Source organism: Gracilinanus agilis, chromosome 5, assembly GCF_016433145.1.
Source record: "Gracilinanus agilis isolate LMUSP501 chromosome 5, AgileGrace, whole genome shotgun sequence".
In the NCBI taxonomy this organism is placed as follows: Eukaryota; Metazoa; Chordata; class Mammalia; order Didelphimorphia; family Didelphidae; genus Gracilinanus; species Gracilinanus agilis.
In genome coordinates this window covers 22,163,670-22,282,614 of record NC_058134.1, presented here as the reverse complement: position 1 = coordinate 22,282,614, position 118,945 = coordinate 22,163,670, and the positions used below count along the sequence as shown (strand labels likewise).

Genomic DNA, 118,945 nt, shown 5'->3' with positions numbered 1-118,945 from the left:
GTATTGCTGAGAATAGCTAAGTTATTCATAGTTGTTCATTGAATGGTATTCCTGTCACTGTGTACAATGTTCTCTTGGTTCTGCTTATTTATTTTCTGCTTGGTTCGGTTCATGTAAATCTTTCCAGGTTTTTCTGAGCTCTCCTACTCATCATTTCTTATAGCATAATAGTATTCCATTACATATATTATAACTTACTTAGTTATTTCCCAATTGGTGAGTATCCCCTTACTTTCCATTTCTTTTTCCCCACAAAAAGAGCTGCTTTAAATATTTTTGTACATATAAGTCCTCCCCCCACCCTTTTAATTTCTGAGAGACAAATCTAGTAATAGTATTGTGAGGTTAAAGGAAATGTACTGTTTTATAGCCCCTTTGGGCATGGGTCAAAACTGTTCTCAAGAATGATTGAATTAGATCACAGCTCTCCCAACAGGACATTTATGTCTCAATTTTCTCACATTCCCTCCAAGTTTTGTCATTTTCCTTTTCTGTCATAATAGCCAATCTAATAGGTGTGGAGTAGTTCCTTGGAGTTGTTTTAATTTGCATTTCTCTAACAACGATTTAGAGCATTTTTTGCACAACTAAAGAGAACTTTAATTACTTTGAGAACTGACCATTTATCAGTTGGAGAATGACTTGTATTCTCATATTTGATTCATTATGTATTTGAGAAATGAGGCCCTTATTAGAGAAACTTGCAAAAAATTTTGCACCATTATGATTGCTATATATAACTCTCCATCCTAGTTCCACCCTCCACCCCCATTTAGTTTCTGACCATCTCCTTCCCAAATTTGCCGTCTTTTCTATCAGCCCCACTTCTCTTATTCTCTTCCCCTCCTACTTTCCTATGGGGCAAGATAAATTTCTATGCCCAATTGATTGTGTATGTCCTTCCCTCATTGAACCAATTCCTAAGAGAGTAAGGTTCATGTGCTTCTTTTCCTATCTTCCTCATTTCCCCCTTTATTGATAAAGCTCTTCATGCCTATTTTATGAAATAATTTACCCTATTCTATTTTCCTTTCCCCCTCCTCCCAATAAATTCCTCTCTCATGCCTTAATTTAATTTTTTTATATCATTCCATCATATTTAACTCATATCTTCACTTTCTGCCTATGCCCTAATAAAGTTCTTTGGAGTTACAAGTAGGGATGTACACAGTTTAACCTTTTTGAAAGTCTTTTGATTTCTCTTTCCTGTTTACCTGTTATGCTTCTCTTGATTCTTGTATTTGAAAGTCAAATTTTCCATTTAGCTCTGGTCTTCATCAGAAATGTTTGAAAGTCCTCTATTTCATTGAATCCCTATTTTCCCTCCAAAGGATTATGCTGAGTTTTGCTTGGCAAATGATTCTTGGTTTAAGTCCTAGCTCCTTTGTCCTTTTCTAGAACAACATATTCTAGGTCCTCAGATACTTTAATATAGAAGCTGCTAAATCTTATATTATCATGAATGTGGCTCCACAATATGTGAATTGTTTCTTTTTGGCTACTTAACAATATTTCCTCCTTTTCCTTAGAGTTCTGAAATTTGGCTATCTTATTCCACAGTTATCCTTTTGGAATCTCTTTTAGGAGGTGACTGGAGGAGTCTTTCAATTTATATTTTGCTCTCTGGTTCTAGAATATCAGGCAATTTTCCATGATAATTTCTTAAAAGCTCTTTTTTTAAAAATCATGACTTTCAGGTAGTACAATAATTTTTATATTATCTCTCCTGGATTTATTTTCCAGGGATATTTAACATTTTCTCATATTTTTTAATTCTTTTGACTTTGTTTCTTGATGTCTCATGGAGTCATTAGCATTCACTTGTCCAATTCTAATTTTTAAGACATGACTTTCTTGAGTGAGTTTTTGTACTTCCTTTTCCATTTGGTCAATTCTACTTTGTAAAGAATTCTTTTCCTCACTGAAATTGTAAGCTTCTTTTTCCATAAGGCCAATTCTACCTTTTAAGAAGTTCTTCTCTTCAGTGCATTTTGTATAACTTTTTGTTAGGCCAATTCTGCTTTTTGAGAAATTGTTCTCTTCATTGGATTTTTGTGCCTCTTTTCCCAGTTGTCCTATTCTGTTTTAAAAAGTTTTAATTTATTCAGTGTTTTCTTTGTGCCTCCTTACCCAACTGTTAACTTTTTCTTATGATTTTGCTGCATCACTTGCATTTTTTCCATACTTTTCTTATTTGATTTTAAAAATTCTTTTTGTGTTCCTCCATTAATTATTTTTGGGCTTGAGAGCAATTCATATTTTTCTTGGAGGTTTTAGATGTAGAAATATTGACTTTGTTGTCTTCTGAGTTTGAGTCTTCCTTGTCACTAAAATAACTTTCTATATTGAGTCCCTCCCCCCTCATTTTCTAGCCTTTTTCTTTTCTAATTTAAAAAAAGGTTAAGGTTGGGCTTTTAAACTGTGGTGTTCACTGTTCTAAGCTTCAGGTTCTTTGTGCAATTGCCTTTAGAGTTGGCTTTAAGGATCTCTCTACTTTCAGTTCTTCCAAGGTGGTATGATGTAAGGAAAGATGTGTTTAATATTTTCCTGATCTGTTCTCTGATCTGTAAATTACAAGTACTCTTTTCTACCTTGGAACTATAACTAAGGTTCCCAGCTCCCCTGTGGCTGCAAGTGCTGTTGTGTTAGTATTCTTCCTCATCTGTAGTAGTTAAAATTAAAAGGCTGATAGTAGCTTAAGAACTTTATTAAATCAAAGTAATAGGTGTGTAAGGTTTAAATTAAGGAGTTTGACAAAGTGAGGATAGCAGTTTAACAGAAACTTTGTTTAATCTAAGAAAAAAGTACAGATAGAAAGATAGAAAAGAGGAGAGATTATTAATCTTATACCCTTGTAAATATACCTAAAATTCCTAGTACTACCTAAAATTTCCTAAACCTATCTCTGTCTTCTCAGGACAGGTTCTTCTGTCTGGCACATCAGGCCTACTCTATTCTACTCTAACTATAAATTATTCACTAGCTCCCTAACTCCCTAAAATAATAGAGAGCCACCACTCACTCACTCCTTCAATCATTTTTCTATAACAGCCTAACTGTCAGTAGCCAACTGCTGGCAGATCCTTGCCTCAGAAACAGTCTTCCTGCTCTCTAGAGATCCCAGAGACAAATGACCCCCAACTTTCAGGGGCTGCTTCCTTTCCTCATTCCTGGTCTCCCTGGTAATGGAATCTTTAGCTCTGGATCACTGACTCCTGTCAGTTCTGATCTACTTAGAAATCTTGCTCTCATGCCTCTTAAGGAAACAGAGGGAGATATTATGAAAATCCCTTTAACAGGAGTAGTAAAGAGAGGGAAAGGTAGGAGAGAAGTAGAGAGATACTTAACTTCCTAATCTATTGGCTGCCATGATGGGCTTGTGGCTAACTCTGACAATGGTTCCTTCAGCCTCCACACTATAGCCAGAAGACCTCAAAGACCACCTGATCTCCACTTACAAGCTCTTTTCTCCATCCACTAGTTCTCTCATGTCACATCTCAGGAAATTACCATCATTTCTTAATTTTCCTGGGCTGCCCAGGGTGGACAGTGCCTGTGGAATCAGTTTCCTGTCTTGTTAGTTCCTTGGTTCTTTAACTTCCTTTCTCTGAGGGCTTATCTATACCTGAATTTACTCAGTGGTCTTTGACTTCCAGGTCACTGAGATGATATTAAACAAAGCAACATAATGGAGAGAGAAATTCTCTTCTAACACACCCTGAAACCTCACCCCAGGACTGCTACCTATATCTGCACACAGGCAATGTAACAATAATCTTACACCTAGAGCCAGCAAAGGGATCTCTCTAATCTCCTTCTGAATAGTTGACCAACCTCCCCTAATTGTGAGCGGCTGAGAGCTCTGAAAGCCTTTGCTGGTACGTCAGCTGCACCCAGGACCTGTTACCAGTGTAGCCTGCCTTGACATGCTCTTTGTACTCCATCTCTATCCTGGTGCACTAGATTCCTTGCTCTGGTCTTCAAAGTTGTTTTGGACTGAAAAATTACTTCACCCCATCTTTTTGTGAGTTATACTGCTCCAGAATTCATTCTAAGGATTTTTGATTTTTGAAGGATAATCTATCTAAAATGGCCTATTATCTAACAGAATATTACACAGTGACTTTATATAGCACTGTTCCTAGCCATACTTATAGTAATAGAAGGCTTGGCATTTTGCCTTTTCCTTCTTAGGAAGAAAAAGAATATTAGTTTTGTTAAACTAAAATTAGTTCACCTTGAAGAAAAATAGAAAATAACTTCAGTGACCTTAAGAAGCTGGAGGAGAGTTTGGGGGATCTCAAGGCTTATATAGAATTGAGAATGATTTGAAAAATCCCCAGAGTAAGAAGAGAGATTTATCTCTCAGTACTCCCTCATCCTTAGAGTTGACTCACTCTCTGTACAGTCCTGCTCCATGCAATTTTGCTCATACTGAAACCACCTGAACTCCTCTTTGTCCTGTTCTAACTATCTCTAAATCTACCCAAACTCCCCGCACTTGACCCATTTCCCTGCCTACATCCATTACCTGTTCTATGGCAACTCAAATAAAAAGAAAAACAAGAGGTAGAAACCAAAAATAATTCAGTTACTGGTCAATTCCCCTTAAAAGAATTACCTTTAATAAGAGTGGAGATATAATTTTGCCAAGGCATCATACAGCATTCACCCCCAAAGATACTGAGGGATTCAAGCAAAATATTCAAGCAAAAAATTGAAGATGATCCAATTGTGGTTATTAAAAAGCTAGAGAGCATTTTTTGATCCTGGATGGATTGATATTGAAAATTTGCTCAAAGCTTTTTTTGACAGAGAGAAAAATAAAATCTTCTCCTTGTCAATCAGGCTCAGGAAAGAAGAGCAGTTCATTGGCCTCTGCAATATCCAAAATGGAACCTCAACAATGAGCAAGATTACACAAGACTATGCCAGGCTAGTGAGGGCTTGCTCTGAAAGGCTTGGTACATGGATGAAATTTGAAAATCTTAAACAAAACCCCAATGAAAATCCATCCCAATTTATTAATAGACTTATTGAGCTGGGAGGTAGATATATATATAGATCTGAATCTTGCCAGATAAAGAGATGTCAGACAAATGAGACAGTTTTTGAAACTGTTGTAAAGTGGTCAGAGATTGTTTTAAGACTGATTTTCTGAATTGGGCTAGTATGGACCTCGAAGAATTGAGGAGAGTAGCAGTTTATGTATTAAATGGCCATGAAAAGAAAGATGAGGAGAACAGTGACTTAATAGAAACATTAAGGAGAGAAATTAAAAGTTTAAAGGAAGAAATTCAAAGAGAAAAAGCAAACTGACTCTTTGCAAGAATACACAAATCAAACACCAATGTGTTACTTCTGTGGAAAAAGAGGCCATGTAATATTAAACTGTAGAAACTGGAACCAGGTACTCAATAACATACATTTTAGAAATAATGGGAACTCTAGGAATAACAACTTTAGAAATAATAACAACAATAGAAATGCACTTAGAAATACTAATCCAAATGAGGCATATAATAATTTAGAAAAATATATCCGAAATAGGAACTCTACCTCAAGGAGAGGAACCTCAGAGAAATGGCCAAATATCTTTATGAAGGTTGGAGAGAGGAGAAAGGACTCTGGAATCAGGAATAGAATCTTTGATTTCCTAGACATTGATATCTTAACACCAGTTGTCCCAGTCCATTCTCCCCTACATAGTAATGAACCTCATGTAACTTTGAAAATTGGGGACACTTATTATGATTGCATCTTAGACACTGGAACTTCCAGATCAGTGTTGATGAGTAAACCAGATTCTGAGTGCAGTTCTATTGGCTCTCTAAATGTAGTAGGTATATCCAGGGCACCTCTGAAGGTCCCAAAGCTTTCCTATTAAATGGTATCTGTGGGACCTCTATCAGTAGAGCACTCTTTCCTTCTAATGCCAAGTTCCCCAATAAATTTGAAAGGGAAAGACCTTTTATATAAACTTAGAGCTTCAATAACATGCTCTCAAGAGAATGCTATGATACTAGAATTGACTGAGGAATCTTTGAATTTGCTCCCTGTACTTCTTTTAGATAATCAGGAGGTAGACAAACCTTTCACCTTTGAAATACCAGCTGATATACCTGAATTTCTCAGGGCCACATCTTCTTCCAATGTAAGTCTACTTAAATCAGCTGTTCCTGTACAAATTAAAACAAAAGGTGGCCCACCTCCTTCTATTCTTCAGTATCCCCTATCAAAAGAGGCAATTGAGGGAATTACCCTCAATTACCTAGTGATAAATTCTTTAATTGAACAAAAAAATAATAATTCCATGTAAATCCAAATGTAATACTATCTTGCCTGTTAAAAAGCCCAAATTAGATGTAAATGGAAAACCTGTCTATCGATTTGTATGAGATTTAAGGACTGTGAACAATCATGTCATCAAAAGATATCCTGTGGTTCCAAGCCCATCCACAATTATCTCCTCTAGTCCTAGCACAGCCTCATATTTTATGGTAGTAGATTTGTGTTCAGCATTTTTCTCAATACCCATTCAAGAAGATTCCAGAAATATATTTGCCTTTGCTTGGAAAGGTTCCCAATGGACAATGTTGTTTGCCCCAATGGTATGTAGAAATTCCCACTTTATTTTTGCAGATTTTAATAGAAGATTTGGAAAAGACTAAGTTTAAAGAGAGCTGTTTGATACACTTTATAGATAATTTGCTCTTGGCTTCACCAAATGCCACAGCATACCAAGAAGATAGGAAACATATTCTTTTGGAAATATATGAGAGGCCACAAGATCTCAAAGGCAAAAGTTCAGTTGTGTCTCCCCAAATTGGAGTATTTAGGGTTTATTTAAATTGCTGGTGCCCACTTCATTTCTCCTAAGCACATCAAAGATATTAAAAAATTAAGTGCTCCCTCCATTAAGAAACAATTGAGAGCAATTCTAGGAGCAACAGGGTTTTTTGGACAGTGGATTCCTTGCTATGGGTAAATCACTAAACCCCTTTATAGCACTGACAAAAAATTCAATCACTTAACCACTTAGGTTAGAGGCAGAACACTTGTCAGCTCTTTCTAAACTGAAATAGGCTATCCTGTTTGTCCCTGCTCTAGGCAACTCAGAATATAAAAAGCCATTTACTTTATATGTACACGAATGGAGAGGTGTAGCTTCAGGTATTTTAACTCAAACTTTAGGACCTGTTCAACGTCCAGTTGCTTATTATTGAGCTCAACTAGACCCAGTAGCTTCAGGAGCACCACCATGTCTTAGGGGTGTAGCTGCAACAGCTTTGCTAGTAAGAAAATCTGCAGACTTAGTATTGGGATGGCCACTAACAATAATGTGTCCACATGAAATCAAAGCATTGTTGCTAAGGCATAGAACACAGGCATTTTCCAACCAAAGACTCATAAGATACGAAGTAACTTTGTTAGGCAATGAAAATATCATCTTAAAACTCTGCACAACACTTAACCCTTCCACCTTGCTTCCAGATTTATCAATTACAGGAGAACCATTACACAATTGTGAATCTTTAGTGGTCATGGCTGAAAAATCTCGAGATAATCTCCTGGACACTCCTTTAGACAACCCAGATCCAGTCTTATTCACTAATGGTTCTTCCTTCATGAGGGATGGCATACACTAACACTGGAACTGCTGTAGTCACAGAAGTTGCCACTCCTGTGGTCAGCTTCACTGTCCTCAAATATAAATGCTCAAGGTGCACAACTCATAGCTTTAAACCATGCCCATTTAATTGCAAAATATAAGAAAGCAACAATTTAGACAGATTCCAGATATGCATTTGGAATATGTCATGTAGTGGGTATGCTTTGGCTTCAAAGGAGATTTTTTATTTCAGCTGGGAAAAGTATTGCAAATACAGAAATCATTAATGAAGTTCTTTCTGCTCTCCAACTACTTGAAGCCCTGGCTGTTGTACATTGCTCTGCCCATACAGGTTGAAATGACTGTCTCTAGAGGGAACCACCAGGCAGATACTGCTGCAAAACTTGCTGCCTTAGAAGGGTCTGAACTAATTCTAACTTTGGCAACTAGTAACAAATCAGATTTATCCCTTTCTTATAATGAAAATGAAGTGCAAAAATGGAAACAAAAATTCAAAGCAAAACAAATTAATGGAGTATGGGTGTCATTTGAAGGAAAATCCCCATTCCCTAGAAATTTTTATCACCAAATATGTGTAAGGATGGGATTTGTGCAAAGGGGATGGGACAAAAGGAGCCAAAGGCAGTTGGTGACAGTTATTGACAGCAGTTGAGAGATCAGGGAGAATTCTGGGAAACTTCTCAGAGGAGAAAGGAGAGGAGAGGTCTTTGGGCAGAGGACTATGAGGAGAGAGGAGGTGGACATCCCAGCTTGGGTCCAGTCCTGAGAGCTTCCTGAGGATCTTTCATTTGGAAATTGGAACTCTGATTCCCTGATCAAAGCCATTTCATTGGATCTCACCCATCAAGACTTCAACCATCGAGTCAGCTAAGTTTGGACTCCATTTTGGGAGTGATCTCTAGTTTCCTTCTCCCATTACCCAACCTTGCTGAGAAACCCCCTTTCAGTCAAAACTTACAATTATAGAAAAAGGATTGAAACAGAAAACTAGAAATAGAAACAGAAGGAGAAGGGGCCGGGGAAGAAGCTTGGGAATGGGAACCCCAAAGGTTCCCTCCTGAGACCCCATAGAAATAGAGAAGAGGGCACTCCAAAATCCCTCTGCCCTTCACCCCTTTCCCCAATTCCTGAATTGTGAATAATAAAAGCCATTCATCAGTCAGATAGCATTCCAGAGTGCCTGAGAGATGAGGGAGAGGGGAACCACAGCTTGGTCTCACTGCCTCCATATTGAAGCCAGACCACCTGCTGTGAAATAAACTGACTGGGGGAAGGTTTGTGTGAACCCCGTCCTTATTCAAAACTGTATTGGGGTACCACATACCTCCTCTTATAGGGAAGCCTTGCCCCCGACTCCTGTGGGGTGGCATGACCATCCAGGTCACCCAGTTTTGTGATGAAATGCCCTTGAAGTCTCCCAGAGTATATTCAGCAACAGGGGAGAGCTGGAGGAGAGAGTCACCACATAGACTTTCTATCTCTCCCCTCTAGCAAACATTGGATAAAGGCTCTCTTTATTCTTACATGTGTCAATCTACTCATAAAAATGGTCATTTTGGAACCCAAGGCATTGTAGACTCTGTTAAAAGAGTATGGGTAGCCTCTGGTACAACTATCATAGCCTCCAAAGTGTGGGCAGTCTGCCCAACCTGTTAAGCATATAAGCAACATGCCTTTTGTGGAAAAGCTATTGGTGGACATCCTCTGGCTTACACATCTTTTGAACATATACAGATTGATTTTATTACAATGCCAAAGGCTGGACATTATAAATTTTGTCTAGTCATAGTAGACCAGCTGACCAGATGGCCAGAAGTGTTTCCTACCACTTGAACTACAGCAGCTTTTGTTGCCAAAGTGCTCTTAAAGGAAATTATACCTCATTTTGGCCTGCCAGCATGTATTGATTCAGACAGGGGAACTCATTTTACTGATTTGGTTTTATCTCCAATTTATTCATGTTTGGGGATAGCTCCTAAATTCCACATATCATCCCCAGAGCTCAGGCCAAGTTGAAAGAATGAATAGAGAACTTAGGACCATGATTGGAAAACTATGCACTGAGACTTATTTAAAATGGCTTGAGGGAGAAACACAGAAGAAAAACAACTGCCTGAACACATGGGCTGATTGGGATATTACTGGGGATGTAGATACTAAATGATAACTCTAGTCCAACTATCAATAATATGGAATTAGGTCTTAATCAATGATACATGTAAAACCCAGGGGAATTGTGTGTCGGCTAAGGGGGATTAGGGAAGTTTGGGGGAGAGGGAAAGAACATGAAACATGTAACTATGGGAAAATATTTAAAATAAATAAAAATAAATATTTGAAAAAGAGAAAAAATAAAATAAAGATGTATTTTCTTTAAAGAAAAGAAAAAAGAAAAAAAGAAAATGGCTTGAGGTTCTTCCTCTAGCCCTATTTTATCTTCAAAACAGGTCCAGGGGAAATCTACAAATCCCACCATTTGAGATACTTTTTGGATATCCACCTATATAAGCTAAGCCTTTTCCCCCTGCATATACATCATTGCTAGGGGGAGATACTTCTATTGCTTCCTATATACAGGATTTACAAATAAAATTAAGAGAACTTCAAGAATCCAGAGCTGTAGTACAAGTAGGACCTATAGACTTTTCCCTTCATGATCTTAACCCAGGAAACAAAGTATAAATAAAGAACTTCCAGAGCACAGGGGCAACTCAGCTGGCCTGGGAAGGTCCATTTCCAAGTACTTTTAACCACTCGAATAGGTATAAAAATTGGAGAAAAGTCCTCATGGATACATTGCTCCCATGTAAAATGAGTACCTTTCATTGAAACTGATTGACTGTATCCTGTCACATACATTGAAGACAAAACTACAGAGACACCTGGGACACTATTTTCACTGACACTAAACTCTGGAATTTTTATTTTTAGGATATTTGATTTTTCCTTGAACTTGAAGCATGATGCCAGTCTTAATATTATTTTTTGATTTTGCAATAGAATGAGTTTAGACATCCATTAGCCAATGGGTAAGTGTATAATTTATATTATATTATAGAATTTGTATTTTGTTTTAAAATGTGTACTGGTATGTATTGTTTAGAAATGGTTATTATTATTATACTTTATAGGGTTATAGAGAAAAGTTAAATAAGTAAATGATAAATGTTATAAAATGTTATGTGTTGGTCAACACTCGCCTCAGGAGGAAATTGATTGTTTGCTTTTTATGTATTATCTATTAGATTGTATACTTTTAAATGTAGTATCTGTTAGATTTAAATTGGTATCTCCAGATTCTTATTTTCCATAGAGTATAATCTTCATAAATTCTAGATTTAGGATTGTATTATTTGTAATTATAATTTGTAACTGTTTGTAACTGGGAATTGTATTATGTAAAATTCAAGATTTGAAATCTTTTGAGGGTAATTTTAGGATCTGTTAACTCCCTAAATCAAGAAAAGTAAACTATTTTAAGAAGATGCCATAAAGAAACCTACACTGCATCGGAAGATCTAAAGTGAACTGTGGGAAGTTTTGATCGAACTGAAGGGGGTTGAATGCATTTAATGAATGTAAATTTTTTATGGCAAAGGGGATTGCCCCCTAATTGGCTTTTTGTCAATGTGCCTACCTACCAATGGTTTTCCTTTCTTTCTCTTTTATTTCCCTTTTCCTTATTATTATTTTAGTTTTCTATTAGTTAGTGTAATATTACAGGCACCTTTAACTAGAAGATTTTTAGAAGTATAAGATATGTTTAACTGATCCATTGGGGAGACTAGCCTCCCAAAGGATCACAGGGGGGGTTGTAAAAAGGAATTCTATATTTCTTTTTTAATTTAATGGGGGACTTGTAGGTCCTCTTACCATAGAGATGTGTAGGGATTAACTAGTCCACAGTGAAAGTAGAAACCATAGCAACAGGAAAGAGGAATCATAGAGACAGGAAGTGAGGTAGGAAAAAGGTTATAAAAAGGGTCAGTGTGAGTTGGTCAGGTAGTCAGTTGCTGACAATTAGGACTGGGAGTTGTGGGGAAGTTGGCTGCTGGGTGTGAATTGGTCATTCGGGGTTGGTTGCTGGTTTTGTGGGTTGGTGATTAGTTGGTGGTTGGGATATATATGTATATTCTGCCTGGCGAGTTGAGCTGAAGGGTGATCAGCTGGACTTTCTCCAACAGCAGTTATAGGTAGATATAGGCAGTTTTAGGTAGTAATTATAGGTAGTTACAGGATAACTAGTATAGAAATTGGGAAATTTACTTTATCTCTTTCCTATATTTCTCTCCTTTACTATTCATTTGACTATATTCTTTTACTATATTTATTTTAATTAAACTAAATTGTTAATTGTTAAAAGCTGCTAGAAGTCTTCTTTTCTCTGGCTTAAAGGGATAATATTCCTTTACAACTCTACTATATTCTTATTTAAACTTAAGTTATTAAAAGCTGCTCTTTTATTTTGTCAAAACTCCTAATTTAACCCTTACATGCTGGAACGAATAATGAATTGGAGTAATTCCACGTGAACTGGAAAGACCTCCAAAAACTGATGCAGAGTAAAAGGAGCAGAACCAGGAGAACATTGTACATAAGAGACCAATACATTGTGGCACAATAGAATGTAATGGACTTTTCTACTAGCAGCAATGCAATGATCCAGGACAATCCTAAGGGGCTTATGAAAAAGCACACTCTCCACAGCCAGAGAAAGTACTGTGATCAGAACAGAAATACAGAAGAAAAACATGACTGATCACATGGTTCAATGGGTATATGATTGGGGTTGTTGACTAAAAAATTACTTTACTGAAAATATGAATAACATGGAAATAGGTTTTGAACAAATGATATATGGATAACCCAGTGGAATTGCTTGTCAGATTTGGGAGGGGGCAATCCAGGGGATGTGGGGATCATGAATCATGTAACCATGGAAAAATATTCTAAATTTAAAAAATTAAAAAAAAAAGAAGAGGAAAGGGCAAATAATACCTTATAGTTAGCCCTGATAATTGGGATGAAACCCATGAATGGAATATGGTTCTAAAAGGGTATGCCATATTCAGACTAAACAAGATAGGTAAATGGGAGTGGGAGGTGGAGGGCATTGTAGCCTAAGGTATAGTCATATGATGAAACTCAGGAAAGAGTGAGAGAAGTATGGGTAATAACATGTATTTGAAGGTCAATGAAGGAGGAAAGAGAAATATAATATTGTCATTGAACTATACTACAAACCATCTGGACTGAAAGAGGAAATAAGGAACATAGAAAATAGGATTATAACCCCTGCATAGAGACATGGTCTAGTAGTTGTTGTGGTAAGAGCAATATTTGCCAGGTTTTCTACCATATAGCCTAGGCAGGTTTTTCTCTAAAAGAATTATTGATCCATAGAATTAGGGCTTGAGCCATTCATTGGTGTAGTTTCCTAATCACTTAGGGCAGAACAGGAATAAAGTCAAAGGAAAAAAAAAAACCAAAGGGAGACACTCTTGAAGAGGAATCTTCCCTGGAAATGATGGTAGAAAGATGCAGAAGGTAGAAGGTATGCTTTTTTCTTTTAACCCTTATCTTACATCTTAGAATCAATTCTATGTATTGGTTCCAAGGTTGAAGACTAGTAAGGGCTAGGCCTTACTCCTGGGGGTTAAGTGACTTGCCCAGGATCACACAGCTAGGAAGTATCTGAGTTCACATTTGAATCCAGGACCTCCTGTCTCTAGGCTTGGCTCTCAAATCACTGAGTCGCCTACCTGCCCTGGAAGGTATTTTTTTTTTTTAATTTTAAACCCTTAACTTCTGTGTATTGACTTATAGGTGGAAGATTGGTAAGGGTAGGCAATGGGGGTCAAGTGACTTGCCCAGGGTCACACAGCTGGGAAGTGTCTGAGGCTGGATTTGAACCTAGGACCTCCTGTCTCTAGGCCTGGCTCTCCATCCACTGAGCTACCCAGCTGCCCCCTGGAAGGTATTTTTTATGACTAATTTAAGATAAGGTAGAAATGATGAGGGTAAGATAAAGAGGCGACAGATAACAGGAGAATGACTTAAGACAAGTGCTTAAATTCTAGAGATTTGTCTTAGAGAACATTTTGTGGGATGAATGTGGGAGAATCTTCAGTGGCAGCTCAAATATTATAGTTATGGGAAGATTCATAATGGAGTGAAGTCTGATATATGTAATAAATATATGAAAGACTGATCAGGTATTTGATTAAATATTCTATCCTGCTAATACCATTTGACTGATAAAGTCCAAGGTTCCCATTATTTAAAATAAACAAAGGCTAGGACTACTCACACTTCATTTTAAGGCTTTTCTTGGCCTTTGGTGGCAGATGTATGGCCTTTGAAGAATTTGTAAGGCAGAAATTATCACAATCAGCTGGGAAATAGAGCATGAGTAAGCTTCAGTATACTGCCAAGTGTGCAATAATTTAAGATGATGTAAAACACAAGTGTAATATATAATTTAATATGAAAGATAACATGTAGGAGATCAATGGTTGGAATAGGAATGGGTCTGCTCCTCTGATAAGGTAAAAAAGAAGGCCAGCAGGAATGCTAAACTGGTCCTTACATAATACTAATAGAGGCAGGCTTCCAGTATTCTGGGGGATTGATTATACAGAACTTATGGGAGAACATGGACAAGAAAAAATGGATAACTGGATTGTACATTGTGACTTCCACAGTGAGAGAGTACCTACATTTACCATATCATTCATGTTATGGTATTATATTTTAAATTGTACAGTATGCTTCAGTGCACTGTGTTTTAACTTTTTTGCTGTTTCTATTTTTGAGGGGATCATAGTTTTTCATACCTGCCATGACATGAAGTCATACATGGCATGCTTATCAAATCTGTGGTTAACTTGAATCTGAATTAAAGGCAATATGCATTTAAAACTGGATCTGAAAGATCTCAACAAACTTAAATGATGGGCCAAATCCAATAGTATGACATTTAGTAGAGATAAATCCAAAGTCCTGAATTTAAGCTCTAAAAAATTAGCCATATAAACACAGGACTGCAAAGCACTGGCTTAATAGCAGCAGTCAATATGAAAAGGATTTGGTGATTTTACTTGACCTGAAGCTAAGCAGGAGTCAAAGAGCGTGATGCTACCTATAATAAGGCTAATGCACTCTCGGATTAATGGACAAGAGAGGTAACAACAGTCCCATTGTATCCTCCAGTGTAAGACCCCATCTAGCATGTCTTGCACAATTAGACATACCATCAACACCTCCAAATATCATCAGAGGGAAATGGATGTTAAGGGCATCTGAAATCAAAGCATGAGGACAGGTAAGGTTGGAGGAACTAACATCTTGTTGGAGACATATTGGGCAATAGAGACAACACTGCTTTGGTCAAGGAAGGAAGAAACAGGACCATTAGATAGACTCTGAAGGGAAGTAGATTTTGGCTTAAAAGAAAGATTTGTGAACAGTTTGAACTATCATTGAAAGCATTAAAAGTTTGATGACCTCATGGATCCTAGGACTACAGATTTAGAACTAGAAGGAACTTCTGAGATCCTTCAGTCAAGCTCAGAGGCAGGAAGGGACCTAATTAGGGTTTCCTGGATGGCATCCAAGGTGATATCTGCATGTATGTTTCAAGGACCCCCAGTCCCATGCTCTATCTACTACACTGTATAGCTTTTATGTTGTAATGAGATTTCAACCATAAATAAAAGTAGAATAAAATTATCTTTTCACTGCCTCAAGCCTCTAGGATTCTTATATATGAGCATCACTGGAGAATGTGGAAGGTGGTGGAGAGAGGGTGAGGACCTATTCAACCTAATCACAAACTTGAGAGCCATTATGGAAAATTAAAAAAGGTAGATATTAGCTTATTTACCTTTGTAAAAATACTATGCAGAAAGAATTTGGTTTTTTGAGTATTAAAAATATTTAGAATCCATATAAATGGGAGACTTAGTTTTACTATAGCCCAATGAGGAACAAAAGAAGGAACTGCTGTAAAGAGATTGGTTCACAAGTCAATCAACAACAATCTATTTTTTTAAAGGATGTGGAGTTTCCATGCTCAGAGCTTCTTATACAAATGTGTAAGGGTTAAATGGTAGGATTTTGACAAAAGTGAGGAAAACAGTTGAATAAAACATTTAGTTTAATTTGAGCAGTACAGGTAGAAAATTGAAAAGGAGGAAAGGGAAAATTGAAAAGGAAAGGAAAAGGAGGAAATCTAAAATTGATTCACTAACTACCTGTCTTCCTAAATAACCTACACGATCTAAAATTGATTCACTACCTATCTTCCTAAATAATCAGACATTCACCACCCACGAACTCTTTTAATCCATTTCTACCACTTAACTGTTAGTAGTCAACTGCCAGTAGCAGAGACAGACCTCCTGCTCTCTTGGGATTCAGAGGCAAAAAGCCCTTAATTGCCAGTGTTCCTTCCTTATCTCTCCCCTCATCTCCCTGTAATAGAATCTTCAGCTCTGGCTCACTGACCCCCATCAGTTCTGCTCTACTTAGAAATCCTCCTCTCTTGCCCCTTAGGGAAACAGAGGGAGATATTAAGAAAATCCCTTTAACATATTCCTCAAGATCCTTTGGGAGACTAGTCTCCACAATGGATCTTTCAAACATAACTATCTAATATTCTATATTTCTAGTCAAAGTTGCCTATACTATTAATTCTTACTATACTAATATGAGAAACAGGGAGAAGTAAAGAAAGAGAAAGAAAGTCTCAAATTATAAACAATTACAAATAATTACAGTTACAAAATTATAAATAATTACTGTTACAAGAAATACAATCCTGACTACACTCTACAGAAATAAGAACTTAAAGATATTAATCCAAATTCAACTTACAATTATGTACAAAACATATACAAGAACATTATATAAATAAAATATATATAAACACAATATCCCCCTGAGGTGGGTGTTGACCAATAGTCATAACACTTTTTAAGTATCATTTTTCACTTTATCATTTACCTATCATTAAGTTATTTTAACTTTTTCTGTAATTCTATAAAAGTATATTAATAATAATTTTTAAACAGAAATTATATAATATAGTAGAAACTATACACATATCTATTATACTCATTCTATTTCAAAATCAAACCGTCAAGTACAAGAAAATCAAACCTTTTATTGAAAAAATATAAATTTAGGAGTTCAATGTCATTGATGCATGCAGTCAATCTTTTCCAATGGAAGGTGCTTTTTTCACATGAGAGCAATGGATCCATGATGTCTTTTCTCCAATTTTTACCACTGTTGGGGTTAACAGTACTTGGAAAAAAACCCAAAAAAACAGTACTTGGAATGGACCTTCCCAGGCTGGCTGAGTTGCTCCTGTGCACTGGAAGTTCCTTACATATATTGTATCTCTTTTTAAATCATGGAGAAAAAAGTCTAAGGTTCAGCTTGCATCACGGCTTCTGATTTCTGAAGTTCTCACATTTTGGTTTGCAGATCTCTTATATATGAGGCAATAGAATTATGTCCTCCTAGCAATGATGTATACACAGCATTAAATGGTTTTGCATGCATTGGTGGATGACCAAAAAGCATCTCAAATAGTGAGATGTGTAGATCTCCCCTGGGCCTGCTTTGAAGGTAGAATAGTACTAGAGGGAGCGTTTCAGGCCATTTTGAATGCGTAGTTTTCCCATCATGCTTTTTCAGTTCTCTGTTCATTCTTTTAACTTGCCCTGAGCTCTGAGGATGGTATGGTACATGAAACTTTGGAGTAATCTCTAAACATGAGTAAATTTGTGACTAAACAGAATCAGTAAAATGAGTTTCCCTGTCTGAATCAATCCGTGCTGGCAGGCTAAAATGAGGTATGATTTCTCTTAAAAGTATTTTGGCAACAGACATTGCTGTTTGTTGCTCTAGCTGTTGGAAATGCTTCTGGCCATCTGGTCAGCTGGTCTACTATGACTAAGCAAAATTTGTAATGTCCAGTCTTTGGTATTGTAATGAAATCTATTTGTGGATGTTCAAAAGGTATGTAGGCCAAAGGACACTCACCAAAAGCTTTTCCGCAAAACACATGCTGTTTATATGCTTGGCTGGTGGGATAGGTTGCACACACTTCAGAGGTGATGTTAGTTATGCCAGGGGCTATCCAGACTTTTTTCACACAGTCTACAATGTCTTGGGTTCCAAGATGACTGTTTTTATTGATGGATTGACAGGTTTGATAAAAACTTCTAGGGAGTATGGATTTTCCTTCATATGCCACCCATACTCCATTAATCTGTTTAGTCTTGAAGATTTGTTTCCATTTTTAAATTTCTTTTTCATTATAGGAAAGGGATAAATCTGAGTCATCGATAGCTGCCAAATTTAAGATTAATTCAGGGCCTTCTATAGCAGTGAGTTTTGTGGCAGCATCTGCCCCAATGGTTTCCTTTACAGACAGGGTCAGTTCCACCTGTATGGGCAGAGCAATGTATAATAGCCAGGGTTCCAGGTAGTTGGAGAGCAGAAAGAACCTCATTGATGATTTTAACATTCGCAATACTTTGTTAGCTGATGTTAAAAATTCCCTTTGAAGCCAAAGTATACCAACAGAGGACATATTCTGAAGTCATATCTTGAGTCAGTGTAGATTGTTGCTTTCTTGTCTCTTGCAATTACACAGGCATGTTTCAAAGCTATGAATTCTGTACCTTGAGCACTTATATTTGATGGTAGTGAAGCTGACCACAGATTCTGGCAAATTCTGTGACTATGGCCGCTCCAGTGTAATGTATACCATCTCTCATAAAGGAAGAACCATCCATAAACAAAACTAGATCTGAATTTTCCAAAGGAATGTCAAAAGAGATCATCTTGAGGTTTTTCTGCCATGGGCACTAATGATTCACAACTATGCAATGGTTCTCCTGTGATTTGTAAATCTGGAAGCAAGGTGGCAGGCAGGGTTGTGTGATGTGTAGTGTTTTAAAGTGATATTTTCATTGCCTAATAAAGTTATTTCATATCTTGTAAATCTTTGTTCAGAGAATGCCTGTGTTCTATACCTTAGCAATAATGCTTCATCTTCATGAGGACATATTATTATTAGTGGGTATCCCAATACTAAATCCACAGATTTTCTTACTAGCAAAGCTGTTGCAGCTATGCCTCTAAGACATTGTGGTGCTCCTGAAGTTATTGGGTCTAGTTGAGCTGAATAATATGCAATTGGATGTTGAAAGGGTCCTAAAGCCTGGGTTAAAACACCTGAAGTTACTCCTCTCTGTTCATATACATGTAAAGTGAATGGTTTATTGTAATCTGGGATGCCTACAACAGGGGCAGATAGGATAGTCTGATTTAATTTAGGAAGTGCTCCTAGGTGTTCTGTCTCCAACCTAAGTGGTTCAGTGACTGCATCTTTTGTCAATGCTATAAAGGGTTATTTCCCCATAGCAAGGAATCCACTGCCTGCAAAATCCTGTTGTTCCCAAAATTGCTCTCAACTGTCTCTTGGTGGATGGAACACTCACTTTTTGGATATCTTTAACACGCTTAGGGGAAATGAAGTGGGCACCATCAGCTAAAACAAATCCTAAATTCTCCACTTTTGGGAGACACCACTGAACCTTTGCTTCTGAGATCTTGTGTCCTCTCCCATATAATTCCAACAGGAGATGTTTCCTATCTTCTGGGCATGCTGTGAAATTCGGTAAGACCAAGAGCAAGTCATCCACAAAGTGTATTAAATGGCTCTCCTTAAACTCGATATTTGCCAAATCTTATGTCAAAATTTAGGAAAATAAAGTTGGACTTTCTATGTAACCTTGAGGCAGACAACACTATGTATATGAGAATCTTTCCAGGTGAATGCAAAAGTTTAGGGAATCTTCATGGATAGGTATTGAAAAAAAGGCAGAACACAAATCTACTACTGTGAAATATTTAGCAGTGCTAGGAATAGAGGAAATAATAGTTGATGAACCTGGAACAACAGGGTGTCTTTTGATGACATGACTATTAATAGCTCTTAAATCTTGAACAAATTGACAAACAGGGTTTCCATTTTCATCTAATTTTGGTTTTTTTAATAGGCAAGATAGGTGTATTGTATTCTGATTTGCATGGGATTATTATTTTTTGTTTAATTAAATAAGTTATCACTGGAGTAATTTCCTCAATTGCTAATTTTAATATTGCTAATATCTCTTTTGATAATGGACATTGAAGAATGGATTGAGGTGGGTCACCTCTTGTTCTAATTTGAAAAGGAACAGCTGATTTAAGCAGGCCTACATTGGATGAAGATGTAGCCCAGAGAGATTCAAATATATATCTGTTGGTATTTCAAAGGTGGGAGAGTTTTATCTATCTCCTAACTATCTAGAAAGAGTACAGGGAACAAATTTAGAGATTCTTCAGGTAGTTCTAATGTAATACCACCATCTTGAATACATATTATCGTGGCTCTTAATTTATACAAAAGATCTCTCCCCAAAATTCATTGGGGAGTTAGGCATTAGAAGGAACAAATGTTTCATGCATAAAGGTCCCACAGACAGCATTTGTGGTGATAGCTTTGGGACTTTCAGAGGTGCTCCTGACACCCCTGCAACATTGATAGAGCCAATAGAATTACAATTAGAATGAGGTGTAATCATCAGCACAGATCTTGATGCCCCAGTATCTAGAAGACAATTGTATAATGTATTTCCTACTTTTAATGTCACATGTGGTTCATTGCTATTTGGGGGAGAATGGACAGGAATGAGTGGTGTAATTCTATCAGTGTTTGGAAAATCAAATGTTTTAATCTTTGATTCCAGAGTCCTTTCTCCTCTCTCAAAGCTTCATAAAAGTCAGTGTGCACCTCTCTGAGATTCCTTTCATTGAGGAGGATTTACATTTTGGCTATTACGTGGATGAGTCCCATTTCTGATATAATGTAACATGTCATTTGCCCCATTTTGATTATTAGTTCTATCATTCCCATAATTTCCATAACCGTTATTTCTGTAATTGTTTCTGTTTGTTCTTATTATTTCTAAAATAGTTAATGTTCCTAGAATAGTTGTTCCTAAAGTTTCCACCATTATTTCTAAAATTATTGAATACTTGAGTCCATCTTCTGCAATAAGTAACATGTTAGTATTTGGTTTGTAGATTATCACAAAGGGGCCATAGCTACCCCATAATTTGCATTTCTTTTTTCAAGTTTTCCCTTTAATACTTTTATTTCTTTTCTTAATGTCTGCACTAAATTGCTATCATCTTCAACTTTCCTTTCATGCCCATTATATACATTTACTGCCACTCTCCTTAATTCATCAATGTTCATATTCAGCCAGTTAGGACAGCTGGTTTTGAAATAGTCCTCAACCACCCTGCAACAATTTTTCACAAACTATCTTCTCATTGTCTAACATCCCTTTCTCTGTTCAAATCTAGGTCTATATATCTTTTTCCCAGTTCTACAAGTCTGTCCATGAACTGTGAAGGATTTTCTCTGATCTCTTGTTTTAGTTTTTCAAATTTTGTCCAGGTACCCAGTATGTCAGAACATGCTCTCAAAGATTTAAGTACTGACTCCCTAGCTTAACATAATTTGATGTAGTCAGTTTTATTGTTAAAATCCCACTTGGGGTCTTTTACTGGCCAGTGAACTGCTCCTCTTCCCCAAGCTTCATTAGTAAGTGTTATAACCTTGTCTTTTCCCCTTTTTGTTAACAATTCATCTAGCAAATGCTCAGAATCAGTCCTGGTTGGATAAAATTGTTGGCATATGCCTTCTAGCCTATCTATGGGCTCCTCCTCAAAAGAAGGGGTGCTCCACTTAAATCCCTCAATATCCTGAGAGGTAAATGGTGTTTGATGTCTTATATTAACTATCTCTTCTTTGGGATTAAAGGTTGGTACTTCTCTTAAAGGGAATAGGCTTGTACTTTCTTTTTTTGGGGTTTTTGCTTGAGCTACCCTGGAGTTGGTGGAGGAAGTAGGAACAGTAGGAGAGACAGGTTAACGTAAGAGAGAGTTTCATTTAGTTGAGAAATAGTTTTGGCCATTTGAGAGATACAATCTTCAAGGTATGCAACTCTACTCTCCATTAAGCTATCTTTCAGCTTCTTTTTCTTAAAGAGAACTAGACAAAATATTTGATAAAGTTGGTATCCTTGAAGTAATCCTGACAGAATGAATAATCCCAGAAACAGTAATAACTGGAGACAATCTAAAATCGTGAGGTGTAACAGCTCAGTAAAGCTCCCTGGGAGAGGGAGTTGTTTGAGATAGATTGGAACCTCCTCCTTCACTATATGTACCATGATATCTAGCACCAGGTTTAATTGCCTAAAATTTCCTACACTTCTACCTTTTTGCCTATTCTTGAAAAGTAGGGATGGTAAGAAGTGAGGAGCACAAGATTAACAGATTAATCAAACTCCTCCCTGGCTCGCCAGGATTGTAAGGGCTATATGATTTCGACAAAAGTGAGGAAAGCAGTTGAATAAAGCAGTTTAATTTGAGAAGTACAGATAGAAAATAGAAAAGGAGGAAAGGGAGATTATTATTCTAATACCCTATGGCTATACCTAAATTCCTAATACTATCTAAAATTTCTAAAACCCTACTTTTGTCTTCTGAGGAGAGGTTCTTCTTATCTGGCAAATCCAGGACTATTTAACCTACACTATCTAAAACTGATTCACTAACTACCTATCTTCCTAAGTAATCAGACATTCACCACCCATGAACTCCTTCAATCCGTTTCTATCACTCAACTGTCAGTAGTCAACTGCCAGTAGCAGAGACAGAACTTCTGCACTCTCCGAGATCTAGAGGCAAAGACCCCTAACTGCCAAATGCCAGTAGCAGAGACAGATCCCCTGCTCTCTTGAGATTCAGAGGCAAAAAGTCCTCAACTGCCAGTGTTCCTTCCTTATCTCTCCCCTAATCTCTTTGGTAATGGAATCTTTAGCACTGGCTCACTGACTCCCATCAGTTCTGCTCTATTTAGAAATCCTCCTCTCTTGCCTCTTAAGTAGACAGAGGGAGAGATTAAGAAAATCCCTTTAACAAATGAAATTACAGGTCCAGACCTGTGACATATATATTGTACCATGTATATAAATCACTGAGTCTGGGTACAGTGAGAACTGTCTTTATTACCATTCATTTTCAACAATGATTACTGGAACTTAAAAAAAAAAAGTCTTTATAACCTAATAGTTACTGAAAAAGCCAAACCTTCCCAGCCCATTTCATATTCTCTTTCAACCATTTCAAGGCAGAACAATGTTCCAAACTATAAACCTGTTCCATGGTGATATTCACGGTCATGTGCTTAATGAAAAGCTTTGGGTCCGATATCCGAGCAGCCTTGACCAGTCTATCCACAGCTGTTCGGTAGTCATCTGTACTCTGTACTTTGTCATCTTCACACCTGTAAAAGGACCATTTCATCAAACACCAGAATGGAGAGCGGTCAACAGAAAGTCTGCTTTCTTCATGTGACAACATGACCAGAGTGATAAGACCACCCAACTTTCTTACCATGAAATATGTAGTTAGTGAACAAAGTCTTGGACTAGGAGTCCAAAGACTTTAGGCAACTTATTTCAACTGATTGCAGCTGTTTCCTCATCTGTAAAAGAGGTCCTTGATCCCCAGATAAAGAATGTATTTTTAAATTAAAGGGAGTGGATTTTGAAGTCATAGAGCCTGTGTTCAAAGTCTGGTCCTGTCACTTACTACATGCAAAGGTTGTTTAACTGTCCTGGGATTCACAGTTGTTTTCATTTGCAAAATTCCAAGCCCCAACCCTTTGATTCCATGTTACAGGATCACAGATCCAAACCTAGCCGGGCCTTAGAAGATTCTCATATAGGATTCCCATAAATCTGGGAACAGGAGAGCTAGGCTTTGTCACATCAAACCCAGGGCTCTATCTACTCTACCATGGGAGAGTACTGTCTTCCTTACTTGAGAGATTGGAGGTGATGATCATTCAAGATAAGAAATTTAAAAGTGCTTTGGAAACCATAATACAGAACACAAATGTGTTATCAGATAGTCACTGTTAAAAATCTAGGGCTGCTTCATATTTAATAAGTGCATATTGATGCTTGCTGCATTGCATGGCCTCTTTTAGGTGCATATAGAACCTAAATGTTATTTCACCACATTTCTTGGGTCTCTTTAATTCCTGACATTCACACTAATAAACTGTTCTAGTTCTGGTCATCATCATCTCTCACCTGGACTTCTCACAGAGTGCTCATTCATGTACTGAAGGTACATTTTGCATCATAATATCAGATAAAATCTCCAGGGAAGTGTCCCAAGAATTTGTGTTTGGTCCAGTGATGTTTCACATTTTCATTAATGACTTAGATAAAAGCACAGATGATTCGCTTTTAAATGTACAGATGTCACACTGGATGAAAGTTAGAATTCAAAAGATTTTTAAAGGCCAGATATCATGAAATTTAATAGAGAAAAAGGTAAATCTTATGTTTAGGTTTAAAAAAATCAATTGCATAAGTACATGGGGAAGACAGAGTTAGAAGGCAGTTTGTCTTTAAAAGATCTGAGGCCTTTAGTGGATTTCAGGTTTGATGAAGTAACAATGTGCTGTGGAGGCCCAAACACCTGATCAATCTTAGGCTGACAGTGCCTGGTAAGTGTCTCATAATTCTCACTGGCTGCTAACTGACTGGGCTACATGCATATAGAGAGGCATACAAGGGAGGTGAGAATCTCATTGTATTTGACTTTGGTCAGACTACAAATGCCACTGAGTCAGTTGGCAAGTATCCAGAAGCAACAAGCAGTATATCTGATGGTCCTGGAGTTATTGTCCTATGATGTCCAATTGATAGAACCAGAGATTTAAGAAGCCGAGAGGGGAGTAGGACTGCAGGGCAAGTATCAAAAGGTCTGCTTCACTTTTCAGTGATTTCTTTCACTGTAGCAGGTAGAACAAATGATGCGCAGAACTTGTAAAGAGAGAACTTTGTGTTGGAGGTATGGATCCCTCTGGCCCCCCAAACTTCCTACCTATGAGAGAGCTACTACAAAGTGGAGCTAATTCCCTAATGAGAGGTTTTCCAGCAGTTTGGATGACTCCTCCTTTGCTGGGTATACTGTTCCAGATGCTGAGGTTATTAGTGACTTTTGTTACAGCCTTTTAACTCATTTCCCTGCTTCTAACTTGTTTCTCCAACCTACTCCTTCCTTCACTATGTGTAGTTTTAAATGAACATTTACATTAAATTAGCTGTTTATTAAAAAAATAGCACCATTGGTTAGACAAGTGAAACAAAGTTTCTAGTTTGGTTTGACCTACTGAAAAAATGGACTGACATCAAACACTATGAAGTATAACTCTGCTACTTATTTGAACAGCAGTTGTTCAGCCTTTGTAGCAGGCTCCCTCCCACAAAGCTTTGACTATTACATGGAAATATTTGACTACTTTCTTCTTGACAGCTGTTGGCTTGTTGGCTATTCTTCCTCTGGCCTAGTGGCACTGCCTTGATGGATTTGAGGCCTGCCTTTACTAGGACAATAGTGAATCTCAATTAGAAGCAAGAAGATGAGAGAAGTTCCTTTTCTTTTGGAAGAAGCTGATCTTGTTTTTGGAGAGAAATCAGGTAGAACACCAGAAGCATGAAAGGAGGTCACAAGGGGGTGAGAAATAGATAGCTTTTGCTAGGAACCCTTTAAGATATTTGGATCAGAAGGGGTAGAGTCAAGAAGGCCACTAAGAAGTCCAGAACTCTGTGAAAACCCTTCTACACCAGTCAAAAACAAAGTGCTTTGAGGGGACAGAAAACCAAATCTAACAACAGGACAGAGCAGGGGGACCCTCCTGATCAATTCAACTTAAAAGGTACATAGAGAAGGCTGAATTCTTGGGTTTAAGGAAAAGAAAGCAGGACGGTCCCAAGACCCCTCCCCCACCTACTGTGCTGAATCTCTGGTGGTCACTGGAATCTCAGGGTGAGGGCTCCAGCCAGGAGGGAGTGCCTCGCTGCCACAGCTGTGCCAGGCTCAGGGCTCCAACTATAGCCGGCAGGGAGACAGCTGGAGGAGAGGTGCAGAGAGGGCAGCCTATTCACAGCCACTACTCTACATCTTGGGCTCCTCTGTTTCTCAAGGTTTTGGCCTCAGGGCACATCCTGCTCTGCAGATCAGCATCTCCCTGGCTTAATCTAGTCTATCAACAGAGCAGATAAGAAGCCTTCAGAGGGTTGGGAAGCTCAATCTCCAACACCCCTCTCCCACTGAATACACTGAGAGTTGAACTAAGAATCCTGCTGACTTGGATCCCAGGGTGAAGACTCCAACTGTGAAAGAATACCTTGATAACAGGTGAGGAAGCTCCCTTTAGCTTCCACTCCTTCAGCTTCTGCTACTACCTGAGGAAGATCTGACCTCAGGGCTCATTAATACACCAATTGGCCTAATCTAGTCAATCAGCAGAGCAGAGAAGAAGCTCCTGCAGGGCAGAATATCCCCAAAACACAGGTCCAGCAAATAATCAGAGGACCAAGATTACAGCCAATGACAGGGTGGAAAAGAAGGAAAAAATATGAGTAAACAACAGAAAAAGAAAAAAGAAATGACAATTGACACCTTCTATCAAGGTAATGAACAAAATGCAGATGGAACATTAGAGGACCAAGAACATCAAGCAAAAACACAGAAACTCCAGTTATTTGGACTCAGGTTTTGGAAGAACTCAAAACACAATTCAAAAAACAATTAAAAGAGGCCAAAGGGGGCAGGCTGGGTGGCTCAATGGATTGAGAGTCAGACCCCGAGACAGGAGGTCCTGGGTTCAAATCTGCCTTCAGACACTTCCTAGCTGTGTGACCCTGGGCAAGCCACTTAATCCCCATTGCCTAACCCTTACCACTCTTCTGCCTTAGAACCAATACCCAGTATTGATTCTAAGAGAGAAAGTAAGGGTTTAAAAAATAAAAAAAAGAGAGAGGCTGAAGATACCTGGGAAAAGAACTCAAAAAGCGAAATAAGTCATCTGGAAACAGAGGCACATGAACTAAAACAAGAAAATACTATCTTGAAAGCCAGAATTGACCAGCTTGAAAAGAAGGCAAAGAAAGTGAAAGATGACCTACCAAGAAAAACAGACCAAAAGGAGAAGGATGACCAAAAAGCCAGGGATGAAATTCAGTATTTAAAAATTATAATATAGCAACTAGAAGCAAATGACTTCACAAGGCAGCAAAAGTCTATAAAACAAAATTAGAAGAATGAAAAAACTGAGGAATATATGAAACACTTCACTGATAAAACTAAAGACCTGGAAAACAGATCAAGAAGAGACAATTTAAAAATTATTAGACTACAGGAAAATCATGACAAAAGAAAAAGCCTGGACATCATTCTACCGGAAATTATTTGAGAAAACTACTCCCACATTCTTGAACAAGAGGAAAAAGTAGAGATTGAAAGAATCCACTGCATTTAATGCTCAAGTAACAATGTCCAGGAATGTTATAGCCCAATCCAACCAAGGAAAAGATACTATAAGCTGTTAATAAGAAACCATTCAGATATCACGGAACCCCAGTTAGGATAACATGGGACTTGGCTGCATCCACACTGAAGGACTAGAAGGTATAGAAAATGATATTCTGGAAAGCAAGAGAACTGGGTCTACAACCAAGAATCAACTACTCAGCAAAATTGACTATATTCTTGCAGGGGAAAGTATGGTCATTTAATAAAATAGAAGACTTCTAAGTATTCATAAAGAAAAGACCTGACTTAAACAGAAAATTTGATACCCAAACAGAATTCAAGAGGATCACTAAAAGGTAATTAAGAAAGGAAAAAACATTTTTTAAGGGACCCAATAAGTTCAGATGATTTGTATTCCTATAAGAAATGATGATATTGGTAACTCTTAAAAATTGTTATGATCATCAGAGTGGCTAGAAGAAGTATTCTTAGAGGGAAGAGTGACAAACTGTATAGGATGAAATGTCAAAAAATTATAAAAATTAGGGGTAAAAAGAGTATTATTAAAGAGTATTTTTCTAAGAGAAATAGGAAGAAATAAAATGGCATAATTTTATATTTCATAAAGAAGTGCACATGGAGAGGGGGAGAAGACCAATACAATGGAAGGGTCAAAAAGGTTGGAGACCATCCCAAGAAAATTTTAATCATTACAGTGGGAAGGGTCAGAAAGGTTCAAATGGAAGGAAAGCCTCCAACTGTAAATTCAATCATCCTCATCCTCATCCACAACACCATCTTCATTCCGCCACAACATCAGTGTCATCATCAACATCTAACTATCCATCTTTCCCTAACCCAGGAAAGTTTTTTGCTGGGTGGCCTAACCTAATAGCATACTACAAGTATGCTATTCAGTACAAGAGTACTGAATGAGAGCCGAAAGACCTAAACTCTAGGCTTGAGTGGCAGTATGTGTTCTTGGGGGTGGTGGTGGTAAAAAGAAAGCTTTTTTTTCCCTGAACTCAGTTTCCTCATTTTTGTATGAGTGAAGTTTATCTGGACTCTACATTAAGTTAATCAATTAATTAAATTAAATTAAATAAAGAATAAACCAGGTGTAAATAAGAAAAAAGAGATGTATTTCAAATCTCATGTTCTTTTAAAAAGGCTTTTCCCAGCTCCCCACTCCTACTGCTTGTGCCAGCCATCTGCACATTAGACTGCATATATCCTTTAAGTATGTAATTGCATGTTAACTCTGTGCTTAGATTGTGAGCTCCTTGAAGTCAGGGATCTTGTTTTTGCTTTACTCTGTTCTGTGTTCCCAGAGTTTAGCACATTGCTTGGCACAGTGAGTCCTTAAAAGATTCTTAATGATGTCTGCCCCCCCCCCCAAAAGGAATATTTGGATCATCATATCTGAAAGAAGTGGCAATCAAAAAATGGGAAGTAACATGGTACAGAGACAGAACACAGGACGAGGAGTTAAATATGGTTCTAGGCTTAGAAATTGGGCAAAATCCTTAACTTGTTATGGGTTTCAGTTTCTTCAACTGTAAAATGATGGGACTAGATTAGTTTCTAGAATTCTGTTGAAAGTAGTGGCAGTGGCTGATTGAAAGGGGGAGGGTCTTCAAAAATCTGTGCCCAGTCAGCCTTAAGCCAACTTTCTGAGGCCAAAAGATTAATATAGAAGTCTAAGGGACATAAATGAAAAAAGCAAACATGATAAATGAGTAGAAGGGGGGATAGTGTTGAGTAGACTAAGATGGTGGCACTGCAGGAGATAGTACTAGGGCAGGACAGATTTACAGATCAAAGAAGATCAATTAGCATAAGCTGGGTTACACTTGTGGGAACCAGGATATAATAATACATAGCGTCAAAAGGCTGTGATAGCAAGCCATGGGAAGCCTTTTGTTTAGAATCCAGTATGAGGACAGCAAAATAGATGCTTATAACTAGAGAATATGCCATGAAAAGAAAAAGAGGAATTACTATGTCCCATAAAATGGAACAACTTTTCCTGAGTTTCCTAATGCTGCTTCTATATTTAGAGATCAATCATCTCCCTGATATCAGTGGTCTATGCAATGGTATAGATGACCTATGTTTCCATTCCCTTTCCTCCTGGGTTTCTCCATGTCATGTCCTGCAAGAAATCTTTAATAGGGCTTCTACTGAACAGGCTGAAGGGCCTTTCAATAACTCTCGACAGTATGAGGATACCAGTGGAGGAATAGGTTGTTTCTGCTTTCTCTCACTCTCACAATATGGCCACTTGTAGTCATCCATCATTCTGATAACAACTTCTGTGATGCTTCTCTTGTGCAATTCTTTCTTAGGAATATACTATAGATGTCAATTGTTCACTTTTCCATTGCTTTTTGGGTGGCTCTGAACTTGAACTTTAATTATCTAGAGACTGACATTTCATGACTCAAGGCCATAAAGCTCACCTAAAGAATACTGCTGTTGAGGAGATGGGCCTGTTTTATGGAAAACTTGGGATTGTTCCAAAGTTCTGTACCATTTACCAAGGGCAATCCATTCTACTTCTTTCTCCTGCTCACTGACTATGCCCAATACCTGGCCAAAATATATGGTCTGCCTTCACAACTCTATTGAATGTCTATTCAATTGAATGGTATAGTTGGATGAAGCATTCTTCATCCATTTGGTTTTTTTGGTGTGATAGATTCTCTTTTTCCATATGTTCAGTGCTAGATATATTTCATGACAACAGCAAACACTTTGGGAGAATATCTGTTTATGAGAAGTTTAGTTTCCCAAAGTTATAATATGTAGTATAAGAGAAAAAAGAATAATTCTGCTTCTTGTTGGAGTATTTTGTGACTTCTTTCTGCCTCATTTCCCTTCCCTATTAGGGCTGTCTTAATGGATGAGATATTAAGTGCAAAAATCAGCATTTCTAGAGAAACTAGCCAATTGTATAGAGAAGAAAGTTTAATCAAAGTAGGTAAATACAACTGAAATAAGAACATTTAAGGGCACAGTCTCCTTTGTTTTATTAAAATGGAATCATAAGTAAAAATTTTTGATTGTGAAATTTCTGATTATAATGTATTAGAGTCAGAATTGTGTGATGGCTACAGGGGAGAGGGAAAGAACATGTATCATGTAACCATGAGAAAATATTCTAAATAAAAGTTAAATTAAATTTTAAAAGATTTGCTAGAGTCTGTGAGCTACAAGCATGATATTTTGATCTCAGGTAGCTTTCTTGGGAGATTTTTTAAAGTTTAGAGACTTTGACTAAAGGATGTTATTTATTTGGTCTTCTTCTAGGGACTGTTAAATTTTTTTTTTTTTTTTTAACCCTTGTACTTCGGTGTATTGTCTCATAGGTGGAAGATTGGTAAGGGTGGGCAATGGGGGTCAAGTGACTTGCCCAGGGTCACACAGCTGGGAAGTGGCTGAGGCCGGGTTTGAACCTAGGACCTCCTGTCTCTAGGCCTGACTCTCACTCCACTGAGCTACCCAGCTGCCCCGGGACTGTTAAATTTTTATCTTCATATGTCCATAAACTCATAGCTATTACTAGGCACTTGGGCATGGAGGCTAAGCTACCAAAAAAAAAGGGCCTTCAGTAAGACGAGGCAGAGAATAGAAACAGAGATCTGAAGGGGCTGCCATAGAGAGGGGACGAATCTATGCAGAACTCTTTAACTAATTATTCTTGCCAAATAGGCACTAAAACCTATTGTTTCTATGCTGCAATACAATTGAAAAGGCCACCAATATCCTCCAAATTTGGCATCTTGGAAAAAGTTCTAATTATAACTGTACTGGATAAGTATTTATTGAAATACAGATCACTGTCTAGGCTAATGATTACTATTCCACAGTATGCATAATGTGAAAAGAGTCAGAAGAGTTTATAGCAGACTGTTTCTATAGCAGTTAAGTACAAAAGTATGAGGGCCTTCAGGTAAGACGTAAGGTGGCTAAAGAGGCTCAGTGGAGGGTGTTTTAGGTCAGTAGTAAAGAAGATCCAAGTCCAGATACAGCTGGGACACTTACTAGTTGTGTGACCTTGCAAGTCACTTAACATATATCTGCCTTATTCCACAGTAGAAGGAAATGGCAAACCACTCCAGTATATATGCCAACAAAACCTCATGGACAGTACTGGCAAGCTATGGTCAACATTTTCACCAAAAGTTGGACACAACTGAACAGCAGCAACAAGGGAAAGCAAACAGGTAAACAATAGGTAAATGGCTGTGTCGGGCTTTGGTAAAAAGCTTGAATACAGGGGTAGGAGCCAGAATGGTTGAATTGTCTTTTTACTTTGACACTAATCAGTCTAAGTATTTATGAAGTAGATAGAATATGTCCTCCATATATAAGATGATACGAAAAAATCTGTGGGAATGAAAACTGCCTCAGACTTCTTCAGACTCATGTATATATATGTGTGTATGTAAAAGATATGTGACTTTTTAACATTTCTTTAAGATCATAGTCTTAAAACCTTCCACATTTGTTCAGATAGAATACTAGCAAATAATATTTTTAGATTATTTAAGATTTTTGCATCTATGTTCATTAAGGAGATTGGTCTGTAGTTTTCTTTCTGTTTTTGGTCTACCTAGTGTTGGGATCAGTACCATATTTGTGTCATAAAAGGAATTTGATAGAATTCCTTCTTTGCTTATTATGTCAAATAGTTTGTATAGTATTGGAATTAGTTGTTCTTTGAATGTTTGATAGAATTCACTTGTGAATCCATCTGATCCTGGGGATTTTTTCTTAGGGAGTTCTTTGATGGTTCAATTTCTTTTTCTGATGTTGGATTATTTAAGTATTCTATTTCTTCTACTGTTAATCTAGGCAATTTATATTTTTGTAAATATTCATCCATATCACCTAGATTGCTATATTTGTTGCCATGTAATTGGGCAAAGTATTTTTTAATGATTGCCTTAATTTCTTCTTCATTAGAGGTGAAGTCTCTCTTTTTTCATTTTTGATACTGTTAATTTGGTTTTCTTCTTTCCTTTTTTTATTAGATTGACCAGTATTTTGTCAATTTTATTTGTTTTTTCAAAGTACCAGCTTCTGGTCTTATTTATTAATTTAATAGTTCTTTTACTTTTGATTTTATTAATTTCTCCTTTAATTTTTAGGATCTCTAATTTAGTTTTCATCTGGGGATTTTTAATTTGTTTGTTTTCTAGTTTTTTGCATGCCCAATTCATTGATCTTTGCTCTCCTTAATTTGTTAACATATGCACTCAAGGATAAAAATTTCCCCCTTTGTACTGCTTTGGCTGCATCCCACATATTTTGGTAGGATGTCTCATCATTGTCATTCTCTTCTATGAAATTATTAATTGCTTCTATGATTTGTTAACTGATTTTGGAGAATCATATTATTTAGTTTCCAATTAATTTTTTATTTACCTATCTATGTACCCTTACTAATTATTATTTTTATTGCATTATTATCTGAAAAGGTTGCATTTATTATTTCTGCTCTTTTGCATTTGTTTGCATGTTTCTATGCCCTAGTACATGGTCAATCTTTGTGAATGTACCATGTGCTGCTGAAAAGAAGATGTATTCCTTTTGTCCTTATTTTTCTCCACATATCTATTATCTCTAATTTTTCTAGGATTTCATTCACCTTTCTTAGCTCTTTATTTTTTGGTTTGACTTATCTAGATCTGACAGGGGAAGGTTCAAGTCTCCCACTAGTATAGTTTTACTATCTATATCCTCCTTGAGCTCTGTCAGTTTCTCCTTTATAAATTTGGAATTTGGATGCTATACCATTTGGTGCATACATGTTGAGTACTGATATTTCTTCATTGTCTACACTGCCTTTTATCAGGATGTAATTACCTTATCTATCTCTTTTAATCAGATTTATTTTTACTTTGGCTTTGTCAGATATGATTGTATCTCCTGCCTTCTTTTTCTCAGCTGAAGCCCAACAGATTTTTCTCCAGCCTTTTATTTTTACCCTATGTATGTCTACCTGCCTCATGTATGTTTCTTGTAGACAACATATAGTAGGATTTTGGTTTCTAATCCATTCTGCTATTTGCTTCCGTTTTATGGGCGAGTTCATTCCATTCACATTCAGAGTTATAATTATCAATTATGTATTTCCCCAACTTTTTAATTCCCCTTCCTTGTCCTGCCCTTTCTTCTTTCACCATTTCCTTTTACACCAGTGTTTTGTTTTTAATAAGTCCTCCTAATCCCCTCCCTTATTTTACTTCCCTTTCTCCCCTCTCCCTTCTTATTCCCCCCTTATTTTTCTTTAGGGTCTTTTTAAGCTACCCCCCACCCCCAGTACTGTTCCCTCCACACCAGTCTGTTTCTTATCCTTCTACTTCTCTATAGGGCATGAATCAATTCTCTGCCCCAATGGATCTGATTGTTCTTCCCCCTTTGGGTTAATTTCAATGCACTTAATAATTAAATATTTCCTGTCTCCAACCTCTTTACCCTTATAGTGTATTGGTCTTCTCCCCTGCTTCCCTCATGTGCTTCTTTATGGAATATAAATTTACTCCATTTTGTCTCTTTTCCCATTTCTCTTAATATGTATCCTCTTTTTTTACCTGTAGTTTTATATATATTTATACATACATACATACACATATCATGACAATTCATCCTATACATTTTATCACTGTTCCCTTTAAGTATACTAGTCTAAAAATATTATTGAGGGTAGAAGACAGTACTTGATTGGCTTAATCTGGGAATGTATTTCACAATACCAATTAATCAAAACAAAATTCCAATATCACTAAATTTTGTTTCTTGAAGCTATCTTCTCAGTTCTAAATTCCTGACTTTGTGGCTTTCTGGCATGGGTTCCCAGTCTTTAGTCTGTTCCATATCAATCGTCCTAAAGCACAAGTTGTGATCATAACTCTTCAGAGATTCCCCTCTGCCTCTAAAATATGGCCCAAACTCCTTGATTTGACATTCCATCTCTAAGTATTTTATAGGTTTCCAGCTGGATGGGGCCTTAGAAACCATATAGTCCAAGGTCCTCATTTTACAGACAGAGCCTAAAATCACATAGGAGGAAGTGAGGTATTGGGGTTTCCTGGACTCTTTCCATTATACCAATGGCTAATCTCTGCCCCTATGGCCCCTCCTCAATGCAGAATTTTCCTGTCAATTTTCAGTATAATAAAAGCAAGGTCCACTAACCTTTTCAGTACTATCTGCAATGTTTGGGAAGAAGCACCAGGACTTTGAATACTACTAGCATTAGATACTAGAAAAATTTCAATAGCTAAGAGCATTTCAATCTCAGACAGGTAGGAAGGAATCAGCAGAAGTTTTCGGTACAAATTTCCCTCCAATGGTGGATAACAGCCCAGTGACAGAGCACCTGAAAGTTAAATAATACATTTATGATAGGTCAAATGTTACAAAAACCTTATACACACATACACAAATTCAAACTTCTACAATAGACACTGGAGTCAATTGTTTGCATTATAAAATAATGCCCATTCTTCATAAAAGTATTTCATGGAAGCTTCTTTTAATTAATTAAATTAATTCTTCCTGGCTCATTTAAAATACGAATCAATTTACAAATGCTTTTTATGTAAAATGAAGCATCAAATATCTCTATAAAAAGACTGTTGAGTCCCTGCCAAGAATACATTTATTTCAAGCAAAAGTCATTACTACAAATATCAGAACCCCAGACTTGGGATGGTTCCATGGAATTTGCTTTAATGAGACTTGGTCTCATTGAAATGAGAGGAACAAGCATTTCAAAAGCTATCTTAAAACATGCAAATGAATCATAATTTTTCCCCACCTTATTAAGTACTTGAAGTACATTGTGCTTGAGTACAATGACTTTTTTAAAATCTCTCCTAGAATCATGGAATCTCAGAGTCAGGAGGGGCCTCTCAGAGGCTACCCAATCCAACATGTATATCCCTGAACAAGAATCCCCTCTATCACACAGCATGACATTTATACATCTTTTTAAGGCTAGTATATTATATATTACATTTAAATTATATGATATCTTTTGTTATTTTGATAATATAAAAATTCAAATTCTGAATTTGCAAATGTACCTTAAAATATGATCGTTAAAAATTATTGAATATGTAAACAATACATATGAGATTTTAAGATTCATATGGATTTCAACTGTAACTTACTTTTGTAATGGGCTCTGGCTTTTGGCCATAAACAACTTCTCCCTAAAGCAGTAATTAATCTTCTGAGAAAAGAAAAATCAATAGGGATGTTCTTTGAAAACATGAATTCTGCTACGGAAGATGACACACCCAGGCTATTGCTTTCTATACAAGCATCTAGAAGCTTGTTAAAAAGAAGGTTATACTGCGAGACCTCCACAGTTTCTGAAATGAAGAAAGGATATTAAATTTTTAATTAATTGATCTGATTTAGTGGTTTTCCACTCCCCCCCCCCTTGAATAGTCATAAACACCTCTCAAATCCTTCCTATATCTGCTTCCTCCAAGCATGTGACTGCTACTTGAGGTTACAGTGATGTAACCTTGCCTTAATTTCTATATCCCTTGCTGATTGTACCATCTTAGCCTTCACTTAGACAGTACCTTCACTATTTTGGGTGTTTCTATTAAGTGGTGGTGCCTAAACTCTGATATGGGGCCTTGTTATCCCATTGATGTGCCCTGGGGTTTGGGCACTGATGCCATCTCCCTCTCTCTTTTGCTGCTCCCCAATCCTTAACTAGGTAAAGAATTTCCTTAATAAAGTCACTTCTTTCCTAAGGTTAGAATTTAGAATTCTGCCTGGCTCTGGGAGCCCAAAGGACACTACAATGAAGATGACTGAGGATTCAAATCTAATTGAATATCTGAGCTACATGCCTTCAGGGCTATACCTTTAAGAGAAATCTGTAGATTAATGGGGAAGAGAATAAGAGGAGGGAGGTCAGAGCTAAGTGGTCATGAGAAAAACAAATACTTGGTTTTCTAGAAGAAAGCTTCAGCATAGAGGAGCTCCAGGGAACCACACTGGTCTCAGAGAGGGCATTGGTAGAATTAAAGCTAGAAGGGACATTCAGGGGTCATCAAGTCCAACCCTCTCATTTTACAGAGAAGGAAACAGTGGCCCAGAGAGCCCAAGGGATTGGCCTCAGGTCACACCAGAAATAAGTGGCAAGAGTAAGATTCAAACCCAGGTCCTCTGTTGCCAGCATCTGTACTCTTGGACTTGATCTGTGCCTTCTTTTTTCCTAGTACTCTGGCTTCTCTATAGGTTTGGGAAAGTGGAGTCTTTAGCAACCATGAGACCTTTGCACTAGGAAAAGCCTTCAAGGTAGAACCATGAATCTGGAGGACTATGTGGGGCCCATCCAATAATGAGAAGATGTTTGGACCACTGATGGGCTCAGGTGTGAGAGAGACTTGGTGGGGAGGACTTTTTGATATGTCTAAATTAAATGACATTTTGTGAGCTTGACATAACAGCTGAAAGCTCTTTGGCTTTCATGGCAAGGACCTAGACATGAGTTAGGTCCAAGGAGACCTAGGAAGAAAGTTGTGTCAGCCAAGTGCTGGGCTCAGAAACCACAATTCGGAGCAGCAGCAGGAGGAATGACTGACTGGTTAATGAGGAAGAGGAGTAAGCTGAGTGAAGACCCAGGAAAGATGAAGAAAGTTGGAAGAGACAGCAGTTGGAATATTATCTCCAAAGACAGATGAGGCTTGAGAATTTCTGCAGGTGGATAAATGGGAAGCAATGCTTTGAGTATGAGGAACTGAAGAGAAGAAAGGAAGTGGGACTGGTCAGTAGGTTCCTAGAGGACACAGAAGGAAAGGGTTTAAGGATACATGTGAAAGGGCTACTTTATCCTCTGAAAATGAAGGAAAGAGCTAAAGACAGGTGAAAAATGAACATCTCAAATCTTTTCATCTCTGGCTTCCTTCAGTTTTTTAAGTTCTACCCACATAGAAGTTGTAATAAATTCTGTTACAACTGATCACACTTTTAAAAATTAAGCACTATTACTAATGAAAACATAGTACAACTTACATAAACTCAACTCAGTATTATCATCCTTGGATTTTTAGCATGCCCATATTAACTTTTTTTAGATAATTATTGATGTTGCAGACTTACTCAATTTATAAAAATTGTTCTTTAAATAGCAAACAAATATTTAAACATTCTATTTGTATATTCACTACTTGATAGAGAAGCTAGAAAAGAGAAAATAGTGAAAACAAAGCTAGTATTGGAAGTCACTGAAGAATGAAGACCAATTTAAAATAAAGAAAAGTATATCTGAAATTTTAATTTAATATGAAGACATGATTTAATTTTTAGAAAGATGACACATCAATTGGTTATTGAATAAAATGAGGGAATATTCCTAAGGCGAGACAGATATAGATAGCATCATGTGAAATTTAAGATTTAGTCTCATATAAGAACAATTCTAATGGGGAAATAATGAACATGAATTTTTCTAAACATACCTTGAGAATTTTGGAAACCAGGTAAGTTCTGAAGAACTTCAAATGTTTGTCGGTAAAGACTCTTGGCTAAGATCTCATATGCAATTGTACAGAGTAGGTTATGTCTGTTGAGGACATCCATCCTGTCACAGGGCCACAGTGGTGTATTTATTATCCATTCTGACTCTTAGATGAAGAAAGAAGTATTGAATTATGAATATTTCATCCATGCAAATTAAAGCTATTAAAATTCAATTATCTATATTGTTCTAACAATTTTGCAACCATTTTATAAATTATTTGTTGGAGAAAATGGCAAAATTTAAATGGATATTTAATTAAATGAGGCTTAAGTCATTAAGAAACAAATACTATACGTGTTAGTAGCCACTATTCTATTTTTTTCATTAAAAATAGTTTACAACTCTTCCTTGTTTTAGACAACATAATTTCTTAGTATCACATTCCTATGGCAAAAACCAAAATGTTTATTAGGATCTGAATAACACAAATGTTAAATTAGAACTCTTGAGTTCATTAATTTGGATTATTTCTTTCAATGATGAAGAATGTAGCCCCTCCATGTCTGTCTGTCTGTCCATCCAGTAGGATTCTTGTCCAAGTCCTCCCATAAGTTCACCACAGTGGATCCACCGAGTCTGAGGGCTTTCTTCAATTTCTCATGACAATGTGAGGACCCCACGGTAACACTTGGGCTGTCTACTTGTCATTCCTAGCTCTCATCATGTGACTAGCTAGTTTAATTTCCCTAATATATTTTATTCCTGCTCTTCTTCAGAAGACTTCATTAATGACATGTTGTATCTTGCTCACACCAACAATTAGTCTCTCCATGGCCCTGTGTGTGACATTCATTTTCAGTACGTTGGAGACTGTTGTGTTTCATGTCTTACAACTATACAAAAAACAGTGTAACACTGGTAGTAAAAAAAGTTGGGTCTTTTATTTCTGGAAGAAGCCGTGTCATTAAAGGAGCCTTGTTTAAAGGAGCTTAAATTGTGGGTCCAATTTATCTATTTATAGTCTGCCTCAGATACACTTATTTGATGGACAAGCTTAATAGGTGGTCTAGTCAATGGAAGTCCTGCATCCACTCAGTTTTCCTGCATGGACAACCAGGTAAAACTGCTTTGGGTGAATGGATTTCTTCTGGGAGGCTCTGCAAAGCAATGTTTTGGCACATGATGCAACCAGAATGTCAAATGCAAAAAAGAACATCTGGAGGATCTCATCATCCATATGGAATCTCTTTTAAAATTGGAGTCTGTGCTGGGTCTCTTATCACAGTGGTGAACACCTTTGGGAATCATGCATCTCCTGGTTTAATATACTTGATGTTTCTGAGCAGAGAGTTATTGAACAAGGTTATTTGTTGCTTTATCTTTCAAGAAATCTTCAATAATTTTTATGTAAGAATAGGAAACACTTTGTTGGAAGAGAATTTTTATATCACTCAACTGAGTCAAAATGTATTTTCATAATCAACCACCAATTGTTTACACGGTGGCAGTTTATACTCTCAACATTTTTTCAGCCAAATATGTGATGGTAAAGAGAGAATCCATTGTAGAACATTACTGTGGAATGGGGTGGGAGAAAGGGAACTGGAGGGAGGATGGTATCCTGCTGGTATAAATCCAAAGGGATACTTCTCAAGTCTCGGCTGGAAAGCTCTTTTCTTCCCAGTCAATGTTTCCTACCTAGCTTAGTGCTAACACAGAATATTGTCTCATAGCTTCTTTTTTACCTATCCTTGAAGCAAGTGCATAATCGCCCTTTGGAGATCAAAAAGTTTGTTGTTGTTTTTTAACCAACAGCAGTACTGGCAAACAAACCCTTTTTTAACAATGGGGAACAAAAACATGGGAAGATATAAAAAGCTCTTCATATTTACTTTAAAAGACCAACAACTCTATTGCCTTTTGTCTATTTAGACCTATTAGAGAAAAGTTATACAAAAGCACAAATTTGGCATTTAGATACTAAAGGGCTGAAATAAAAAGTATTTCTATTTCAGCAGAAATGGAGACAGTAGTTATTCTAGTGATTTGTTCTGTCTTCTATCTACCATTATCAATACCAAAAAAGGTTGTAAAGGACAAAAGAAGCACCATACCACCCTGGTCTGGAGACCACCTTAAAAAGACACTCCCAACTCGTCACTGTAAATCTCTCAGCTCCTCTAAAGCACTGTGATCAAGAGGGACAGAACTTAATTCAATAAACTTTTATTAACCTCGGCTATGTGGCGCTGGGAATATGAAAATGAAAATGAAATAATTGTTATCTTTAAGGAACTTACATTCTTTCAGAGGTGAGGGAAGTGAAGGAGATAATAATATAGACACAGGCAAGAAAAGACAAGGTAAGAAACACAAGGAAAAAAGCATTAACAGTGGGTCAGGCACATCTTCCCACCAGAGGTAACAGCCTGGCTGAGATTTCAGAGCCAGATATTCTAAAAAGCAGAGGTGATCAGGAAGTGCACCCCAGGCAAGGTTTTGGTAAGGCACCATGACAAGGGATGGAATGTCAAGTTTGGAGAAGAGCTAGGAATACAGTTTGGTTACAACAGATTGTGTGTATGTGTTGGGGGTGGGGAAGGAGGGTGATTTGTGAAATAAATCTAGAAAAGGAAATGGGAGTCAGATTGCAGAGAGCTTGAAATGCCAAGATGATGAGTCTGTAATTTTATCTTATAAAAATAAGTAGCTGTTGAAGATTTTTAAGCAAAGGAGTGCTCTAGTTAGGCTCAGGTTTTAGGAATATGAATTTGAAGCCAGGTGGAGATTGAGACTGCCTCTCTCACCAGATAACCCTTCTATCTGCCACTACTGACAATCCTTGACCAGCAATCACTTGCCCTGGCCTAACGGGTAAGGAAACTGCAACCTTCTGTTCTGGACTCACTATAGTTTCAATTCACACCATCTTTGTGGATATATCAGCCTTATAGTCATTTTTCTTCCTTTCTCAAGGAGTTTGGTTTTTATTCTATTCTTTGCCCTCCTCCGTGGAGACTACAATATTTATGTGGATGACTTTTGGAACACCAACCCTATGCGTCCAAGTCAAAGTGCTCAACTCTTGTTCTGTATTTTTCTACCCTACCCTGGTTACTTCCATGCCATCTTTACCATTTGACCCAGTCCAATTCTTCCTGTTTGCCAACTTTATCATCTTTGTTCTTGCCTTTTCCCTGACCCTTGAATCTTTCTTCTCCCTACCCTTTCCTATAATGTTTCTGTCAGTTTTGACTCTGGATCCCTTGTCTCCCCAAGCTATTAACTGGGCCAGCTGGGCCCACTAACAGTCCCCAATTGTGCCCCTATGCATATTCATCTTCCCTGCCATCTTTCCCTTCAGCTCACTTACTCAGCACCTGGGGGGTTGCCACAATACATAGAGTGCTGGATCTGGAGTCAGGAAGATGTGAATTCAAATAAAAACTCAGACACTTACTAGTGTGACCCTGGGCAAGTCACTTAATCTCTATCTGCCTCAATTTCCTTACCTGTAAAAGAGGGGTCGTAACTTCCCAGGGTTGTTGTGAGGATCCAAAGATTGCAAAGTACTCTGCATAGTGCCTGGCGTTTAATAAATGGGAGGCATTTGATAAATGCTTATTACTTCCTTTCCCATAACAAAGACATCTGATTTATGGAGAAATTAACACATCTAGCCTGAGCTCCCTCTTCTACACCTCAAGACTTCCACCTAGACTTCCATTCCTTCTGCCTAGGGGAGTGGGTGGGACAAAAGAGAAAGAAAGTAGAATTTTTCTGACTGAAAAATATATAATTAAAAAAAGAGAATGAGAAGTATTGAAAGGGTAGTTTTAGTTGAATGACGAAGGCAGAAGTCAGATTGCAGAGACTTTGAGAAACAAGTAGAGAGATCCATTTCAGATGGTAAGAAATTTAGACAAGATCCTCTCCATTTAGAAACGTTTCCCCTGCCTAGGTTCTGGTTTGTGCAGGCCTGTGGGAGCCGGGGTGGAGCAGACACTGAGTCCCTGGGATGAAAATGAAATGCAAAAATGATGAGGGTGCCATGTACTGGATGCCATATTTCTCTGGATAATTGGCTCTGGTTGTGCCTAGAATTCCCAAAGATGGCTCTCAGCCACATTCTCGAGCACAGCTTTTGGTTCCTCAGTTTGGGGTTAAGGTGTGTGCTACTCCCCAGCCCCCATCAGAACTGGAGCATGAAGTGGGACTACAGGAGGTGACAGGAGACCCAGGCTCAGCAGTACTCCCTTCCACCCCCCAACTTCCCCCTGCTTTCTGCCACTCTCATTCTCACTAATGGCTCTGCTCCAAGATTCACTAATTTTTCTCAGGCCACATCCAATTCAGTTCTTTCAATGGAATGTCTGGGGAAATCTGATGACCAAGCACTTGGGCATGCTTTGCTTCCTAGACTGCCAGTGCCCTGCTCTTTCTCTCTGTGAAATGGCTAAAGGGCAAATGGCAGAAAGAAGAGAAAGAAGCAGAATCTAAGTTCCAAGTTCCAGGAGATGGGGGGTTGGAGTAGGCACAGGGTGGTCAAAAGCAGTAGTCTGTGACCGTGGCTGGGAGGGGCTGAGACACGAGCTGCAGAAGAAAATATCATGGCAAAAAAGTTCTTGCTTAGGAAATGGAGGATTGGCTGAAGAACTGGAGTCTGTTACTGGGGATACAAAATGCTGAGTTGAGTCAAGAGGCAGAAGGTTCTGAATTAGAGGACTGGGTAAAGGTGCATTCTAGGGCTCAAGCTACTCAAGGGTTTGATGCTGGACTTAATAGAGTTTCCAAAGATTTTATACAATTTTCCTGGAATGGACATGTTTTTATGTCAAAGCTATAAGGCTATTCACAGCTTCCAACTTTTAGTAAATAAGCTTCTGTTGGACTACCCCCCCGCACCTGACCACTGGAAGCAGAATGATAGAAGACAGACACAGTATGACTTTGTACTTGGGAGTCAGGGGTAGATGAGGGGGAAAGAGTATGGGGAAGGTGGCCAAGCTTCCTTTGTCACATGCTTAATGTCTAGTATCTGTGATTTAAGGTGACTCGGACCTTTAGAAGTATAACTCAATAAATCTCTTAATAGCTTCCTGTTTTTACATTTTCCTATCACAAGGACATATAACTTGATATTTATAGGACTAATTTACTTTATATTATTATAACAGATATTATAACTGATGCCCTTTACATTCAGAACACATTTTATATATAGTATGCTATTTGTCAGTATTTATAGGTCTTTAAGGTTTTCAAAGTACTTTACAAATATTTTATCATTTTATTTTACAATGACTCTAGAAGGCTAATGCTATTATTATTATCTTCATCTCCATTTTATAAGTCCATTTTAAAGATGAGGAAACTAAGTCTAAGTGACTTGCCCAGGGTCATACAGTTAGTAAATGTCTGAGAACAGATTTGAACTCTGGATTTCTGAACCTGCACTATTCTCTGAGTCATTTAGCTGTCCCGTATTTAATATTTATTAAGCCCCTTCAGTGGTCCTAGAGATACAAAATATGAAAAAATAGTCCTTGACCTTAAGCTTAAGAAGTTTACAGTGTATTATTAAAGAAAGATAAGACATATACATAAATGAGAATGACACAAGGCCAAATTTTAAAAAGTTTTATTGATGCCTTTTGCTTTTACATAAGTGCTTTCTTGATACTGTAACCTAGTCAAACAGTTAAGCAACACTGTCACCCCCCCACACCCTGGCTGTCTGGCAGCTTATGGCACTTTTTGGTTCCTTAATTCCCTACCTCTTCCTACAAGAAGAGGGATGGGTGTTTATTTCCTCTTCTGGAATTACCATTGGCTATTCAAGGTGGTTGTAACTTTGAATTTGCCGTCACCCACAAATATACCACCTCTATGTGAACTCAGAAATTCCTTATTTGGTCAGTCTATTGTCACTCCATTTTCTTATTATGTTTGCCCATCCCCAAATCCTGTTTTATGTCCACATGGTAATTAAAGATCTCTTGACCTGCCAGTTTTTTCCCAGGCTCCCTTGCCTCCTTCCCCAATCCTTGGTCCAGCTCATTTCTATACTGATCTCTTGAGTCTCTTGCTTCCCATCATATCATTGATCTTGCCCTGATAAGCCTCAGCCTTAGATCATCCTTACTATCTGCTACCTCTGCTCCTAGGCATGTGCTGCTGAATGATGGTGGAGAAATCATGCAACTGTCTTCTTGCCTGGGTTCACTACACATTTATGCTCCATAATCCTCAAACCAGGCTCTCGGTGCTATATGGCAACTTTCTTACACCTTCCTAATTAATTCAGTAACTCAGTCCCCATAGTGGCTCTTTCAAATCTTTTCAACTCTCCTCAAACTTTCTCATATTTTACTGAAGAAAAAAACGAAAACAAAAAAATGAAGGCCATTTGCTGAGACCTTCATCTTCTCCCCTTCCTCACCTCACTTATCACCCTGATGCCTTTTGCCCCTGCCTCTTCCTTCACTCTGACTCACATGAAGAGGGCTCTTTTCTTTGCCAAATTTGGCAACCCCACTACATGCACAAGTGGCCCTCCTTCCCAGACTTCTCCAGCAGACTGCTTCCTCTATCCTCCTCACTCTCTGACTTATCTTCGATTTCTCCCTGCCTATACACATGCTCATATCTACCCAACTCTTAAAAAAACAACAAAACTTGATGCAGCTGTCTCCACTACTGCCCCAATTCTCTCCTGCCTTTTGTGGTTAAATTCTTTGAGAAAGTCATTACAATAAGTACCTTCACTTTCTCCTTAACTCTCTGGATTCTGGCTTCTAGTCTCATAATTCAACCCAGACTGCTTTATCCAAAGTTACTAACCATCTCTTATTTGCCAAATCCAGTGGCCTTTTCTTAATCCTCATCCTTCCTGACCTTTCTATAGCCTCTGACATAGTCAATCATCCCCTTCTTGAAACTGTCTTCTTTCTAGGCTTCTGAATCAATGTTCTTTCTTGGTCTCCTCCTACACCTCTATGCCCTTTTTCAGTCGTCTTTGCTGAATCTTCATCCAGTTTGTGTCTGTTAACCATCCCACATGACTATTTTAGGCCCTTGCCTCTTCTCCCTCTATATTGTTTTACCTGGTGATCTCATCAGCTCCCTTGGATTCAATTATCATCTCATTTCTATGCCAATTCTCAAATGCCATTCCCCCACACCCCTCCAAATCTAGGGGCTCTTTTATCACCTCTGTGATAAAAAAAATTCCCCTGGCATTCAAAGCTTTTCATAACCTACTCTCCCCTCCCTCTACCTTTCCAGGTCTCTTATTCCTCATCCTGTTCCAATTATCGTACACTCTAGTGACACTGGCCTACTGGTTGTTTTGTGAACAAGACCCTCCATCTCCTAGCTTAAGGGCATTCTCTCTGGCTGTCTTCCATTGCCTGGAATACTCTTCTTCCTCACCTCTATCTCCTGGTTTCCTTCAAGTCTCAGGTAAAATCCTGCCTTTCTTAAACCTCCTCAATTCCAGTGCCTTCCCTCTGTTGATTACTTCCGACTGATTCTTTATGCAGCTTATTGGTACACAGTTATTTCTGCACACTGTCTTCACCATTCGTTGTGAGGTCCTCAAGGATAGAGGTCATCATTTATCTTTCTTTGTATTTTTAGCACTGGTACACAGTGGGTGCTTAATAAGTGCAGTGACTGACTGTGGCAGGATTTGAAGTAGAAAGAATGGAGGTAGAGAAACTGGTTAGGGACATGCTATTACACAGAAAGCAGAAGGCAACAAGGGTCTCCAGAGATTTAGAAATAAAAGAAAATTATCTATTTCTGAAATATCATAGAGAGAATTGGTAGAACTATGGCTATGGGTTAACAAATGGGAATGGAGGGCTGAAAATAATTTCCAAAGTGTAAGCCTGAGGGTCTTTGTTAGTGATGGAATGGCTGGACAATCCCTTATATAACAATGGGGAATTCTTTCCATGTATGGCCATTGAAGTCTTATGGTTCTCTGATAATTTTAGAAATAGGTGTGTAGGTCTAAACAAATGGCATCCATTATCCCTTTTAAGAAACAAGAATGACTGTGATCTTTCCATCTTTAATATTCTGTCCTTATCCTTGCTTCTACCTCTAAATCAACTCCACCAACAGGAGTTGGCATTTCTACTTTCTGTGGTTAGCTATCTTCCTTGGCATTCTGTGTGACCCCTCTAGGAGGCATTAATCCTCAGCTTGTGCTCTCTGCCCTGCAGATCCAGATGTTCAACACCTGCCCAGTCTATGGTATCTGACCCAGATTTCAAAGATGGGCCACAGAGCCATGACCATTTTAATCTAAGAATGGTGACAAGTTCCCAGGTAAAGGATCACAATGTCAAAGTTAAAAAGGCCCTTGAAGGCCACCTGGGCCTAACCATATATTTATTCTCTCTTTCTCTCTCTCTCGCTCTCCCTTCCTCCCTCTCTGTCTCCGTCTCTTTTCATCCAAACCATATTCTTTACAACAAGTAGATGCATTTTCAACAACTTCAGGGGAAAATCATACTGAAATAAATCCCATTTAGTTAGGTAGGGATTGTATGTCTGATACAAAGAACAATGTTTTCCAATCTTAGATAAAACTAAGTGGTTCAAAGAACCTTTACTTAACCCATTCAACTCTGGGTCAATCCTTGCCCTGACTATCCCCATCCAGTCTTCCACCACCACACCAGGGCCTGGGCAGCACAAGCACCTTAGTATCTGCCTTGCTACCAAGTGCCAATCTGCATCCCACCAAATTTCCATTGGACTCAGGGAACAAGAATCAGATCAACATTATAATTCCATACAAGGAAAATGTCCATTGGCATACAGACTAAAATACAATCTCAATTCCTTTATACTTGGAGCATGCAAACATGAACTTACCCCTCAATACCCAAATGGCGCCATCTATACTTCCACTTTTAAGAAAAATTTCTGCCGCTACATTAACAATTTGGCATCGTGATGCTAATTTCTCAGGGCCAGCAAGCCCTTTTAAACTTGTGAAATGGATTTTCAGCTCATGCAGTTTATCAAGCACCTTCTTTCCCTAGAGCAAAAACAAAGAAAACAAACTAACTTGACTATATTGCTCTAGACATTTAGAGTTATAGTTACTCACTTCTTATTGGTACAATTTTTCAATGTCTGAATTATCTAGAACTTTACTATCTTTAGCATTGGATCACTTTTGAGGTGTTTCAACAGTAACTAGTTGTTCAATTAGAGGGTAGATTTAGCCACTCAAATAACAAAAAAGCCAAAATAACCATGTTTTGTCAAAATTTGCCTTTTAAAAATCAATTCGGATAAAGGTCTACTAAAAGAGAAACATAGCCCAAATTAGGCTTTAGATTATCTGTATTTCTTATTTACCATTGATTGTTCCTTTAAATCTAGATAACAACAAGAAAATCTGTATCCTGGTTTTTTCTCTACCATATAGAATTAAGAATATTGCCAAATTGAAACATATAAAAATTTTCTTTCCTGCTAGCATGGAGGCATATAAATTCTAAAGAGTCCTTTAATATAGTACCCATTCTTGTGAGGGGATCTCAAAGATGGTTGGGTGTCAATATGAGGGACCAAGAATACTTTGAGCTATATAGAAATCCCTGAAAACCACACAGTACAACAACTTATCTATGGAAAGTCACATAATATTGTCACACCGATTGACCTCTTGGAGCTCCACAGAGGACAGACCTCAAGAATTGTATTCAACTGAGTAACACAATGTCAATTGCCAGAAGTAAATAGGGTACAAAGAAATGTAAGACAGTCCTGGCCCCTGAGGGGCTCAGTCTAGTGAAGAAGACAACATACAAAAAACTGTACAAACAAGCTACCGATAGAATTGGAATCATCAATAGGGAGGGAACTAAATTATGGCGGGGGGAGAGGATTGGAAAAGGCTTTCTGTTGAAGGTGGGATTTTTGGCTGGGACTTGAAGAAAGCCAGGAAACAGAGATGTATCTTAATTAACAATCAAAGAAATTTAACCATTTTATGGAAACCACATAAACTTCTATTAAAAATATTTTTAGGGGGGCAGTTGGGTGGCTCAGTGGATTGAAAGCCAGGCCAAGATATGGGAGGCCCTGGGTTCAAATTTGGTTTCAGACACTTCCTAGCTGTGTGACACTGGAAAAGTTATGCAACCTCCATTATCTAGCCCTTGCCACTCTTCTGCCTTGGAAGCAGTACACGTAGTATTGATTCTAAGAGAGAAGATAAGCATTAAAAAATATTCTTAATATTTGAGGTTCTTAAGATATTATTGAAGTAGGTGGGATTTTAGTCTTAAAAGGTAATTGGAAGGAACTCAAAGGTTAACCTCAGGAATAGATTCTTTCTTAAACATTGGTTTTATAAGGGAAATGTGATTACCTCTGTGTTTAATAACAATAACACATAGCATTTGTATGTGCTTGAAGGTCTTTAAAATGCTTTACATATATTGTCTCTTTTTTTGGAGGTAGGTGCTATTTTTTACTTCACATGTTATAGAAATGAGAAAGTTTAAATAACTTGCTTAGGGTCACATACTAAGTATCTGAGGTAGGATTTGAACTCTGATTTACCATAATGCATGGCAATTTAGACAGTACAAAATAACCTTATTGGAGAAGGCAGTGGTACAAAATACATTATAGAACCTGAGCCAGGGAAGGTCACTTTCTTTCTTTCTTTCTTTCTCTTTAGACTATTCCCCTTTAAACTATTTCCCTCAAGTCACAGAATACAATGTGTTGTATTCTGTGACATGAATACTGAGGTTCTTTTTTGTCCCAAAGAGTAGGCTTCCATTTCTTAAGGATTTATGGAGACTGACATTATAATAAGCACAGTTAGCAGGTTAAGGACAACACTCAAAGAAGGTCTTATGTTCTGATGCCAGAAGTCAATCTTTTAACACCAAGATATATGTTGGGTAGGTTTTAAGGGGAAATATAACTGTCCTCTAGTCACTCGGACCAAGCCCAGCTAATTTTGTCATTATCTCATAAGAAAAGTAACACATTAGAAAGGACTTTATTAAATTTCTGTGTACTTTGGGTTAAGATTCCAAGACTGAGCAGATGGGTCTTTAAAACAGCTATGACTTATGCCATATTATGGAAGTATTGTTTCTTCTGACCTTTTTACATCCCTGGTCTTCTCCAACTCATCACCTATCTGCCTGGACTATTTTTGTCTTCCATAAAAAGTACAGAGTTTGGGCTTGAAAACTATTAATTATCTAAAATTTTTAAATGGACACAATTCATCCCCAAAACAAAACATTCCCCATCCCCTCCAATGAAATACCTTAGACCACTGGAGTAGTTTGTGATAAAAGTAGATTACACTGATCCCAATTCTTCCCAGTAAAGTTTTATCAATCTCACTGTTTTGGGGATCTTTGCTAACTGAAAAGTAAATAGTTATAATGTAACAATGTGAAATAGCAACATAACATGTACAAACTATATTAAAATAATATCGAAGTCATTATTTTAATATCTTATAGTAACCAACATAGGATCTGAAATAAGGTCAAATTAGGTGAGACTTCATATTTTCTTCAGTTATTGGGGAATTAAATCAGGAAGAAACAATGCGATTTCTTATGCTCATCCCAATTCACCAGCATCACTGCTGTTACTTCAAATGATAAGGAAAAGAAGGTTTACGAAACAGTGGAGAATAGAATGCTAGAATCCTTGATTTAAAAACAGTCATTCGTGTAATTTGCATGTAATTTAGTTAATAAATGCACTTGTAGTTAACACATGCCATTTAAAGAAGCAATGTCTGCAGGTCAGAGTAAGTTGTGCAAGTGGGCTTCCTCTTCATTTTATGGCATTGAAAGGGGCCCACAAGCTCTCCCCCTGGTCTCGTTAAGCCTGAGAGCTAATGTCTGCATCACCTAGTTCTCAAGACACCACAATGGCCAACTTTTACCTGTATCAGCAAATTCACAAAAAGGAATTCCTTGTCTTTCTTCCTTGTAATCTTTTGTTAATGCGCTAGCAATGTAAGCTGAAAATCTCTCAAGATCTGCAAATTTTTCACAACCTATTTTTACATTAATGTAAAAATTTCCCAGGCTAGCCCAGTCACCTTTTTCTTTACAATGCTGTTAAGAGATGATAGAAAAAAATGATTACATATACAAAATTGAATAAAACCTTTAATAAGCATTTCAACTCTATGCTAAGTTAAAGTGCATCTCTCTTTTCTGAATATAATAAATCCTCATGAATTCAGGAGTTAATTAGAATTTATAATAATTGAGTTGCCCATTTAAATGTTCAAACTCTTCTGAACTCAGCAATGATACCCTCTGTCCTGAATAGCAAGATGGGGTAGGTTTCATAGAACTAGGTTTTCAGATTAGCAATATATATATAAACTGCTAAAACTTTATTAGTTTAAACTATTTTTTCCCATAACTTGGGATTTATGAATGTAAAGAAGTGGTTTCTGCCCAAATTTTCAAATATACAAGATTGTATTGATATGTTCTCAGAAAATTGGTTGCAAAACACATCTCTGCAAACAAAATCCTATTTTCTCACTCATTTCTATTATGTAACTAGAATACATTATCACAGAAAAAAATGTTGCCCAAAGACATAAAAATGACCTTTAAGGATGAAGTAAATATTTGTAGTAGGTATTTTTAGAGAAGAGTATACTTACTGATAAAATATTAGTTTGCTATAAAATCTGTATTGAAAAAATGTGCTAAAGGTCACAATTCTTATTCTACATACTTTAAAGATCTGAATTGAGATACTTTTATTTAGTGATACAAGCATGCACTAAAAATGCTTCCTACACATGAATGTGATAAATTCCTAATTTGAAGAATATAAGTAGTTAGTACATAAGAGTGCCAGGATGGAGTCAGGAAGACTCAAGTTCAAATCAGGCCTCAGATACTTATTAGATGTGTGATGTTGGGCAAGCTGCTAATCTGCTTTTCCTTAGTTCCTTTATGTGTTGAAGGAGCTGAAGAAGGAAATGGCAAACCATTTTAGGATCTTTGCCAAGGAAACCCCAAATGGGGTCATGAAGTATAGGTCATGACTTAAGCAACTGAACAATAACAAAACTCCTACTTTAATATTGTTCAGTTGATCATCCATTTAAAATGTTTATGATATTATTCCTAGAGAGTAGTTGTGTTTCATCTAATGTTCCATTTTCACAGTACCAATGAACAACTTTAGGTGGTATATACTGATTAAAAGCACCACCATATAAGTAACGCCAACCCTGCTTTATGCACACAACTACTAAATCAATGGCTGGGCCATCATAATAAAAACAATTTAGAACCTGAAGCTTGGAAACTGCCCACCAACTATTCTCTTTAATAGACTGCATTTTCAAGTTAAAACGAAGTTTATTTTCCCAAGTTTAAAAAAAAAACAAAAACCTAGATGATACAGAAATGAGTGTTAAAAGTCTTAAGTGTATTCCAAAACAATTATTCAATTTTGGCTTGCTAAAAATTTGACAATTCTTCCTTGATTTCCCAAATTTTTAAGTTAAAGCTACAATTAAACAATTTCTTTGCATTTTTGTTGTATGAATAGAAAATATACAATTTGTCTAAAAACAACAAAAATTCTAAAAATATAGGTTACTTACCTCTATTTCAGTAATTGCTGAATTTAAGTCAGAGAGCCAATTCTTTTTAAACTGTCTCACCCGTAACCTTTAACAGTGGGAAAAGGCAAATTACTCTTATACTCATTAATAAGAGTTATTAATATCTTGGCCACAAGGTTTTCAAAACATTTACATGAGTTTCACCTTTAACAAATTTCAAGATACTACAGAAGTTTCTAATCTCTAAAAAATGTTCTAGCCAGTAATTTCCAGACCCAAGGGTTTTAAGAAATGTTTTTTTGAGTTATTAAAAAATTTCAAACTAAAATTTATTTCAAATATATCATCGCATTTGTTTCTATACAATGATCTAGAACAGTGATTCCCAACCAAAGTGGGCGTTATCACCCCCTGGTGGGTGCCGCAGCAATCCATTTGGTGGTGATGGCCACAGGTGCATTTATCTTTCCTATTAATTGCTATTAAAATAAAAAAAAATTAATTTCCAGGGGGCTAAGTAATATTTTTTTCTGGAAAGGGGGTGGTGGGCCAAAAAAGTTTGGGAACCACTGATCTTGAAAATTGCAACAGGGAAAAAAAAGGCATTAATGGCAAAAAAGATAGTTGTTAATCACCTTAAAATGGTGATTTCCCAAGTCTTCAGATATGCAAATGAATCCTCCTTTAACAATTAGTATGGTTTTCAGTTATGGGGGGGTCTGGGGAGTGTTCATGGGTCTATAGCTGTTGAGGATCACAGCAGATTAGAAATCTATAGGGAAGCTGCTGACAGAAAGGTGAGAGGCTCAAGGTGGAGAGCAAGATGTCTGTTTCTGGATAGGCCAATGGAGGAATTGGCTTTGATTGTGAATGGTACATGTGTTCTGTTTTCCTATTTTTCTCACCTCATTTTGGGGGACAGGGAAAATCTTAACTTAACTTAACTGAAAATCTCTTAAAAAGGAAGCTCTGGATAAGTATGGGGTTGTCCTCCTGCGCATCAGTGTCTCTCTTGACCATCTGGTGCTACCTTGATGGAAGCCTGATTTGCATATATATTAGGGAAAAGCTCTTTTTACATCTGGCTGGCAGCATTCCTTGGGCTCTAAGGGTGGGGGACAGTCACTCTTCAAGACCTAAACTGGGACGACACTGGTTCAAATGAGGCTGTGTGAATGGCCCAGAGGCAATGATACCTGTATCACTACTGTCTGCTGATAAGGAAAACAAATTAGAATCCCCTGACCTACAAGTGGGCTACATTCTAAAAGTTTATTATTTAATCACTTGTTGAGAACTCAGAAAAAATTTTCCTTTCAAAACATGAATGTTGTTTGTAATGGTTATGTTATTCTTTCTTTCTCAACAAGGTGATGGAGGAGAGGTAGGAAGGAAAAAAGACAATGGATTTTTGTTCATTGAGAAAAATAAAATTGAACTAAAAAACCATTTAAGAATGTTTGGTATCTAGGGCAGGATATAAAGACCTCTTTATAGAATCAAAGAAGGCTACACCTGGAACAGACCTTCCTTTCCTCACATGTAAAGGAAGAGTTTGAATCAGATTTTTCTAATGCTACTACAGGTCTCTAATACCACTACTTAAGATTATAGGATCATAATATACCTCTAATATACCTCTAATAATGCAAACTGGCAAAGAAGACTGGAGCATTACTGCTAAAATATGGTATTTGGGGGACTAGGCTGATTAGTTAGGATAGAGAATGTTAGGTGAGAAGTATCCTCTGTTCCTGCTCTGTCTACAAGGTACAGTCACAGGGAGAGGCCTGTGACCCAGAGTTGAGAGACCTGGGGGTGGGGGGAGGAGTCCCCCCTACAGCCCAAGGGCTTATGGAACTTTCTCTTTTGGACTTTGCCTAAGGCCAGCTCTGTATCCCCTGCAACTCAATGCTTTTCATCACAAAAGTAAAACTAAAATAAACCTGAATGAGGATTTAAAATACAAAACATCATGAATGATGAAGTCTGAAAAAATAAAGGAAGTTTAATTGAGATGGATGAAGAGATAGAATGAAGATTTATGTCAATTCTGAAGGTGTCATCTAGGTACTCACATGGATTTGAGTGTAAACCAATCTAGATTAAAATTAAAAGTGTCTAAACTGTGAAGTGGTAGGAAACAGAAGAAAAATGGGAAGGTAAACGTATAAAATTCCACTGAGAGAAAAAATGGAGATGGTGGAGGGAGAGCCTCGAGGATCAAAGAACTGTTCAAGCAGCCTGCTAGTTAAGGGCACACAGAATGGTTGGTTGATGTGGCTTTAGGGGAGGTAGACAAAAGGGAGGCAGTATGTGACTGATTTTTTAAACTTGTATGTGCACCATTTGGCCAGGTCCTGAGTATGAGGCTTACACTTGTATAAGATAATAAATGGTTTGTGATCAACTACAATTTTGGGGTGGTGTCTTAACTTTTGAATTTATTTCCAAACCTGAAATAAAGACATTTTTGGTATTTTTATACGAACAACTTTCTCACCTGGATTTCATTTCTAGGACAGCATTTATTTCTTGTTTGGAAGCCTGTACTTGGTATAAGAGCTTAATGAGATAGTTAAAATGTTCAGAGTCAAGAATCATCCCAGCTTCTACAAGCTGTAAAGTAGGAAGAGAAAAAAATGTTTTTAATACTTTCTCCTGTAAACATTGAGACAAAAAATAAGTATTCAGCCATTCTTTTCCTTCAGCTGTTAAATATCCCAGTCTTAGAGAATTTTTTTTAATTGCCAAAAAGAATGAGCATGGAGCCTATTGGGATCAGGAAAGAATTAGCGAAAAAATACAGTATGTAAGAAATACTATTTGTAGGCAGAGAAGTTGTTAATAGGTTTAAAAATCTGGTCATAAAGATGCTGAAGAGAACAAGGCCATTTTGAAAACAATATGGTTATTAAAAGCATGATAAGGTAACCATGTTAAAAACGAATATTAGTAAATGTTTAAAGTAGAAAAAAAAGCATGATAAGGCTGTGGGAGCAAGCATAGACACACAGTATGGGTATTTAAGTCTTCCCCCTCCAATCTCTTTCTTCTAACTTGTTAAGAAGTGCCACTTTCTTCTGTGAGAAAAGGCAAGACTCTTCTACATGTATTTTTTAAAAAATCCTTACCAATGCTGAGACAGAAGACCAGTAAGGGGTAGGTAATGGGGGTTAAATGACTTGTCCATGATCATACAGCTAAAAAGTGTCTGAAGCAAGATTTGAACTCAGGTCCTTCAGACTCCAGACCTGATGCTCTATCCATTGTGCTACCTGGATGCTCCTCTATATGTATTCTTGAACCCATTCTATCCTATCTGCTCCAGATTATGCCCTAAAGACACTCTTTCATTAATCTTCAACCACGATTCTTTGAATGTAATTATTGTCTAATCCTCATTTCTCTATCTTTTCCATAAAAGTATGAGATACAATATCAAATGCTTTGCTAATGTCTGGAGTTTGATCTGCTGACATGGGAATTTAGTAATCCTGTTTAAAAAAGGAACAAAAATTAGTCTGGCACAATCTGATCTTCATTAGGATGTGCTCTTTCAGAAATTACTACTTCCTTTTTCTAGATCTAATCTTTTCTTTAATGATCATGGCTAGGATATTCCCTGGAATTGAAGTCAATTTCTCTTTCCTTTTTTGAAAAATCAGCAGTATTTCTCTTCTCTGCTTCATGGTCTTTCTTTCCCCTGATCTTTCAAAGATCATTGACACAAATCCGGCCTCAGACACTTCCCAGCTGTGTGACCCTGGGCAAGTCACTTGACCCCCATTGCCTACCCTTACCAATCTTCCACCTATAAATCAATACACATAAGTTAAGGGTTTAAAATTAACAAAACAAAACAAAACAAAGATCATTGACAGTGTATCAGTAGCTGCAAAAGCCAGTCTCGGGATCCCACTAGAAAATGGTTTATCTGGTTCAGGTGACCTAAAATTCATCAAATGTAACTTGAAGCTCTCTTATGCCTTATTTCTCATCCTGAGCTTCAATGCCTTTCTAGGGTAATTATTTATCCATACATACACTCATAGCCACAGAGAAGACCAGATTTAAAAATCTGGTCATAAAGATGCTGAAGAGAACAAGGCCTTTTTCTTTCCCCTTTTCACTCCAGATTTTACTTTGTAGCTACAACTTGCACGCCTCACCCAGTCTACGAAAGATGCCTCCATATTGGTTTTCCTGCTTCCAGACTAGCCATCCATCCCTTCTTCCCAGAAATGTAACTCCCCTATTTAAGTGTGCAGTGGCTGGCCTAATTGCCTCTAGGGCAAAATCTGCTCCCCACCCTGCCCCCCCAAGCCTGTCATTTCACAATCTGTCCCTCATCCACTTTTCCAGACTAATTTCATATTATTTGACTCTAAGTACCTTACATTACAGCCAATCTTTGGACTTGACATTCCAGCTTCTCATTTCTGCTGCTTAGAACAGGTTGTCCTGAGGGCCTAGAATGTGCTCTCACTCTCGCTCGCTCTCTCTCTCTCTCTCTCTCTCTCTCTCAAAGCCCCTCAGGTTCCACTTTCTACAGAAAGCCCTTCACTGAGTCTCCTAGCCTAGCTGTTAGGTCTCTGCCAAGTCTGGTTTATTGGCCTAGAGTAGGTATTGAAGTAGCAGCAGTGGACAGAGCACTGGGAATGGAGTCTGGAAGATCTTGAGTTCAAATCCAGCCTCATACACTTATTAGCTCTGAGACTCTGGGCAAGTTACTCAATGGGAATGATAACAGCATCTGTACTCCAGAGGATGATGTGAAGATCAAGTGAGTTGATTTTTGTAAAGTGCTCAGCCCATAGTAGGTACTTTATAGATGCTTATTTCCCTCCTTTTGTCCCCCTTCAACCTGTCTTATATTTTCTTATCCATATACATGCATCCTCCTAGATAAACACAGGGACACTCCAGATTTTTCTTTTTCTCAGTGCCAGGAGTTGCTTTTAATAAACATGTCTTAAATTAAAAAGAAAAAAAGTGGGAGGAGAATAGTCATACCTTGCAAAATATCTCAATAAGAGTTGGCACAGCATTCCTTAAGTTCATAGATGCCACATGCTCAAATACTTTGATTAATACTTTTAGAGCAGGCTGGATAAAACAAAAAAAAAGATGCACTCATTTTCACAATTTCTCTTTCAGGATACTTTTGCTTTCTCAAATTAATTCAGGCTGAAAATGCACTTGTTCTCTAGGAGGTATTTAATAAACATAAACATCAAGCCACTAAATTACGCAAACATGCATTATGAAACAACATTCACTTAGTGGAAAAAACTTTCAAAGGCATTTCGCAGTTACTTACCAACATTTTGACCATTATGCTGATATTCACTACCTGAAACACTTCTTTCAATAAGCAGTGCTTGAGTAAAGAAATCAGAAGGTCATTTAGCACTTGTGATTCAAAATGTACCCCAGGAGGAAACTTTCTGTAGTACTCCATAAGTAGGTTTACTGAAATGTAAGATTAAGATGATATAAGTTTAAGACACTATTATTCTTTAATTAAACACAATTCATCAAGTTTTATTAAAAAACACAAAACAAGAGGCTGCTAGTTGGTTCAGTGGTTTGAGACCCACGCTCAGAGACTGGAGGTCTGGGTTTCAAAATTGGTCTCAGACACTTCCTAATTGTGTGACTTCTAAATTAAGTCACCTAACTCCCATTGTCCAGCCCTTATAGCTCTTTTTCTTTATAACCAATACACAGTATTAATTCTAAGATTGAAGGTGAGTTTTTAAATTAAAAAAGAAAAAAAAGGAAACCAAGGCCCACAGAGCTCTGCAGAAAGTGACTTGTCCCAAAAAAGTCACATACATAAACAGCAGAGCTGGGATAACTGACTCTATAGCCTATATTCCTTGTATTATATTACTGATGCCAACTGTTGGAATGAGACAAATCTCAAATAATTTTTATTACCAAGTAATAACCATAGCAACCAATAATGAGTGTTTTAACCCATTATTTCATTTGAGTCTTACCACCACTGGAGGTACATATTACAAGTATCACTCAAAGATAAGTAAATTGAGGCCCACAGTGCTAGCAAATATTGGAGAAACAATTGGAATTCAGGTCCCATGCACAAATTGAAATGAAAAAAGTTAAAAAAAATTTTTAATCATTCTCTCAATGTCTTCAAGTTCTTCAGGTAAACAAAGTTTTACTGAATTCTTCTGTAATGCTCCAGAGCCACAATATCCTACCCGAGTTCTGTGATTCATCTCTTATGCTCTTCACTCTATTTTTATACAGCTGCCAGTGAGGATTCTTAAACTCAGGTCTGACCAATTCACTCCCCTGCTCAGATGGAAGTGACTCCTTACTATGTCTAGGACCAAATACAAATTCTTCTTTTCTTTATAATCTTCACAATTTACTTTTGACCTCTCTTTCCAGATTCCTTCTGTAGCAATGGATATTTATGACATGCCACATTAAGTGTGGCTCACTCTCCTTGCTGAATTCTACAGTTCAGTCAAATTTCTCTTATAGTTCATCACACATAACCACTGTCCTCTCTTTGTTGAGTTCTCCATTTTTAGAATGTTTTCTTCCATTTTACCATCTCTTAGAATCCCTTGTTTCCTCCAAAAATTACTCTGACAGGAACCTTCTAAATAAGACCCTCTCTAAGCCTACAAGTTGCTAGTGCCTACCTGGCCCCTGAACTACCTTTACTTTGTCTATGTTACATGTATCTATGCTGTCTTCTCTGATATAGGGCAGTGGCTGTTTCATTTTTGTCTTTATATCTGCAGCACCCAACATTTGTCTGGTACAAGTAGGCACTTAAATGCCAATATCTTGTAATGTCACTAGTGAAGGAGAAAAAAAAAAAGAATGCCACTGTTCTCTTGCTAGGTACCAAGTCCAATATTAGTGGAGGTTTTCTGGCTATTGATCTGACAGGGCTTGGTATTTTCTTGTTTCTATTTTTATAGTTGCTAATAGTATTTTTGTTTCAAGAAAACATGTTAAAATCAGAAAAAAATTTTTTTGAATAGAACTGTATGAGGTTTATAGTTGAGAATGGCATACTGTGGAACAGGTAAAATTTTCATGAAGATAAACCTTAAAGGTTGCCACTTAATGGTACAAAACTATTTTCATTTAGGCAGCTATATTCTGCCTAACAAAACAGAACTTTCTTTTAAGAATTTCCTTGAGTTTAGGGAATAATTCATTCTGAAATTAGAAACTATAGCAACACACTGGAAAACCCCTACACACCCACACATTTCCTCTCTTTGGGTAATTTTACTGTTACAGGAAAATCCTGTTCAAAGTTAGGTGGATCTTCTGCAGGAGTCAACCAGAAAAGCTCTCTACCAAGCCGTCTGTTAGCTTTGCTCCTCTTAATCTTTTGCAGAGGAGTTTCTCTACCCTGCAACCAGACTTATTTAGCATATTACCAATAATGAGACGTTTCTCCCACTCCCACAAGAGTGAAAGCCCTGCCCCTAAAGAATATAGTGTGCTTGCTCCAAGAAGACATTATTTCCTTCAAGATCACAAGCAAAGTTTTGATGCAATTCCCCTCTAATCTCAATTTTACTTGTCAAACACTTTTAAAGACAGGTTTTAGACTATACCTTTGGTTACCTCTACTTATCCATCTGATCCTTTAGGGGTTGTGACAGAAAAAAACCAAGTAACTTTTCCTAGCTCCTAGCCTCTATTACCACAGGGCACTTAGCTGCCCTGGAGTCTCTGTTCAGTAATGCCTTCAACATTGTCCTAGTAAATCTAGCTCTTTTGTGTTTCCCAAATACTGTGGAAAGTAATGAGCATTATTCCTCTCACAAAACATAAAAAGTCAGAGAAAGGGAAAATGGATCTGTAGAAAGCTTGAGATAAGAATGAACACTTTCAGAGGAAACTAGAAAGGAAACATTTCTAGAGTGCTCTATTATGAGCATGAATGGCAGTGGAACCATCATTTTTTTTTTTTTTTTACTGTAGCACTTTAGTACTTAATAATCTATATGAAGAATCATACAGAAGATAAAGTTTGGAAAAAGCAGCTGCGCCAGACCAAGGGCACAGAGAACTGTGCTGGTGGAGACTGTTTGGTAAGGATTCTTGTTCTAGAGCCCACATAGCAAATGGCCCACTCTATCTACCTGGTCCCAGTTACGCTTCATATTCTACCTCAACCATATTTTTGGGAGGAGGTGAAGCACATCTATCCTGCCTGCCACTGACCTTTTTAAACTATTGAGACCTGGCCATTTATCCTTCTGTCAAATGGATATTCTACTCCCTTTTCCTTTCCAGATAAAATCATAATCAGATCAGTATTCCTCTGCACCTGGAAAGAACATGCCAATCACTTCCTCTTTCCCAAAACAAAATACCCTTCTTTGGCCACCACTTCTCTATGTTTTCTTCCACTATTAGAATGTAAACTACTTGAGAGCAGGGATAGTATTTGTCCTGCCAATGTTTGGCACATAGTAGATGCTTATTATTTTTTTATTCATTTATTCAAGTACTGCCACAAGAAAATATGTGAAAAGACATCAGTAAGTGCCTACTCAAAATCTACACTCTCCTTGCCATAAAATTCTTTTGAGAATACTCTGTTCTTGTACCAAACTAAATTTTGATAAAAATAGAAGGGTGAAGGCATTTGTATAAAATTAAAAAAATTTTTTTTAGATAATCTTTGCACAGAGAATTAAAAAAAAAATTCCTGAACCTCTTAAATACAAGGAAACTACCAAACATTTGGCTGGATACTTTTTGAAGAAGTATGGGAGAACAGAGGCAAGAATTTTATTAAGTTTTGGGTTGTGATGGAAGGGAGATCTACATAAATGAGACCATTTAGCCATGAAAACACTGAAGCATAAAAAAGGTAGCATGCTTAAAGAAACAGAATTGAGGATGGAGAAAGTTTTCCTTGATAATTAATGTGAAATATGAGAATAGATTAGAAAAAGAAACCTCCTTCATCTGTATAATTAGCCATCAAACTATTTGAACTTTGAAAACTATTTGAACTATTTGAAATCCCTCCTTACTTTAAAATTTAACTGATATAATACATAGTAGCAGAGGTTCAAAATGACTGCCAAAGAGTGTGTTTTATAAAACAGACAATGCTATTTCCTTTAGGAGATCTACTTTTCTCTTCCTAGTAGCTTTAATGTAATTTATTTTTATGTAGCATTAACATTTATACTAGTCTCCACATAGTCTTCTCTGGTTGCTTGAGAAATACAAGTCTTTGGCCATCTGAAAGGACTTATCATTCACTGATTTACACCATAGCATTTTATGGATGAAAAATGAATCAATCTGTTTTTAACTAAACATCAAGATTAGTATCAACAAGCCTTTTTTTTTGGTGAACCACCGGCTAATAGATCAGTGGGGAAATTAAACATATAAGCCAATTTCATTTGACCAATTTCATACTTCTACATGTAGACAACCACTGCAGTGTCTTTTCTAAAAATTATTGATATCTATTGTTTTAACATTGCCAAAATTTCTACCAGCACCCTCTCTCTGTGGGTGGAAGAAGAGAAAAAAATGAGCAAAACTGGTCAGTACATTTAAAAAAAATCTGAAAATATATGTAATGTTCCTCACTTGTGGACCTTACACCTCTGTGAAATTGTGAGGTAGAGGCTATCTCCTCATAACTCTTCTTTGAAGCCATATTTGTTCTTTTTAATTTTGCCACGTGCCCTTTTGTTTTGTGGTTGTTCTTCTTTGTTTACCTTGTTGTAGTCACTGTGAATATTGCTCTCTCAGCTCTGCTGATTACCCTCCAGATCATTCCATGAGGATCCTTTGCTTCTCATCATAGCTGCCATTTCTTACAGCACAGTAACTTGTACCCTAATCTGTTTAGTCATTCTTCAACTGATGGGTGTCTGTAATTTGCTTCCAGTTCTTTGCCATCATAAGAAGGGCTGCTATAGCTATTCTGGTGTCTCTAGGGGTTTTCTTAGCAGATGGCTCCTTTTTATTTGTATGACTCAAAACTGCTTTCCACAATTGCTATACAGATCCACAGCCCCAACGCAATGTACTGAATGGGCTTATTTTCCCACAATACCTCCGACAATGACTATTCCTATCTTCTGTCACTTTGCTGGGTGTCAAATGGAACTTCAGGGTTGTTTTGATGTGCACATCTCTTATTAGTTATCTGGAGTATGCTTTCCTATAGTTATTGACAGTCTGCAGTTCTTGAGAACTCTTTGTTCAAATCCTTTGGTCACACAGGGTCTTTTGAGGGGTCAAATTTAAGTTTTATTTATATCTTAAATAGGAAGAATTTTCTTAGAATATCAGCATATATAAAAAAAGATTATAGAAAAGAGAACATGCTACTGATTGACTTCTTATAGACACCACCAAATTTACTAAGCATTTATTAAGAAGAATGTGTGCTTTCAAACTCAGATGGGTGCCAGAATTTGTTCTTTGCCAGCTGTCCCCAGGACCAGTTCTGAATAGAGGAGGCCACTCTATCTCCTGTGCTTGTGCCAGTATGGTTGTGCCTCCATGTGATAGATTTGTACAAAATGTCCAAGTCCTTCACCCCAGAATAACGTAAGCATGTCCAATCAAAGTACCTTCTTTTTGATGCATGGTGGTTTTTGGACATAATTAGCTATTCAACTTCATGGCTAGGTGACCATGGCCAGTGATGATAGGCGTCAATAATAAAGAATAATTTGATTTGCACTATTTGATATCATTCAGACAACTTAAGAATAGATTAAAGTTGTTTTCTATTTTATACTAATTGGTTTTTTTAAAACTTTACCTTCCATCTCAGAATCAGTACTGTATATTGGTTCCAAGGCAGAAGAGTGGCAAGGACTAGGCAATGGCAGTTAAATGACTTGCCCAGGGTCACACAGCTAGGAGTGTCTGAGGTCATAGTTGAACCCAGGACCTCCTCTCTCTAGGCCTGGCTCTCTATCCACTGAACCACCTAGTTGTCCTCTGTTTTGTACAAATTGTTAAGACTTTTTGACCCATACGGGATTGGTCATCAATTCTATACCAAATGTAGAAGAATGATTTCTTAATATTCTAACAGTGCCATGTGAACCACAAATTCCAGAGAGTGCTAACGTATCTAGACACAATCAAATTGCTCCTCTTGTTCTAGCTGCCAAAGAGCCAGGCTTTTAAGATCTCTGTAGAGTTGGTACTGTCTGTTGTGGGTCTCCAGGCCTCATATAATAGGGTCTCAAGGTAATTACACAACAGGATTAAAATTTGCTCCAATTCAGCTTCTCACAGCAGCTGACTTCTTAATACTTCAGCACTGAAGTCACTTGGCACCCACCAGTGTGGAGTGAGTCAGTGTTAGCCTGTGGCCACTGGGCCTATGGCTTCAACACAATCTCAGGAGTCCCCAGTATCCTTTGGTGCAAGTTGTATTTCAGATATTCTTCACAACTATCACCCTTCTCCAGTCTCCCCAAATGTTGTAGATATATCTCCAGCTTCCAGCTTCTCTGGGCTGTGCTCAGTGTTTTGGTAAAGGGATGGGGATGACATGGACTTTGAAATATTACTCCCTTGTATACTTACTGTTCAAAGACCAAAGGATTTAACCAAAAGGCAAATTTCAGAAAAGAATACTGCTAAAAAGCAATAGACACCTTTTGTATTCCTGGATCCTCTATTTCTCACCCAGTAATTTTCGAATGCTATTTTAAAAAATGGCAGGTGAAAATTGGGAGGGTTTACTTTTTAACTACAAATCCTGACATGAGTTAACTGTGTGCTCTTTGTATATTTTACATATCTTTAAGAAGACATCTTCATGGAGCAAGAACTCCATTTACCACATTCCCTGGGGCAAAGGAGTTTTATAAAAAGTGAATTTGCATAAGCCAGTAGGAGATATAATGCAATTTGTGCATGTTTCTATAAAAGAATCAATATGTAATTCTAGTAGTATAGGACAAATACTTCCTACGTAAGCAAACTGATTTAGCAAAATCTCTTTCCATAATTGACTACAGATGAAAATTTTCTAAATAACAAAAAAAACCAGCTTAATAATTATTGTTATGGTGTTAAAATAAATACAACACTAAATATAATTGAAAACTTTCTTGGATCAATACAATCTTTTCTAGTAAGTCATGATTTTTTTCATCCTGGGACTTAATATTCATTGTCTAACACATGCAACTGAACTTTATATTTGAAATATACAATTTACGAATTACATTTCAGCAGTAGGTCTCATACCTGCACGTTGAAGCAAACACACTTCACCGATATTTATATATTTCTTAAGAATTTCCATGCAAACCTGCAGAAGCCATGAAAAACTGTTATGATGCATTTCTGAATAGATTATAAAAATAAAATGCACATAAATGGCACTTCTATCTTCTTAGCTATTCCACATTTTGCTTAGGTTTAACTCATTTGAGATGAAAAATGATCTTAATTCATATTGACAAAAGGAAGAAAATAGCCAAATTTAAAATACATATATTGGTAGGAATCATTAAAAAGTATACAGTTATGGGGGCAGCTGGGTAGCTCAGTGGATTGAGAGCCAGGCCTAGAGACGGGAGGTCCTAGGTTCAAATCTGACCTCAGACACTTCCCAGCTGTGTGACCCTGGGCAAGTCACTTGACCCCCATTGCCTACCCTTACCACTCTTCCACCTATAAGTCAATACACAGAAGTTAAGGGTTTAAAATAAAAAAAAATTATTAATAAAAAAGTATACAGTTATGAATTAAAAAACCTCAAAACTACTGATCTCTTCAGAATATGAGGACATAATTTATTAGGTATATAACTAAAACATTAAAATATTTAAATTTATAAAAAGTGAAAAGTGAGTTTATAGGAAAAGCTTTTATGTAGGAAGCCCTAAAGAGTTAAGGTTAGGGCTAAGCTGCACTTCTTTTCTTCCTCTGGAGAGTTTTCCTAAGAAAGCTAATGCTGTATAATGGTGTTTTTTACTTTGCCAAGGGTAGGGAGATTGCCTGCTTGGGAAATCCAGTTACTAATTTTGAGATCAAAATAAACCCCATGTTGAAATGAAAAATATAATTCTCTTTTGCTTTTAGCTCCTGAATCAACAAGACTTTTCTCAGTTTTAATTTAAAATAAGCATTATTATAGATTGTACTATTTTGGCAGCATTTTTGGATATTCATTACAAACAACTGAATAACCTGAATAGAATAGAACCATATCACACCATTGGTAGCCACAAACTAATGCTTTATAGGTTTTGGTGCTTCATAGTAGGCCACTATGTTTTTCCACATGAGGCGAACGTTAGTCTCAATGGCTTTACGAATTGGGGATGTGTCAGCTAGAAAAGGGTCATATCTCAGAATTGGAGTTGGAAGGATCTCAAAAGGCCTCCTAGTGCAACACATATTGAAACAAAAATCCTCCCTATGACATGCCCACTTATAACAACAAACTCAATATGTCAAGAGAATACATTTTCTCCCCCACCTCCTAACACCCCCTTCTAACATCACTATTTGGACAGAAAGTCTATCATCCAATCATAGCCTCACAATTAGCCCTGATTTCTCATGCTCCCTCATCTCTCATTTCCAAACAGCTGCCAAGTCTTATTGATTCTACCTCTATAGTGTCTCTTGCTTGTAACAACACCTTTTCTCCCTCTGCTCATTTCCTGTGCGTGTGTGGGAAATGGGAGCTGTAGCATAGTCAGCCCTCCATCCCACTGGATGCCTAGAAAGGACTCACTTGTACCTCCATTATCCTTAAATTCCACCTCCAAATAAAGCCTTTCTTGTTCTCCTGAGCTCCTAGTAGTTCTTCCTCCTTGAAATAAGCTTGTATTGACTTTGTATACTCTCAGATGGGCATCTCTCCCCAGATAGAACATCAGCTCTTTGAGGACAGGAGTGATTCATTTTCGTCTTTGTACTGTAAGAGCCTTGTGCAGTGCTTAGGACAAAGAAGGTGCTCAGTAAATGTGATGACTGATTTATAGGTGATTAAACAGTTCATTTTCCCCTGAATATCTGCGAAGAGCAATAATCTACCACCTTTGGAAAAGGCAGCCCACTTCTGCCTAGATCTGTTAGGATGTTTTCTTTTCTCTCAAGCCTTTAGTTGCTTCTTTGCAATGTCCACCTATTACTGCTAGTTCTGGGGCCTAGCAGAATCATTTAAGTGCCTCTTCTGTGCCAGGTACCGATACACCTGGGTAGAAAAAGACCAAAAAAAGAAGGCAATGTTTGCTGCCCAAGAACTTCTACTATAGGGAAGGGACAACTTGTCTACATAAAGACAAAAAAATACAACCAATCAACCAACAAGTGCCAACACTGTGCCAGGCCCCAGGGAGGCAAATACAGTAAGATAAGCCCTACAATCAACACAGTATCTCATTCAGATAAAATGGCTGCAGCTTTCTGAATGTCTAATCTGCCTGCCAGATTCCCAAACTAAAGAATAAAGGAAAGTGTACTTTATCATATGTCCTTTGGGACTATGATTTATTGTTGCATTTAGTCTAAGTTCATTGCCTTTTACTTCTATAACTGTAGTCACTGTGTATCCTGTTTTCCTGTCTTCATATGAACTGAATTACTCCTAGTAGTAACTTCTTAGTGTTATAAATATACTATTAAGTTTATAAACCATCCTTAGATGAACCACTTTATTTCTAGTTTTTTGCTCTCACAGAAAATGCATCTATTAATATTGCATTATAAGGTGCCATATCTTGTCTTTGACTTCCTTGGGACATATGAATCTAGTGACTTTTCTTAAATTATTTTTTTCTAGACTATTTGGACCAATTCAATTCTATAAGCCATCACTTCCCACACACCTTCCTCCATCAACTATTTCAGTTTTTTTATTTTTGCTAAGCTGATGGACCTAACTGTGAAAACTCAAGAGCTGCTTTAATAAGCATTTCTGAATAGCCGTTGGGGGCATTTTTCTTATGGTTAATAGTTTGCATTTCTTTGTTTGAAAATGGTTCACATTCTTAGGAGGTCTTTTCTTCTGTGAAGTAGTCTAAATCACATGACAAAGATTTTTCTATAGGAAAGCCACCTTTAACACGAAGAGAAGAATACTACTAATAATAGCTAGTATTTACAGAGTGTTTTAAGGGCACTATTTATATAGAACAAAAGGTTTTATATATATCATTTCATTTGATCCTCATAGCAATCCTGTGAAGGATGGGTGATTGTTATTCATGTTTTACAGACAAGAAAACTGAACCTGAGAAAAGTCGAGTCCTATTGGAGGGGAGATAAGGATGCAATCACCTGTCCTTTCATTCAATGCACTCTCAGAGAAGCTCCTGGACTCTGCCATCTGGCTCTGGCTTAGGAGACTGCATGTTCCTCAAAGTGAGGAAGGAGGTTGGCAATGTGTAGCCTAACATGAGTTGGTCACTCTTATAAACAGCATGTCTCTAGAAAGCACCATGTAGGCAGAAGTTCTGGCCATCCAATCCTTTTCTCTAGTCCTTGGGAAACTGAATAAGTTTTCCCAATCTTTTTTCCCTTTCACTGGGAAGCAGGTACCCCTCTCTACTCCCCACCCCCCCCCAGTAAGGAGAAGATAGTACTCTTGTTTCGCTGAACAAAAACCAGCCTGTATTTCTCTTGGGACTCTTAGACACTCTTAGGCAGTCATTCTGATCATACTGACTGACTTGAATCAGTATTTCTCTTCTGGCTAAAATCATCTCCCTCCTGTGTGTCATGTTCTGACCCAAAGATGCTTATCACTGTGCCACAGTTCTCTGGTGAGGATCACTTGAATACTTCCTTGAAGAATCAGTTATGTGGGGGGCAGCTAGGTCTGGAGACGGAAGGTCCTGGGTTCAAATCTGGCCTCAGATGTGTCCTAGTTGTATGACCCTGGGCAAGTTACTTAATTCCCATTGCCTGGACTTTACTGCTCTTCTGCCTCAGAACTAATATTTAGTATCAATTCTGGTATGGAAGATAAGGTTAAAAAAACAGTTATGTGGTTCTGTATCTAATGGTGCCAGGCATGATGCCACTTTGGGAGTACCTTCAGAGCTTCCTCTGTCCTGGATCCCAAAGCAATATAGATCATGAACCACACATGACTATATAAAAAAAAAGACAAAAAACCCAGCTCCTGCCTTTTCTGATATAGCAGCAAAGGACCTGCACAGCAACACTAGGCAAGACAAATGAGGGGAGCCAAGTTCCCCATGGCCCTATCAGCTTTTCCAAACCTTCTATCTTGCTCAGGGCATCCTGACATTCCTATTAAGTTTGGGCCAATCCACAGGGCCCATCAAGATTAAATGTGAATATCTACTGGATCTGGGCTGAGCTCTTGGGGTTTCTTTCTGCTTCATGGCCTCAGAAACAGCTCCTTGGCCCTATGCTTGTGGCCAACACTATTTCCTGTCATTGGTAGTATAGTAAGTTAATGAGCTTCTCATTTGTTACTTCACTTGTAGGTCAAAATCTTTTTAGAAATGATTTTTAAACTTAAAAGGATGACGTATATGGAAAGATTGATTATAACTACAAAAATCTTTTCTGATTGAAGACTCATCAGGATGCATTTTAGGAAATGGGAGGGGGAATGGATAATTTCTCTTATGAAATGTAATGATAAGAAAAAACTCAAGAACTGGCTCATCAATAAAACAGAAAATGAAAAACTTTAAAGAATTAACCTCACCGAGGGTGAAGAAACTATATTATATCTGGCCATTTGTATGTGACGTTCATCTTATCTGTTGTAGCTTAATAAAAATAACTAACTTTCAACAGAAAATAAAGTTCTTAGTGTTTTAGAAAATATTTAAATCCATCATCTTAGAACCATGAATTTTAAATAAAACATAGGTAAAAACCAAACTTCAATTTTTCTTAGATATTTACTACAAATAACCTCTCCTTAATGTTTGAAACCCTTAGAGACTGTACCTTTTCATGCGTTTGTTCAAGAACATGGGTGTATTTACACAGTGATCGATCACAGCCATGTAATGTATTAAAATGATATCTGCAATATCCATGAGGTAACATCGCCAACCCTAGGGACTTCTGGAACATCTAAGGTTTTTTTTTAAAAGGAAGGGAGAAAAAAAAAAGATAAATGTTTTTGGCTAGTAAAAAATAGGAAAAATCTATATGGGAGGGTAGGAAGGAAGACATTAAGAACAGGTAGGAATGTTACATATACAAAAATGAGCAAGATTATTCAGTGCTAATTTAATAAGAAAATCAACAAATTAGCAAAAGAAAAATTCGGGTTTTCTACCAACTTTTCTACTTTCCCCAATATAATTTCTAATAAGGTTATAACTTATTGTTCAACATGCATTTAGAAGTATGCTTAACTGAGAAAACACAAGAACTGGAAGGACATAAAAACACTTAATCTAATATAGTCAAAAGAAAATTAATGAAAATGAAGGAAATATGCCTTCAGTATTTCTAAGAAGCAACTTCTCATAACCACCTTGGACTCCCCACACCCCCAACCTGAATTCTCTTGCTCTCAGAGTTGTATCTCCTCCAGTGATCAGTACTTAATAACAGGACCCATCTCTCTTCTTTGTAACATCCTTCCACAACTTGTCTTTATCCCCCTCCCCCCAATCTGGCTGTCTTCTCAGGTAGGACTTAACTCTATGTTATCACTTTTTACTCTCCCACTAAATCTCTACTTGGACTTCTGCTCTGAGGATAAGCAAGGAGATACCATTAAGTCCTATAGGGGAAACTCATTCAAAAAAGATGAGGCACTCACCCCTGCATTTTTTTCCCTTTTAAAAATTTCACAATTTTCTGGATTCTGCAACATCAGAAGAGGATATTTCCCTGAAAATCTAAAATCTGCAAAAGAGAGATATAAATCAGTTACTATTATTATTCCTTTATATTCACAAAACTTTACTTAAATGTGTTGATTTTTCTTAAAACTTTGGGAAGAATCAATTTCTGTATATGAATCAGGGACACAAACTATTCTACCACAGGAAGGACAAACTTTTTTGAAAGTCAAGGTACTATTAAATATTGCAAACAAAAGTCTTTTCCCAGATATCCATAATGAACCTAATACAGCATTGTGAAAACAGATTTTAAACTCACCTGAAGGGTGGCCACAGAAGGAAGCCACTTGTCCAGAGAGGAGATCTGTGGTTTGTTCTGACCCAGGGCCATTGCCTATTCCCAGCTGTCTACTGTAAGCCCCTCCATTTCCTGACATGTGTGTATGTGTGTGTGTATGGAAGGGTAGAGACAGGTGGTGGTAAAACTTTTGCATGAAATACAGTGAAAAAATATATACATATATGTACCCACACATATACAACATATACACATATATACACAATAACCATCCATTATATGCAGCAGAAAATTTTAGTGGTACTATCAAAGAATCAAGAAGAAAAAACAATGGTATCAAAATCATTAATATTAGAAAGGTCTTTCTGCCTAACACAATGATGATCTCTTTTCTCCTCCAAAAGATTGTGAATTAAAGGGTAGGTCTACTCAGGTGGTGCCATCAGTGGGATTGGAGGAAAGAGGCACAGAACAATGGAGCTGAATGAGAAGAACAAGGCAGCTTCTTAGGGTTCCTGAGTCAGGCTGCTGTGGTTTCAGGATTCGGGTGGAAACATGAATTTCCAGGAAGCCTGAATAAAATAGTGACAACCACTTCACAACTCTACAATATCAGGTTTTTGAAGCCATTTACATGATCTCATTTGATCCTTAGATTAAGGAAATTATATAGGTATTATCTCCAAAAACAGAACTTGTAAACGGAGGCTCTCTGAGTTTCAGTATCTTGGCTCATAGTCACACTGTTAGTAGGGATCAGGCACATGATTTGAATCTGATGCTTTCAACTTCAAGTATAGCAAGCACTCTTCTACAATATCATGCAACTTTATTTTCAAATAATATGCAAAATAAAGAAAAGCCTTGTAAATCCCATTTACTTATACTAATGCACCTTTCCCCTGTCACATATAACCATGATTTCACTGTGCCAACAGTACTAAATCACTGGATGGAAGCTTTTGTATATTAATAGATGAATCTTAATAGTGACTTTCTAAACCATGACCGCAGCTTTCATTGGATATTACACTCCCCCTTTCTCTAGTTATTAAAATAGCCACAAAGACAACATATTGTTATTGTTCAGAGTATAATACCATTCATCCAGGGTTTCAGGATTGTGCCATCCTGATGAGCCTTTATATTCAAAGAAGGTATTGGCAGGCATGGGGTTGTTGGACACAGAGATGTTATCTGACGCTCACCCGTGAGAATCTCTGCATATTTAGAATCCTTGCTATATTAAAAGAAAACAAATTGCAACCAAAGTTTGTTAAATCAGTGAATTATCGAGTATTACTTGTAGTATCCTAAGTTCTACAAAATGTCTTTAGAACTTAAATATAAATTTACTCTGCTTAATTAGCTTTCCTAAAGTCCTACCTTCATGTTCTGACATGGTCTGAAGATAACTCTGCTTCTCAAAAAAAGCATTAAAAAGGGGGGAAGGACCTACTTGTACAAAAATATTTATAGCTGTTCTTATTGTGGTAGCAAAGAATTGGAAATTGAGGGGATGTCCATCAATTGAGGAATGGCTGAACAAATTGTGGTACATGTTGGTAATTGAATTGTATAAGTGGAGATCTTGAATCCCTAAAACTACATTACTCAAACTTCCTTTCTGTACCCAGAATGCTTTTCCCTTTCTCCACGTTTGCATCGTCACATTTGTATATAGTTTGCTGTAACTTCTCCCTCTTTCTCTTTTGCTCTTGGGAGTGGGCTGGTTAGTACCTTTTGATTTTCAGAATACTATTGTGTTATACAAAATGATAAGCAAGATGATTTCAGAAAAAGCTGAAAAGATCTGTGGGAACTGATACAAAGTGAAATAAGCAGAACTGGGAGAATATTGTACACAGTAACAGCAATATTGGATGACAATTATCTGTCAGCAGGTCAATGATCTGGGATAATCCTGAAAGATTTATAATAGGGAATTCTATCCACCTTCAAGAGAAAGAATGGTTAGAGTTGTCTTTCACATCAGTGTATCCTTGGTCTTATATTGGGGTTTTGGTTATGAGTTGCTTTTACAATGACCAATATGAAATTGTGTTTTGGATAACAATAAAAAAATGAAAAAAAATGTATTAAGGAAGCATCATCCCTGGCCAGCCCTAATTCGTGGCAAAGGTTTAGCATATGGTGAGAGTCACAAAATGGGCTTTTGCAATGGTCAGTCCAACTATTCAGAGAAGCTCATTGCCAGGGGGACTGGAAGGTGCTTCTAAAGAACATTTAATGAGTTAGGGAGGGTCAAAATCTGCATTATTTGAAGAATTTCCCATACAAGATGAAAAATCACAGTGCTTTAAAATATTTAAGTAATTATCTAATAACAAGCAAACTTTCATTCTAACTTGAACATTTGCTCTAGAAAATTTGTGGTAAAATTAACTAAGATTAACAACTTTTTAAAAGGGATTTTTACAGGGGAATTAAAAAGATGAGTTGTATTTATTATGTGTGTGACAGGGAAATAGTGGGAGAAGACTCACTGAGATTCTAAGTCATCTGATGATTGACTCAACCTAGCAATGAGTCCATCAGTCTGAATTCTTCAGGGCCATTCCCAAACAAAGGCCCTGGAAAGCCACCTGTAAACACTGATTTCCTTTTTGTTTAAAGTTTCAAATAACTGTAGAGCATAATATTGGTAGAGCGTAACATTGGAAGAAAATATAGTTGCTGATTACCCCAAGATCCCAATAATCTGGAGATCACTTGTGAACCAAAAAGAAAAATGTTTCTAAAAAAGAATGAAGGTTAAAATAAAAGATGACTTTGTTCATTTTATAAGGTACTACTCAGAGCTTAGTTTGAATATACACTTTTAAAAAAGACTATAACTATACTAAGCTTAGCTGTTTTCCGAGTTCATTACAGATTAAAGCGGACAGTCTTTGATACTTTTTGATTGAATTCATCATTCTAGGTTGCCAGGATCTTGACTCTGTCATCCTTTTGGGTCCTGTGTACACATTTTCTACCCTCACTCCCAAGAGACAGAAAGAAAAAAAAATCAAAGTTTAGAGATGAGCTGAAATAGATTTTTTCTAAGATTCTTAAAAAGCTCTGGCCCCATGATTTTCCTATATGGGGAAACAGAGAGGGGATTACCAAACCTGCTTTGACACTTGGTGGGTTACAGTGCCAGAACTGCCAATGACCCTAGCCCAGTCCTTTTTCCACTGTGCTATTAAATTCTAAAATAATTGAGCTGTCTGGGGCTACTCTCTTTCTAACAAGCCAGACAAATGTGGAGTTGTAGGGTTCCAGACCCAGGGAAGAACAACATACTCTACTGAGTCTCACGACCCCCACAAAATGCTGATAGAATAAAATAACAGGTTCTTCTTAGTGAGGTGAAATTTATTACCAGGAAATATGAACTCCTTTACTTAGGCATAAAAACACCAACTTCAGGTATAAGGTAGTCAGCTGTAGCCAAACTACAGTTACTTCCAACTCCTCAAAGAGAAAACTATGTGGAAGACAGAGGTAGGAGAGAAGCCTGCAACTGAATATGGAAAAGTAAATGAAGGCGATTTGCAAAGCTTTAGAACCGTGAAGGCCCAGAGCCTGAGTCTAGAAGAAATGAAGAAAGAGTTGAAGGAGACCAACTGAGAAGGCTTCTAGGAAAAGCAACAAGAAAGGTAAAGCAAGGGGGAAAAGGCAAGTACAACTAACTGGTAAGGCAGGGAAGAGGCTAGTGAAAGCAGAGAAAAGGAAATAGGGCTATCAGGTTGTTAATAAAGTGTTAAAAAGGTAAGTTATTATCATTGCAAGCATTTGAAAGAGAAAGACCAAGGTGCTCCATTATTGTAATTGTAGAGAAACAAGAAGAATTCTGCATGCCTTGCACTGATTGTGGGGACCATTGGTCTTTCCCTAAAAAAGAAAGTAAAAGGGTTTGAGCAAGTCCATGTGTCAGGATATGGAGGGAGAACAAAATATTAAAAAAAATAATGCAAAAGATGGGTTTCAATGTTAAAAGTAAAAGGACCTGAGGGGCTTAGAAGAATTTTGACCTTCAGAAAGTTGGAAAATGAAAGACCCATACATAGGAGGAACAGAAGGATCACTGAATATTTGGAGCTTAAAACAATTTTTTTAAAAGCTGAAAAATTGAATATAGGTATAAAACATACAAGTGCAAATGAACATTGTTACAGTGTTCGATAAATTCAAAGGTATCAACTACTGAAGTAAGGAATTGTTTCTCAGCCAAAAATGTTGGGAAAATTGGAAAGTAAGTGTAGACCAACACTTCACACTATATACCAAGATAAACTCCAAATGGTTAAAAAGTGAACAGAACATAAGGCCAGAAGTAAACACAGATGAGTAGAACATTTCTAAAAATTACATGATGAATTTGTTACACAGCTAAAAGGAAAAATAAGCTGCATTTCACAGACAGTAACAGCTCCATGCATAATTCTTTTTTTGGTTCTACTTTGTATTTGGAAATGCTCATTTTATTTAGTGCACATGAATAATTTTTTTCCTTAACAAGAAGGAAGATGGATGTTCTGAGAAGGAAGCAGTTCCTTTACCCCCAAAGAATAAGGTAGAGCCAACATATACCACTGGATGAGAGATCATCTAGAAAGAGTAAGGGGAAGAATGGTAGTGGTATTTGATGACTTTCTGCTGAGGAAGCCACTCTTAGGAGCCTGTCCACTGCTCTCTGCCACATCAAGTACAAGAGATTCCATCTCCTGTCTCTAGTCCTTTGGCCATGTTGTTTTCCATATCTGCAAAACATTCCTAGCTCACTTCTGCTTCTTAGCCCCCTCAAGTTCCACATCAGTGCTCTCCTATCCTGAAAGCAGATCCAGATTCCCAGTTGCTGAAAATCTCCCCCAACATCCTCTTAAACATACTTCTTATAGTTTTTTTATCTGTTGATGCCGTTTCCCTGAAGAGAACAACAGCCCCCTGAAGACGAACAGCGTCAAGCATGGAGAGAACATTTAATAAGTGTTTAGAGGAGAGAGGATCAGAAAGATAGGAAAGTAAGGTGAATTAGGGAAGCTGAGGCATTAAGAAAGCTGAGGAGTTTGAAATGGATTAGGAAGCTGATAGCTATTTCAGTGTTTTGAACAAGACTATTTGACAGTCATGTAAAAGACTGGATGGAGGGTATTCCAAACTTGTGAGCCAGCTCTGGTCACAACAATCCATGCTTTGGAAAGGCCCAAAGGGACCTCTAGACTCACCTGTATTGAACCCAGAACATAATCTATAACATTCCCAGCTAGTTGGTGGTCACTGGGGCTTCCCTTAAAGATCTTGATCAAGGGAGACATCTACTTATTGAAGTTAATAGTCTAGAAATGAGAAGGGAAGGAAGTCAAAAGTGACCTCAAGGCTCTGGAAACAGAAAACTGATGGAAATAAAATCAGAAGGAGAACAAGTCGGGAGACAGAAGGGAAGGCCAGGCACAAGAGTTGTTTGTGTTTTTTTGTTTTGTTTTAATCAGCCTACATTTCACTATCCTATCACTTCAGGTGAAAAGTGAAGTTGGGGCAAGAGATGGTTTCTGTCTCTCTGGGCTAAAATTAGTTTAGGTTTGAATACTAATTAAAATAGGACAGAATCATGAAATCTGAAGTTGGAAGATATCAACAACTCCTTATTATAAAAATGAGGAAACTGAGGTCTGGAGAAGTTAGATGATTTTCCAGTCAAAGAGTTAGGGAGGAACTGGCAAAGCCAAGTTGATTTATATATTTTGATGTATTTTGTACAACAAATACGACACTATTTTGGTTTAAGCTTAGCTCCTCCAACATCTAAAGTTTGTCTTTTTGGACAATTTTCCTTTTTATAAGATTCTCTAATTGGTTAACTCATGAGAAGCATAATTTGGAAGGCAGAATGGAGAGTGCTGCATTTGTAGGCAAAAGAATTGTGTTACTAACAAGATGACCTTGGGCAAGTCATTCATTACTGGGACTCTCTTTCCTTATCTATAAAATGAGGGGGTTCAGCTAAACTGACTTCTATCTTTGTTTTAAAACTTTATAATCATATACTGCAATTTTTGAATACTACATACCAACCTACTTGTACCTAGTTTCTTCCAATAACAATCAACTTTAATTTCTTGGCTATTTTGTTTTCTGGGCTTTAGTTTCTTTTAGTAAAACAAGGGAATTGAATTAGAAGGTGTAAAGTTCATATGAACTCTAAATATTATTATTTCTAAATGTACTCATCAAATGTCAGTCCTAGAAAAGAAAAGTGGCACAATTTTGTCCATTCTTGTTTTTGCTTCTAAAACATTCATAAGACCAGATATTCCCCCTGTAGTATTTATCTCTTCTAGTTCTTTTTTTCTTTAGCAATATTTTCTTTTTTTAATTTCTTTTTTATTTTAGTAACAAATTGTCACAGAAATTTTCTGAAGTTATATGATCCAAGTTGTCTCCCTCCCTTCTCCCTTCCCCCTCCCAGAGTTGGCAAGCAATTCAATTTGGACAATATGTATATTTTCACATGAAACATATATCCATATTATTCATTTTTATAAGTGAACAATCTTACAAAACCCAAACTCCAAAACATATACCCAAATAGACAAGTGATAAACCATATGTTTTCATCTGCATTTCTACTCCATCGATTCTTTCCTGGAGGTGGATAGCATTCTTTTTCATAAGTCCCTTACAATTGTTCTGGGTCACTGTATTGCTGTCAGTAGTTATCACATTTGATCGTTCCACAATATTGCCGTTACTGTGAACAATGTTTTCCTGGTTCTCTTAGCAATATTTTCTGACTTAGACACACATATATACTAGTCTTAAGAAACTTAAGTCTCTTTTGGTAAAAAGCAGCCATTTTGATAGTATACTATGCTAATTTTATGATATGTTCAACAAATCATGTCCCAGATTTGACCCATTGTTTAAGTTACAAATTGTATTAATACCTTTTAAAATGTCATGTAAAATTACGGTGCTTTAAAAATATTCTGACAAACCTTTTCTCAACTTCATAAATGTTTTCTTTTTCTTCTTTTATTGCCACACTACTTGAAAATTTACACTGTGAAGAGATTGGGGTAAACATGTTTAGATGAAAATCAGTATTATTATTATCATTTACAAAAGCTATGTTTAACAGGAAGCAAATTTAAAGCAACTCGTTATCAAGCTACATTTAGTCAGTTAGAGACTCAGTTTCTTACATAGTTCTAAAAAATAACAGAATCACTGCATTTTTATATGATTTTACATGGCCACTGAAGCAAAAGAATCACAGCAATGCATTCCCAAAAGTTTCTGATAAGTCAGGTTGTTTGCTTTCTAATATTTAAAACAAAATGCCAAGTCAGATCAATTTTACTTTTCGTTTTTCAAAAAGTGTTGAGAAAGTTATAAATTACTATAAATGTTTAAACACTTTTAGACTACATTTTGCCTGGAAAAAAATGTCTATAGCTATTTATTGTATGGTTATTTTCCCTCAAATAACTGCCAATAATTTAGAAATCTTGATTGGTTAAGCCCAGGCATCTGAGGCTCTTTTAATATAAATGTGCTAAACAAGTGATCAGACTCTAGCTCTTAGGTGTTGGTTTCTATCCTTAGGTTTTGTTTCCTATCCACATGATATAAAAGAGAAAGCAAAGTTTTAGCAAGTGATTTTTTACTTTCTTCCCAATGAAAAACCTAGTAGATAGGTTTTAGAACATCCTAGATACCTGGTACTTAAATATGGAAAATTCTTTAGTTCCATATTCCTTTGTCAAATATAGATTTTACTATATGGAGGTAGCATTCAGAAATTATCATTTCTGGAGACATAAGAAGCCAAGTAGTGAGGATGTGGAAGAGGATTCTGAAAGGATGCTAGGTCTTTAGTAAGTGTTAAGTCATAGAGCCAATGGGTTGGAAAAACTGAAGAATGTTGCCATGCTTAAAGGTTCAGAAACATTTGAACATACAGCAGAACCATAGAGTATCCAAGAAGGCAGGGCTTGCGTCAAAAAGATCTTAGTTCAAATCCGAACTCAGTCATTTAATTATAACATAATAATAATTAGCTATGTGACTCTTAACCTCTTTAAGCCTCAGCTTCTTCATCGGAAAAATGGAAATCAGAATGGCAGCCATCTTTAGAAGCTTGTGAGAATCAAATGAGAAAATGTTTACATAAACTTTAGAACTATCTATTAATGTGAGCAGTTTTTGAAGGCTTAAGTTTAGCTACAAAAATGTGAATTAACAAGTATACTAGTGTTTACTACATGTCAGATAAACTAATGTAACTACAGCAACCCCATCTTTATTTTGATTCCTACACAAAATTAAAGCTCAATGACTTTGTTGTTGTCCAGTGGTGTCTGACTCTTTGTGACTCCAATTGGGTTTTCTTTGGCAGAGATACTAGAATGGTTTGACATTTCCTTCTCCAGTTCATTTGAGAGGTGAAGAAACTGAGGCAAATAGTGTTGAGAGTCTTGCCCAGGGTGTCTGATGTCTGATGTGAACTCAGGAAAGGTTGAGTCTTCCTGACTCCAGGCCTGATACTCTATCCACTATGCCACTTAGCTGCCTCAACTTCACCAGTGACTTTTAAGCTAAAGATATATATATATATATATATATATATATATATATATAAATGTGTGAGAATTCATATATATACACACACATATATGTACATATATATGTATATATATAAAATTTAAAAGGTAGATTTAAATTAGATCATATTCACTAGGAATTGTTTATCCTTGTAACAGTTTGGACACATACCCAATATTTTTAATTGATTTTTAAGTTAAAAAATAAAAACTCTATAACCTTTTCTTTTATGGAGCATGGAATGCCACAAGACCATAAATACATCTTAGTGAACTGGCACTCAGAAAAATAGGAAGGGGAATAACTATCTAATGTTTACTGTGTGCTAGACCCTGTATTAAGCACTTCATGAGGATTATCTCATTTGATCCTAACAACAATCCTGGGAGGTAGGTGAAGCATTATCTCCATTTTACAGTTGAGAAAACTAGGACAAATAGAAGTTGAGTGACTTGCCCAGGGTCACATAGCTCAGCATCTGAGGGTGGATTTAAACTCAGCTTTTACTGACTTCTGGCCCAGCACTAACAAATGCATAAAACTGTGCTGACACATTGACGAGGTAGTATTTTAAAGTAGAACAAAGTCCTCACTAGACCAGGGTATATTTCAATACATCATGTGTAAAAGTACAGCTTTATATATATCTCAATATAATGGGAATCCTATACATGGATCTCATCCCTGTTGGGCAAGGTTCTAATGTAGCATTATGACTATGGAGAGAGAAAAAAGGTCAAAAATTTCCCCAAATACCTTCTCATCCACATCCAGCCCCTTTTTATGCTCATTTAATTCAGCTGGTTTTTCATCCTCAGAGGTCTCATTAATAATTCTTCCCAAAGAATCACTAAGAACTGGAGAATCATTCTTAATCTCATTTGCTGAAAAGATGAAATATTCAACTGTAAAAACTTTAATGGTATAGAGATTCAATTACTTAAAGGTACAAAGAATGTTATTCAAATAAACCGAGAACTCAATGCTTAAGATTTAATGGATTAATAATTTAAACATGAATTATCTCCAAATTAAACAATTTCCTCTACACAAATAACTCATGTAGAGGTCTCCATAATTAATCAATAATGTGATATAATTTTAAAGTTAAAGTTCTAAAGTAGAAAAGATAAAAGGCTTGCAACAAAACAAAAACCTTTACGCTTATATAGGATGGATCCTTTCCTTTATAAGAGAATATGATGTGATAGAAAAACAAAACATAAAACTATAAAGAATTAAGTTGATTACAGTCTAACATACAGGAAACAACTGGATACTGATGAGACAAATAGTTGTCCATGCTAGCTAAACTATATATTTATCAGAGCAAAAATTAAAATTCAATATCAAATGAGAAAAATAAAAATGAGATACAAATGTACATCTGAGGAAATTCTAATGTAACCTATTTAAACAGACTAACAATTGAAAAAATTGAAAGGTATCACCACCTTCCAAAGAAATTTAATGTGTATAAATCAATTACCATAACAAGGAGACTAAGTGGGACTAAAAACCACTTTAGCCAGCAAACACTTAATCTCCTTGCCAAGTAGATAGAGAGAGGGGAAAATATGTAAATTGTTTCTTCTTGGTCTAGACCTCAAAATGGAAAGCTCCCTAAATCATGAAGGTCATACTAACCCCCTTCCTCCTCCTCACCTAAAAATCTAAATAATGCATTTGATCAAGATGTTGTCTTAAAGGCTCACAAGGTGTTTCCCAAGTCCAAGTCATGAGATGCGGAAGTCCCCTGGACAGCTCTATTGGAGGAGACCACTGTGCTGATTGCCTTTTAACAAAGGCTTGGGCAAAAGGAGTAGTGTAAAAGATATCAATAGAAAGATAAATTGATATGAAAAGAAGACTAATCATGAAATGAGAGATGGCCAAGGTGTTCCACTGAGCTCTCTGCAAAGTGAAGGTAATGAAGAAGGTGGCTCTGTGAGTCATGAAAGTTACAGGATGACAAGGACCAAAGTGGCAAAGGATGCCAGCACAGACAGATTTCACTCATTTAGCCTCAGGGAGAGTATCTGCATGAAAGCACAGACCCATATAGGCAAAAAAAATGTAACTCATAAATTTGTTTAATGGGATATCAATAACACTGATCCTATGATCCTTGAAAGGTCAAATAATTTCCCAAAAACTTTTAAACTTAGTAGTCAAAAAAGTATAATCATCGAAGCTGTGTCTTTCAAAGTAAATGTCAGTTATTATCATAAGATTTAAAAATAAAGCTGGCAAGATATTTTAAGACTTTAAGAAGTTTAGATTTTTTTAAAATCACAAAAATAACTCAATGAACACCTAGAAAAAGTGTTCTTGAAGACTGAACTATGAAAGACTTTCAGATTACAACTAGTTATTATGATCTACTATGAATTTGGCCAAGTTAAATGGACTAATTTTTGATCCAGTCTGAAAAACAATTAAAAATTACTTTTTAGCATTATAATTCTGAAATTTTAATTATTACCAGTTATTAATGAAGCACTGGAACAGCTATCTGATGTCAATGATCCATGGTCCTGTGCAGGAAATTCTCTATTATAAAGCAAACAAAATTGAAAATTCAAAATGTATAATCAAACAATAACAACCATCAAATGATACTTGTCACTGGCTGCAATAATGCTGTATGCCTAGCTCGAGTTAGAATTCCTCTACAAAACCATACCTGATTATTCCAATCTACAGAAATATCTCTATATCCTTTGAATTTACATTTGCTTATGCTGTTATTTGGCACTTAATCATAATTAAAAAAATAAAAAATGCATGGAAGTATATGAAAGACTATAAAGTATTTATACAAATTCAAATTACACAAGCAATATCCACCTCTGACTTATTAAAAAACTACTGGATTTGAATCTAGGCTCAAATCCAAATTTTGCTATTTACTTTTTTACTCTCTACATGAACTTGGACAAGTCTTGAGAACCCTCTAGTTTTAGCATTCTCATCTGTTAAATAAGCAGATTGAACTCGAAGACTGCTAAGTCATCCTTCCATTATCTTTCTAGCTCTAAATATATAATCATATGTAAAAGTCTCTAAGCTCCTCAAAAGTAGTACCGTTGTCCTATAAATCTCCGTATACTCTACAACAACTTGAAGAGCACTTTGCACACAGTAGGCACTCATATTGATACTCTTATGTTGTATTAATTTCTGAATATGTCCCTTCCCTATCAAACCTAATAAAGAGCATTCATTTAGCTCTTTTCCCTTCCACCTTTCAGGCAGCATCATATAACTCTAAGATTCTCTGTAAGGGATGGGTAAGGACTGACCTTTCTCTGCCCCAGTTCAGCATCAAGGCAATCTCATCCACGTGGCAGCTAGTAGAGGGAGACTCAAGTGCGCTTGTGTTTGGGCCCCTGGCAACCTTTCCGTTTTTTTGTGTTTGTTCTTTTCTGGTCTTAGGTGAGTAAGTATTGTTCCTGGGACAAATGGATTGAGGCAGAGGAGACTTTATGAATTCAAGAGGTGCAGATTTCCTGGGTCCAATGACTGAAGCTATTGGCCAGCTATTGATAAAAGGATTGACCCAAGCCTGGCAAAACAGCAGACATGCACCAGAAATTGTTTGGGCAGTGCAGAACAAAGATGAAATGTAAAAATGCTTAACAGCAGATCTGCAACCTGCTTTATGCTCAAATGAGGTTTAAATGCTAGCCTCTGTAGTAGGAGAAATAGCTACCATAGCCTCCTGCCTTGTGGGCTGAACTAATTTTTTTCCTTAAAAGATACTGAAAGGATGGCAAAAGATGTTTATCAGTGTTGGAGGGGTTGCAGGCAGATAGGCACACTGTGCACTGCTGACAGGGCTATGAATTGGTACAACCATCTTGGAAAGTGATTGGGAAGAATACAAATAAAATGGCTAAAATGTCCATATCTAGGTTCCACTACTAAAGCAGATACATTAGAAATGTAATAATGGGAAATTAATACAAAAAAAGGTTACTCACAAAATCACAGAATAAACAGAAAGTCCCCATAAACACAATATTTATCAGAGCCCTTTTTGAGGTAGAAAAGAACTAGAAATAAAGAAGATGTCTACTGATTGAAGAATGGCTAACCCATCATAACTGTGCCATAATAAATGACAAATATGATTGAATACAGAGAAGCATTTTAAGACTTAAATAAATCGATGTAGGGAAAAGTAAAATGATTTAAAAAACCATAGAACTCCAATAATGTAAATGGAAAGTAAAACAAAATGATCACAAGTGAATGCTACAAAATTATTACAAACAAGGGTGGATGCAAAGAAGAGTTACAGTAAAACATCCCCAGCTCAGTCTTTGGCAGAGATGTGAACAAAGTAGATGTCCACCCATGGAAGAATTGGGACTGGCACAGTATTTAGAATGCTGGGTCTGGAGTCAGAAAGACTCACCTTTGTGAGTTTAAATCTGGCCTCAGACAGTGTGGGCAAGTCCTTTAACCCCATTTGCTTCAGTTTCCTCATCTCTCAAATGAACTAGAGAAGGAAATGGTAAACCATTCTAGTATTTTTACCAAGAAAACAAAATGAGATCACATAGAGTTGAACATGATGAACAACAAAATAAACTATGAACTATTACTGTGCCATAATAAACAATGACTGATGAAAACTGACTGAGAAGCATGGAAAGGCACATGAACTGACACAGAGTGAAGTAGATCCAAGATAACAATTTATACAACTGTAACAGTGTAAATGGAAAGAAAAATAAACATGAAACAAAGGGAATGCAAAAAAATTAAAGAGCAAGTATGGCCTTTATAAGAATATATATAATATATAATAATATAATAAAGAGGTGATTTGAGAAGATACATTCCTTCACTTGTCTGAGAGGTGGGTAACATTGCATATATTTTCAATTTCTTTTGCTGTACTGATTGGGTTTGATGTATTTTTTCTTTAAAAACAAAAAACAAAACCCAAACCTTGCAAGTTGTAGGGATTTCTTCATGACTCAATTGACCTTAGAAACAGCAAGGAAGGGATTATTTGGAGATGGAAACCCCTAGCAGAAAAAGATAAAAGTTGACACTTCTTCAAACATTAAGGAGTTTATCTATGACTGAACTATATGATACCACTATGATGTTATTTTAAAAGGAATGACTTTTTTATTTTAACAAATACCAGGAGATTTGTGTGAATGGGGTAAGAATTATTTGGTTAAAAAAAACAACTATCCTTAAGAACCTCTAGGAACTTTTGATATGGCATTTGGGAAGCTGTTGAGAGCTGTACACGCAGATTTTATTGGCAGTCAAAACACTAGGGAGGCACTTGAGCTACCAATGTTGGATCCATCCTAGATCTTTCTGGAATTGTCGATTTGTACAAGAAGATCCTATGACAGGTAGCACTTCAGTTAAAAAATACAGACAACTGCTTTTCTAGCTCTCTAATGGTCATCTCTTTCCTCCTTACTTTTGACTTCCTAACACTTGTGGTTCTGTTTCAGTTGTGTCTGACTTTGTGATCCCACTTGGCATTTTTTTTTTTTTTTTGGCAAAGATACTTGAGTGGTTTGCCATTTCCTTTTCTAGCTCATTTGAGAGATGAGGAAACCGAGGCCAACAGGGTTGAATGACTTGCCCAGGGTCACAAAGTTAGTGTCTGAAGCCAGATGTGGAATCAGGTCTTTCTGACTCCAGAACTGGTGCTCTCTCCACTGCATTTATCTACTAGCTGCCCACCTATCTCATAGTAGGCACTTACAAATGCTTGATGCCTTCTACCCCACGTGGAAGCAAGCCCCATTAGCAGCAGCATGGAGACTAGCATGGACAGTGACAAAAGCAAACCCATTTTAGTAATTTTTAAAAACCCTTACCTTCCATCTTGGCATCAATTCTAAGAAGAGCTGCAAGAGCTAGTAATCGGAGTTAAGTGACTTGCCCAAGGTCACATAGCTGGGAAGTGTCTGAGGCCAGATATTAACTCAGGTCCTCATGACTCTAGGCCTGGCACTCTATCTATTGTGCTAACTAGCTGCCCCTTGTAGTCGTTTAAAAAAACAAATCTGTAATTGATGGGGTCCTTCCACACAAGTTAGCTCTCCCAAGGAGGGTTAAGAGAATGGAGGTTCTTAACTTAATTTTTTAAAAAACTGTATTTCAATATAATAGGTTTCTTTTGTAATCCTGTGTATTTTATTTTATGCATTTAAAATGTTTTTCAGAGAGGGGATCCATAGACTTCATCAGATAATAAAAGGGGTCCACTCTATACAAAAGGTTATGAATCCCTAACAGAGACTGATTCTGGTAACCAACCCTGAGTAGGTAGGAGGCATCCTCTCTACATGGTGTCCCTGAAGCTGCTCCTGGTCACTTCTTTACATCTGAGGATCCACTATCACCCACAAAGAGCTGACATTCCTCACTGCTCAGACCCAATTGTTTAGATGTGAGCCTTGATCTTTTCAAAAAGGGAAGGTGTAGCCTGGGATTTCTGGTCTTTGTCCTCCTATATTCAGTTACTCTTTCAAGAACCATGACGTTGCTTGTTATATTTTGTTTTTGCTGTGTTTCTAGTTTAATTTTCCTCCTTCAGAGCTAACCATGCCAGGCTGTTCAAATCTCCAAGGTCAGGGTTGTCCACTAACAGCCTAAAAACCTTTTTCAATGGTGGAAGATTTAAAGGGAAAGTTATGGGAAGGAAATATAAATCTTTATACTTGTCTTAAAATTAGGTCTAGGGCTAAAAAGACAGGGAGAAGGCACTATAAATATACATATCTTCAAAATATATTTTAAGTTCTAGGGCTAGTTATTTTTCTTAGTTATTAAATTCATTGGTTTCCCTAGGAAAGAATTATAAGAGTAATGGTAGAAAATTTGAAAGAATATGCCCAAAAGTGCTCTGAAGAATTATAACATATAGATTTCATATGCCAGAGCTCTATGTTCTCTACTCAATTACAGTGTTAATTCATTATCTCATAATAATACTGCTTTATAGCTTATTCCAAAGTTGGGATTTTTCTCACTTCTTATCTCAAAACTCAGAACTATCCCCTCAAGTCCATACTAATCTTAGTTTATGACTACCATATAGGAAAAGCTATCTCAAAAGAATGACTGCCTAGAATAGATTAACTAAGTAGCAAGCCATCATGCAAATCAATCAGTAAGACAATTTAAAGAGCTACCTTTATAGGGAATACTTTACACTCCAAGAATAATTTCCCTCAGTTTCCTCACCTGTAAAATGGAGTTAATTCCTGGGGCAACCCTCAGGAGTATTGTAAGCTCAAATGAGATAATGGATGTAAAGTCAGTTTTTATTTAGTACTAAATTACAGTTGTGTGCAAATTACTTGGGGAAGGGGGAAGCAGATTCTCATGGTTTCATTTTTGTGAGAGCCTCGTCATGCATGCATGATTCCAATGCACTAGGCTAACTCAGAATGTTGGATCTTAATGAGATCAAATAGGATTGCTGCTCATTTCCCCACCTTTGATTATTTCTCCATAAACCATGTGTATGATTTTGTACCAGGGGTTTCACTGACTCTAGGGATTCGAAATGTATAAGGCATGCTACTGATCTTCAAGGAATTTACAATCTAATTGGAAAGCTATGACTAATGTATGACGTAGCAAATATAAGCATAATGTATATGAAAATGAAAAGAAGTACTGTAGGAGTTCAGGGAAAAGAAGGCTAGAATTACCCAAAGGCTTTATATAGAAGATTAGAAGTAAACTTGAGAAAGTGGGAAAAATGGGAGGTCATTCCAGGTCAAGAGAATATGAGCAAATCACAACCAGTGAGCAGATAGATCAGCAGACAGTGATGGAGGAAGAACAGGGAAAGGAAAAGAGGCCATTCCTTGAGTCAGGCATGGGAACTAGACCCCTGGAAAAACTTTACCATTCACTAAAGTCAGGATAGGGCAGTAATTTCTGCTCTACAAATGAAAAGAGGTGAAGACATTAATTTTTAGCAGGGAGACAAACCAGCAGAGCTTGGGTTTCTGATGTACAAAGAGAAAGGAAATCTCTGGTCACTGAGAGGTGCTGATAGAATTCAAGCAGGCTCCAGAAGCTGTTGGCTTTACCTTTTTTTCATTAAGGAAAGCAGAGTAATACTTGGATTGAGCTGGCCAAGCCTAAGTGCCAGAGTCCTCAGGTATAAAATGCTTTTACTATGATCTGATGAAAGGGCTTTGTAAAGTCTTCTATAATAAGCATGAGCCACAACACAGGCCAAATGCTAGCCACTGTGAGGATGAGCCTATGTCCTGAGTCCTGTACCAAAAGGCTAGACGTGATATGACAACAGTTCTCCAAGCTCCTGAAAATGAGAAAGCCAAGGGAATGTGGAACAAATATAGATGTGAAAACCCACAGCAGAGTCCAAGGCAGCATATGGCACAGATACTTCTTACAATGTCAAGACTAGTATTAAATACTCACTAGTGATGTAAAGAGAAAGCTTTTTATACAGGCATAGTACACACTTTTGTGTTATCAAAAGATGGCAAATGGACAGAATGTGGTTTTCCATAAAGAACAAACATTTGATGGACTAGAAGAAACATGACCTGCACCTTCATAAGCAATAAGAATAGATGCACTCTGGATTCAGACCTGTAGAAGTAGAAGCAAAGTAACTGAGCTCTCATGAACAGGCCCTCCTGCCCACCTTAATTTTGAAACAAACCCAGAGAGTGAGTCAAATCCTGAAATGAACAGTTACTGTCTCTCCTCAGAGGCCACATTTACAGTTTCAAGTAATGCAATGGCTTTTTCTTAGGTCGACTGTATTAACTCAACTGCAGCCTTGGCAGACAGTGTTGTAGGACATGATTCTGCACTTACTCCACTGGTTACAGGGACTTACTGATGTTGAAATTTCCTGATGATGCAGACTACATACAGCCCATCCATGGCTGCTGAGGTCATGGGATTCTGGCCCAGGTTCTCCCCAGAGTTATCCATGGGGGAAGGGAGGCGGGTTTTAATATAACCAGATGAAGAAATGCCAAAGTCCCAAACAAGTCTACTTTTCCTTTATGCCCAGTGCCTCCTTCACACCAATACATTCAAATTTCAGTTAGTCTAAAATGCATTTCCCTTGCTCTTCTCTCCCCTGATGCTCTCTCCTTGAGAACCAAGTCTTTTGCAGTCATTCCCAACTGTTGCCATCTTTATAGATGACACTAAATCAATAGTTCTATTTTCAATTTCAAGTGTAAAATTGGGGAATAAGGGGCAAAAATTATCCTGGAAGTTAAAAAAAATCCCAATGATCAGAGCTGTCTAAAAGTTATATAAGCTTCCCAAGAGTACTAGTGGATTCTTGCTCACTGGAAGTCTTCCAAGGAAAGTCTATATGTAAAAGGGATTCTTGTTCAGGTATTGATCAGTTGGAATAAGTTCCTAATTTCAATTTATGTTCCATGATTGCTATTTGCCATTATTTCTAGGGAAGGAGGTGGTGAAAACAGACATCTAGAGTAGGATCAAACAAACTCTAGAGCATAGTTTCCACCTTAAACTACACTATATAGTGAATGGCACAACTATTATTATAATACAGATTATTACAGACATAGATATAGCACAATTGTATTCTATCTTTTGTCTTATCAAATGACATTACTTTTAAAAGCAAACATCTGGTTTTTTGGGCAGCAAAAACTACTCTCCTTCATATCAGAAAAGAATCTGCCAAACCTACCTGCATGGACAGAAAGTAGGAAGAGAAGAAGACATGTTGTGATATTACTGATGTGGCCCTAGGAGGATGTCAGATCGAGCAGAACAAAGCATTTGGGCTCACCAGGTGAAATGTTCTCCAGAATACCCTACCTTGGGACTTCTTTAACTATGGTGCTTCAATGTCACTATTAACCCTATTATGAGACATGTCTCATAGAAAACTTATGGAGAAGATGTCAAGCTGTGTACTATACAGTAATGAGTTTGAACCAGTGGTGACAGTGTCAGAGGAGGAAAGGCGGTACATTGGAGAGATATTGCAATAGATTCAGAACTGAACTGTTTAGATGGATTCAGAACTAGTTAGATGGCCAGATTCAAGTTTCATGTTGAAGGCTCAACATCAATTTGGTAAGAGGTCTCTGGTGTTCTGCCTCCAGGGATCTGTATTTATTAGCATTTTATCAATAATTTAGATAAAGATATAGCTGGTATTCTGAATTTATAAATGATATGAAATGGAGTAAAATAGCTAACACTTCTAGAAGGCAGAATCAAGATCCAAAAGGAATCCACAGGCTCAACCATTGGGCTGAACCTAGTAACATAATAAACACAAACTATTACATCTGTATAAAAAAATGTCAATGGTATAATCACAAGAAGAGTGAAGCATGCTTAGGCAGTAGATTGTCTAAAAATGATTTTGAGATTTTCATGGGCTAAAAATTCAATAATACAGTAGTGTGATATATGACAGTGAAAGGAGGAAATGTGATCCTGGTCTGCATTAAAGGAGCACAGTTTCCAGGAATAGGGAGGTGATATTATCACTGTACTCTGTCAGACCATCACTGTGTAGCTCCATGCACCCTGGTTTAAGCACATCTCTAAGACAGAACGTCTAAAGGTGGCCTACCAGGGTAAAAGACTTTGAGACTATATGATATGAAGATTGGATGAAGCAAGTGGGGATGTTTGATTTGGAGAAGACATAGGGTAATATGGTAGCTATCTTTAAGGACTTGAAGAGCTTCATGTAGAGGGACTGGACATGTTTTGTTTGGCCCCAGAAAAATTACAATTAGTGCTTTTCAAAAGTGTAATGGGTTGCCTTGGGAAGTGGTAGGTTTCAACTCCTGTGGGCTCTTCAAGGAGAAGATAGATGACAACTCACTTCAGTTATCATGTGGGTTGATTAGCTGACTAGAGGTTTCTTCTAGATCTCAAATTCTGATGTTGTCTCCTTTCAAACCTGTCCTTTTGAATCTGGGTCCCAGGAGCATTTTCATATATTACTAGGAAAATAGTGCCCCCTTGCCTGTGTCTATAGGTGGAAAGAACCCAGATGCTTCTCTGAGAGTCAGAGCTCAGCTCTTGTCTAATAAAGCCACCCTGGATTTTCCTCTTATCTCTCTCCTTTTCTTGGAGGGAGATGTATCTTCATAATCTCTAGGAAATGATGTACAGAAAAAGCCTGGTAGGCATTTACTTTAATCCCTCACATTAATAACAAAAAAATGTAAAAATACATTCATAAAACTCAGGAAATTCATATTTATATAATAAGAGGTCAGTAAATACCAGCCTTGGGAAAAACATGTATTTGACCTGATTCAAATAAAACTTAGCAAAGAATTTTTTTAAATGGTAGCAGATTATGGTAATAAAGATGAAGAATTCTCAACTCAATACAAAAACATGAGATTTGGCCACAACAATGAATAGTTTTAAAGGGCAGATATTTAAATAATAAAAATAATGAATATCTTTCAGTTATGAAATACCATGTAATAAACAAGAAAAAGAGAGAAAAAATTTCCTTAAGGGCTTCAGTAAGGTCAAATTGTTTATATTTCTATATAGAAAAATGATATTTGTAACTCTCAAAGATTGTATTCACTATCAAAGTAGTTAGAAGAATTATTCATAGGTAGAGGTTGGGGTACTAAGTAGTTTAAGATGATAGGTAAAAAAAGAAAGGGGGGGGGAGATAGAAGATGGTACCAAGAAAAACTTGAAGGAATAAGAGGTGAATGGGAGGTGCATGGGAAGAATACTATTATAAGAAGGAGAGGAAGAGGGTGCTAATAGGTGATACTTAAATCTTACTCTCAAGTGGAATCAACTCTGGGAGGGAAGAACATCTAGATCCATTGGGGTATCTAATTCTATCTTACCCTACAAGGAAGTTGAGAGGGAAAAACCCAGGTGGGGAGTGGGGCAGGGAATACCAAAAGGGAAGGAAAGACGGGGGGAGGGAATTTAAAAGACTCTTAAGAAAAATAAGAGAGGAATAAGAAGGGAGGGGGTGGGAAGGGAAGTAAAATAAGAGTGGGGATTATGGGGACTGATTAAAAGCAAAACAATGGTATAGCAGGAAATAGTGAAAGGAGAAAGGGCAGGACTAGGAGAGGAAACCAAAATGATGGGGAATACACTGGTGGTTATCATAATTCTGAATGTGAATGGGATGAATGCACCCATAAAATGGAAGTAAATAGCAGAGTGGATTAGAAACCAAAATCTTACCATATGTTTTCTACAAGAAACACATGAGGCAGGTAGATACACACAGGAAAAAGTTAAGAGGCTGGAGCAAAATCTATTGGGCAACAACTGAGAGAGAAGGCAGGAGTCACAATCATGATATCTGACAAAGCCAAAGTGAAAATAGATCTGATTAAAAGAGATAGGGAAGGTAATTACATCCTGATAAAAGGCAGTATAGATAATGAGGAAATAGCAGTACTCAACATGTATGCACCAAATGGTATAGCATCCAAATTTTAAAAGGAGAAACTATTGGAATTTAAGGAGGAAATAGATAGTGAAACTCTACTAGTGGGAGACCTGAACCTTCCTCCATCAGATAAATCAAAACAAAAAATAAACAAGAGGTAAGAGATATCAATGAAATCTTAGAAAAATTAGAGTTAATAGATATATGGAGAAAAATAAATAGGGACAAAAAGAAATACACCTTCATTTCAGCAGCACATGGTACATTCACAAAGAATGACCATGTACTATGGCATAAAAACATGGCAAAGAAATGCAAAAAAGAAAAAGTAATAAATGCAACCTTTTCAGATCATAATGCAATAAAAATAATAATTAGTAAGGGTACATGGAAAGGCAAATAAAAATTAATTGGAAATTAAATAATGATTCTCCAAAACTGGTTGAAGAACAAATCATAGAAACAATTAATAATTGTTAATAATAATAATATAAATAATAATGAGGAGACATTATATCAAAATCTATGGAATGCAGCAAAAGCAGTATTCAGGGGAAATTTTATATCCCTGAGTGTATATATTAACAAATCAGAGAGGGAAGAGGTCAATGAATTGGGCATGCAAATTAAAAAACTAGAAAGAGAAAAAGTTAAAAATCCCCAGATTAAAAACAAAATTAGAAATCCTAAAAATTAAATGAGAAATTAATAAAATTGAAAGTGAAAGAACTATTGAATTAATAAAAAAGACTAGAAGCTGGTACTTAAAAAAACAAATAAAAGAAAGTATTGGTTAATCTAATAAAAAAGAAAACCAAATTAACAGTATCAAAGATGAAAAGGGCAATCTTGCCTCTAATAAAGAGGAAATTAAGGTAATTATTAAGAACTATTTTGTCCAATTATAGGGCAATCTAGGTGATATGGATATTTAAAAAATATAAATTGCCTAGATTAACAGAAGAAGAAATAGACTACTTAAATAATCCCATATTGGAAAAAGAAATTGAACAAACCATCAAAGAACTTCCTAAGAAAAAATTCCCAGTACCAGATGGATTCACAAGTGAATTCTATCAAACATTTAAAGAACAACTAATCCCAATACTATACAAACTATTTGACAAAATTAGCAAAGGAGTTCTACCAAATACCTTTAATGACACACATATGGGTACTGATTCCAAAGCCAGGCAGATCAAAAACAGAGAAAGAAAACTACAGACTAATCTCCTTAATGAATATAGATGCAAAAATCTTAACTAGAATAACTAGCAAAGACTCCAGGTAGGATACACCAGGAATTCAAGGATGGTTTAATATTAGAAAAAGCATTCACATAATTGACCATATCAACAACCAAATCAACAGAAATCACATGATTATCTCAAAGATGCAGAAAAAGCCTTTGACAAAATACAACACTCATTCCTATTGAAAACACTAGAAAGTATAGGAATAGAATGGCCTTTCCTAAAAATAATAAACAGTATATATCTAAAACCATTAGCAAGCATCATCTGTAATGGGGTTAAATAAGAAGCCTTCCCAATAAGATCAGGAGTGAAACAAGGATGCCCATTATCACCTCTATTATTTAACATTGTATTAGAAACACTAGCAGTAGCAATCAGAGAAGAAAATGAAATTGAAAGTATTAAAATTGGCAATGAGGAGACTATCATTCTTTGCAGATGATATGATGATCTATTTAAAGAATCCTAGAGAATCAACTAAAAAGCTAGTGGAAATAATCAACTTTAGCAAAGTTGCTGGATACAAAATAAACTCACATAAATCATCAGCATTTCTATATATTTCCAACACATCTCAGCAGCAAGAGTTAGAAAGAGAAATTCCATTTTAAATCACCCTAGGGGGGCAGCTGGGTAACTCAGTGGATTGAGAGCCAGGCCTAGAGATGGGAGGTCCTAGGTTCAAATCTGACCTCAGACACTTTCCAGCTGTGTGATCCTGGGCAAATCACTTGACCCCCATTGCCTACTCTTACCACTCTTCTGCCTTGGAGCCAATACACAGTATTAACTCCAAGATGAAAGGTAAGGGTTTAAAAAATTTTTTTTAAAAATCACCCTAGATAATATAAAATATTTAAGAATCTATCAAGACAAATACAGGAATTATATGAATACAACTACAAAACACTTTCCACACAATTAAAACTAGATCTAAACAATTGGAAAAACATTAATTACTCATGGGTAGGACAAGCTAACATAATAAAATGACAATCTTGCCCAAATTAATTTACTTATTCAGTGCCATATCTATCAAACTAACATGAAACTTTTTTACTGAATTAGAAAAAATTATAACCTGGGCCAAGGACGGTCCCTAGCCCGGATGAAAAAGGAGGAGGGTTGGGTGTGGGGCTAGCAACCCCACCCTGTAAAAACTACATCTGCTAAAGAAACTGCAACCTAAAGTAGGGGCAGCTGGGCTAGCTCAGTGGATGAGAGCCAGGCCTAGAGACGAAAGGTCCTAGGTTCAAACCCGGGCTCAGACACTTTCCAGCGGGGTGACCCTGAGCGACTGTGTGACCCATTGCCTACTGGTTGTGGCCCTATGCTCCTAGAATGGAGTCCCAGGATAAAAAAAAAAAAATAACAAAGTTCATTTGGAAGAACAAAAGATCAAGAATATCAAAGGAAATAATGAAAAAAAAAAAAAAACAAAAAACGTGAAGGATGGGGGCCTAGCAGTACCGGATCTTAGACTGTACTAAAAAACAGTGGTCATCAAAACAATATGGTACTGGTTAAGAGACAGAAGGGAGGATCAGTGGACTTGGAATTAATGACCTCAGCAAGATAGTGTACAATAAACCCAAAGACCCTAGTTTTTGGGACAAAATTCCCACTATTTGACAAAAACTGCTGGGAAAATTGGAAAACAGTATGGGAGAGATTAGGTTTAGATCAAAATCTCACACCCTACACCAAGATAAATTTAGAATGGGTTAATGACTTAAATATAAAGAAGGAAACTGTAAGTAAATTAGGTGAATATAGAATAGTTTACCTGTCAGATCTATGGGAAAGGAAAGATGTGAAGACCAAGCAAGAGATAGAGAATACTGCAAAATGTAAAATGAATAATTTTGATTACATTAAATAAAAAGGGTTTGTACAAACAAAACTATGCAACCAAAATTAGAAGGGAAGCAACAAATTGGGAAAAAACATCTTTACAACAAAAACCTCTGACAAAGGTCTAATTACTCAAATATATAAGGAGCTAAATCAATTGTACAAAAAAAAAAAAATCAAGCCATTCCCCAATTGATAAATGGCAATTTTCAGATAAAGAAATCAAAACTATCAATAAGCGCAAATATTAATAATATGGAAATAGGTCCTAATCAAAGACACATGTAAAACCCAGTAGAATTGCTCGTTGACTATGAGGGGGATGGGAGGAGGGGAGTGAAAGAACATGAATCATGTAACCATGGAAAAATATTCTAAAATAAATACATAAATAAATTTAATTAAAAAAAAGAAATACCATGTAAACTACAATAGGAATTCAGCAGGCTGACACTGTCTGATGGGTTAGAAATATTGTTATTTTCAAATTCTCATTAAAAGATATATTTATAAAACAATTACAGAAACTTTTGATGAAATATTAGGATTCCTAACTAAGTAGGTTCTGGAATAACCAACTGAAGTTACATCAAATAAAGTGAGATTGAAATAGCATTTCACAAAATCAGGGAAGTATGTTTTAGCAAAGACTACATTATAGCCATAACATTCAGTTTTTTAACTCCAGAACATAGTAGTTATTACAAGCACCATTCATTTTTTTGCAGGGGGAGAAACTAAAATAAATGAGAAAACACTACTGTGGAAACAAAAACTTTTTAAAAATTGTCAATATTACCTCTGCTTTATTTCTAAATCCTTACAACAATTAAAAAAGGGCACAAGATGAAGTTGTACATGCTGGGAGATATATATGAATTGCTCAGAAATTGTGATCTACATGTTAAATTCTTCGTTAAGCTTCCCTTGTAAGAGAAAAAAAGGTACTTCACTTACTACGTATATCCTAACTAATACCACACTTAGGGCTAATACTAAACTCGGAGCCTGTGAAGGAAGAAAGGAAAGCACCACATGACAATGCAATTAAGATAGATTTTTGTATCTCCAAATCATTAAGAAATTAAGTTTCTGAACACTAAAAACAAACTACTACTTGGCTTCTAGGGTAACTCACCAGGCATAGGTTAGCATAATGCTCACACAATTATCTATGCTTAAATAGTATACAACATGATCATCTATGCAGAGATAAAGGCTACAAAATTAATTTGCTAAATCCCAATTTTCTCAATCACCAAGAATAGGAGATGAGATTATTTTCTGGCCTGAATATTACATAATATTGAGGGAAAGTATTTGAATATAGGGAATTATGTTTTGTGACTAACATTAGAAAACACTACAGAAATAACCCAGTGACCCACAGGAAAAGCAGTCATTCTATTAAAATGTGGGTTGACCACCAGGTGTTTTTTTGTGGGAAGGGGAACAGTAGTTCAACTTAGAGAAAGTCTCCTAAAGCACAGAGTACATGTGAGATATTGAAATAAAATGCAGTGATGGCGGTCAGTGTTTGATTATTTCCATATTCTTCCCCACATCATTAATGGAGAATAGTTCACCCAAAACTGTCTTAAAATCCACTACACCTAAGGCCCCTTGAGAACTAAGTTAATATACTATAAGTGTGAAAAGCATTGTCAGGAAGGACCTGTATTAAAATCTTGGCTCTTCATCTTCTTACACGTGACTTTGGGCAATCAACCTATGGGAGTCTTAGTTCATAAAATAAGGTTGGACCAGTTCACCTGTAGGGTCCCTTCTAACTCTATGATCTTATTATAATGCTATCATTAGAATTCTGTAACAATTAAAAATGTTGGTTAAATCTTAAAGATCAGAATTGTACAATACTGTAGTTTTCAATGAAATTCAAATATCTATTAAAAATTCTTGGTACAAATCTTGGTAAAGAACTGTGCTAGGTACTGTTTTCTAACTTCAATTACAAATGACATCTTCACTTGAACCAAAGTTTCAAATCAAAGTCAGGTTTTTTTAATTTTTCTAGTATTTGGTTAAGAAGGAAAGAAATATATTTGTATCTAACAACATTTCTATGTCTGCTAAGTATCAAGTATTAAGCTTAATGGGGTCAACATTCCTGCTTGAAAAATGAGAAAGGCAACCATAATTATGTTTACTTAAGGAGGAGTATTATATTATCTATTACCCTCCATACTGCCATCTGCTTTTATACTGTTATCAAACACTAAGGCCAACTCACTTAAAGGTATAAGCAAAATGGAAGATGTAACCTCTCCCTTAACAGATAAAGCTTGTCCCCACAGAAAGTCTCCCCCTGCCTCAAGAACTTTAAATATCTGAAAAGCCAACAATAAGAACAAAAGTTGAGTTTCAAGGGAGTTTCCTTTCAGGAAAGGAAATTAATTAAAAAAGGTATTAAAAAAAAGGATAGGAACTCGAAAATAAATCAGGAATCCTATCTGCTAATACTGCTCATTTTCCATTAACTACAAAAGCAATTTTAATATTCACTATTGATTTATAAAACTTCTCCAAATGCAACAGTTGCATGAGCAAAAAAAAAGGTTCTCTTTCACTTGATATTTATACCTAACTTAATTTATACACTTGATATTTATACCTAATCTGCATCACCATGATTCTAACCTTTACTTCCACTTTGCTTTAATCAATTAATTCCTAGTCTTAGTACTCTGCTCTGAAATTACACTAAAGGTCTGGAAAAACCCCTGAAAGGAACCCACCACCCACTTCAATGGTAACTGAAAATAAATAAGTGCCACCTAAAAGAAAAAAAATTGAACTTATACAATATTTTGCATCTAAAAAGGTACCTCTTTACATGCTGACAGGCATACCTAGAGTCATTGCTTGGGTCTCTTTTCTCTGGTAGTTTCATAGGCTTTGAATCAATTTCTTGGTAGTCTTCAGCACTATTAGGTTCTTGGTTTTTAAGAGCATCATCTGAATTAAACAAAGGTTCCCCTTCAACTCCAAAGAGGTCTGGATCATCTTGAATTACATCAATTACAAGGACATCATCTTCATAAGCTTGAAGAATATCTGGAAATTCTACTTTAATTTCTGCAAAGCTTTTTCTAGATGCTTCCCCACCAACTTCTCCAGAGGAAATAAAAGAATCAAATAAATGAGGTTCTGCAGAAGGTGAGCTTGTAGGGCTTTTCTTTGTATACATGGAATCAGAAGAAAAATCATTCTTTTCACAGGTAGGAGGTATAGCTTCTGTGCCAACTTCAGAAAGTTGGTCAAGTGGGTTGGTTTTAGCTTGCTTCAAGAAGTTCTGAGAAATAGTACTGGAGTTTTTACTGCAGATCTCATCAGGATTGGCTTGTATTAGTGAAACATCAGCTGGGATCCCCAGAGACTGCTGATTTGGATTTACTGTACAGTCAATTTCTTTCATCCTAGTCTGCCTAATCTCTGTTGTAGACAAATTGTCAAGGAGCTCTAGGGGACTATAGGCTTCTTTCTCTGATTTAACATTTAACTCCTTTTTAGGTTCTGTCTTATTCTTCAGTAAAGGAATTTTAAAGTTTGTCAGCCGCCCAGTGTTTAGCATTTTCACTAAATTTGGCACTGCAAGTGTCTGTTGGGCAAGAGCTGCTTTCCGCCTCATAATTTTGCCCCCAATATTGTTTATATCCTGATTATCTTGAGAAGTGGATACATTAAGTTTTGTTGAAATTCCTTTATCTTTTTTTGGATTTACTGCCAAGTGTAGGGTCATATTAGTGAAATGATTATTTTCATTGCCATTAGAAATCACTTCTGATTCAATTCTACTCAGATCTTCTGACTTCCCTTTTTTGTTATTGTTGATTACATGCTCTTCTACATCCATTGAAGGAGATGTTCCTGCAGTAACGGAAGACAAAATCCCTGCTTTTATGTCCACCTTTTTTTTACTTGAAGGTACTTTCTTTGTCTCTGTAACAAAATTCTGTAACATTAATTTGGAGTTATCAGCTAGTTGTTCATTACTTAGAAGCAGCCTATCAGAATTATCTTGACATAAATTTTCTTGAGACCCAGAAGGAAAGGCATTTGATTCAACTAAGATACCCTTTTTATGAGACCAAACAGATGTCCTAGCACATGAATAACAAGGCCAAATTCTTTTACCAGTCATTGGAACTATTCTTCTACAGCTTAATATGAATTCCTCAGTTTCACTTTCAGAGTCTTCTGAATCTTCCGAATCTTCTGAATCTTCCTTTTCAACATGATGATAACCAGGAATATCAAATATATCATGAGATACTTTCACTACAGGGCTTTTTGCCGACTTAAGATGTTCATCTCGCTTTGTGCTTTTGTGATCAAAGGGCTCTTCAACAGTCTTAGTTCTTTCTTTTCTACCACAAGGTTCAAATGTTTTCTCAACCATATCATTTGCATAGTGTTTTGCACTCATCTTCTTGTGATTCTTCTCCTCAGGAACTTCCTGAGGACTTCGAGAATTATCCATTATAGAAGAACCCTTCCTTAAAGCAACTGAATTTGTCTTAAACTCTAAAGTATCTTTGTTTTCTGTGAATATTTGCTTTGCTTGCAACAATAATTCATCTGATTTATTATCTATATTTGGGAAACTTATCTCAGTGACTGTTTCATCCATTTTTTCAGATAATCTCATCCTTTTCTTGGGTTTTCTCCCAACCCCTTTTTTTACTTCTTTGGAGTGCTTGTTTTTTGAATTTTGAATACAAGAAAATGTGCCATTATTTCTATTCTGGTGTACTCCTTCTTTGTTCCCTTCTAACAACACTTTTTTCACTGCCACAATATTTTCTTCACTTTGCAGAAGTTGAGGGCTACCATTTATGTCACTCTTCTCCACATTCTCTCTCTTTAACTTTGTGGCCATTTCTGCTACATACCCATGCTCACTTTTATAAGAAGAGTTTCTTCCATCACTAGAATCCTTTAAAAAGGGTTGGCAATTATAATCACTTTTAATCATTGTGCTTGTTTCTACTGTAGGCGACAGGCTGTTATGAGAATTGGAATTCTCCCTACACAGTCCATCTTGGAACTCTGCTAGAGTGTTCTGTGCATCCTTATTTTCAGTTACTTTGGGAGATGGGTTTTCCAAACCTTTAGGTTTTGTGGGTCTAATTTTTCTTTTATTACACGGTACCAAATCTTCCTTGCCCAAAGTCTGCATTAAAGTCATGCTTTTAATTCCATTGGGCTCCATTGTTTGAAAAGACTCAGAACTGATTAATGATTCCTTCATGCTACAATCCCCTGGCAAATTCAAGTCAGTTGCTGGTTGAAGTTCATCTTTTCCACTTGAACCTTCTTTAATTTTTTTCTTTGCTAAATATAAAGCAAAAATCAACATTTCAGATGGCTTTCAAAGTTAGTAAACAAGTAATTTTCAACTTGAAGGTTAGTTTAAATAACTATCTTTTTAAGGGGAGTGGCAAAGATAAGATCATTTTAATAATTTTAAAAAAGGCCACCTTCTTTTTCCTCAAGCCACCCTCCCTCTCTGAAAGAAGACACTCAGTCACAGTGGATAAAAGAGTAGCTCAGATATGGGGAAGGAGGAGCCTGAGGCACCCAGAATGAGGTTCCAGTCTCAGTCTTCCCCATCTGCAGAATGGGGATAACCGCACCCCCAGTTCACTGACGCCAAGGCTCCCCAATAAGCCCCCACCTTTCTCCTTGGACTCCAGCTGCGGCTCGGGGTTGGCTGCGGCCGAGGCCCCGGGAGGTGGTGGTTGCTGCTCCGAGGCCCGGGAGGCCACGCCCCGCCCTCCGAGGCTCGGGCTACCGCTGCGCCTCCGCCGCTTCCTCTCACCACCGCCCGCCCCGTCGCTGAGGCTCTGCTCGCCTGAGGCCTCGCTCCCAGCTCGGCGGGGTCCCGTGGGCAAGGCGGCCGCTGCCCCTCTCCGACCCTGGCTGCGGCTGCGGCTCTGGCTGCGGCCCCTACAGGGCCCGCGCCCCCGAGGCTGCTCCGGCGGGGCCTCCTTGGTGCCGGGCCTGCGGCCGCGCTTCTGCCGCGGCGGCACCTCCTCCTCGGCCGCAACTGCGGCCGCCACAGCCTCCCGGGCCCGCCGCTGCTTCCGCCGCCTCTTGTCCGGCTTGGCTGAGGCGGGCTCCGGGCCAGGGCCCGCCGACGAGGCCGAGGCCCGAGTGCACAGGCGGCGGCCTGACGCCGACTCCCGCTCCGCCTCGTCGCTGCCGCCGCCGCCGCCGTCGTCGTCGCCGCCCGGCCGCGCGGGCCTCGAGCCCCGCGACCTCAACCGCGGCATGGCCGGCCCCGCCCCCAAGCCGCTGCCGCCTCGACGTGCGCCCCGGCTCCGGCCGCCGCCGCCTCGCGCCCCGCCTCGAGCCAGCCTCTCTCTCCCGCGCGGGCGGCTCGTGCTCTCCACACCCCGAGAGCCAGGCGGCGGAAAGCGGAAGTGACGCGCGGCACTCCCTTTCCCTCTCCAGCCAGCCTGGCTCCGGGGCTCTTTCAGTCAGATGGCTGCGAGAGCGAGGCTGGGCGGGGTTGGGGGGAGGGGACAAAGAGAGACCTGTCAGTCAGGCTGCATCCAGAACGAAAACGAGGCTAGTGCTGGGTGGGAGTGATGGGAGAAGGGAAGGAAGACCAGTCAGCGGGCCAACCCAGGAAGGCCTAGGGTGGTGCGGGGTTGGGGAGCTGGAGCGACCCCATCAGTCAGGCAACATCTCGAATGAAAGCTAGGGCTGCGCCCAAGGGGAGCGGGAAAGAAAGAGGGAAGGAGGCCTGTCAATGCCGAGGTGGACCCCAGCGGGGAAGAGCCGCTGTGTTACCCTGTATGCCTCCTTCCTGCCTGACAAGCACGTATTGAGTGCCCACTATGTGCTGGGCCCACTCTAAGACGTGTCCCTCAGAGCTGCCTTTGCCCCCTCACCCCTAGTAACCCTGGGCTCCCAGCAGCCTCAGCACAACGGCCACCTCCAGTACCCGTAGAGGGCACCAGGCCCCGCCTCCAGTACCCGTAGAGGGTACCAGGCCCCGCCCCCACCCCAGGGGCACCACCCCTTCCAGCCAGGCTGGGCACCTTACCCCCTGGGGCTTGGACATTTAATTCTCTCTGTCCTCCCAGTTGGGTCGTTGGGCCTTTTAGACCGGACCTCAGCGGGACGCGGGGCTGGCCACCTACCAGTGACGCCCTTGGTCGGAGAGCAGAGGACTCTGTCTACCTCTGCCAGCTCCTCACTAGGCCCGGAAGGAGGACCCCACCCTTTTGTGCACTGGCTATCCCACGTCCTAGGGCAGCGCCGAAACTCCTTGGTACAGGACCTATGATGTCCCACCGCCTTCACCTCGAAGTCTCCCCTGCCTTGTCCTTGGCCAAGAGCTGACCTCGAGGGCCTCTGCCCTGTTCTTCCACTCCCTACTGGAGCCGAGGAGAGACATTCTCCTGGATCTGGCTCATCACCTGCACCCCATCCCCCCAACCCTAGCCATCAGACCCCTCCACCACCTTCTCCAGGGTGTCGCTCCCAGCACTCTTTTGAGACGCCTTTCTCTGTCTACCGGCTCCAGGCCCCACTTTCTTATTCTAAAAACCCCTCAAAAACCAGTTTGGCCCTGGGCCACCGTCTTCCTGTCTTGAATGATTTCAACCAGTGAGATGCTGTATGTGCTCTTGGTCCACCTTTCCAGCAGTCTCACTTACAGACTTTAACTGGACAATTCAATATCCTCATTCCTCGGCCCCCGCCCCCACCCCCTTTCGCTTCTCACCCTATCTTTAAGGGCTGGAATGTCCTTCCCTACTTAGAAAGGTTTAAACCGTCCTTTTAGATCCAGCTCAAATGCTATCTTGTCAACGAATCTCTTCCCTGATCCTCCAAATGAATGAAATTCTTCCCTCCTCAGATTTTATTGCAATATAAATTGTGATCTGTGTATGCCTAATTACATCTTCTAGAAGAAGTTGCTCAAAGCAGGACCTGCCATAATTTGCATTTCTCTTCTCTTCTAACCACCGCCCCCCATCCCCAAACACTGCTTTGAAGAGTAGGTACTTAATGAATTGTTGGCTAAATATTTAAGATATCCTTTAATGCTCATGTCTATTTAGACCTACATAGGCCATCTAAGACTTGAATACGAAAAATAAAGAAGCTATTGTAATATTAATCTATTAGTGCTCACATTCTTTAATATGTTTAATGTACACAATTCCTGGATTTTGCCAGTCACAAATGGAGGAGAGAATGGAAAGATACTCCAATATGCTTTTTTGTTCTTTTTAAAAATTTATTTTTAAACAGATTTTTATTATGTCTTCCACTGCTACTCTCTCAAACTAAATAATTAAAAAAATGAAAAATAAAACCCTCATAACAAATATGCATAGTCCACCAAAAATTCCTGCACTGGCCATGTCCAAAAATGTATGCTTTTTCCTGCATCCTGGTAAAAGGCTCATCTCTATCTAGTGGATGGCATATTTCATCTTTAGTTCTTTGGACTTGTAGTTTTTCCTTGCAATTGATTAGAGTTCTAAAATTTTTCTGTTTGTTTTTATAATTTTTTTAAAACCCTTACCTTCTATCTTTGAATCAATATCATGTTTTGGTTCTAAGTTAGAAGAGTGGCAAAGGTAGGTAAAGGGGGTTAAGTGACTTGCCCAGAGGCACACAGCTAGAAGTGTCTAAGGCCAGATTATATGACGTTTTGACATTGTATAAATTGTTCTCTAGTTCTGCTCCCTTCATTTTGCATCAGTTTATAGAGGCCTTCCTCTGAAACTATCCATTTCATCATTTCTGTGATAATATTCTATTATGTTCATACATCACAATTTGTTTAATCATTCCTCAATAGATGAACACTTCTGTATTTTCTAGTTTGGAGCTACTTTGAAAAAAGATCCTATAAATATTGTCTGAATGTATGCATGATTTTTTATTTTCTTGATCTCATGGGATATACACCTTGTAGTATTATCACCTGGTCAAAGGGTATACACAGTTTAATAACTATTTGGGTATAGTTCCAAATTGCTTTCCAGGATGGCTATGTTAATTCACAGCTTCACTAACCACATTAGGGTGCCTGTTTTTCCATTGTCCCTCCAGCATGTTATTTTCCTTTTTTTTTTTTTGCCATCCTTGCCAATCTAATGACTATGAAATGGATGTTCAAAGTTGCTTTAATTTGCATTTATATGATTTAGTGATTTGGAACATTTTTTCCCTATGGAGTTGTTGATAGCTTGGATTTCTTCCTTTGAAAACTGCCAGTTTCTATCTTTTGACCTTTCAATCAACTCTTAGTTTATACATTTGAATCAGTTCCTTATGTATCTTGAATAAAAATAACTTTTTTTAAACCCTTGTACTTCGGTGTATTGTCTCATAGGTGGAAGATTGGTAAGGGTGGGCAATGGGGACTTGCCCAGGGTCACACAGCTGGGAAGTGGCTGAGGCCGGGTTTGAACCCAGGACCTCCTGTCTCTAGGCCTGACTCTCACTCCACTGAGCTACCCAGCTGCCCCAAAAATAACTTTTAATGATTACTGCTTCATGCAGTAGTTTGAAATCTGACACTAATAGATTTCCCCATTATTACCCATTATATGGCTTTAGTTTCTTCATTTTTGAAATGAAGAGGTTAGACCAGATATCCTTAAAAGTCCCTTTCAGATTTAAGTCTGATAAAACTCTCCTGAGGCATCCTATTTCATTATTTACATGGCTCTATTTGTTGAGAAATTTCTTTTAATAATAAAAATTGCTATTGGCTGGCCACTTGGTGATAGATTCTTCAGGAGGTCCTGAGCACCAAATATCACCAAAAATTGCATTTTAACAGACATAAAAATTACAAATATATTTAAAAAAAACTTCTGAACCAGCTCTATAATTCAGACTATATATTTGGAGGATGATAATATCAAAGACCCCAAATGATAAAGAAATATAGTACGTGTGATAAAGAAGATCTATTTTGACTTTCTTAAACAAATTACTGATGCTGAAAAACTGGTTATAACAATCTTCTATAGAAGTTAAACCCATGTAGATAAATCAATTGCTATAATAAGGAGACAAAATAGAGGCTAAAAACTGCTTTAGTAAATGATGCTTTGACCTATTTGCCAGGTAAATGATATGGTTGCCAGGGCAACACTGGTTTTGAATATAAACTCATTTGTAAAATCTTCTAGAAAAGGATGGTAGAAACTTAAAGCAGTATTTCCTCGCAAATGGCAAGAGGCAGTGAGAGGAAAAATCAAATCTGAAAACAAAAATTGTCAAGAGAATCAAGTGAAGTCATCTCTAAGACATTATAGGGATAAAACTGGCAGAACAACAAATAAAGTGTAAGAAATCTGTAAAGAATTTTATAACAAAATCTGTTTTAATCATTAAGGACAGTAGAGTCACTACATTATGATCCTGGATGTGCTTTTGTTGGAATTGGTCCTAAAAAAACAAAATCAATGTGGGAATAGTAGTGGAATTAAGTGAAGTCTACAGAGGGGAGGTCTATATTTTGACAATTTTGAGGTCACTAAGGGATCAATTTGAGATATCTGGAATAAGGAAGATACAAAAGATAAGGAAAAAATAAGACCTCATTGGGAAAAAAGATGACTACTAACTTTTATGCTTTCTCATCCCATTCATTCATGAGAATAACCTACACACATAGAGGACATTCTTAATTAGCATTAGAAAGAAATAGGTAGGCTTTTGCCAAAAATATTCCATATCTTTTCTCTCTCACAGTTGACTAAAAGATGTCAAGAACATAAGATCCCATTTCATGTGTTTGACTACATTTAAAACATTTTTGATTCAGTAGAGTAAATGCCACTTTATAGGTTCCAACAATATATCTCCTCTGCAAAACTATCAGAAACATATTTAACCATTCTTTAATTGGTTAAATAACTTGATAACAAGAAATGAAGGATAACAAGGAAATGTTTACTCAACAATGTTTGTCACTGACAGGGTAAGTACAGAATCCAATTATGAGACTCCCTTCAGATAGCAAGGTCTACTAGATGCTTCTGTTGACCCTACCAATTGCAGCCATCTTCAAAACATTTCAGAGACTCTTAAATGAAATCTGGTGGCACTTTAAAAGAGTTTGGTCTTTCTTTATAGAAGAAACCAAGGGAAGAATTCTCTCAACTATTATGCAGGGTGTTTTTAACATCTTGTGGCAATTTTTTAAAACCCCTATCTTCTGTCTTAGAATCAATACTGTGAATTAGTTCCAAGGCAGAAGAGTGGTAAGGATTAGGCAATGGGGGGTGTGACTTGTCCAGGGTCAAGCTAGGAAGTATCTGAGGTCAGATTTGAATCCAGGACTTCTCAATACACGTAACCACTTACCTGGGACAATTTAAAACTACCAAAAGCTTAATTGATCAGATGATGACCTATAGAACTTATCCAATAGTCAATATATCTGGACAGAAATTATGAATGGACCATGACCAGGGGCTTAGTATTAAATATGATTAGTAAAGCTGACTGGATTGCTTTGGGGGAATTGCATCTGTCCTTTAATGATCAACAAAGATATCCCTTTTTTAGCGCTAATTTTCCTATTGATGTCATATGGTTATATCCACAATCTCTCAAAAACTAATGATTACCCAAATGGTAGTGGAAAATAGTGTTCATGCACACTCTGTAATACCATGAATGCAAAAGTTTCATAGGAAAAGCAGCATGTGATTGTCAAATACACAATTGGGGGGAAAACTGAGTTTATCACATAGCAAGAATGAGAGAACTGATAATAACCCAATGTGATATATTGGTATTTTCACTTTATCAAGAAAGTGTATGGAAACCCACTACTCTCTCCTTACTCCTGAAACTGATGGGAGGATATAGTTGAAAGAGTCACATAATATGGACAGGTGTGGATGAATTGCTATCCACTTTACAAGAGGAAATACATCAGTGATATCACAAATACTTCAGGATGGACAGAGATGATACTACTTTTATTGCAAAGTACTTCTGGCAAAAGCCTAAACTGGGAAATTTCAGAAGACACATTCAAGATGCCAGATTGCAGAGGAACAGTGTCATATAGATACTAGTTCTATAATCTTAAATAACATGAGACAACTTTAAATTATATTACACACACACTCTAAACCCAAACCTACAATGTGTACTTTCTAAACAAGAAAATTATCTCAGTATGAATTTTGTGTGGGAATTCCTTATTTAAATATTTCAGCTTAGCAGACCCATAGCTTAAAATGGCAGCTAGGGCAAATTCCTTTTTAGGGGTATGATCCTGGTCTAATCTGTCATTGTTCCAATGCTGCCCAAGAGTCTCACAGCTTCTCCAGGCTTGAGCTCTTCCAGTTAACCCTTCACCCACTTTTAAAAAAAAATCATAGGAAGGGTCCACTGAGATCTGGGATCTCTATCCCCTCCCCTGGGAAGGAAATTCTCATAGGATTGTATCTGAGAGAATGATTAAAAAAGTTTTCATGAATCCTCTATTCCATGTGGTATTATTAGTAGAAAAACACATCTTTACCAGCTCAAGATATACTCTGAAAATAATCCGCAATGTATTTTGTACTCACTCATCCTCATCTTTCTTCCCAAGTAAATTCCTAGAATTTCACTAGGTTTAGATCCCCGATCTAACTTTAGATGGGTAGATGTCTGATTTGACTACAGGGGAAAAAACAAAACAAAACTTAACATTTTTTGCTTCAGAATCATGCAACCTAATAGCAACATTTAAGAATACAAATTCAAATATCTACAGTCTCTGATTAGCTTTCTTTCCACTAGGGGACATCAGACTCATAGCTACCAAAAACTACTGAACTCATTTTTCTCTTTCTTCCTTCCTAAATTCAAGAAAACACTTAAAAGACTTGGAAATGATGGATCGGTTTAAATCTGCCCCAAATCTCAGAGTATCTACCAGTTATGACATTGGATCCAGGAAGAAATCAACTTTAGTAAATCAAAAATAATCATAGAAGGGTCAAAAGGCACCAACTTTTCAGGGACCAAAAAAACTTCCAGGCTCACCTCAGCTACCAACAACTCAGGGAATTCTCCCCCCCCCCATTAGTATTCTATCTTTTAAAACAAACCAATAAACTATCAAATAACTTTATACAAATTATGACTTACAAAAAACTCAATTAGATGCAAACATTAATAAAACACAGACCATTTCAATGGTTAAAGTAGCCAGATTATAAATTGGCCTTATTGCAAATACCCTAATTAAAGTTCACTTATTATTTAACAACAGAAACAAAAGTGGTACATGAAAATTGAATGCTGTATCCTTAGACCTAGAAGGTTTTTTAATGAGGATCTCTGCCCCCATTCTTCCCTGGGACCTTGTATCATAGGACATATCATTTCCACCCCCTACCATAATCACATAAGCAACTTGAGATCAGAACTCTGCCCATTCCCCACCCCCCTTAGCTTTCTTTCCCCGTGTCTAGCACAATATCTTGCACATACTAGGGAAAAAGCACTTTATATAGAACCTACTGTATACGAGGCACTGAGCTAAATAAAATAAAATGAGCAGGACAAAGAAATGGCAGACTATTTCAGTATCTTTGCCAAGAAAATCCCAAATAGGGTCTCAAAGAATTAGACATGACTGAAATGACTAAACAGCCACAACAATGTGCCAGGTCCTATGCTAAGTGCTTTACAGTTATCCTCTCATTTGATCCTCACCACAGCCCTGGCAGGTAAAGTGCTAGTATTATCTTCATTTGACAGTTGAGGAAACTGAGGCTAACATTATTTAAGTGACTTGCCCAAGGTCACAAAACTAATATTTGAGGAAAGATTTTAACTCAGGTCTTCCTAACTCTAGACCTGGTGCTTGGTCCACCTGAATCACCTGCCTGCTTAAATGCAGTTGTATAGGCTTAATAAAATGCTTGAATTGAATCATATAGGTTTAAAATGGCAACTAGCAGCAGAAACAAAGTTCTAGGAAATTCCCACAGAATCTGTACCTTGATCATTTTAGGAAATATTACAGTGTTCAGATTCCCTTTACTATCATTCTCTGAAAAACAATATTTGAACTTCTTTATACACAAATTACAGAGAAGAAAGTGCTCTGTAAATCTTTCTGCTAGGGTGGCATGTCATCATAATAATCATGTGTAGCCTAAAGTTGCCAAACAGCTACTACCCAAAATCCACCAGCATTGATATGGGAAAATGGGCAAATATGGGACTGTTTCATGGAGGATTTTGGGAGAAGGGCACCGGGCAGAGGAGAAAGCCATTCTGGTAGTATCTTTATCTTAGCACAATGTAGGGAGATATAGAATGTCCTGGCGTTCTGCCTTCCTTTTCCCCTTCCAAGGGGCTGTGATGAGTTGCTCCTTTGTATGGCTGAAGAGGCCAGTGATTTGTGGGTTAGCCAATTCCCTCAAAGGCATTCCCTTCTTTTGCCTCCACATTGGAAAAAGATGCTCCCTCACACCTCCTCTAACTGAACAGTTTTTCTGAGCTTCATCTCTCCCCTTCCTTCCCCCAGAGAGGTGGTGTGGCTGCGATGGCCAGAAGTCCTGCATTGGCAACGGGATGGTCAACCAATAGTATAGCTTTGCCCTTGTACGCTCATCTGTTATTACTTTATCTCCTCCCCTTCCATAAAGGGAACTGGTGATTACTAATCCTTGCTGGGTAATCAGTGCTTGCATTGTAGAGAGATGTTGGGGAAATGTGTCAGACAAAGTAAGATACACATCCAAGTGAGAGGCAAGTGGGAATGTGGTAGAATAGTCCTTTCTGCTGGGAAAGCACGATTTTTTTTCAGTTACTTTGCCATCCTCATTGTCAAGTATCCCTTCAGAATATCAGAGTGGGAAAGGCAGGTGTAGTACGGAGATCAAAAGGGACCTTAGAGGTCATTTTTCTGTCTAGTCCCCCTCATTTCAAAGATGAGGAAATTGAAGCCACAGAGGTTAAGTGACTGGCCCAAGGTCACAGAGACAGAAATGGACAGAGCTGAAATTTGAACCCAGATCCTCCAACATCAATGCCAATAAACGCAAAGCTGATTGAAGAGACAGAAAGTAAATGAAAAGAGACAAATTAATTGAAGCATATTTCTTAAGAAGCCAGACTATAGAAGATAAGCCAAGCCTTGGGAAAGAGTCAGCTTGGGATGAAGGGAAAAGTGGGGTTGTTTTTCTGGGTGTACCAAGTTCTCATTTGGATTTCTTTGGGGGTATACCTGCTTCCCTATACCTATCTCTCCCCTTTCTGGTGGAGGGGGAGGATATTTAGAGGGTGAAGGCTTCTCCTCCAACTCCTTCACACACTATATCTTCATCATCTCCTTTTATGTGGAGGCTACCTCCCGTAAAGTTTAACTGCTATCTCAGGTAGAGACCTAAACCTTAAGCCAACTTACACGCCAGAATGCTTTCACTTGTGTGCAAGATTATTGCCCTGAGGACAGCTGAGCAGCCTCCCCTTCTTCTCCTCCAGAAATTATAGGCATATTATGAAAGAAAAAACTAAGGAATAAAGGAAAAGATTTTTACATAATGACAGGGATGAAATATTTAAGATGGCTGCAGTAGTAGGGAATAGGGTATGAAGAGTCATTGGGTGACTCCAAGGACTAAAAGATTGGGCTAAAAGATGGCATTGGTGGCAGCTGCCAGGAGATAGCAGAGCAAAGGGAGTGAAGATCCCAGTGAGGGCAGCTGTTGTTGTAGGTGTCCAGTTGGAACCTATTTTAGCACACAAAGCAAAGAGTGGGCAGCTGTTTTGGGGGTGTGGGGTGGAAGGGAAGAAGAGAACATGTGATTGAAGAATATAAAGAAGCAGGGGAAGCAGAAGTCAGCAGTCCATGATTTATTCTGACTAGCCCCAAGTAGAGCCCCTATTCAGCCTAACTTCAGCTTACTTTAAAAAAATTGTTTCTTGGCTACATCAAAATTTCCAGCTATCTCCCTCCTCTCCTCTTACTGGGGTAGGGGAGAGGGGCATGTCTTAACCAAAAAAAAAAAAGTATATTAAAACTATATCTTTCATGTTTCTCTATATATTAGTTTTCTCTAGAGGTGGACACTTACAAGTTATTCTTCAAATATTAATTCTATAGCTGTATATAACATTCTCTTGATTTGACTAGTTTCACTTTTTATAATTTTTTATAAGTCTTTCCATTTTTTGTTTTGTTTTGAAATTAACTTGCTCATCATATCTTATGATGCGGTATTATTCCATTACAACCTTAGATCACAACTTGTTCAGATATTCCCCAGTTGATGGGCATCTCAATTTCTAGTTCTTTGACACCAGGAAGAGAGTTGCTATAAATATCTTAGAACATATTGGTTCTTTTCCTTTTTCCCTGGTCACCTTGGGATATAGACTCAACAGTGGTATTGCTGGGTCCAAGGGTGTGTGTGTGTGTGTATATAGTTTTATAGCTCTTTGGGCATATTTCCAGATTGCTCTCCAAAATGGTTGGATCAGTTCACAGTTCCACCAACAGTGTATTAGCATCCCCATTTTTCCACATCCCCTCAAACATTTGCTGTTTTGCCCTTTTATCATTTTAGCCTATTTGCTAGAGGTGAGATGATCTCTGAATTGTTTTGATGTGCCTTTTCTAATCAGTAATGATTTAGAGCATTTTTTCTTACGATTATGTATAGCTTTTTTAGGATTATACATGGCTTTGATTTTTTCATCCCCAAACTGTCTCTTCAGCCTGTCTTTCTCTAAAGTGAGCAACATCAAGCAGAACATCTAATAATTAACTATCCCTTATCCCTCTCTGCATCCTAGGGATGCATCATACTTTTGAGGGGTTTGATGGAAAAATACTACACAGCCAGATTTCTCCCCTGAAGAGACAGGGAGAAATGGAAACTTCCAGAAATCCCCCCAAAAGGATGTAGACTCAGAATGATCACCCTAGTGCAAATATCAATAATATGGAAATAGGTCTTGATCCATTACACATGCAAAACCCAGTGGAATCGCGCATTGGCTATGGGAGTCAGGGGGAAGAGGGAAGGGAAAAGAACATGAATAATGTAACCATGGAAAAATTTTCTTAATCAATGAAAAAAATAAATCGCCCCAAAAAAGAGCCAGTTCTCATGACCTTGGCTTAAAGTAAGATCTTCCTACTACACACAGATTAAGAGAAAAGTGTTTTGTTAACCTTAAATCCATATAAGTCACCCTTGAATAAGGCATCTGAAAAGGGGAGGGCAGCCAGCTCCTGGGAAACATTAGTGACAAAGCAGGACTGAAGATTCTTATGTGTGTGACTCTTCTATAGGAGAGAAAGGGGAAAAAAAGTCAATGGAATTCTTAACTACTGTCTTCCACAGGTGCTGACCAGAAGGCAAACTATAGCTGTTTCTTTGCCTGGTTAAACTAAATTTGGCGATTAGGCCCTTCTATATTTTACAAATTTTTGATTAAGTCTGCATGTTAATGTCTCAATGGCTTCTGTTAGTGGGGGCCTGGGACCTGAGAGATACTAGGGAGATGGGACCTTTGAATACAAGCAATTCAAGCCATAAAGAGTATTATACTGTTATTGGGAATCTTTCAGGCTGAAACTGATCCAACAAGTCCAGAATTTTGGTAATGAGCCCAATGAGTGACAGAGCAAAGACTTGGTCATCTGCTCTCCCCACCCCATTCTAGTGTCCTTCCGACAAGAAATACCCATCCAATACCAGGGCACTAAATTTGGGCTTGAATTATGAATTTGCTGATGATCTATTCCATTCTGTCTCTGCTCTTCAATCATTCTCCACTTGCCAGACAGTTCTAATGAAAGGATAAATCCATTTCAGTATTTCAAATTAAATCTGTCAGAAAGTACAGCAATACCCTTCCATCTAAGTCATCTATTTATCTTTCTACCTAATTTTTTTTATAATGCATCCATAAACTCTTCCTTTCTCTCCTCTGCCCCATTTCCAAAAATGCTTAAGTTAAATGATGGTTATCAAGTACATGATTTCCACACTATTTGGCAAGAATAATTAAAAATTCACCAAAACATTTTTTTAAACCACTAAATTAAAAATATTCTACTGGTACTTATTCTAAAAGTCACTCAAAGATAATTGTCAAAGCAATTTATTCCCTTAAGCTTGGAAAATTAATAATTCCAAGTATATTTTAAAAGGAAAATTTCCACATTTAAAAAATCTGCGCATTATTAACAGCAATATTTAAAGGAGAGAATGTTAGAACAGTTTGGTAACATTTCAATCTCTGATCTAATCTTCAATGATCAATATGGATCAGCCCTTCTTTAGGCTACCTAATCTAGATCCTCTCGTAAGTCCTCAGACACTTCCTAGTTGTGTGACCCTGGGCAAGTCACTTAATCTCCATTGCCTAGCCTTTACCACTCTTATGCCTTGGAACTAATACACAGTATTGATCCCAAGATGGAACGTTAAAGAGTTAAGAAAAACATTTCCCCTGCTATCCTTTGGAAATCTGGGGAAGTCTATGTATTCATTCTTATCTTTTAAATGAATAAAGTAAAAATATATAAAGTAATGAAGGAAATCAATTATGTCAAATTACACTTATCAAAATATTTTAAAAACAAACAAACAAGTTAGGTAGCTGAGGGAAAGAGCTCCTGCTTTACAGGAAGTTAGCTCATCATACAAAGCCTTCTTCTAGGTCTCTTCACATTATTTGGGTATCAATGTAACCTAAGTTATTCCTTGCTCTCACTACCTAGTTTTATGATAGACAAAACAAAGGCAGGTCCACCTCATTTTCTAACCATGTATTTCTTTTGAAATCTTTTATGTGACTTCTGTGCAATTGTTGGTTGGCAATAAGTTACAGACTAGTCATACCCATGGTTTGGGTTTCTCCATTGATCTTTGGATAACCTGCAACTTTGATCCTTGAGTCTATGACATTCTGTGATTATCACATTGTCACTGAAATAAATTTTGTGTTTTAAAAAGACAGATTTTTGTTTCAGGGAGAAATCATTAAAAACATTAAACGATTTAACAAATACCGCCCAATTCTGGGGCAGATCAGTGTCTATGGGCTCTCTGTCCAACTACACATTGGCCACAGAATCTCAGGCTCTGTAGGATCAAAAGAATCAGATCCAGAGCTGGATGGGACCTTAGGAGGTACCAAATTTCACTCTCCTCCTTCCCTCTTTTACAGATGAGGAAACCGAGACCCAGAGAAGTCAAAGAAGTCAAATAATTTGCCCAAGATCAAAGGCGGTAAGAGCAGTAGGAATTCAAATTCAGGTCCTAGGATTCCACAGTAAGTTCTTTCCAGAGAATAGCCTTCTGCCTTCCCTCCCATCTGAATATTTCACATAGTCCCACTCTATCCCTGAAATAAGAATCCTTTACCCAACAAATGGTCATGCAACTTTTGCTTGAAGGATTGACATTGGCTCAGCAATCACATCTAGTTCTCATCACTGGTATATATATTTCACTTGAGGCAGGTGGCAAACTTAGAGGCAGCTAGATGTTCATACTTGTTTTTATCCCTTTTGGTTATCAACTCCCTGGAAGTCATCTTTGTCCTCTTTGCCAGGCCAAAGATCATTCCTCTTATCAAAGAAGAGAAAAACCAACCAAGAGTGGGAAGCCCTGCCTTCTTTTTAACCAGTTGTTTAATTTACCCAGAATATCTGGACTGTTTTCTTTGATCTTTCCCCCCTACCCTCAAACGGATTTTAAAAAGTGTTGTCCTTACTTTTTTTCTTCATCCTCAATTCATTTGGAACTTTAGCACCGACAGCCTGGTTTTTATGATGAGATGACATATTTTTGTTTTCTTCTTGATGTCAGTCCTTGTTTTCTTCTCATTTCTCTCCTGACAACAAAGAAATCAAAACCAAAATCATTTTTCTCTCCTGACTTTCCCATTTCTTGGTACCATATTCCCCTAGTCATCTAGGCTCAAACTTCTGATGTCCTCTTTTTATCCCTCTCATACCCAAGAAATCTTACTAGTCTGGTGATGACACAATCATCTAACCTCCCTGTTTCTAATTTCTTCTGTCTTTAATCCATCCTAGACTAGTAGCTAGATTAAGCTTCCTAAAACAGAAGTCTGAATCAAGGATCAGCCATCTACTGTTGGAAGCCACCTCAGACATATTCTTCAGATGAGGAAACTGAGGCCCACAGGACATTAAGTGACTTGTCCAAGGTGACACAGGCAGTAGATAACAGAGTGAGGATATGAACCAAAGGCCTCCAACTCCAAATCTCATGCTCTTTCCACTGCTCCATGTGGCTTCTTGAAAGTCTTCCACTCAAAGTGGTCACTTCTCCAGTACAGTTCTTCATTATCTACTGAAAAGTACACTGACTTGAGCTGGGTAGGTAAGAGACATCATAGCTTGGCCTTAAGCCATTTATCTCCTTTTGTTTCTCCTTCCTGAAACCCCAATGATCCAGCCAAACTAGATCTCTCCCTGTTCTTTGAATATACACTCAGTCAATCTCTCCCTGCTCATATAGGTTTCAGTCTGGAACCAACCTACATGTAAGAAAGCCCTCATGAAATATCTGTTAAATAAATTAGATCTTCATGATGAATATGTAAAAAACAGATCAGCAGGGATTTGAATTCAGGTCCTCTAATTTTAAACCCAGACAATCATGGATTTTCTGATGATGTGGCATGAGGAAGCAAACCTTTTGAATCAAGCTATTGGAGGAAAAAAAATCTATGATCAAGAAACGCAATATTAGAAGTATATGTTTTTTCCACTAGTGATGCTAGGGGAGAAAAAAAGAAATTTAAGTCAAGGACATAAGGATGGGATTTGTGCAAGGGGGATGGGACAAAAGGAGCCAGAAGAAGGCTGTTGGTGACAGTTACTGACAGTTGGGACCATAAAGAATTCTGGGAGATGCTCTGGAGGAAGAAGGAGGAAAAGAGGGCTTCCAGTGGAGGACAGAGAGGGAGGAGGAAAAGGGTTCCGGTGGAGGACATCCAAGACTGGATCCAGGCCTGAGGGCTTCCTGAGGAATCTTTCTTTGGACATTGAAACCCTGATTCCCTGGTCAAAGATTCCATCGCATATCACCCAGCAAGACTTCAATCATCAAGTCAACTAAGTTTTTGGACTCCATTTTGGGAGCGATCTCTTAGTCTCCTTCCCCCATTACCCAACCTTGCAGAGAGACCCTTTTCGGTCTAACTTACAATTATAGAAAGGATAGAAATAGAAATAAAAACAGAAGAAGAGGTGAGGGAAGAAGCTTGGGAGTGGGAACCCCAAAGGTTCCCACCTGAGTGACGGACCCCATAGAAATGGAGAAGAGGGCACCCCAAAATCCCTCTGCTCTTCACCCCTTTCCCTAACCCCCGAATTGTGAAGAATAAAAGCCATTCATTAGTTAGATTGCATTCCAGAGTGCCCGAGAGACAACAAGGGAGGAGGGAACCACAGCTTAGTCTGGCTGCCTCCACCTTGGAGCCAGACCACCCACTGTGAAGTTGACTGACCTCGGGAGAGGCTTGTGTGAACCCTGCCCTCATTCAAAATCGGATTGGGGTACCCCATACCTCATCTTAAAGGGAAGCCTCGCTCTCAACTCGTGTAGGGCGGCACAACCATCCAGGTCACCTGGTTTCAGGGTGACACCCCCTCAAAGTTTCCAAGAGTATATTGGCAAGAGGGGAGAGCTAGAAGAGAGTTTCACTATATAGACTCTCTTTCTTTCTCCCCTCTATCATAGCATTCTTTACTGGCTTTTTATTATTATAAGGAGGAATTTTGATCAATCAGAAGTGGGCAGAAGAGGCAGAGAAAACTCAAAGGACTTGATCGAGTATCTCCTGGCTAGTCAGCTTTTAGATAAAAGGAGAAGGGCATTGATTTCTACCAAAGGAAATTCCTGAGTTCATGCATTGGGCCTTTAGAAATCATGTGTGTATAAAGTTGCTCAAGACCCTGTGCCGGGGGTGTGTAGAACATGACATCACTGCCTTTAAAGGTAAGGATCTGATAGGACAGAGGACACGAATACCAATAAACTATCTTACAAAACAGACCAATAATTGCATGAAAGAAATCTCTTATTAACTCCTCAAAGTTCTCCATAATTTTTCTTAAGCCCATACCTTCTTGTCTTAAAATGAATGGTTCTAAGGCAGAAGAATAGTAAGAGCTAGGCAATGTGACTTGCCCAGGGTCACACAGCTAGGAAGTATCTGAGGTCATATTTGAACTCAGGTCCTCCAGAATTCAGGCCTGGCTCTCTAGCCAATGAGCCACCTAGTTGCTCCTCTCCAAAATTCCTCCCATTTCTTTCTTCCCCCAGCCCTATTGAAATTTCTTTTAGCATGGGATGTAAATTTGGACTAAAATCTTTCTAGTGCCATTTGAAGGCAAGGACTATGTTTCCTATCATTAGACAATTAGATACTGAATTAATTTTTTAAAAGGTTGTCATATCTCATACCAACTAATTGTCATCCACTGTCCCAATGAAAGTCTTTGTTGGTATTTTAATGGATTTTGGGGATACACAGCTAATTTTCTCACTCATTTATCAGTGCATCTGTGTATTAGAGGTGGGAAGATTTAGGACAGTCCAGGATGCCCAGATTTCTCCCCATTGTAGTTTCTATCAGTAAGCTTCTGTGATCTTGGATTTAGTCAAATGCAGGGGCTAATGAAAGAACAGGAAAGAGATGGGATGGTATAGTGGGAAATATTCCCAATTTAGAGTCACACCCCGAGTTCAAATGCTATCTGATCATAGCCAAATCTCTACACCTTAATTTCTTTATCTGTAAAATGGGGCATTTGGAGTTGACCTCCAAAGTCCTTCTCAAGTCAGAATCTTTGAGCCTATTTCCACTGGCTCATTTTTGTCTGGAGACCTGAAATTTAAGTTGAATTCTGGGGTGATTTTTTCCCCCTTTACAGCCTCCATCAAAAGTTAACATTCTTAAAGTCACATTAAATAAGGAAGAACAAAAACCATTTAAAAACCCACAAATCAAAACCAAGGTATATTTAGAATGACAAAGATTCAGCTCAGATGTTTCCATAAATCCAGTGGCTTATTACTGATGTTAGATTTCCAAGTGTATTATATGTTATACAATATAGTAATCAAGTGCCAAGTATACCTGGAAGCAAATGAATAATGATTTAGCCAACTCCAGCACAGTTCTCCAGATGGAGAGAGTGGGAATTCAGGTAATCAGAAATAGGAAGAAAGATCAATCACGAGGGTGGAAAAGGAAAACTACTCACCAGAAGGGAGGTAAATAAGAGAGTCAGCTCTAGAGTGCTGATTCCCAAGTTTTAGTCCTATCATAAGTATGCTAATTAGCTAAAAAACAGACACAAACTCAACTTAAAAAAACAAAATAAAACTCATTGCAGAGTCCTTGGCACCTGCTGTGACTTTCTTTTCAACAACCTGTTATACCAAACTTAGCAATTTTTCTAGAGTAAGAATGAACCAAAACAGTATCTTGCAGGAAGGCCACTCTGCAGGTTCTCAAAAGTACATTTTAGGGGAAATCGAGTTACTTGGTAAATTCATAGAGACCAACTATGAGTTTAGCAATTCAGGTGGTGCCTTAAATGACTTGCAGAGATCTCTCAGTTTTAATAGGTCTGTTCACTGTCTCCCAGCCCTGAAGAGTTAGGTAGGCTATTCCTCTACTCTCGCTGATGTCTTGGGAGGAAGGCAGGAAAAATAAAAAAAGATTCCACCATGTTTTTTTTTTAGGAATGGGCTGGAATATACCCAACCAATGAATTTCCTTCTTGTTGATCCTAATTTTGCCCTCTCAAATGAGGCAGAAACCCAGGCCAATCCTCCCTCCATTATCCTCATTCCCTTGGGGCATTTCATGCAAAATACAAATTAATTTTTGATTAGGGAAAAATCAGAATCACAGAATTGGGTGGGAACCCCAGCAGTATAGATGATCCTACTCATATTTTAACAAAACTGGTCTATAACTTATTGGACGATGGGTCAGCCTTGGGTAGTAAGCCTAAGAAGCAAGTCCAAGTGGCCTTGAGTAAGTCATTTAATGTCTTATTAAGTAAACAATTTATTAAAGGTCCAATGTATGACGGCTTGGCCTCAGACTTTCAGCATTTTATAATTGAGGAAACTATCTAGCTTGGGCTAGATCAGTGGTTCCCAAACTTTTCTGGCCTACCGCCCCCTTTCCAGAAAAAAATATTACTTAGTGCCCCATCATATACTATCACCACCCCGTTACAGTTATTCACCGTTCCCAAATGCACCTGTGGCCATCACCACTCCCCTGGATCACTGCAGCACCCACCAGGGGGCGGTGGCGCCCACTTTGGGAATCACTGGGCTAGATGATGTCTGAGGCCCTTCAGCCCAGATAGATTTAGGAGCCTTCATTCCTGATGGCAGCCTGTTCATTACCTTTACTAGGGAGTTTTTTGCCTCTGGATGATTCCCAGTAGCCTTTGTGAATCAAACCCAGGCTATTTGCTTTTTCTCCCTTTGGCCAGTTGTCCCATTCAGTTGACTATTTGGGAAAAAATAGAAGTTTTAAGCTTAAGCCAGGCCACAGATCAGGTAATAAAAATCCACCATGAGATCACTTTTCCTTATTCACACTGCTCTCAGATTGAGTCTTTCCCTACTTCCCCCTTCATTTTTCAAGAGGAGGGGGAGAGGACTCCTTTCCTTTACTGGACATGGTGTTCCTTCTCCATATTGGGCTAGCAAGGCCATTGCCCACAGGGGCTTCTCAGGGGCTAAGGAGTTTGCTAGTGACTGAGATATAGGAGTCACCACTTGGTACTGACTTCCAGTCCATGCCTCTTCCCCCCTTTCTACCTTCAGAATACAAGACTTTGAGGTTCCGTAGCTCACTCTTAGCTCTGTGAGAGTGAGGGTACAGCCCCTATAGGCCCTACCTTTGAAATTAAGGCAATTAAATATCTGAGCTGGAAAGTTGAAAAACAGCTAAAAATGTAGATTCCTCCCAACTTTCCATCAGTTTAGTCCTCCTCCCGCCCCACCCGCTTAAAAAAGGAATCAGAAGGAAGCGCAGCAATAAGGAAGGTTTGCTGGGCTTTTGCTCTAGCTCAAGGTTTCTTAAGCTGGACTCCACAAACTCATTAAAACAATATTTTGTTTTAAAAATTTAAAACAAAATTTAAAATTTTAAAAATAAAATAAAATTAAAATAACATAAAAAATTAAAACAATTAAAACAATTTTTTCAACAAAACTAGAATCCATTGAAATCTGCTATAGTTTAGGCATCTAAAAGGATGACTGAGAAGGGTCCGCAGGCTTCCTCAGACTGCTAAGGGAGTCCAGAACCCAAAGAAGACTAAGAACCCTTGGGCTAAATGGGGCATTTCCAGAAAAGGAGGAAGGAATTTTAG

General features: G+C 37.6%; 1 protein-coding gene across 1 annotated transcript; it reads right to left on the bottom strand.

Moving 5' to 3' along the window:
* Nucleotides 1–22,843: 22,843 nt before the first annotated feature.
* TOPAZ1 (testis and ovary specific TOPAZ 1) lies at nt 22,844–113,344 on the bottom strand. The gene is made up of 20 exons (XM_044678775.1): nt 113,275–113,344; nt 96,360–98,868; nt 80,444–80,511; nt 78,715–78,842; nt 76,350–76,414; nt 70,446–70,585; nt 69,023–69,108; nt 68,194–68,322; nt 63,493–63,556; nt 56,549–56,700; nt 56,242–56,334; nt 53,729–53,844; nt 51,265–51,331; nt 49,567–49,741; nt 48,931–49,031; nt 46,500–46,665; nt 37,606–37,770; nt 35,293–35,496; nt 34,313–34,496; nt 22,844–23,057 (listed from the first exon to the last, which is right to left on the bottom strand). Exons 1-20 carry the CDS (start codon nt 113,342–113,344, stop codon nt 22,844–22,846), a joined length of 4,896 nt encoding a protein of 1,631 aa, XP_044534710.1.
* Between the last annotated feature and the right edge of the window lie 5,601 nt (nt 113,345–118,945).

Coding starts and splice junctions, on each gene's coding strand:
- TOPAZ1 (XM_044678775.1), bottom strand. CDS start 113,344: ATGTCATCTCATCATAAAAACCAGGCTGTCGGTGCTAAAGTTCCAAAT. Junction 49,032..49,566: donor TTGTGAATTTGCTGATACAG/GTAAAAGTTGGC, acceptor TTTACTTTTCAG/TTAGCAAAGATCCCCAAAAC. Junction 34,497..35,292: donor AGCCAGAGCCCATTACAAAA/GTAAGTTACAGT, acceptor TTTAACTTTCAG/GTGCTCTGTCACTGGGCTGT.